At 39.6% G+C, this 144,179-nt stretch overlaps 7 protein-coding genes and 1 long non-coding RNA gene across 12 annotated transcripts; 5 read left to right on the top strand and 3 right to left on the bottom strand.

Moving 5' to 3' along the window:
* Positions 1 to 9,130: 9,130 nt before the first annotated feature.
* On the top strand, positions 9,131 to 16,923 carry LOC147864435 (RPA-interacting protein A). 4 transcript variants are annotated; one of them, XM_087320257.1, is made up of 6 exons: positions 9,131 to 9,273; positions 9,584 to 9,670; positions 13,047 to 13,278; positions 13,644 to 13,732; positions 16,255 to 16,359; positions 16,520 to 16,923. In XM_087320257.1, exons 1-6 carry the CDS (start codon positions 9,208 to 9,210, stop codon positions 16,679 to 16,681), a joined length of 741 nt encoding a protein of 246 aa, XP_087176383.1. In that variant the 5' UTR covers positions 9,131 to 9,207; the 3' UTR covers positions 16,682 to 16,923. The 4 variants fall into 4 exon arrangements, with proteins under 4 accessions (XP_087176383.1, XP_087176384.1, XP_087176386.1 ...); XM_087320258.1 differs by having other exon boundaries at positions 13,050 to 13,278; XM_087320260.1 differs by having other exon boundaries at positions 16,442 to 16,672.
* A 2,116-nt stretch (positions 16,924 to 19,039) lies between these two features.
* On the top strand, positions 19,040 to 22,284 carry LOC147864436 (uncharacterized). Its single transcript, XM_087319942.1, has 6 exons — positions 19,040 to 19,463; positions 20,277 to 20,359; positions 20,965 to 21,115; positions 21,295 to 21,489; positions 21,658 to 21,759; positions 21,847 to 22,284. Exons 1-6 carry the CDS (start codon positions 19,341 to 19,343, stop codon positions 22,108 to 22,110), a joined length of 918 nt encoding a protein of 305 aa, XP_087176068.1. The 5' UTR covers positions 19,040 to 19,340; the 3' UTR covers positions 22,111 to 22,284.
* Positions 22,285 to 27,214: 4,930 nt separating this feature from the next.
* Positions 27,215 to 32,757, bottom strand: LOC147864437 (uncharacterized). The gene is made up of 7 exons (XM_087320261.1): positions 32,675 to 32,757; positions 32,148 to 32,355; positions 29,282 to 29,537; positions 28,371 to 28,594; positions 28,057 to 28,227; positions 27,666 to 27,720; positions 27,215 to 27,567 (listed from the first exon to the last, which is right to left on the bottom strand). The coding sequence occupies exons 2-7, from the start codon at positions 32,346 to 32,348 to the stop codon at positions 27,380 to 27,382; spliced, it is 1,095 nt and encodes a 364-aa protein (XP_087176387.1). The 5' UTR covers positions 32,349 to 32,355; positions 32,675 to 32,757; the 3' UTR covers positions 27,215 to 27,379.
* An 11,599-nt stretch (positions 32,758 to 44,356) lies between these two features.
* Positions 44,357 to 55,247, top strand: LOC147864438 (tRNA wybutosine-synthesizing protein 4-like). Of its 2 annotated transcripts, none has more exons than XR_015529871.1 (6): positions 44,357 to 44,646; positions 52,575 to 52,998; positions 54,004 to 54,111; positions 54,198 to 54,245; positions 54,366 to 54,458; positions 54,645 to 54,691. XR_015529871.1 is itself a non-coding variant. In XM_087320524.1 (6 exons), the coding sequence occupies exons 1-6, from the start codon at positions 44,365 to 44,367 to the stop codon at positions 54,696 to 54,698; spliced, it is 999 nt and encodes a 332-aa protein (XP_087176650.1). In that variant the 5' UTR covers positions 44,357 to 44,364; the 3' UTR covers positions 54,699 to 55,247. The 2 variants fall into 2 exon arrangements, 1 of the variants encoding a protein (XP_087176650.1); XM_087320524.1 differs by having other exon boundaries at positions 54,004 to 54,101; positions 54,645 to 55,247.
* A 10,561-nt stretch (positions 55,248 to 65,808) lies between these two features.
* Positions 65,809 to 68,114, bottom strand: LOC147864439 (uncharacterized). Its single transcript, XM_087320263.1, has 2 exons — positions 66,864 to 68,114; positions 65,809 to 66,603 (listed from the first exon to the last, which is right to left on the bottom strand). Exon 1 carries the CDS (start codon positions 67,868 to 67,870, stop codon positions 66,875 to 66,877), a length of 996 nt encoding a protein of 331 aa, XP_087176389.1. The 5' UTR covers positions 67,871 to 68,114; the 3' UTR covers positions 65,809 to 66,603; positions 66,864 to 66,874.
* A 30,833-nt stretch (positions 68,115 to 98,947) lies between these two features.
* LOC147864440 (uncharacterized) lies at positions 98,948 to 103,484 on the bottom strand. The gene is made up of 7 exons (XM_087320267.1): positions 103,285 to 103,484; positions 102,266 to 102,395; positions 102,055 to 102,200; positions 100,801 to 100,939; positions 100,523 to 100,634; positions 100,272 to 100,434; positions 98,948 to 99,813 (listed from the first exon to the last, which is right to left on the bottom strand). Exons 1-7 carry the CDS (start codon positions 103,438 to 103,440, stop codon positions 99,529 to 99,531), a joined length of 1,131 nt encoding a protein of 376 aa, XP_087176393.1. The 5' UTR covers positions 103,441 to 103,484; the 3' UTR covers positions 98,948 to 99,528.
* Positions 103,485 to 106,980: 3,496 nt separating this feature from the next.
* Positions 106,981 to 108,068, top strand: LOC147864441 (uncharacterized). Its single transcript, XR_015529755.1, has 2 exons — positions 106,981 to 107,397; positions 107,515 to 108,068. It is a non-coding gene; the product is annotated as an uncharacterized LOC147864441 (long non-coding RNA).
* Positions 108,069 to 136,203: 28,135 nt separating this feature from the next.
* On the top strand, positions 136,204 to 138,630 carry KCR1 (beta-ketoacyl reductase 1). Its single transcript, XM_087320269.1, has 3 exons — positions 136,204 to 136,988; positions 137,895 to 137,964; positions 138,082 to 138,630. Exons 1-3 carry the CDS (start codon positions 136,339 to 136,341, stop codon positions 138,337 to 138,339), a joined length of 978 nt encoding a protein of 325 aa, XP_087176395.1. The 5' UTR covers positions 136,204 to 136,338; the 3' UTR covers positions 138,340 to 138,630.
* The last annotated feature ends 5,549 nt before the right edge of the window (positions 138,631 to 144,179 follow it).

The raw sequence follows: 144,179 nt of genomic DNA on the forward strand, positions 1-144,179 counted from the left end.
GTCAAGTATATCAGGCTTCCGATGATTTGTCGAAACCGTTTCTCATCGCAGGTTGGTCCGTAGTTGGGACGAAGCTTCTGGTTCCGATCAAGGGGTGTGGAGACAGGTCGGCATTCCGTCATGCCGAACTTGTACAACATATTCAACACATAATGTCATTGTGAGAGCAATATGCTAGTGGGGGTTCAGATCACCTCGATCCCAAGGAAATAATGAAGGTCCCCCCAGATCCTTCATCTTAAATGCGTTCGACAGTTGGGACTTCACTCAGCCGATTTCATTGAGTCCGGGTCTAGTGATGACTAAATCATCTACATAAAGTAAGATGCAAACCGGATCGTCTGGACCTTGTCGGATGAACAACGATGAGTAGGATTTAGAGGTCACAAACCCCATCTTACGCAACTGGTGCGTGATCTTTGCATTCTAAGCTCGGGGGGCTTGTTTCAGACCGTAAAGCGACTTCTTAAGATGGCACACCGCCGACTTGTTCATCTTTGACTGAAAACTGGGAGGTTGGATCATATAGACCTGTCCTTCAAGGTCACCTTGAAGAAACGCATTCTTCACGTCCATCTAGTGAAGATGCCACCCCCTTGCTGCAACAATCGCCAGTACCACACGAACCATTGTCATCTTCGCTACTGGAGCGAAGGTCTTGTCGTAGTCAATTCTGTGGGTCTGTGCGTATCCCTTCACCACTAACCAGGCCTTGTATCGGTTAACCAAACCGTCGGCATTGTACTTTACCTTGTACACCCATTTTTCAACCGATTGGTTTACAATGTTAGGAAGGGTTGAGGCCCCATGTGTCGTTGGCATCGAATGCCCATATTTCTTCTTCCATAGCGGCACGCCAATTTGCATCTTTTGCCGCTTCTGCGTAGCTCTCCGGTTCATGCACTTCCGCCACTTTGGTCATGTACGCATAATGATGCACCATGTACTCATTGTAACCATACCGCGTAATGGGGTTCTTTTGGTGGGAAGACCGGTTTAACTTGTCATCACTCGGTTTGGGGCCCTTCTTGGCCGGTTCAGACTTTGTTTCCGAAGATTCGCCTTCATTCTTTCCGGAGTCGGGTTCGCTCCGATCCGACTCAAAGTTGCCGGTTTCGTATACCGACATCTTTTGCTTCCCTTTCTCTTTGCGCGTGAACTGTCTCCTCGATTCCTTGTGCGGGGAGAGCACGACAGAGTCTCCACTATTCACTGATTTGTCATCTGATTGGTCACTCTGACCTAGTCGGTCGTTCGGTCCACTCAACCGAAACGATTATGGACTCTCTTCTAGAGTCTCAAGCTCGTCATCTTTTATCTGGATCATTTCAGGCTCACTGGCCTCATCCTCCGAGATTGGGTCGGAGTCGGAAGTTGGAGTCGGTAGAGAGTACAACGAAGCTGTCTCGTCGAACTCAAGATCTCGACTTACTCGGACCTGCTTCGTCCGGGGGTTATAGCACTTATACCCCTTCTGCTCATGCGAGTAACCGACCATGATGCACTTCTCCGACTTCGGATCAAGCTTCCTCCGCCTCTCATCTGGTACATGCACATATGCTATGCTGCCAAATATCCGAAGGTGTCTCAAATTCGGCTTGTGCCCGAAATACAGCTCGTGTGCTGACACCTTGTCACCGATCCGATTTTGGATGTAGACGGCCATCCGAACCGCCTCAACCTAGTAGAAATGGGCATGCTCTTCTCCTCTAGCATTGCCCTTGCCACGTCAACAATCGACCGATTCTTCGTTTCGGCCGCACCGTTTTGCTCCAGTGTGTATCTACAACTGAATTCTCTCTCAATTCCGTTCTGCTGCAGATAACTGTTGAATTGGCCGGAAAAGTATTCTTTTCTGCTATCCGACCGCAAGCACTTGATCTTCCTCTCCGTTTCCCGTTCAACCAAGCTTTGAAGGTTCCGGAAACATTCGAAGAATTCGCTCTTCCTCTATCGATGAGGTAGATCCAAGTGTGCCGGTTGTAGTCGTCGATGAAGGAGATGAAATATCAACTCCCGCCAAGACTTACGTTCTCTGCCAGTCCTCATACATCCGAATGTATTAGATCGAGCTTTTTACGACTCCGGTTTTGTTCGGTGGGGAATGGAAGCTGGTGTTGCTTCCTGAGTTGGCAGGCTTCACAAATTTCAGCCCTCCGACCGCTAAATTTCGGCAAAACTGAAAATGAATTGTTTCGATTGCAGGTCTTGAAGCCTCCGATAATTGACATGGCCGATCCACTTATGCCAGAGATTGATGTCTAATTCAATCTTCTGTCCTTTGGCAAACATGGCGGTGTCGATGTCATTAGTGTTGAGGATGAACATCCTCCCTTCTCTGTGTCCTTGGGCAATAATCTGGCCGTCTTCCTCAATGAAGCACCCGAGGTGCATAAACCGCACCTGCATCCCCTGGTTGACGATTTGTCCGATTGACACCAGGTTCTTTGTGATTGTCGGTACGTGTAATACGTTCGTCAACTTCCCCTTTTGTCCAACATGGCTTAAAGGGACTTCTCCGACATGCACAATCAGGTGAGGGGTGTCGTCTCCGGTTTTGATAATTCTTGGTTGTTCCGACTTCTCAAAAAATGAGAACCATTCTTCATGACTCGTCATGTGGTTCAACGCACCGGAATCAACGTACCATACTTCCTCCGATTTGGAAGTAGTCTTCTTTATCTAGTTAGCCTTGTGTTTCATTACGAAGGCTGGCCCCTTTCCGGTTTTCCTGGTTCCAGATGCTTTCGATCCTTTTGCGTAGTGCGAGCTTTGTCGGTTTTCTCGACCGGCCTTGCCGAATCCGGATTTGGCCGAATTGGCGTGCTTCTTCGAGCACTCGCTTTCGCTGTGGCCCTTTTTGCCACAATACCAGCATTCTGTGTCGGCTTCTCATTGTCGTCTTCTGGCGCCGCTTTGACTCCCCCTGCTTGTGGAGGGTCCGGAACTGCTGTCGACACCATCTCTTTGCCTTCGGTTATGCCATGAGGCCGATTTGTCTCCGTGTACAACATCCGGCCATCCGATTGAGTGGTCCTCGACCCACTCACATGGTTTTCTTCGACAATCAGCATCGATTGCAAGTCGAAGAAAGTCGGTGGCTTCTCCCGAGTGCATATCGCTGTTCGGATTAGTCTGTACCTTTGCGCTAGACCACCGAGGCAGATTTGTACCATCTCGTCTTCATCCACCGTCATGTTGATGGACCCGAGTGCGTCACAAATCTCCTTTATTTTGGTGGTGTAATCCGTAACCGACATGTCTCTTTGTCGGATGTTGTTCAGCTCTTGCCGGAGCTGTAATTTACGGGTTGTGATACTCGCGGCAAAAATCTTCCTTAGATTTCCCCAGGCCTCCTTCGGCCTTTTTGAATCCTTTATGTAGCCGAGCATCTGGTCGTGCACAGAGCATGCGAGGCAGTACAATACCCGACTCGCTCCTTGCTCCCATACCAGGAAGTCATTTTGTGCAGTCTCTAGCGCTACCTCATTCGTTCGTTCCACGAAGCGCCAATATCCATGCCCCAGCAGGTATTGGTGCATTTTATATGACCATGACGCGTAGTCGCTCCGATCGAGCTTCTCTGTGGGAAGTGAACTCGCCATACCTCTGTTCATATCTTTCCTTGTCTGTCCTTACTGGGTTCTAGGGTTCGTCTACGAAAGCAAGTGTCGACCGGTTGTTTCCGGATGCCGATCCGAATCCGGTTGATCTTGCTCGCTCAACAAGACCAAACAAGATCAATGCTATGACTTGGGAAGTATCGCATCTGAAGGTGGCCGCATATATATGGTGTTTTATAGACATGAGTCTATACAACAACTTCAACAAAGAAACAAAAGCAGGTGTCCTATGGAAGAAGATCGACGTCATGTTCAAAAACAAGAACGCCGTGAACCGAGTCTCAGTATTTCGAAAAATCATGAGGCTCCGGTATCAGGATGGTTCCAATATGGCGGAGCACATCAATGCCTTCCAAGGATTGATGAACCAAACCACCTCTCTAGAAGTACCTCTGGCTGATGAGGTATTAGCAGTGTTGTTGTTGGGATCCCTTCCGAACAGTTGGTAAACGCTGGTTGTCACATTGGGCAACACGAGACCGGAAGGGAACACCTATGGTGAAGTCGAGCTTGCTAAACAAAGAAGTTCGTCGGAAGGATCGAGATTCCAACACCGACCAGAAGGCCTTAGTCACGGAAGGTGACACGATTCGCGGAAGAAGCTGAAATTGAAGTCCCTAGAACTGAGATAAGTCGGGGACCAGGTTGAAGTTGAGGGGGAGACCCACATGCTTCTACTGTGGGAAGCCAGGGCAATTCCAGGAAAATTGTCGACACTTTCGAAAGGAGAAAGGGGGAGTTGATGGTGTAGAGCCGAAGAAAATCCCGGACAGGAAGAACACCTCAACAATCGCTGCGAGTGAGGAGGAGTTGTTGCTCATTAGTGAGCAAAACGAAGTGAATCTTGCAGGCGAAGAATCGACATGGGTGGTCGATTTGGGTGCGTGTTTCACCTAACCCCTGATCGAAAGTGCTTCTCCCTACAAAGTCGAAGATCTCGAATATGTAAAGATGGGAAATGAAGGAGCATGCCGAATCGTCGGCATTGGAGATGTGTGTTTGGAAACCTCAACCGGGTGCAGACTTGTGTTGAGAGATGTAGGACACGTTCCGGAGGTTCGATTGAACCTAATATCAGTCGGTCAGCTAGATGATGAAGACTACACGGGTAGCATCCGGAGCGGGGTCATGAAGTTCTGCAAGGCAAGTTTGATTGTGGCTCGAGCCCGGAAAACCAACACAATGTACATAATGAATGCTCGAATATGCAGAGGGGAAGCAAACATGGCAGCCGATGCGGTCGATGAATTGTGGCACAGGAGGTTGTGCCATATGAGCTAGAAGGGGATGTGAAAGCGTGCCGAGGACAACCTCATTCCGGAGGTGAAGAACGTGCAACTTGAGAAGTGCACTGATTGCTTGGCCGGAAGTAGAATCGAAAATCCTTCCAAACGAGGCCCTTGATGAGGAAAAAAATGTCGTTGGAACTCGTGCATACGAACTTATGCTATGTGGATACGAAGTTGCATGGTGGTTCGAAGTATTTCGTGACCTTCATTGATGACTGTAGCCAGAAGTTGTGGGCTTCCGTGCTAAAGACGAAGGATCAAGTGTTATCCGTCTTCAAAGAGGTCCAAGCGAGGGCTGAGAGAGAAACTGGTTGAAAACTGAAGGTAGTATGAGCGGACAATGGCAGAGAGTATCGTGGACCCTTCGAGGAATATTGCCAAAATCAAGGAATCAACCATGAACTCTTCCCCTGGGATTACCAATGTTCACTGCGACCGTGGGTACCTGCATAACTTGCATCTTCCATTCTTTAAACATAACAAACTCAACTCCCAATAGGACTGCTTTTGTATATTGCCTCTGGCCACTGTAATTTCAATACCAATGGAGGATTTTTTTGAGAAAAAAAACAAACTCAACTCCCACAATTGAGGGATTTTCAGCCTCAATTCGTGTGATCATTTTTTGCATTTCACTATTCCCAATGTCCTCTAGACTTTCCATGTCCTTCCCTTTCCTCATCGACGCCTTAACCATATGTGGGTCTCGAGTCTTGGAAGTAAATCGATTGGAGTTGCTATAATTATCTTGCACATTTGGATTTCCTCTTTCATTTGTGACAGGATATCAAATCTATTTGAAATGGAACCGGCACTTGTAGGTGGACCATTAAGACCATGAATGTCAGGCCTGGCCACTTTCCTCGGTGATACCCATCCTTCTTCCCCAACTACTTGCTTCCCATCATGAACCAGGGTCATCTAGCCTCCTATCATTTTCTTTGGGTTATCTGACATCTTGATGCCCTGATTTCCTCTACCTCCTCTTTCCTTCCAATACAAAGGGCTCTATTTGGCCATATGGCCCATCTCCTTACATGCAAAGTACTGACCCGACAAGCCTTCATAACCAACCTTCCCCACCCTCAAGCCAAAATCATCTCTATGTACTCTAATCTCTAAGCATGACCCTTTTTATACAATGAATGGTATATTTGTCCCCTTATGTCATAGTACTTGAACACGTTGTCGTGAAGATTTTCGTCCACGAGCGGAAACCCGAGCAACGAGAGCCAAAGAGCGATGTGCAACGTTGCACACGTACATAATATATTTGTAATAATAATAGGGGAAAAGGGTATGGTGCTAGAAATGCCCCATAAGATCCCTAAGGTATAAAGGTGATGTGGTCTTGTGCGCACATCCACGCGAGAGAGAGAGAGAGAGAGGTACTATGTGGTACATAGGTACCTAGTTGTTTGTGAGGAGGTGGGAGTTAAGGGGCCATCAATCTCACCCTCCCCAAATCAAGGCAAATATCCCCTTTGAATGAAAGGGGATATTTTAGTCTCGTTTTTGTAAACGGTCTTCCCTCCTTGTGCTATAAAAGGAGAGGGAAGGCACCATTGTGAGGGTTGCCTATTTTGAGTGTGCGAGGTATACCACATAGGTCGAGCGTTAGGGTTAGGGTTAGGGTTTCTTTATCGTGATCTTCATCTTCGTCGGTTAGGGTTTCGAGTAGTCGTTTGGTGTGGCCGATGCGGCCACCATTTTGTAATCGTTCATTTCGTTTTAATATATCTTGTTGATAATCTTGTCTCCATCTTCCTCTTGTTTGATCTAATCTCTTGTTCATTCTTCTTCTTCTTGAGCAAAGCTTCCATTCCATGTCCGATTCCTTCTCCTCTACTCCTTAGTCCAAGACCCCCGTGGTCCCGCCCTTCTCCACGCACGCGTGTAGCAACGCGACAACGTGACTTTACGTTAACTATGAAGTGTGAGCCACTACACCCAAGCTACACCGACAAGTTTAATATGCATCGCAATTGTTATTTGAAACATGATTATTGTGGTGAACCCATCACGTTTATAAAATTAATCGCTTAATATTTTAAAGCTTGTGGATGTAGAATAGATGATGTGACATTTTTCACTCGATATGATAGTTGGTCTTTTGAAAACAACTAGGTAGAAAGCCACATTACTTATCACAATTTATCTCATATAATCAACGTTTGATTTCATGTACAATAATGTATATATGCGACATCATTACACAATGTGTGGTGTTATTGAATCCCTTATAAGATATTTTCCATACAATGGAGTGGTAATATGAGCAGGTAATATTACAAACTTACCTTGAAAGATTCCTTAAATTTTGATGAAAATCCATAAATATTCCCTCAAATTTTGAAAAAATGTTTACTTGTCTGGAACGTGTTGTCTTAAAAAATTAATCCAATGTTGAACCTTTTATATACTAGTTTAAATATTGCAAATCCCACAATTTAATTTTTTGTTACAAATATAAGTGTTGTCTATACACACTTGTACATGAAAACAAGTAGTGTAAATCATTCTACACGCATGAGGCTCTACAAAAGGCCAATTGAACTACTAAATACTTCCAGTAAAGCAATTGCAGATGTGAAATAAGTTTTTACTAATTAAATATATTGTAAAAAAATCGTGGATAAGTGAATATCAAAATACCATGTAATCTAGTTGCACAAGAGACAACTGATCATAGTACACATACTAAGAAATGTGAATTCATATGAATAAGAAAAGCAAAACATTGAACGTTAGTACACATAATAAGAAATGTGAATTCATATGAATAGAAAAAGCAAAACATTGAACATTAGTACATGTACTAAGAAATGTGAATTCATATGAATAGATAAAGCAAATCATTGAACATTCAGCCTCTAGGACCATGATTTTAAGGATTAAGCTTAAGTTGATAGGTTCATTCTAGTCACTTTTTGTGGTAAGATGCGAAATTTCTATTTATATAGTTTTAACTTCTCTTCATAAGCCTTGTGGACCTCCAAATTCCAAAACTTTATATAGGGCTAAGTATGCTAAATTTATTGTGGACCTTTCAAATTCCTAAAGTATATTTGTTCATATGCCTATTGTCTTGTTCTCAATGGTGAAAACATTCATTCTAATTTTCATGTTCGTTGTCTAAATGAACTCATTGGTTTGAATGACAACATTGCAATAATCTTTCAAGATCTAGTAATTCACAAGGATTTATCTTGTATGCTTGATTCGCCAATAAAATTCCTGATGCTCAAGCGCAACATTTGAGATATAACCAAATTCAAGAATTCAAAATTAAATGGTAGGATCAAACTCTATGCGTATGCCCCTAGGGTTAGGTTCTGGTTGCAAAAAAGTGTATGAAATAATAGTATTTCAATTTTGCATTTAACACTGTACACACAAAACATAATTTTTGAGCGGATAGAATTAAAAGCTTGTATGTTATAACAACAAAGTGATATTAAACCAACAGGGTAGTTACTTTGTATATGTGAAAATAGTTTTATGCATAGATCTCGATAAATTAATGAGGAATAGGTCATTGCAAGCTAAAGCATCTATGCCAAGTATGTATACTTAATAAGTTATAAGTTATAACTTATACATATGTATAATTGTATTAGAGGATGGTATTTGTGGGTTGAATTTAAAACAAAAAAAGTTTTTCTTTTTAAATTATTATTATTTTGTCATGAATAAAAAGATAAGAATAATGAAGATAATTAAAATAAGAATTAAGAAAAAAGCAAATTAATGAAGAGGAAACTGGAAATGGGTATTATAAATAACTGGATAAAAAAAGAAAACATAAGCCCAAAAAAAGCAAAAAGCAAAACGCAAAAGCAGGAATAGGAGCCCAATTCTTGTCTTTCTTCTTCATTTTTCCCTGAGATTTTCTTTGTCTTTATACATATGTATTAGAGGATGTTATTTGTAGGTTGAATTTAAAACAAAATTGTTTTTAAATTTTTTTTTATATCATGAATAAAAAGATAAGAATAATGAAGAAATGAAGATAATTAAAATAAGAATTAAGAAAAAAGCAAATTAATGAAGAGGAAACTGGAAATGGGTATTATAAATAAATTGGATGAAAAAAGAAAACATAAGGCTAAGAAAAAGCAAAAAGCAAAAAGCAAAAAGCAAAAAGCAAAACGCAAAAACGCAAAACGTAAACGCAGGAATAGCAGCCCAATTCTTGTCTTTCTTCTTCATTTTTCCCTGAGATTTTCTTTTGTGTTTAGAACTGTGTTTTGCTTTGCTGTGTTACTGTCATGAGCGCCTGCATATGAGACAGCATGGACAAGAACCCGAGCAGAAGAAGGTCCCCCTTCAAACCCCGGCATCCCAATTGGAAGCAGAAGGTTCGTCCCTCTCTCTTGAATCTCTTTTCCTAATCCTTTTTCTCTTCTTTTCCTAATGTTTTTGCTGTATTTCTTCCATCATCTTAACTCAGAAAGTCACCATCTCTCTCCTTTCTTACGTTTTTTGATGCTTTCACTATTTCTTTGCGTCTTTCGTTTCTTTCTTTCAAATTTTTAGGTTTATTTTATTATTTCCCTACACTCGTTCTACTTTAGCCTTTGTTTTAATTTTTTGCTAATTTAATCCATTTTTCGTTACAATTTTTTAAATCTGTCTATTTTACCATTTAAGCTTGAGTTTGTTTTTCAGCTCAGAGAGAGTTGTCTTGAAAGGGTGAAAAATGATCGGAATCAGCTGCTGTGGAAAATCAGGTTAACACCACCTGGATCTGATCATGTGAGTTTTCTCTTTACCAGTTTCCTTTTGCATGCACGAATTAATAGGAAATTGTCAACAAATGCCACAAAATATTTTATGTGAATTTAGTAGAATTTCACGGGAACTCTTCTTCTGCATATGTGGTGTTTTATCCATGTTGTAAGATGTCATATATCAGAAATCCATGTATTTCTGCTCGTTTTTTCTCCTTTTAATAGATATTTACCACTTGGAAAGCTAGACCATAGTTTCATGCAAATGCTTTTTCTGCATGTGTGTTTAGTTATCCATGTTGTAATACCATTCATCTCTGATGTGAATGACCATATTTTTTTAAGACAGTATGCATTTTTTGAGCTTTTCTCTTCCCAATATTTTAATGAATTCCCATACTAATTGATATGGATGGGGACCTTCCATGCTAGTAACTTCTGCTAGTCATAATTATCCAAATGTGTTTATGCTATTTATGTTTTAGAATGCGAGCATGGAATTTGTGTAAAAATATATGTTGGTCCACTCTGACAGTGTACATCTGAAGATAGAAACTAAATTTGATTGAATAGATGCTTTTTAGATCAATCATTTTTCTTTGACCTGTATTCTTTCCGTCTTTTAGAACAACTGCTCACCACATAGAAACGTACTAAGGTCATATAGGTAATTTAGGAATTTCTCAATTTCGTTCTTTAAAGAAAGAACTAATATAAAATGCATAATAAATAGCTCACAACATTTAAATATAACATATCATTGGAATGACTTTGATCAATGGCCTCCAATCATACCATCTCAGTCTGCGATTCTATATTTGAGATATGTTAGATGTAATGTCATCAACCCTATTCCCAAACTAGTGAGATCTTTCCAGATAATATAAAAATGTGTTTAATAACATCCCTTGTGGACCTTTCCAAGGGTGCTGCATTTTAATGATGTATCAGTTTCTGTGGACTCAAATAAATTAACTTTGTTTCCATGGACTGGTTGTTTATGGTTATAAGATGTTTAAAGGAAGTTTTCTTGTTTTGAGAGAGAGGGAGAGGGAGAGAGCTTTGTGACTTATATCTAGTATTTGTCCCCCATGGTCTTCCTTCCTTGCGGAGATCCCATTTTATTTTTTTATATGGCTTGTACAACTTTATTGTGGAGTGATTTGGGCTTATGCCATTTTGCTAGTTATCCCATATCTATTTTTTGTTTTCTATGCTGCCACACTTGACAATACCCCATTGGCTAAAGCTAGGTGTGAATCAGCAATAACATTGCCATCCATCTCGTTTCCACTTGTTAATGATCTTTGCAGGCCTTTCTCCAACTGCTGTGAAGTAGTTATTCTCATATTCCACAGTGTGAAATTATTCCTTTTGAAAATCTCGAATTTATATTTTGATGCCACTTTTTAAGAGGCATTACTTTTTTTTTACTAACTGGATCTGACAATAGAACAAAAAACCAGCCAGAAACCCAGAGCTCTGATACTGCTGTCAGGATGTTGTGGTACAGGACAGCCAATTACAACGAAGGATCGAGATGTGGACTAGTAAACCAACTGATTATTATTATTCTTTCTTACACATACTTGGAAGTCCTATATATGCTATGTATAGTGACCAAGAAACATCAAAGTTGGATCCAAACTCCAAAAATGATCATTTTCTCAGCGTATACGGATTGAGTCAAGGGGTATTGCCTGTTAGATCTCACTTCCAACAAGGTAGTGATTAGTAGAGATGTATTTGGGAAAGTCAAGATACAGAAAAATAAATATAATGCCACCTTAAAAGGGAAACCAGAGACTAGTATAATTAAGGTGAAGATAGACTAGAGCAAGAAGTTCCAGATTTTTCTGAAGTAACACTAGAGCACAATGAACAAGAGAAAACTGAGCTTGTAACTCCACAAGTTCAATGATAAACTCGGCAGAGGAGAGCACCGGCCTATCAGTCAAGGGTACATTATGACGGGAAGTGTTGCATACTGTCTATAAGCAGAGGATGGAGAGGTATCAAGTTTCCGTGAGGCTACAAAAAATCAGGAAGCTTATCTGGGGAGGGTAGCAATACAAGACGAAACTGAGGCTCTCCATAAAAAGACATGGGATGTTGCTCCACTAATACAAGGAAGGAAGGCCATTGGGAAGACAAGGAGTTTATAAGATTAAATGACATTGCAATGCCCAGTGGAGCAATATATGCAAGATTGGATGTGAAGGGGCAGTTACATACGAAGGTATAGACATCAACGAAATATTTTCTCCCATTGTTCAACTCAATGTTATTCCAGTAATTATGGTGATTTGTGCTGCATTTGACTTGCACATTAAGCAATTAATGTGTAAATGACTTTTTGTAATGGAGAACTTGAAGAAGAGGTTTACATGCTACAACCAAGAGGTTTAAAAGAAAAAGCAAAAGGGAACTTGGTTTGGAGATCGAACAAATCTCTATATGGTCTCAAATATGTGCTGAGATGTTGGTATAATAAATTTGATTATTTTATCACGAGCCTTGGATATGTGACAGACTCGATTCCAATCCTTGTGATTACGAGAAGAGATTTGATGATGATGATCGCATTGCTCTGCTGTTGTAGGTTGATGACATGTTGGTAGTAGGCTCCAAGAAACATTGTATTAAAGACTTGAAAGCAGACTTGGCTAAGGAGTTTCAAATGAAGGAAACAAGATTCTAGGATTCAAATGTACCAAGATACAAATGATAGGAAGATCTGGCTTTCTTAGACAAACATTTGAAGAAAATCTTGCAACGTTTCAACAAACCATGCATTAATTTGGTTGAACGTTTAAGTCTATAATCCATCAAATTGTAGTTGGAAAAATGCTTTCTGGAAGCTTCTAACATGGCAGTTTGCGTTTGCATTTCTTTATTAATTCTTTGTGACAAATAGCCACATTTATCCCAAGAATTCTGTTTTTTCATACATTTTAAACAAATGAAACACATTCTACGTCCATGCAACTTGTAAATAAATATAACATTTTTTTTAGTTATTTCATCCCCAAAAATATTGCACAGCATTGGCAACCGACTGTAAATGTATTGTACGAGGGGCCACATCCACCAACTTGTTAGTTATTCATGTATGATGTGTATTTTGCTACACATATTTATGCTGCATTAGTGCTTGGTCTTGGAGGCTGAAGCATATTTGTCAAAATGTACATGTATTTTCTAGTTGCTAATAAACTTGGATAATGTATAGATTATTGTACTGTTTCCGATGTGTTTCTGTCATTTTTCTTTACCAGAATAATTTGGGTGAGATTTAGGAGTCATTGTAGAGATGTGAATGATATTGGAATAAGGGTGGATGCACTTTTTATAATAAAATGAATATATATGTTTTGATTGCTTTCTTCTTTTTCTTTTAGCAGACTGGCTATGTGTCAGATTTAGGAGACATTGTAAGAGATGAAATTTATAAATTGAATAAGAAAGGGGATGACAACACATCTGAAGCGAAAATAATTCATGATACAATGCTTTGGGATTATGAACCTTCTGCAGCATTTTCTGAGTTGGATCCAGAAGAGTATGAAAACCTTATGATATCTATGCAAGGTATTCTTTATGAGGAGATGCACATCAACCTCCAAAATAAAGGTAGCATGATCTCCTTAGATAGAGAATGAAAATTTTAATTGTCGAGAAGCTTAAATATGTTCACACCAGTATTATAGTTCTCATTAGTGCCGTGTCATTGTTGAACAATGATTTGAAATGATGATAGCCCTACCTATGATCATCATCTATTTATGATTTAATTAATTATGGTTTAGCTAATTAAAGTTTATTGAACCTTTTCTATCGAAAAAGTGGAATGTTTAGCATAATTGGTGGGCAAATGGGTATTAACTCATTAAGCAAGAACACATAGAGCTACTCTGTATGGCTATTATTGATTGTCACATTATTATGCTTTCCGTAATCTACAAAAATACTCAATAGTGCAAGCTCATCTTGTTCAGAAACGTCTCTCTTAGAGGAGTTTGAAAGGTCATGTGAGGAGGAGGACTATGCGCTCTCAACTGTGCTGGAGCAATTGCAAAGTGGAGAGGTAAACATCCTTTGTGGTTCTGTATATTTCCCGTGTAAATATGCTTGGTCTGACTTGAACTGTCCTTTTTGAAGTCTTGAGAAGTTTTAGTGGAGTGATGAATAATATTTTCAATGAATGTGTTTTTGAGGTCCATGAGTTGAATGAGTATCGTAAATGCTTCTTAATTTAATATTAATGGGAACAGTAAGCTCATGCTTGTTCATGTGTGTAGATCCATTAATGCTGTGCATAAATCATAAAAACTTATGTAATAACTTTTTATATCGTAGATTTTGGATCTAGATTGATTTAAACTGGATCCATATTAATTATTGCTTCCATTATTTACATTTTTCCTAAGATAGATTATTTGTGCATAAAGGCTAAAGCCATGAAATATACTTCAGGCTATCTTGTTCTCTTCAAAACATCATGAATGGGTATTCTCTTCAGATAGGTTGCTAGTACTAAATATTAATTAACTTTAGTTCAACCAAGAATTTGAGTAGATGACGGTTGAATTGTACTATGATGAAGTGTTGGTGTGATCACTTTCATACTTTTTCTGGTTTCCACCATTACTTTCCAATATAGAAAGAACTAAAAGCACCAGGCTCAATTATGTCTTGAAGAAAAGTTTATGCAGGAATGAGAGTGCACACTGCACATGGGTGCACTATGAGTTGGCTTCATGTATAAGGCTTGATGTTTTTTCTAGTCTCAATTGACAAGCCAAACACATGCCTTGAGTTCAGAGTGATATAATGAGATGGAGAAAAATGTAGTCGTCAAACCAAAGATCCACAATAGATTTTGGTAATAAGCTGATACACAATCAAATTTAACCTGTGGGTGATATCTACCTTATAATTTTCAGATGAGGTTTATGGACAGTGAAGAAGAGTGCAGGGTTTAGCAAATGATCTTCAAGCGACATTTCTAATAGGAAAATCTAAATTCAATTCATGGCTATAATTCACCCTTAGATGATACCATACCTTATCATTTTTGGACAAGCCTACAGGATGGGTGTGCACACTGAAGAAGAGTACAATGTGTGAAAAATTATTAATTTGGCCTCGTTAAGTTTATTAAGATTCGTCTTGAATTTCAAAAATCCTATTTGTTTCTTTAAATGTCTGTACAAATTCTCATCTTTCTGAGACCCACACTTTATCATTCCTCACAAGTAGGATTGTAATTCTGGTAATAAATAGAGAAGTCTTTCCATCCCTTGATTTAAAATTTAAAGTTCTATCAGAATTTGGGTCACTGATTCATGAATTTCATCGCGTTCTGCATACATGGCTTCCCTACAAGGCTCATGAGTTAGAGAGCCTCGCCAAATGATGGGTGGCTTAACAATTTAGTTAAATTCAAGAAATGCAAGAAAATTCACAAGCTGCCCTAAGTTGTTCGTGAAGACCTATGCTTTGCAGAAATTGATAAACACTTTGGAGACAACTCACGCCCCTAAACATAGAGAGAGAAAGAAAACGACTCCCTAAAAAAAGAACCAATTCCTTTGTTCTTGGATTCCTTCAAACCTAAGGTTAGAGGCGAATGTTGTGTTTTCATGTAGTTCAGAGTCCAAAGTGTGTAAACCAGGAAAAGATCAGTAATATCAAGTAACAAAAAGATTGAACTCCTCATGTTCTCAACCAAGTCCAATGACCTTATCACTAGTCTAATATCTTGGAAGTGTTACACTTTTTAAAGTGTGTTGTAGATTTCAGGTACTAAAGGTGAAAACTTGACTTCGAATAGCAAAAAATATTGAATTTACAGCCAACCCAAACACAGCCCATATCCAGAACCATAAAACGTTTTTAAGTCTTTGTATTCTAGTTTTTGATCTTCCCTATGCTTTTGGGTAGGGTAGTATTATACATTTTTAACTCGTTGTATTGGCATATTAAATGCCTCTGTATGGATGTCATGTATTGGTCATGCATTTCCAAATTTGAAATAGTGGTATTCGAGGATGAGAACCGGTCAATTTTCCGACGAAAACATGAATAAAGTTTTTGTTTTTTCATCCTCTCTTCCTTTGGATTTTATGGTCTTTTGCACAAGGAACCCACATTCATATCTACACATGTCAAGAATCTTCATGTCAATGGTAGATACGGTAGCTTAATCAGTATCGTCTTGTTAACTTTAGTCCAAGAATGGCCAAATAGCCCCTTAAAAATTGTGTTCAACACGATGTATTCTCACAATCTAGTTTTGCCCTACATCTTTAGTATATATAATACTTGAATCTACGTTATTATATCCAAGTCTAGTGCTTTTGACACCTCAAGGTTGTTGGAGCCTGAAAGGTTTAAAGCTGGAAATGAATAATGAAGAAGAAATCCGGGGAAAAAAAGAAATCAAGGAAGATGAAAAGAAACAGGGGCTGAGGAAAAGGAAATCAATAATACACGAAAATTGATCTAATACATAGTACTACTGAATGGAGTATTGAAAATTATTTTCAAACCATTATGGTGGAGATTTGCTTTATCTTTACTGATGGTAAGTTGAATGTGTCGAAGGATGGAGTTTTTTGTCCGATTTGCAAAACTGGGAAACTTCAACAAGCTCATCATTTAATATACTGTGAATATGGGCATCTTCGACTCAATGTGCAGCATGAGAAGGTGATAATTTTTACCTAAAATATATGTATTATTTAATTCTATTTCATTTTTATTTGTTGATGTGTAGCATATCATTCCGTAGGCTCAGCCTTTGCTTGTGAGTGAGGCCTCTTAGTACATATGGCTGTAGCATCCAAATATAACTTGTCTCTCCAAACAGGTGAATTTAGAGTTTCTCCGGAAAAGACTAGAAGAGTTGTTGCAGCAACACTTCGATTTGGGTTGCAAATGCCAGCCTATATTTTGTACAGATAACAGATTCTCTATTACAGCTTTGTATATGCAATGCAGTTCATGTGAGACCTTTGAATTAGTCATATAATCCCCCGGCTGACATCTAAGTTTTGCGAAACAACCTTGTTTTTGAGGTCCAAAATGAGCGATATTGGAGTTAAATTTTTGCCATATTGTCATTCATACCATTCATAGAGATATTAATCATACACCTATGGCTGGTGAAAGAGCGAGCTTATTCAATAAGATAAATAGTAGAGTTCAATTTTTTGATTCTTTGTAAAGAATGTTCTTTAAGATCACTAATGCAATCAATTTTGTTTTGGAGAATGTCATGGAACAATAAGCTTGGCTTGAATAATGTGTTTTTGAGTTGCAAAAGCAAATATAAAATCTTATGTGAAATGGTTATCATCATCTGATTCCTAGAGTCTTATTGTGTGTGCAGCTAAACCTCTACTTTGTTGAAACATCAATATTTTTACAGGGATGCAATATAAACGTGATTGGTCTTTTGCTTTATCTTAATGAGATATTTTGATTGAATTTGTTTACTTAAATTCATAGGAATCCTACATTTTTTATGCACTCATATTTTGTTCAATAAAGTATCTGCTATTGCTCCAATGATTAATCATTTCATTGATTAGTAATGTGTTGCGTAGCTTTTGGTGACTGGATCTTGATTAGTAAGCAACAAGAAATCAAATTGATTATTGGATGTTGCTTGATTGATGAGCATTACTAATTGCAGTGAACCAATTAGACAATAATGAGGGGAAAATTTTAGTGAAACATTTCAACAAGCTATTTTTATGACCTTTATTAAACATGCATTTTTTTCGATAAATTACATTTTCTAGAAGGATGGAGCCTCAAATCTAGTGTAAATTAGAGGTCCAAAGGGTTATATTGTTTCCAAGTTTGATTCTTGCAATCAAACTCTTGTGCCTAAAACCCATCTCTTGACATAATTTATTATATTGTATACACTTTCAAGTTCCTAGCTCTAGTGATCTTGGATAGTCAACCACCTCCGATTCTCATATCATAGTATTGGCTATGCCATCTATCAATGATAGCAAGGAATTTGTGATTTCAAGTTCCTAGCTTAATTGAATCTTGTATAGTCAACAACCTCCAATTCTCATATCCTAGTATTGGGTACACCATCTAACAATGTCAACGGGGAATTGTGGTTTCTACAACAAGCATATTTTTGTCTCACATCGTTATAACATTATTCGACAAGGATTTAACAAAAATTTGTTGTCTACTTCTAAAGTAATTAGGAAAATCATCATTTTCGATCACTTGAAACAATCTTTCATTCAAATGGTTTGAATGCCTACAACATTCACAATAAATTACTTGAAAAAGCAATGTCACCCTAATGTGATTTGATGGTTTTGACTTCTTTTAATCTTTAATATTGGTAAAACATCAGCATGTATGCACACATACGAGTCCTTGCAATACATTCATCTAAACATACAAAAATGCATAAATGAAAGTGGCCATCTATTTATATATATATAGATATGGGTGTGGGGCCTGGGTTTGAAGATATTGTAATACATATTTCTATTTAAGATGGAGGGCATTTTATAGTTGTATCATAAAGATTATGATCATGGGAAAAAAGTATACCACTAATGTCAATTGCTAGACAATTGGCTTTGCATCACAAAACCTCTTTTTACAACGTATTTTTGTTAATAGCCTAGTTTTGTGCGTGAGAAGGCAAGCATAACACTTTCTCAAATTACATAAGTGCATGTTCTACATCCAAGATCGACCAAATGTGAATGTGCTTCATACATAAGGCGAGGATTGTTGTGGTAAACGATGAAACCAACCCAACATTCAATGTTGTTAAACCCATTAGTGCTCAATGTTTGGGTCTAGAACAAGTGAGAGTGAGCAATCTCATTATTAATGCAAGACGGATGAGCTCTCGGACACCTCGACACCTGCTAGCGAAGCCAACCAACAAGGGCGGATGTTTAAACCCCGGACACGCTGGTGCCCAACCAAGAGCGAGTGAAGAGCGGACATCTGGATCCACGTCCGTGTCCGCCTTCCGGATAATGGTGAATAAGCACAAACGCTCGATGCCTAATGATGCCTCGGCAAATGGCGTCGTAAAGTTGTGCTAGAACCCTAATCTAGCCTACCACCAAAAAACCCTATAGCCTACCACTAAAACCTCCTACTAATGGGGGGCTAGATAAAGAAAAACAATGAACAAAAAATGGGGCCTTTGCAGATTAATTGTTGGTTTGGGTGAAAAGTCACATAACCGCCTCCCCTGTTTTTCTTTTTCTGGTTTTTTTCTCATTGATTTCTCTTTTTCAGCAGAACATTATTTCTTCAGCAAATAGTGTGTCATATGGCAATGAAACGCCACCATTTCATACAACACAATTCATTTTTTACCTCCAATCCAATCCAATTCTTCCTCTCTGTCTCTGTCTCTGCCTCTCTGTGTCTAACCTGCATGGAGTCCCCATCTTGCTTCTTCTTTGCCATGGATCTATCTCTGTGAATCCATCATTCAACCCTATCTTATCTCTGCACACGTACATATAATAATCAATTAGGGAACGAAAAGAAGCACCCAATAGAAACCCTAAGCCTTGTACTTGAATACAAATCATATCATATACATAGATAGGTGTATATATGCATTGATAGATACATAAATAGACAGGTAGAAACACAGACAGACAGACAAACAGACGGAGATGGCAGACATTGCAGGGCAACTTTTTGCTTTTGAGTATTGTAATGCAAAGCTGAAAGGGAGGCCCACCATGAAGAAGACAAAGCAATCCCTCTCCTGCTTTGATCAGACCCTCCCTGTGGCAGTAAGGATTCCTTTCTCTTCCAATCTCTGCCATTATGATTCGAATCAATCTTAAACATGGATTAGGGGTTCCTTAATCATGGATTAGTGGGTTCTTAATCATTGGTTAGTATGGGCCCTTTAGCATTGGTTAGTGGATTCTTAATCATTGGTTAGTGTGGGCCCTTTTAACATTGGTTAGTGGGTTCTTAATTATGGATTAGCGGGTTCTTAATCGTGGATTAGTGGGTTCTTAATCATTGGTTAGTGTGGGCCTTCAGCATTGGTTAGTGGGTTCTTAATCATTGGTTAGTGTGGGCCCTTTAGCATTGGTTAGTGGGTTCTTAATCATGGATTAGCGGGTTCTTAATTGTGGATTAGTGGGTTCTTAATCATTGGTTAGTGTGGGCCTTCAGCATTGGTTAGTGTGTGCTTCATCATGGATTAATGGGTTCTTAATCATTAGTTAATGTGGCCCCTTTAGCATTGATTAATGTCGTAACCATTGATTAGATTATTGAGTTCTTAACGGGTTCCTTCTATCGAGGCTCATAATGTCCCGCTAGCACTCGTCCCACGCACGGGTGTTAATCCATTCGGAATAAAGTGTCCAAATTTGATCTACATGGCAACACATTCGGATAATGTCTCGTAATTTGATCTACATGGATTGTGGTGTCAATGATTAGCGGCTTCATAACGATTGATTAATTGCACATGCATCGTTGTTCTTCATCATTGATTGATCTATTAGTGAGTGAGTGAGCCAGTGAGTGAGTGTACTTTGTTGCTCTAAAGAATTGATTAACAAACTCTTGTTCTTGTTTGATAAAAGTTGTCTCGAAGAGCAGGTCGCCATGAAGTGTGTCGCCTCAAAGACAAGGAGTTGCCATACTACTCGTCCAATGGAGAACTCAGGTGTGAAACCAAAAGATCTTGTGTGTATGTTTGTGTGTGTTTCTTGATTACCAAAACTACCCCCACCCTTCACTTAAAATAATTTTCGTGACACACGTACCCCCTCTACCTTCTGTGCCTTTTGGTGGAACCTTTAGTTAAGGGCACTCGGGCAAAGAGTAATTGTTTTGGTAATTCGTGAAACATTCGGGTGCTAGGTAATTTTAGGAAATTTCGTGAAACTTTTGTTGGTTTTATAGGTGTTAGGGCTATTTCTTTTGGAAAATCTATTGTTTTTTCACTAGTGATCTCTTGATTATGTTGTGTGAACATGTTTGCACTTTTTTAAACAAAATGGTGATCCTAGAGTTGTTTCCAATGCTCCCAACCAATCATTGGGGTGTGGACAACATTGGTGCCTCTCAGAGACCTAAAAATGGTCAAGGATAGTTTTATCAGGATTTTTTGAAACTATGAGGGCAAATTTGAGTAAATTTCCCTTAAATTAAATGGACAAGTCTCTTTTATGATTTAAAAACCTGACATTCTCCAATGGTAAAATATATGGAATATCAACACCCCCACCCCAACATTTGTAACCATGAATGTTGTGTTTTCTTCCAAAGGCATCGCATTCCAAAGAAAATGCCCTCGGATTACACGCGAAAAGGAGATGGTGAGAAGATAAAGAGAGGGGAACTCCATAAAGAAGTCCCCAAGGCTGAACCACCAGTCGCCGGAGCCTTCAAATTGCGTGACAATCCTCCAAATACCTTGGTAATATTCTTAATCTCCTTGCTTAGACCTACACCATTTGAATGATTGGTTTTGTGAATTAAAAACACATTTGTAAAGAACTAATTGTACATTTACATTACCAAGTCAAACTTCTTATTAGCAAATTTAATGAAAGGGTTTTTACTTTTATGATTTGATCTTCATGGTTATGATACCAGTTTCGGAAACTTTATGAAAGAGGGGACTTGCCATTACAAATCCTACATAGTAGCTCAAAGAATTCTCTTCTATGGAAAGTGGACATAAGAAAGCTCGATTATCACCACTATTTGCCCATTTTCTTTGATGGGATAAGAGAGAAGGAAGAACCCTTCCGATTTATCGCTGTGAAAGGTGTCGAGGACCTTCTCAAGGTTGGTACTAATATGTAATCTTAATGTAGAAATCCTTTTTGACTATATAAGGTTCGTGTTGGTGACATGCTTCTAAATATAATGTTAGATTGTCAATTCTTTTCTAGTTATTTGATTGCCAAATTGCAGTAGTAATAACAATACCAAAATATATGTTGTTGCATGTAGGGTGGTCAAGGGAAGATATTGCCCGTCATACCACAATTGATCATACCGATTAAGACCGCACTCAATACAAGAGACCCTGGTGTCATGAACATAGCACTCCAGGTACCAATATCAAGATTATGTTTGGTGTGTATGTGTGTATGCTTGTCTAAAATATTTGATAGTTATGAGTGCTTTATCGTTTTATAGCTCATGTGCAAGTTGGTGGAGTCTGAGGAAATGATCGGTCAATCCTTAGTGCCTTACTATAGGCAATTGCTTCCAATCTTGAACATATTTAAGAATAACATACCCAACATGGGAGACAACATAGATTATGCTCAACAAAAGCATGGGTGCACCGGAGAACTCGTGGACAAGGTTCTCGAGCTTTTTGAATCACATGGAGGTGAAGATGCATTCATAAATATCAAGTATATGGTGCCCACTTATGAATCATGTGTGACACACTAGGCACAAGCTACTTAGTTCGCAGTGACTATTTGTATGAATCATGTTGCATCGTATGTTGAATCAATTCATCAAACCTCCTAGCTCTAATTAATGATTTCTGAGGATATCAAGAATGTAAAAAAAAAACTTTATCTTTTTCTAATGGATCCAACAATCCACATTGCATACAACAAACTTTGAACCACAAGGCAATACGTTTGTGACAAATGTGTGCATTTTCGATTGAAAGTAATAGTTCGCGTCCTCGTTATTTTATTGTTAATATACCATGCGTGAGAGATAAATCAATTTCAATTGAAAGTGTAGTTCACATCCCCATTATGTAATCGCTAATGATCATTAGAAAGCTCCAAAATGAATTATCATGAGTGCGTCTAGTGCCTTTAAACCTCCATCGTTTTGTCTTACTCATAAGTAAAACTTCATGCGATCAAACCATGCTAGGGCTCACAAAAATAATGTGAATTTTAGAAATGATTGGTTTTAGAGGTTGCCTTACTTCATAAAGGAAGGAAATATTTAGGGATATACCTACGGTGGGCATCCTCAGTAAATGATGAGTTGCATTGTGAGGTTTTAGATATTTACAATAGATACTATTGTGTATGTTAGAAATGACCATTACAAACTTTTGTAATGTATTGTTTATACGTCATATTTGTACTCAAGTATAGGATTGAAAAGTTGTGTTCCTAATCCTTAGTAAATGGAACATCATTCTAAATCTAAGATCATTCGAAACCTCCAACTAAATATTGATTGCTTGGTCTAAGATCTAGCAATGAATACATGCTTGGCAATATTCTCTCTTGTTGGAACGGATGTTTTGCACAAACATTGGAGTATGATGCCAATCTTTAAGTTACTATAATGGTAGATCTTTTGAATTCTTTTATAACGTGGATATAATCCAATATATAATTCGAATCAAGATCAACAATATATGTTTAGCTCTTGATTTATATTTTCAATATTGTAAACCTAAACGTAAAATGTTTTTTAATTATTGGGCAAGTTCAGATGTTTCGTTTCATACACATTTGTTGGGTTTCCCATATCATTGTGTCGGATGGATAATCCGAAACCAAGAAATGTAAACCTCAATAGTCCATGACATGTGGATTAGGCTTAACTTCATACACTTGAGGAATGATGTGTAGTGCACATAAGCTAATATGGATAGACACTCAAAGTGTCAATTTATTATTCCATGTTGTTAGTTGTGAATGTACTTGTTGTATAAGTACACCTTCAATGCATAATGAGATCATGTGCACAAATACATCAAAACAATCAAGAAGCAATAAATTAGTCGAATAGTACAATCATGTAGGCAACAAGATTGCTCTATTATAGATTTAAAGTCGAGCAAACAAAGCAAACCTAGTGACATGTATGCAGTTTACATAGCAATGATTGGAATCAAACTCTAGTGTGAAGGTTGTGTATCAAAGGGGGAACTTTTTTATGATCTTCGAGAGGTAAACTTTAGTGAGCATTATTTGTATGTTACTTGTCCCAAGTGTCCAAATTGTAATGGTTCAAACAAGGCCTTACAAAATAATAATATGAGGGCTTTAAAAAAGACCAATTATTAATAAGAGAGTTATATAAAATTATTAAACACCATAACAAAATAAGGAAAATATCACAAATGTAAACCAAGTAGAATGGCATTGCTTATATACCTATACAAGTGCTATACAAGTAAATGGCAACAAGATTATATTGTGAGCAATGAGCTTTGACATCAGACATTACATGTATCATCTTGTACGAGTTGTTTTTACTACAAATCTTATACGTTGCATTCGTCTCGAATAATTTATCTAGTATTGTTGTAGTTTGCCTACACACACCCCTAGTATCTTTACTTGCTCATGCATTCCTCTCCAAACAAAGGGTCTCGATGCATCTCACAAAGTTGGTTGAACATGTGGGCCATACGACAAGCAATCATTGTGGTGACATGCATGCAATGACCATGTGCCTTGCAAACATGAGATCAAGGAAGTAAATATGTGTGTGGTGCATACTATTACGGATATCCCAATTACCAGTTTTAACATTACTCCTTATAGGCACGAATAATGATAGATGGGTCGTTCGTGGTCATGCATGTGTCGTTGAGACATGCGCCTCCATTGTCATGGTCCATGGGATCTTAGATGGGGCCATGAATAACTATAGATGGGTGGTTCGTTGATGGGTCTTAGATGGCCAATAATGGATGGGTGGTACACACGGGGTGTCACTCATATCATATCTATGTTTCTCCGGCCACCCCCAAAACGAGAGAGAACTAAATGGTAAAAGCTCATTGAAGAGTTCGACAAATTGTGCGCAAAGTTGCTCGCTAAATGAACCGACATATGTGCGGGTGGTCACCGAGATGTGTGTGTATGTATATGATATGTATGTGTACAGTGTATGGATGGATGGATGATATGTATGTATGTATGTATGCATGCATGTATGTGTGTGTGTATGTGAGTATGTATGTTGTATGCATATGAATGGATGTATGTAATGTATGTATGTTGTATCAGTATGCATATGAATGGATGTATGATATGTATGTATGTATGTAATGTTTTCTTATATAAAGCTTCAAAGACATGGTACAGAGAGGTCATGATGATTGTGGAGAGTGTGTGTAAGAAGAAGAAGAAGAAGGAGAAGGAGTGGGGGAAATGCAGCATTAATGCTGGAGCTCAGACAAAACAAAACAAAAATAATGCGTTATAATTTAGGGTTTCTCAAAACCCTGCTCTCTGTAAAACCCCTCTTGTATTTATTTATTTACTATGCTCTTCCACCCTTCATCCTCGGACTATAAAACCCATTTTTTTCCTTCTTCTTTTTGTTTTGCTCTTAACCTCTCCATGATCACTAATTACCCACTACCCCAAACAATTAATGGCTCTTAATCTCGATGCGATTCTCTTTATCTGCCCATTAACCCACCCTTAATCTCCTTGTGGTCTTTCTCCTAATCTCCTTATTAAGCCAATTTTTAAGCTTTCACTTAACCGCCATTTGATCTCCTTATTCATCTTCCCTTGAGTTCATTATTGATTTTCTCTTTATTCCTGTATGAAATTCCGCTAATCTCCTTATTAGCTTCCTCATCATTCTCGTGTTAATCTCCATTTAAGCATCTCTCTTAATCTTTATTTACTTCGATCATAATCTCTTTGCTAATCTTCATTTAACTATCTCTTAATCTCCATTTGCTTTTCGTTTAATCTCCTTATTAAGTTCCCCTTAATCTCCTCGTTAATCATCTCTTAGCCTTAACATGAAACCCAGCTTTCTTCTTATATGGTGAATCTCATCATCCATTCGCAAACCCATCTATCTATCACCACTACTATTTTCATCATCATCAAATATGGGCTCATGATGAGCACTGCTGTCCCATCAATAGGAAGAATCATTTAGTTCTTCTCTAAAATTGGAGCTTTAGTACAATGGTGAGGTTCATATTACCAAGGTTAGGCTTCATTTACAGGTCATGGTCCATAGCTAGAGCAACCTTGTGTGTGCTCTGTTTGGTGGCAATGGGCATGGTGATAACCCTAGTGTTGCTAATGGTGTTGAATATGAACAAGACACATGCTAACAAGGAGGCAGGAATCAGTGATGGTGATGTAAGGAAGCCAAATCCCAATGGAAGAGGAAAAGGAAATGGAAGAGGTGAAGGAGAAGGAGGAGGAGGACATATATATTGTAGAAAGATGAAGAGGAGAAGCAGTTATAGAAGTGGACACTTAAACCCTAACCCTAACCCTAGGTCAAGACGAAATGCTAGAAGAAGACATGATTTATGCAGCAAGCATGGGAGTGTTGTCCCATGCAATAATGTCACTAGTAGGGCAGTGCTGGGTCCACACATTCACAATGTTACCACTATAGGCAATGGCCATGGTATTATAGACAAGGAGACCATAGAATATGTCCATGATACTCCTGGCAATGGACATGATGCTAGAGACAATGGGCATGATACTATAGACCATGACATTGATGTGTCAAGTCTAAGTAGTGATTATGATGATGATCCACACAATTGTGGAGGCTGTGGGAATGTGTGCGGACCCCTTTCGCCAACGTGTTGCGGTGGACATTGCACACATCTCTCCAATGACCCACTCAATTGTGGTCTTTGTGGCCATTCTTGTACCTATAATTCTACATGCTTCTATGGAATGTGCAATTACTAAGCCCACATACACAATATACATTACGCATAACACACGATAACAGTAGTATTGTTTTGTTGCCCTTAGATGTTTGCATCTTCTTGATCTTCATGTCTCTACATTTTCCTATCTAAGTTGTTGTCACTCAACCTAGTCCCAAGGGGGATGGATAATTCTATTTACTCTTGGGTCAGCGCTACAAGTACTTGTTATAATATCCTATATATTTATTGTTGCAATGCTCAAAGGTTCAAATGGCATTTTATGTTTTTGTTTGCCGAAAACATTATGGCATCATTAAGAGGCAATTTGAATAGCTTGCCCTTATAAATATGTACATTAGGGGAGTCTAAATTGTTTCTCTGTCAACCAGATGTGTGCCCAAAACATGGTCAATTATACCAAGTTCAGAAGTGCTGGAAATATTGACCATTGGCCCAAACATTGGCCATCAACCTCCGACCAAACCATTTTTATGCATTGCTCAAATTTGAGCAATCATAAAAATTGAACTCCTGCACATATCCACTTGTGGAAGAAAAAATGTTGAAATATTGGCACTATTGGTTTTCACATGCTTCTACCAAATAATTCTGCATCATATCAAAATGTCAAGAGATGCCTCAGTTTCTTTGGCACTAACTTGGTATTATCCTATTTTAGTAACAATATGAAATATTTTTTTGGAATCATAACATGGTACTAAAACTCCATACTACTAAGAGACCTTATATTGTTGTAGATTCATGCACAAGGTGTTATCAACATAGTGCCAATCCTTAACACCTTCCACAAGAAATAAGTCGGAGAGGATGCATTCAATGAGTGTGTGCAAGCACTACAACAAAAACAAGACTTCAATGAGTATGCATCTTATGAAGATAGGCTTCTTATTGAAATAAAATGAACTGAAGGATTTGCATTCAATAAAATCCAGGTTAATATATACACCAGCATTATTGCTCCACATGGACTTGAGCTGGTACATTGTTAAAACAAATATTGTTTTGAGTAGTTACAAACCAAACACGAGAGAGAGAGAGAGAGAGATGCATGATGGCCTCTCATGTTGAGGGAGAATCATGGAACAATTGGTGGGGGGCATCATGTGAAGCCTCAGAAAAATGCTTCTTCAATATGTGGGATCCCTCTTGTCGTCTGACCATAACATCCTCTATCGATTTTGCACATTTTATGACCAGCAGATCTGACTCTACTTCTCCAGCAGCTGTCAGGAGTTTGATCCAATTCTCTGTCAGAGCACCATACACGTATTTTAATATTTTGATGATCCTTACAAATCAATTTTTAAATTCCTCTTAGGAAATAAAAATATAAGTTGCTACAAACCTTGCGTGGGCAGGATTTGTTCTTCACAAAGCTTCGTAAGAGTATCAACTCCATACTGTATTCCATACAATTTGCACAAACAAGTTTAATAATCTATGTTGACGTGTTTTGGACCAGACAATTTTATTTTAAGAAAATTTACCAATATACTGTTATTATTTGTGTCAATTTCCAAAATTCCATACAAGATTCAAAAAATTTCCAACAAAATATAATACTTATGGAGCCAAAGGGAATATGGCTCAGCACCCTCAATCGAGGCTAATCACCCCCAATCGAGATTAATTACATGGCTAAAGTTTTTTAACTGAATGATACTTGAATTAGTTGGCATGATCAGTATATGAAATGTTGATAAAAATATAAGTTATTACTAAGTAAACATCAGAACCTTGTGTGCAGCTTGGAGGAGGTCAATGCCTCTGTGTTCCAAAAACTCCGGAGTCACCGAGCCAGTATAAATAAACTTGATCATTTCTTTTGCAATACTAAAAGATACATCCTTCAGCTCCAAGACATTTGAATTGCGGATAGCCATAACTTCCAAATTCAACTTAAGCTTCTGCACATTTTTAGTCAACAACAGAAACAAGCTCAATGAGCATTGAGAGTAAAAACGTGTTGCACATAAAAGAAGAGATATTTCATAGAACATTACTTCAAATATTTCAATGTGATTCACAAAATACCCCTCATTTTTCTCACCTTTGATGCCCCACAGAGTAACAATTTGAGGGCATTTATTCCCTTACCCTCTGCACAGATTTCGACAATGCTATGATTTCCACTTTCAAAGACACTATTCCAACCTTTCTTCACAAAATCTTGTGTATCAACCAGCTGCTCATTAATTCCCTTATGGGATAGTTTTTTCAATGTAGCTCCAGCGAGAAGCTTCAAAACAGAATCCCAATGCCGGTATTCCCAACCTGCAATACAAAATAATGTAAAATTAATCTCCTTAAAATGTTCAAAAACAAAATTTCAGGATTTAGAAGGCACCATAAAGCCATGCCCTTTGAATCAGCACATGTAACGGCTGGAGATGGGGCTGACTAAGGTCAATTGGGATAATAACAAAAATGTAAGCACCATTTGGCCAGAGTTTTCCAAAAAAAAGAATATAACCCAATAAACAAAAGTGCAAATCTATAGTAATAACTAGTCCATTGCATTAAGCACACATTTTGGCAACCGCTTCACATATTACAGACTATGATATATGGGGCTATATACATGAACCACTAATATTCTATATGGGGCTAAATTTCTAGATACACAATGTATACACAAGTACATATATAAATTGTTTATTCAGATATTCCTCATTACTTATTCACCACACACAGAACATTTGCATGAAGGGTATCAATTATTAAGACCCTTGAAATTTTCTCAGTTGATAAAAGATTGATATTTTCCGAATTCCGAGGCATTTGTTTTCAAATATTTTTATAAAACAAAATGCAATCAGTAAGACTGCTTTACTTTCTCTACCTTCTCTGCCAACACACGTGGTTTCATCAGCAAATTGAGAATCACAATGTGGTGATTCTCTTTATATTGGAACCTCAAGAAAAACAATCCATTTGTACAGTAAGGATCAAGAGAAATACCGCGTAAGTAAAGTACTGACTTTAGCTCCAATGCTAGAAGTAGTGGCGTCTTCTGGTCTAAACTAATCTTCTTTGTTTCAGTTGACCCATCTGAATGACCCTTAGAATCATGTCGGATAATAGATAGCTTGTTTGCTTTCGGAGGTGATGCAGCTTTAAGGCATGGATTCGCCCCATGCTCAAGAAGGGTCTCTAATATATCCAGATTCCGACGAGTTTCAAACTTATAAACAGCTAAATGCACAGCTGTCATACCCTGGAAAATTAGAACTACCAAATTTAAATAAACACAAATACTATGACTAGTCTATTGTAGTTTATATAAAGCATATTTAGAATAGAATAAGATCACAATCCCACCATTTACTATAAGAGCAAAACTATTGTGACTAGTTCTACTAGATCCAATATCTTTTTGTATGATCTCTTGATGCAAAAATACTGTAACTCTTCTCACTTTGATAAACTCAAACAAGAAAAACTCAGATACAATTATTAATGCCTTACAACTTAGAGTTTCCATCCTTGAAGAAGACAACAAACACTTTCAAGCTCGTTAAATAAAAGGGAATATTGCTAAGAATAAGGAGAGCAAATTTAACCCTAAACTCAAGAAAATCAAAGCCAAATTAAAAAAGAGTGGGCAAATTTTATTAAAGATGAGCTAAAGTAGAACTCGCCCAATCCAAAGAAGTGAAATCAACAATCTAAATAACATCAAAACTGATTTATAGCAAGAGAAGTAAAAGTGGAAATCAAAATAAAAGAGTCTAGAAGAGTGGAGGTAGGTACGAAACACATAACAAGGAATCAAACTTGTGTAGATTGCAACTGAAGAAGAGCGAGTAAAACATGTGAATGATTCACTGTGCAAGTCACGGCATCCCCAGGTCACCAGATGTCACCCCCACAAAGAGGGAAGAACACTTTGTACCAAGCTTGAGTATAACAAGGAAGAAGCGACCCCATTGGAGGGCGAGAAAAGATGCCACTAAAGCTTGAGCACTCATATCCTAATTCTGGACCGAACTAAGAAGAATTATCTTCCCCAAAAAGTGAGCCATACCACAGGGGTTGGATAGCACCTGTCTTCCTTGATTATGACCTGACGAATATGCAAATCGACCTTAGAAAAACAAAAATGCAAAGGTTCATATGAGCATGCAAGGAAGGCAAGGAGGTTGCTTATTAGGATGGTGGCATTGTTATCAATGGAAAGGCCATCAAATAGGAATTCAAAATCAATGACACAACAGAATCAGAGCTACACATTGCAGTTTGCAACGGTAATGGAACCTCGTGGACATTGCCAGGAAGCATGGAAGAGGTGATGATGGAACGACATGCTCCTCATCACAAAGACACACCAAAAGCCCAAAGAAAGGTCTACCCCACATGGAGAACTTTCAATGGGAGTGCATGTACAGAGAAATCCCCAGCGGGTTGGATGGGAGCAGGATCGCACATATCTTCCAATGACATTTACATCCACACGTATAGATAGTGGAAAGGGATGCATAGCCTAGATACATGTGGATCTAACTCAATCTCTAAGAGAGACAAGTCTTATTCATTGAATTATGTTACTTCCACAGAAGGGATTAAATATAAAAATTCAAACAACAATCAAGGAACCAAATGAGACAGAAATTGAATCACCCTATCATGTCCCATTTCAGGGCATTGTACGGTACTCAAGTCTAGGCAAAGTATTCCTCATGGGAGACTTCAACGCCAAGATGCAAAATAGACAATGTGATACCTATGACTTGGGAAGAGCCAGAAATGATGCATTCAATATCTTTGGAGAAATTAGGAACATGTAGGAGCTAAGCTGACTGCTGATCAAACAACATAGGATATGGAAAACATCTATTAAAGCTACGGTCTCAACACCACCAAGTTATTTTCAGTGAGATGAACTCATTGCTAGATTCTAGTGGCCTTACATATTTCTCGCTAGGAGGTGGGAGCACAATTCATTATATCCTTGGGACAAGAGAAACTATCAAAATCTTCACTCTCCTATCCCACCCATTCAGCATCAACCACGCTTATTTTTCCATAACCCTTAACAACAAAACACAATCACAATTGCCTTCTATCTCATCATCAACCTCACCCCTATACACAACAAGCTCATACAATTGAAAATAGTCACTGGAGATTAGCAGAATATTGAGTATAAAAAGTGAATGTGTGACCTATGTCACCTCAACAGACCAGAAACAGAAGAATGTGTTGCTTTCCAGAATTCCTCGGATATGAGGACAAGAAACAATTTTCAAGGATCCTAGCTAGGATGGAAACATTGCCAATAACACTAGAAATCCTCTTTGTTCATCTACTTGACCACAAAACCAAACTCATGAAATGCCTAAACAGTGAAATTAGGAAACAAGCTTAGTTTTTCATTCAGCTTTTAGGTTTTCTATATGTTCTAGGTGGAATATCTAAACTTTGAAATTAGTACACATGCTTAGTTTTCCATTCAGATTTTACGTTTTCTATATGTTCTAGGTGAAATACTTAAACTTTGAAATTAGGAAACAAGTTTAGTTTTTCATTCAGCTGTTAGGTTTTCTTTATGTTCTAACATTTTAAAATCCCCCATCTACACAACTGGGAGAGTGCTTTGTAACAATTGTTGGTCCCAAGGATCACGTTGGGCCCCTATGACGTCGATATATCATCCCTCGGGTACATCCTAGTTGGTAAATTTGGTATTTTTATTATTAACCCATAGATCTGAGTTCAAAGCCCCACAGTTCACTCAATGAATGTATTGGTCGAAGTTTGACCGCATGCACTTCAATGATCCACCTTAATATGTAGAAACAGATATAGATATAGCTATGGCCTTTACCTGCTCATTATACGTATTAACATTAATGGTGCCTTTCTTAAGGAGAATATGTAGAAGTTGAAGGTTTCCTTCTTCAACACTGCGGAAGAAGCTGGATAGGCTAATAGAAGCTTTGCTCTCATCATTTTGAGATATAAGAACATTTTCGAGATTGGAAGCTACATGCGACGCATCCACATGAGCAGGATTGTGTCCTTCCATTGTGTTTCTGCAGAAAAAAGATAGAATTTTATTTTTTTTCTAAATAGACATGAACATGAATCTGTCTCCCCTATGACGTGCAAAAGTGGTTACCGACTCCATTCTAATAAACCTACACCAAGAATCGATATCAAGATGTACAGATAATATCATACATTATGATGAAGGATACTGCTGATCTTTTGGGGAACTCGAGGTTTTATGTTCTTTCTAGATATGGTTTGTCTCATATGCAGATTTCACCCTCTACAAGATGCACGCACAACTCTCTATTTCTCTGCTTCTGAACCCTAAACACTCAGCTGAAAGACGTACTGGAGACTTACCAAATGTCTATCTCGACGATGAAGAAGAGCTCCTCCTCAGATCCACCAAAAAGCCACGCTCTGTTCAAGACGATGGGACCTCCACGAAATGTAAAAACGCCCACCAAGCAGACACACATCAGAGCATCAGGATCCTCGATCACTTTTCTTTATTTCCCCAAATGCCCTCCACTTTCCTTCTAGAATCATCATCGATCACTTTTCTTTATTTCCCCAAATGCCCTCCACTTTGCTCTAAGAACCCCCCCCCCCTTTCCTTCTAGAATCATCCTCGATCACTTTTCTTTATTTCCCCAAAATGCCCTCCACTTTGCTCTAAGAACCCCCCCTTCCTTCTAGAAAGAATCATCCTCGAGCACTTTTCTTTATTCCCCCCCAAAATGCCCTCCACTTTGCTCTAAGAACCCCCCCCATCCTTCTCAATCCTCAGCATGTAATGGGGCAGGTTTCATACATCCTATTATGGGCGGAAACAAAGCTCCAAGCAAACCACAAGAGTTTAATGTGGATATGTGTGTGTGTGTGTGTGTGTGTATGTATGTATGTATGTATGTATGTATGTATCAATTAGTCTCGAAGTTGGACAATATTGTAGGCTTCTGATTAGTCTCGTTGTTGTATAGAGTGCATTAGTAGGAGTAGAATATACATAGCATCCTCATGTATCATGTGTTGTTTGGACAAAATGGGATGACGTTGACCGTAATAATTACTATGTAAAGTGGATATAATTGCCCTTTCAAGTGCTCCCGTGAGCATTAGAAAATGTAGGTGGATATGGTGGGGAGATAGCAATAATATGTTCTTTTATTGAATTCCATTGGTCAATCATCGTTAGTGAGAAGCAAATGATATTAGTGACCATGCAATTGTTATGGTGGGGAGATGACAATAACATGTGGAGTGCATGCCCCTCGCACTTGTGTTCTTTCCTTGAATGTCCTTGGTTAGTCGTCATAAGAGAGAAGGAAGTGACACCATTGAGTATGTGATTGCTCAAATAGCGTGTATCATTCAAGAAGAAAAATGAGATGATACTTGACCACACATGTGCTTGATAGCATATACAATTGTTGTTTCAATTATATAATGACCAACAGCCATACAAAAATGTGGATGGCATGTGGGAAAATAACAACTCACTCTAGGGATTTCGGAGTTTTCCCTATATGGGGAATCTACCAAATACATCTATATGTATGTATATCCATGAATTTTTCAATAGACTTGGGTACATTGATTGAATTCCCCAATTTACCATTGTCCCTTTTTTCCTAACTCCTTGCCCTTGTATTTTTCTCATTATTTTGTTTTACTCTCTCTCTCTCTCTCTAGAATTCCATAGTTTTCGTCTCTCATTAATGTGTGGGTGGGTGTGTGTGTGTGTGAGAGAGAGAGAGAGAGAGAGAGAGAATTCTAGGATTTGTAACATTTGTATTCAAGACATGTTGAATAAATCTTTGTTTGTTCATTGCCTTCACACTCCAACTAAGGAAGTGGAGAGAAATGCATCGTTCCAATGAGTTAACAAAGCAAATCTACTTTTGTTTATGTTGTTTTGCCTATCTGGGGGGCTACCTTCAATAGGAAAACCTTTCGAGTGGATGAGGTGTCATTTTGTTCTAATTGATGGTTTATTTAGAGAGATACGTTCTATTATCATTCTTGGATGCAAAATGTGGCCCATTGAACCAAAGAGAAACAGTTTGCATGCAATGTATAGTTATGCGGAGTTGATTAATTATGCTTGATGTTCACTTTTTTTAATAAACATTGTAAATAACAATGCACATTACGATTGGGAGAAATGTGTGTACTCAAATGAGATTGAGAGTGGCAGAATGTGATATACGCAATGCAAATTATACATATTTGACAAGTTTCCTCACATTCTCCAAGTTGAAGGGTGGAGCACTCTATCAACGTGTGATACTTGAACACATGAATATGTTTTGGCAAAATATGGGTTGTCAACGAGTTTCCTTGTTTATGCCTTGATGCCCTAGCTCACATCGAAGCTAGTGCAAGTTAAGCTATATGGAAGCAATGGTACAAAGCAAGGAATAAGGGGATGGACTTATTGTTGGAGTCACTGAGGTAATGATGATTGCGCAATTTCTTATCTGTTGTTATTATGAGGTCAACTTTTCGATGTAGCATGTACTTAATAGATAGAGATCCAAAGGAAGATTCAACTATATATTCCATATTCCCCACACGTACACATGACTGACTTATAACATGTCTTATTTTACTTATTTTATTGCATAAATTTATATAATTGAGTTCTTTACATGATATTAGCATGTAAGATTTATTCATCAACATGGCAACTCCATTTATTGTGTGTTGATCCTTGACGTCGTCATTCAAGGGAAACCAACTCATACGTGTCGTCTTGGTTGACGATTGCTATTGTAGTGCATGGAAGAGCTCCGCCATGTTTTTGGCCTTATAATAATTGAAGGAAAACGAAGAGAAAAATAAATTGTCAACAACAAGATCAATATGCAAATGGGAAGCTTTGTCCCTAGTAACAAGGACAAGGATAAACTAACACGATTCATTTTGGACAAGGATATTATAGGGGCTCAGTAATAACAATTTACAAACATTCCAAATCCAAGAATCATTGGTTACGCTAGCTTACAACAATGGGCTTGCCAAAGTGATGTATTGCCTAGCGTTGTGTGTGTAAGTGAGGGTGTGATCACATGCATGGCTACATATAATATGTGAAAATGCTAATGTGTGTGTGTGTGTTGCCAACGTAATTGCATGCATACTTCAACCATCAAGGTCCACACCCTCGAGATCAAGTCCTTGTGTAATTCTCTTGGCTCCATTGACATGCAAGTTAAAATACTTCCCTCGACAACTTGTTTTAATGACAATACATCTTTTGACTCAACAATTGCATGATACTAACACTACCTCTTTTAATGAAGGTAGCCATTATCTCTTGGCTAGAAAGCCTATAAAAAGTGATTTGATGAATGGAGACCATGGATGACGAAACAAATGCTCCTTACAACAATGGAATGTAGGACCTTGTCTTGACACTACCATATCTAAATCAATCACGAGATGATGGATATCTTGATGTTGATAAGATTGGACAATTCTTGATTAGACATGGCCTATTTCCACCTAATCACGCAACCTCGAGGGGGAGAAATGAAAGCCATGCTTGTCTTCTGCTTATGGTATGACATAATTGAGCTTGAAGGGGCATGTCGAGATAACAAGCTCAACCACTCTCCTTGGGGCACGTGTATGTTAAAACCCACCATGCCCTTGTTCTTACGAATAAGTCATATACAATATTATATGTTTATTTGGTCCCATAAGTAAAAAATGGCCTCCTTTTTAATTTATTCTAATACATAGGTTTGATCCCTACCATGGGCTAGACCTCGTCTCATAAATCACAATCAGTCTCCCTGTGGATATTCAGAAGATATGTACCTTAAAACATGAAATATCTTATTTAATTTATTCCATTACATAAATCTAGATGCGCTAGTTCATTATGCGCACCATATTAGAAACTTCCACGAAGCAACAATATAACCTCTCCTCTTTTAATGAATTTCTTCTATTATGTTATTTACATAGAGTTAGAAAACACAACACACTCGAGATGGTTGCGTCAACCATTTGGAGATAACGTAAGTCATCGTGGCATGCAATTTAGGACAAGTGTTATAGGCATAACCTAACGAACCAATTTTATAGCTAATTTCAATGGGTTAAGGGTAGAATAGTTAGGAAACTGGTTATCCTAGGAATTGCAATGACAAATCTACAAGGACCTAGATGACATATGGTATTATGGGAACCTTAGATGTTGAGCTATGTAAAGAGAAATAACTATCCCTTTCATTAAGGCATCTCAAGGCACAATCAAGACTCTATTAACGAGGTCATCATTTCAACAACCAAGATATACCATAAGGTAATCTTTTGTGGCATGGGACACCGATGACTTTCTATGTTTTGTCTCATGTCCTTTGCTAGGGGGTGGTCGGTGTGGTTAAAGCACACTTAAATCCATTCTTCTCCTTAATTTCTTATTTGTTTGCTTAATTAGTTCGATGTGTAGTACAAGGTGACATACGCAACGAGAGGATAGACAAATGGATTATTAACATTCGTGGATGACGGATTGCGACCTATTAGACAATGCCTTGTTACCGGCCGGCAAGGAGTCCAAAATACGGAGTGAAGGAATTAATTAAATATGGTTGTAATGAGCATAGTGTGGACGGACGGACTGGAAACGGTATGCCGTTCCAGATCCGGACGGATCCCGAATAGGTGCGATAGGCACCGTTTTGTACTACGGGCCGGAAACCTATTTAAAGGCCCGGACCCCATTGTAATCGCAGCGGATAATTAATAGAGCTTATGATGTTTATACTTCTGTCTTGATTTCCGTTCTGTAATTACTGTTATATCTTACGCGTGTAATTAACTAAAGCACTCTAATCGTGTAACCTATGGAAGTCGTTGTAATCGTTGAATCTTAATCCTATGCCGTAATCACCCTTTGGTGAAGTGTCTCCGTGACACCTTGTGTTAGGCCTTGTCCGGTCAGCGAATAACACAGTTTTGGCGACCACGATTCCTGCTTTCTCGCAGCGAACGACGGTAATGGATGACTAGACCAACGCACAACTTGGTTACAGACCGAGCTCGACGCCTCGCCGAACGGCAAAGACGGCGTGAGACTTTCCAGCAAGCAGCGCACGAAATTCGCTCGGATCGTTCGTTCTCCAACGAGATCCGGAGAGTCGCGGAGGAATCTCTTCGGTTACGGCAAACTCGCGACCAGGACGACGGAAGCAGTCTAAGTAGTCTCCGGGAAACCGAACGCCTCCTGGAGGCGCTGGCAAGCGGAGAAAACGAGGCAGCAGCCTTTTCAGCCTACGAATCGGATTCCGAAGGGGGATACAGCGTGCACACGAACTACCGGAGCAACAACGATACCCCCGGCGGCCCGGAGGACGACGGGTCGGATACCGTGCCGACTCCAGAACCGGAACCGCTCAACCAGGGCTATCCGGAACCGCAAACGGAAGCCATCAACCCACCAACACCGGAAGTGGAAGAAGCAAAGCCACCGACACCAACGAAAGAGCCGGCAAAGGTACCGGAAGAAGAGCCGGAAAAGGAACCGGAAAAAGCACCGGCACAAGAACCGGAAGTGGAACCGGAGAAAAAACCGGAAAGATATCAACAAACGCCACTAAACCGCGGCCTAATACTGGACGACGACATGCCGTTCCAATACTCAAAGTATCGCGATGATTCGGACGCGGAAGCGCATGTTCATGACTTCGAGCAGACATGGGAAGCAAATCACACGTCCCAGCGAATGACACCGGAGGAAGAAGAACGCTCGAAGATAGCGGAATTCGGAGTCACGTTGGAGGGACCAGCGACACGATGGCGGCGGACGCAGGACCCGGCGACCATCACAACCTTTGCAGAATTAAAAGCAAAATTCTTGCATTTTTTCCACAAGGAGGTCGACCAGACGACAATGGTGGGCTTGTTTTATACGATCCGACAGGAGGCAGGGGAAAGCATTCCCCAATTCGTCATCCGTTTCCAACGAATGCATAGCTAGCTTGCTCGTGCACCCCCGGAGGAGGAATTACGGACGATATTTTTAAACGCACTCCGGGAACCGTTACGCACGGTGTGTACGGTGATCGACTTTCAAGGATGCACCATCGACCAGGTCATTGACCGGGTCAGAGAAATGGAAAAGTCAAGCTCATGGCTTACGCTGGGAACACTGCAACGGGCGTTACCCACCGAGGAAGATCTCCGGTTCCGGCAGGCAATTCAATGCACAATCTGCTTGAATGCCGGACATTCGGCAGTGGAGTGCACCATGCGAACCCAGTGTGTGATTTGTCAATCCAAGAGTCATACAACGGACCGGTGCGAGTATAACCTGTTAAACCGACAAGCACCACCCGTCCGACGGATCGAGCCAAGAAGCAGCCGAGACGAAGATGACGATCGTTGGCAAAGAATGAACCGGTACCCACCGGCACAGGATGTCCGGTACGGAGACAAGCAAGAGAATGATGGCCGATACGGGAATCGGCGTGATAACTACGACCGGTATGAGCGATCGGACCGTTATCGGGAGCCCAACAGACGACACGAGCAATACGACAGAGACCATTCCCCTGGTTACCGAAGGCACCAGGAGGACTACGGCCGATTTTACGATCCACCACGACCGGACTACCGAAATAAAAATAAGAATAATAAGAAACGTAATTTCAAGAAAGGTGGTCACACTCGGGACCCGGAACAGGGAACCCCAAGGAGCCAACCGGCACAGAACGCACCACTCACTACGGGACCGACTCCGGATACCAGCAAAGCTGAATCCAGCAATACCCATAAAGAGTACTGCTATTACTGCAGGCAGGAAGGCCACTACAGTAACCAGTGCCCGGCAAAGAGCTACGATAAACGACTAGCAGTTAATATGGTGGTTCCGGAAGTGGCGGATTTACAGCAAGTAACCACACGGTCGAAAGGCATGGCCAAAGAGTGGGAAACACAAGAGGCCATACGAAAACAGGCGACGGAATGGGTGAAGGAAGCCAATGAAAGGAACGTCGCGGACGCGGAACGACAAAAGGCGAATACCATAGGGAGTGTCGGCGGTAGCCACCCAGAAAACGAGACATGGCAAGCACTGCAAGAATGTCAGATCACGTTACCATTAGGAAGACTCTTGCAGCTCGTGCCGCGATTTACAGAAGGACTAAAAACGGTCATGACAGACGGTATAGCCCCACCGGCACCAGTCCTCTTCTCGAATCCGGAGGAGGGACCGACGGTGGTGGACACTAGTAGTCCGGTGATCACAGCTATTGTCAAAGGGCACGAACTTCCCGGCACAGTAATCGATGGAGGTTCCGGAGTGAACGTAATAAGCCTCTGCACGTGTGATGCCTTGGGTATACATGAATGGGAGCCATGTCCGTTCTGGCTACGGATGGCGGATACGAGCTCTGTACGGCCGACGGGCTTAATACGGAAATTGGAAGTCACCATAGGAGGTCACACATTTCACATCTCGGCTGTCGTGCTGCAGCTACAGGCGCAAGGCGCGTACCCACTGTTGCTGGGCAGACCATGGTTGAAAACAGCACACATCAAGCAAAATTGGCGGAAAAATATGATTACCTTCCGGCGCGGAAAAGCCAAGGTCCGGGTTTCGACACAACCACGGACGAGCAACGGTAAGGAATGCACACCGCTATATGCGGAATGCGTGAACATGCTTGAAGGGTTGGCAGACGACGAAGAAGCCCAGTACTTGGAGGAACACCCAAAGATCGTACCACTCTTCGAGATTGACGTGGCTGAAGCCGTAGCGCCATACTTGCCGCAGCGGGACGAAACCGAAGGGACCTACGGATGTGTAAGATCACATACCGTCATTTAAAAAAAAAAAGAAAAAAAAAAAGAAAAAAAAAAGAAATCATTAAAAATCGAGGTCTGAACGGACGTGAAAGCAAGGAGCGAAAAGGCTCGAAAAAGGCGCCAAAACGCACAAAGAAGAAGCAGAACGCATGGAGACCTTTTCATTTCGCGAGCCAAGAAGCACAGAAGCACCAAGGCAGTGGAAGCTGAGCAAACGCGAACCTGCACGCAGAGAACCCCCACGTTCGGAACGCTCTCTCTCTCGCTCTCACTCTCATCACCACTCTACCTCGCCATCTTTCCTCGACCTCGAAGCAGACATGGAACCACAAACGCTGTCGGAAGCGGCCAGGAAATGGTTCAGGCAACACGGACTGGAGGGGTTCTTGGCCATCATGGAGGCACCGCCGCACAGAGAAGCCGACCGGGTCATCAAGGAGCTCGCCACAGAGGTCATCACCGAGGAAGCGATCCGTGCGCTAACAGGCCTTCCGGAGGGAGGTATCTTTCAGATAGATAACCCAACCTCGGAGCAACTCATCCGATATTTCGGTGAGTACTCTGTTGCCGGCAAAGGCTATCGGACGTAGGGCGGCGAAGATCCGCTATTCAGGGAGATAGCTCGAGTGCTCCATGAGTACGGCCACGTGTACCCCCGACCCCCTGTCATGCCAAAAAATCGGGCAAGGATGATCATAGCCACCTATGAAGGGATCAAGGGCAATCGACATGGTACGAGGAAAGGACGGCAAGGAGGGCCGGAAGCTGTGGCACGCCGTAGCTCAGTGGATAACATTGCTCGTGCCGCCGGTCGAGACCGTCCAGCCAAAGAAGCGGCCAAGAGTATCGGAAGGAAGCACCTCGAAGCCGGCGTCCAAACCACAGCAGCTGCTGGCGTCGAAGGCGACGAAAGGGAAGAAACGGCTCTCAGAACCGGAGGAGGTGTCACCGGTCCGACCCGTTAAGATAACCATACGGCGACCGGGACAGAAGGAACCGGAACCCTTGACGGCACAGAAACAGGCCGTTACCCAGGAAGAGGAAACGGAGGAGCCAGAAGAGCACCTCCAACGACGGTCAAGAAGTAGGACCGCCGGGACAGCGGGGGAGCGTTCGTACCCGCAAGAGGAAGAAACGCCCCCAACTCAACCTGAGCAAACCACAAGGGAGGAACCGGAACCGGTGCGTATGGAACCGGCCTTGTCGGCTTCTATAGAAGAAGTCATTCCAACGGCTCCGGAGACGGCGAGAACCGGAACTCAACAGCCGGCGAGCCCAGCCAGCACACACAACGGCCAAGGAGTAGGACCAGTACAGCAGCAAGGCACCAATAGTATGTGGCTACGGTGGGTTGGCGAGCAAATCGCCGGAGTGGTCGAGTACATAAAGGCGGAGGAGAGAGCGCACCAGGAACGGTTGCTCGTCACAACCGTAGATCTAGAGACGGCTCGGTCCAGAATCCGGAGCCTTGAACAAGACTTGGACAGGGTCACAAGGGAAATGGCTCAATTGGCTTTGACAACACAAGTCCAAGCACCGGTGACTCCGGGCAATGTACAGAATAAAGCGGCAGATCAACCTGTACATAGCAATCAGACCCCGGCAACGGAAACCGTTCCGGAGAGAAATGTGGCACGAGCCCAAGAGCTTGCGGACTTAAAGGATGAGCTAGCTGCCCAAGAAGCGCTGAGGAGCCGCGAAAGAGAGTTGAAAACGGCAGCGGAGGCAGAACTCAAGAAGACTGCTGAGAAGCTACGCTTGGCCGAGGAGAGCTTACGAAAAGGCCACCAAGCGTACGACCGGCTCAAGGAGGAGAAGGAGAAAATGCTGCAAGAGAAGGAGAGGCTCCGGAGAAACGCCGAAACAGAAGTAGAGCGCCTGAAAGAGGAACTCCGGCAGGTAAAGGACCGGGAGGACCGGAACCATCGCCAGATCAACGGCAAGCTCAAACAAAAAACGGAGGAATTTGAGCAATTGCACCGGGAGTATAAACGGTTGCAAACAGAGCACAAGGAACGGACGGATGAGCTCCGGCAAGCAGTTGATCGGACCGCAACCGCATTCGCCAAGGAACAAGCGGAAACCAGAAGACGGTTGGAAGAGGCGGAGAAGGTTCGGACAGAGCTCCTCAGGCAACAGCAGGCGGAAAAAGAAAGAGCGACGGAGGTACTGCAGAGGCTGCAAACGACATATCAAGGGCAGCTGACGCGCTACAGAGAGCAGGCAGAGGATACGGCTAATCTCATCAAGCAGTTGAAGGAGGAGCAACAAGTTGTGGAAAGCAGAGCACAAATGGGAGCAAGTCGCATCCAGGATATCATGCGGGCCTGGTTGAACCAGACCAAGAGCTTGATTGACAACGGGTCCGTCAAATGGTGGACCAAGTGGGCCACGAACGCGGCGGAACTCCAATTGCTCCGGGCCGACGTAGAGAACCGGCGGAAGGAGGGAGATGATTGCTATATGCTGAATTCCGAAGACTTCACCGGCATAAGAGATGAGCTGGCCGAAGACTTTCAAGCCTTGGCAGAGGACCAACTAGAGCAAGTCCGGCAACTTGTAGCTCAGCTGGACGACGACAGGTTGGAGGCGCAGATCCAGTTTGAAAGCTATGAGAGGTCCCGAATCCGGGAAGAGAAAGCACGAGAACCGGTTACGGTCAACCTCAGTGATGAGGAACCGGTACTGGAAGGAGACCGGACCGGAAGCAGTCAAACGGAGATGCCGGAGTCAGAGAATAGAGAAACAAACGGAGCAGCCGCCGAGCAGCCGCCTATAGAGCAACCGGAGCAGCCTCAGTCCCAACCGTAACCACAGCAGCAACAGCAAGCACAGCCGCAACAACCACAACCGGAAGAATAATTGGAAACTCTGGAACAAGATATTTTGGACAGTTTGGGTGAACAATGAAGGGGCCGAGAAGGGTTCGACGTACAAGGTACTGTCCCATGGGCGTGCCATGTGTTATCGGCCGGCAAGGAGTCCAAAATACGGAGTGAAGGAATTAATTAAATATGGTTGTAAATGAGCATAGTGTGGACGGACGGACTGGAAACGGTATGCCGTTCCAGATCCGGACGGATCCCGAATAGGTGCGATAGGCACCGTTTTGTACTACGGGCTGGAAACCTATTTAAAGGTCCGGACCCCATTGTAATCGCAGCGGATAATTAATAGAGCTTATGATGTTTATACTTCTGTCTTGATTTCCGTTCTGTAATTACTGTTATATCTTACGCGTGTAATTAACTAAAGCACTCTAATCGTGTAACCTATGGAAGTCGTTGTAATCGTTGAATCTTAATCCTATGCCGTAATCACCCTTTGGTGAAGTGTCTCCGTGACACCTTGTGTTAGGCCTTGTCCGGTCAGCGAATAACATGCCTAGCCCATGGCGAGGAGCAAACCACTTTGGTTCTCTTGATTCAATGAATTTTTTGATGCTACAAACGGTGCCAACCACCAAGCCAACGAACCTAAAAGGAACTCAAAAGGTAAGATTCGAGCCCCAACGAATTGATAGGGTTTAGTAGAGATGATTGTCCAGGGTAGCGAGGGTCGGTGTGCACCGTTTGTTGTAGTGAAGGAGGGAGAAGCAGTGTTTCAGGTGAGAAATTATGTGTGAGGGAGGGTATCGAACTTGCGACCTAATTGACCTTCTAAATATGTAATTAGGGCTAACAATTAGGACAATTAGCCCTAATTACATATTTAGAAGTAGGGTTTTTTTTAGAGTGATTTTGAGGGCCATGAAACCCCATGTGATGATATATATATATCATTTGTAGATAACAATCAACAACGGTTTGGTTTGGTTCGAGAGTGTCCAAATTAAACTGTTGATTTTTTTTGAAACCTGAACCGAACCGAACCATGAAATCCTAAAACCGCAGTTTCGTGGTTCGATTTCGGTTTTCAATTTAGGTCAAAATTCAAATTTAAATTTAAAAAATTAATTTTTTTTCATTATTTCAAAATTTAAAGATTTTTCCTAAAATGTGAGAATTAAGCTTAAAAATGATAAGGTTGTCTAAAAAAAAAAAACCATCAAACCATTTAAACCGAACTGAACCGAACGGTCAAAAATAAAATAAAATAGATCCTGAGCCGAGCCGAACAGATTGAACCGTTAAGCCGCGTTTCGTGTCCGGTTCGGTTCAAACCGAACTATTGCCGATTGTTTGTTTGTAGGGTTAACTGGAATTACAAAGAAGAGAAGAGAAAGAATGGAGATGGAGATGGAGATGGAGATGGAGATGATGAATGGGCAGGAGATTCTGGAGCATTTTGGGCAGCGTCTACGTGAGTGTCTGCTGCCCAATTGCGAGGATGTCCTGCGCCTCCCAGCGCCTCCCTCCGACCTCTCCCTCTTCGGCGGTGCCACCACTTATGCAGGCACCCCTGCAGCCTTTCCTCTACCCAATCATCATCACGACATGGCTTCTTCCTCCCCATCCTTCTCTCTTCTCTCTTCGGCTCTCCAAAGCATGCTCAACGGCATCCTTCAGGTTCCTTTCTCCGCCTTTTTCTTTCTATGTATATACTTATGCACGCATGTGTGCAGAGGTGCATATGTTTGTTATTTAGGTGGGTCTCATTATCTATATATGCTATATGGGCATGTATATGTATGTGCCTGTCAATGTATCATGCATATGCATGTTTGTGTCTCTCTGAGCCACGTGCATATGTAGGTGTATGCACACACGCATATAAATAATATGTGCATGTTTGAGTCTCTTGAGTCTCTCCCGTATGTTTGTATGTGTATAAGTATATGATAGGGTTTGTATGGGAGACAATTTAGGTAATTAAAATATATGCCAACATATGCTTACATTATATGCTCACAGAGCTGAGAAGTATGATGGCAAACCTAACACGGGGTATAAATTATGTGGAACGAACTTTTTTGCCAATCATAAACTCTTGGCGATGGAGTGTAAGTTTCAAGAAAGAAAATCAAACGGAGACTTATGTTGCTCTCTTAGATTTATACACACACAAATCCGTACTCTTATAAACTTACAATGCATTGACAAGTCTTAAGAGTTAAGTCACCATAACTCTCAACACGTTTTCCCTATAGATTCCACCATAATTTACCACATGAATTTGCTTTTTCTTGTGTTTGGTGAAATTGTTGAGTAATTTCCTATAGACTTTGCTTGTGTTTTTTATACTCATGCAATTTTTTTTGAGAATTTTCCATATCCTTGACTACATACAAAAAGTATGAGATGCTTTCGAGCTTCATGACATTCTTTATCCAACCATTTTTTCTTTGAATTACATTTTGTGATGTTTTTCCAAGGTGTATGCTTGATCGAAAAGCATTTGTGTGAGAGAATTAAGTGGTCAACGCTTGAAAAAGTGAATAAAAAACACGCTAGAGCTGGAAGAGAGATTTCTTTCTGTGAATGATTCCCTTAAAGCTGTGCATTAATGGAGGAGGATTTGGAAATTCATCGCTATTAAGGTGGGTTGTGAATGTTTGGTTAGTTGTTTCTTTTGCTTATTTTGAGACAAATAGTGTCCTGGATGGGGTGAAGATTTGAAAGTATAAATAGATTCTGTTATATGTTTTTCTTCTCAATATTATATCAAGCCCTTGGTTCTACTTGTGAGCATGGATGATTTTGTGCTTGGAAGGTAATGGCCATCATGGCCGTTGGGACATGGATCCAAATTCTGAAATTCACTTCTGATGCTAGCTTGTATCTTGCCTTGGATTGATAACTTTTTATTATTTTTCTTTCTTTCTTTCTTTTTCTTTTTTTCTATATTGGGACTGTATCTAATGGCAATTCAATTTAGTATCATCATCATTAGAGGTTAAGTGTACAACTTCATACTCTGTAATGCTTATAGAAATTGGAAGAAGATCAGTAGAGCTTTATTCCCTTCACAATTTTTTTATTAATGTAAGGACAATGCCTTACAACTTCCTCCTCGAGACTGCATGGGAAATTTGATGCTTACCACGTAAAGGCGCCTAAATAAAAATTCTTTCATCCAGATTGATCCAAAGACATCTGAAAATTGGTTTCAATAATATCTGGAAGTGCATGTATAGGAAAGGAAATGGATAGGAAAACATGAATCAATGTTTTATGCAGCTATACTAGAATCACTCCATGTGAAATGGAGAACTGGCTAATACAGATCTAAGTTGAGTACTATTGTGGCCACTTCAATATTCAATATTAAGGAAATTTCTGAGCACGACTAGCTGATGCCCAATCACAGATACTCGAGAGAGCAAGATGTTCCATCATACGGATGCGCATTCACACTGTAGAAAATGCAGGGATCTTAGACTAACTCTCACACAATGAGATCACTTAAAAGACTTAAGGAAATATCAGTAGATTAGGAAAAACGAGCATTTATTACAAAGATGTAGAATGGTTTATATAAACAGTATCTACAGGTAGGTGGAAACCCAATGGTCACTTTATTAGGTTCACACTATTATAACTATATTCACACCTAACAGCTACTTAACTAGGTTCATACTATTCTAAGTATGTTTACACCCAACAGTTACTTAACTAGGTTCACACTATTATAACTATGTTCACACCAAAGCTTTAATAGGATACACATTAAATGTAACAAACCCCCCTGAAGTGAATGGTGTGGACTTGAATGTGGTCATTATCCAGGTGTTGGAAGAATGGAACTGCTCCCTCACATAATGCTAATGCACCTCCGTGTGTTTTGTTCGTGCATGGAAGACGGGTTTTCTTGCAATATCCAAAGCACTTTGACTATCTGTAAATATACAAGTAGGAGATGGTTCCTCAAGAGACAAATCGGACAATAATCTCCTGAGCCAAACACACTCTACTGTAGCGCTGAATGCTGCTCTATATTCAGCTTCACAACTTGATGTTGCCACTGTTGGCTGCTTCTTGCTGAGCCAGGAAACATAGGAATTGCCAATCATGAGACAATTACCACTATGTGAGACACGAGTGTTGTAGCAGCCAACCCAATCACTATCAGTGAAGGCTGTTAGTGCCTTTGAGGTAATGGAAAACTCGCTTGGTTGCTTGCCAATGCTTTGTTCGAGGGCTGTGCATAAACTTGCGTAATTGAGAAACAACATATTGAATGACAGGTCGCGTGTTGCACAAAAATATCCAACAACCTACAACTTGCTGGTATAAGAGTACATCAGTTGGTTCTCCTTTGTCTTGGTATGAGAATTTGAAACTTGCTTCTATAGGAGTGGAGATTGGCTTGCAGTCTTCAAATCTGAATCATTGTAGGAGCTTCTCAATGTACTTTCATTGATTGAGAAAAATGTCCCCCCTCAACAGTAATAAATTGAATGCTGAGGTAGTAATGGAGATGACCAAGATCTGTAAGTTCAAATGTCTTACTATGACCAGCTTTGAAATTTGCAATTTCTTGCTCATCAGGTCTTGACAAATCATCAACATAAAGCACGGCGATTAGTAATTTTTCTCCATACTTTCGGACATAGAGTTTGCTTTCAGTTGGGGTGTTCACAAAACTGAGTTGAAGAAGGTAGCATGGATCTTTGCATTCCATAGTCGAGGTGCTTGCTTCAAGCTGTACAAAGCTTTAAGTAACCTGCAAACTTTAGTTTCTGCACTTATAATGACAAAATCTGGAGGTTGAGCTACATAAACCTCTTCTTCTAAATCTCCATTTAAGAAGGTGGTTTTAATGTCTAATTGGTGAACCTTCCATCCCTTAATTGCTGCTGCAACAACTGTAGCTTTGATTGTAGTCATCTTTGAAGTGGGGGCGAAGGTTTCTTCATAGTCTATCCCCTCCTTTTGGGAACAACCTTTTTGCCACAAGTCTTGCTTTAAAATGATCAATGCTTCCATCCAGATTACACTTGACTTTGTAAATCCACTTGGTGGCAATTACTTTTTTACCTTTAGGTAGATCACATAACTCCCAAATGTTGTTCATGTAGATGGACCCAAGTTCTGATTTCATGGCTTCAACCCAATGGTCATGTGCTAATGCATACTTAACTGAGAGTGGTTCCTCATCACAAATTTCAGCGATAAGAGCATGATGCACATAAGGCAGTTCAGCTTGCTGATTAGTTGACCGGGTTTTAGCCTAAAGAGGAAACTTGAGTTTGCAGTCCATAAGGGTGTTAATCAGCCATTTAGGAACTGTTCTTGCTTGCTGAGAAGAGACTTGTTCTTCCTCCAATTCCATGTCAAAATCATGTGGGTTAATGACCTGTAAATTAGCATTATTATTAACAATGTCTGGTTGCTCATTTTCAACCACAAGAGATCAATTTGAGCATTGCTTGGCTGCTCTACATCTCTGTTTGGAGCATGTTCTTGCTGATGCAAAACTTGCACATTACCTCCATGAGGTTGGGTTAGTCGATCACTTTCAAACACAACGTTTTGGAGCAATGGTAACAAAGTATCAAATGCATCTGGTTGATCAAGAACTGGTTCTTTGGAGCAATCCACAAGTGGTTGAGTTGCATTTTCAGCAAATATCACATCCCGGCTGATGATGATCTTACCAGTAGTGGGCTGAAACAACCGATAACCTTTGCTTTCTTTGCTGTAGCCAACAAAGATGCATTTTGTTGCTTTGTCTTGAAGCTTATGGTGCTGTTGTGGTGGCACAAATACATAAGTCGAGCTTCCAAATATTCTCATGTGTCCAACATTTGGCTTGTGACCAGTCCAAACCTCATATGGAGTGATAGTTGTTATTGCTTTTGTGGGGCATCTATTCAAAACATAGTTTGCACACATTACAACTTCCAACCAAAACTTATGAGGTAGCTTCTTATTGTTGAGCATGCATCTTGCCATCTCCATGAGAGATCTATTCTTTCTCTTAACCAAACCATTTTGTTGTGGTGTGTATGGAGTGGTGCATTGATGGATAATACCTCTATCCTTCAAGAAAGTATTGAACTCTTGAGACATGTACTCACCCCCTCTATCGATGGCGAAGAGTTATGAGTTTGTGACCGCTAAGATTTTCAGCAAGGTGTAAGAATTCTTTGAAGCATGAAAAGACATTGGATTTCTCCTTCAAAGGATATACCCAAGTGTGGCGGGTAGCATCATCAATGAATGTAAGAAAATAAAGATAACCTCCAATTGATGGTGTTCTCATTGGGCCATATACATCACTATGTACAAGTTGAAGCTTGTGTGTTGCCAAAACATTTGCATCTTTTGGAAATGAAAACCTATGCATCTTTCCTAGAATATAGCCCTCACAAACATGATTAGATGGTACATGAATGGAAGGAAGATTGCATACCATATATCATGCTTGCTGAGCCTTGCAAGGCTGTTGAAATTTAAATGGCCGAACCGAGCATGCCATAGTTCAAAATTGCTTTGTGTTTGGGCATCCACTGCCAATGCATTTTGCTTATCAAATTTCTGATATATGTCACGTTTGTAAACGCTGTTGAACAAACTACCTGTTATGACAATGATATCGCCCTTTGTATGATCATGTACTACGCATTTGTCATAGAGAAAATGGACAGGGTATCGATGCATAGCAATGGCAAAAACAAAAAGAAGGTTTTTCTTTATGCCAGGGACATAGAGAACATTGTTCAAGGTGACTACATCCCCTTTGATAGTTGTAGTATTAACTTCACCAATGCATTTTATGATGTAAGAAGCATTATTGGCACAAGCAACGGTGCCCGCCTTATGACAAGCATCTTCAAGTGTGACAAAGAGATTTTTGCAAGAAGTTATGTGTTTAGAAGCACCGCTATCAAAATACCATGCATCTGTAGAGTCACTTACTGATAAACATACGTCATCCTTTGAGGGATCATACATTGTATGTATCAAGAATGCCCACTCATGTTGAGCAATACGTGCTTCTACCTTCGTACCAATAGAGGTGGTAGCATTAAGACCAGTCAGTTTTTTCTTCTCTTCACTAGCTTTCCTTTTTCGACATTCACTAATGTCATGGCTTGGTTTACGACAATGATTGCACCTTTTCTTCTTCTTCTCAACATGGAAAGTCAAGGCATCATTGCCTTTAAAAGGAAGGTTATTTTGTTTTCGTTCTTGTTGGCGTTTGAACTTGGAAGAGGTAACAAAAACTTGATCACCACTATTAAGAACATCCCGAGCTTGGGATTGAGATTCCTATAAGAGAAGGGAGATTAGCTCATCAAAGCTGAAGCTCTCTTTACCTCTTTGTAAGACGCCTTATTGTTGTGGCGAAGCTTTGATATGAATTCGGAAGTGTGGCAAGAACTTTAGAAACTAACTCCTTGTCTGAAATCACCTCATCAATGTTGAGTAGTTGTTCCTTGAAGTCCTTGATTTTTGTTAAGAATGCGTCCATGGATTCACCTTCTTGCATCCTTGTTTCTTCAAGTTACCGCTTAAGCATAACAACACTTGCTTCATTCCTTTGAGCATATAGGTTCTTTAACACATCCCAAGCACTTTTTGAGGTCGTGCAAGATCGGATATGTGGAACAATGTGATGTTTAACCGATAATGCGATGAGAGCAGGGGATTGAGCATCCTTACCATCCCGCATAAGTTGTGAAACAATGGATTGTTGAGTGGAGCTTGAAGCATTGTTTGCGTTAGTTGTTCCTTAAGGGGAGGGAGAGTTTGGAGAAGAACTTGAAGTTGGAGGTTCATCTTTGCATCCTTGTTTCTTCAAGTTGCTGCTTAAGCATAGCACACTTGCTTCATTCCTTTGAGCATATAGGTTCTTTAACACATCCCAAGCACTTTTTGAGGTCCTGCAAGATCAGATATGTGGAACAATGTGACGTTTGACTGATAATGCAATGAGAGCATGGGCTTGAGCATCCTTACCATCCCACTTAAGTTGTGAAGCAATGGATTGTTGAGTGGAGCTTAAAGCATTGTTTGTGTTAGTTGTTCCTTAAGGGGAGGGAGAGTTTGGAGAAGAACTTGAAGTTGGATGTTCATCGGATCCGATGACAATGTCCCATAGCAGATTTGCTACCAGTACATGTCTCATCATATATGCCTACATAGGATAGTTAGTACCATCCAACTTGTCTTCAGCATTAAGCATATGAAAAATATTAGTTTGCTCAGCCATTGCAAAAGCAAGAAATATGGATGAGATATTGCAATACTTGGTGGTTATATTCACCAAAATGTACTAAAGCAATATAATATTGAAGAAATACATGAGAGATAAGAGTTACTTTGGTTTGCTGAAAACTTATTTTGTTGTGGTAAAAACTGGTTGCTGCAATTTCTGTGCAATCAGGGTTTGAGATTGCGACAAAACTTGTTTTGACTGTACCTCCAAAACCAAAAATCCGATTTGGGCATGCAAGTAGTCAAAAGAATCGGCTCGTAATCTACGTTTTGAAAATGTGAAAATAGGGAAAGATCGCGTCTGTTGCAGTTTTCTGTTGTTCGAACTTTCGTTGCTGTTGATGGTGAGGTTTGATGTCTTCTTAGATGGGAAGAGATAAACCGAAAGATCTATGTATGCCTATTTGGAAGGATAGGATAGAGAAAGTAACCTAAACCTGCTCTGATACGATTTGTGGAAAATGTAGGGATCCTAGACTAACTCTCACACAATGAGATCACTTAAAAGACTTAAGGAAATATCAGTAGATTAGGAAAAACGAGCATTTATTACAAAGATGTAGAATGGTTTATATAACCAGTATCTACAGGTAGGTGGAAACCCAACGACCACTTTATTAGGTTCACACTATTATAACTATATTCAAACCTAACAACTACTTAACTAGGTTCATACTATTCTAAGTATGTTCACACCCAACAGTTACTTAACTAGGTTCACACTATTATAACTATGTTCACACCAAAGGTTTAGTAGGATACACATTAAGTGTAACACACACATCATGTCTAGGGAAAGTGGTTTGTAATGATGGTTGGCATCTTGTGGACATTAATATATCATCATCTTCTTTTAATGTTAATGTATCTGGTTCACACTATAACCTGGAAATATTCCAGTCCCCGACACATTATCTATGAGATAGACTAATAATAGTCATACTTATATTTATCCTTTTGGCATAAACCACTTGAAAATCTATCATGTCAAAGATAAATTCTAATATTGTTTTAATTTGTTTTAATCTGTATGTTACACTTTTGGGGATTATTGCTCTTCTATAAATATGGAAGATTGTTCATTATAATGACTTTAAAACAAGAAAATATGTTCATTTAGTGAACTATATTGGATTGATTATTCAAATCACAATACTTATCACTTAATGATTTCTATTTGATTATTTTCTTCACTAGATTAATGTAGAATTATAAGGCAAATCACAATAGCTAGCAATTTTCTAAAAATCCTTAAATGTAGTCCAAATATCTTATATCCAGGATGCATAATGAGTTGTCTGCTCATACATTTATGTGTGGATCAATTCCAGGTTGATGTTTTCCGACTTCACTATGAAACTGCAAATGAAAGCTTTCTGTTTCCCATACCAGTAACCACAACAGAACCCATGGACTTTGGAGAATTCATAACAGAATTTTCCTCTCTTCTAAAGGCTAAGAAAAACCAGGTTTTGTATCTTACGCTAAGGTCACTCCCGGAAAGAAGTTGCCCATCTTCAATGCCAGAAGAGTTTTGCCAGTTTATTGATAGGTTTGTAAATCCTATTACAAGATTGAACTTCATTCCCAAAGGCACCATAAAGCAAGTAAATCTTTGGATGGGGGCTATTGTGACAAGCAGATTACACTTTGATGCCTTAGATAACCTTCACGTATGTTTGTCAGGGAAGAAAGTTCTACACTTATATTCGCCATTAGATCTTCCAGATCTCTATCCAGAACCTTGGGATAAAGGTTAGTATCATATATCCTCCCTCAAGCTTTCAATGGATTTCTAGGGAAGTTTCGTATCATATGGTTTCTGATCAGGCTCATATATACATTGCATTATGTATTTGTTAAGTTTGAAAATCCTCAAGAAACTGAACATAAAAATTGGATATTCAAGTGAAATTCTATCTCATAAAGCGTGCTTGGTGGCCTATAGCTGATTTGTGTGAACAGTATACAAATAAATTTCTGCTATTCTCTATATTTTTGCTGCTGTTTGATGTTTGTCACCTTATAGTGATGCATTGTGATTGAATTGTAGAAACTTTTGGTCAAATTTACATGAAACATGACGTTTATTATGCATGAGATGTGGCTCTTACTTCTATGAGCGCTGATAGGTGATGCTGAAACGCATGAGAAAATCTAGCCATGGAAGATTAAGTTTTTGACCATCTTCCTAGCTAGTTCTAGTTTTCCCTTTATATTTTATAGATTCAGCCGATAGGGACATCTTTTGCAGTTTTGGCTACAAGATTGGTTTCACACCGTTGTTAGATGTCCAGAAATTTTACTGATCCAAAAGAAATAATGATGAGATTTTTCTACACATTATATAGTTAAAAGGAAAGTAAGGATACATTTTTTCAATTACTTTTGAGCTTCATTGTCCTACATCTCAGCAAAACAACCCATTGTCATTCTCTTTTATCCGGAATCAGCTGCTTAAAAGGATACTTTCAAGGTCAAAGGAAATAGAAATTTCATCGTCACTAGTGATTACGTTTATCTAGTATAATGGTGCATTGATGCAGAATTAGGAAGCTCAATTTTTTGGACGGTGATCATTCATAGTTTCTTAAGTACATTTTACTATAAAATTGCATCAATGCATGATTATGAAGATCGAATTTGTGAAAAATTATCATGTAGTAAGAAGTTCAGATATTTGTTATTATTATTGCTGTATTAGTAGAGACTACATAAGTGGTAACTGTAAGAGCCCCATGTTGTCAAATTGTCCTGCAGATCAATTGAACAATGTCTCTAGCATTGGATCAGCATTTATTGCAAGTCATGAAAAGCATACTCGCTTTTTCGAGAATGTGAAGTGCTTCAGGACAGAGGTGCCCATAAGTTCTCTCTATTTTGCTTTCTTATCAGTCTTCCATTTCCGAGCATGTTATGCTTTATATTAACACATCATTTGGTTATTGCAATAGCTGAACTCTGGGGAGGCAATTTTCATTCCTGCAGGCTGGTGGCATGAGGTATATATATTCACATATAGTCTTCTATCTTTTAGCCATCCATCTGGTGATTTTGTTTCTAATGATCAAAAAACAAAATTTAATGGCATGCTTTAAGCACAAAATACCGTATTGCTTCAGGTCTTTACCTTGGAACCTAGTGTATCGGTGAATGTATGGTTTGGTTCAAGTTTGAATGCGAGGTTTCGCCCAACACTCCTGCATTTAAAATCTGTAAGCTTCTTGACATCGTCTCTCTGCCTTTAAGTCATTTCTTTGTGTTTGGTGGGAAAAAGATACACAGATATGTTTCAGAAACAAAACATTTATGTCAAAGAAGCATGTGAATGTGTTTTTCGAATGTGTTTTTCGAATACAGAAGTAGTACTAACTTGAAACATTTGTTGACATCAATTGAAGGAGAAATATTTGCAGTTCATGTTGAATTCAACACATGTGAAGGCTAAAGGGTAATTTGTAATTTTCCCAAAACTCAAGTATATGCTTATGAGGAGATAACAATGTGGAAGGGCACATTTAAAGGCTCAGGGATAGTATGGAATGTTCTCGAAACTTAAGGATACGCTTATGAGGTGTCAAGGATGTGGAATGTAAGGTTCCATAAGAGTGCGTAGAGCCAAAGTGAATGCAAATTTGGGGTTTAGATCTTCATACTATGCTTGAAACTGAAGGATAATATACCATATGCACTCACGAAACAAATGGCATATGTTCCATTTTAGATAACCGGAGGTTATATTCTACATAGAGCAATGTGACATTTGCTTCATATTAGATATAATTGGAACGTATATCCTCAACGTGTGACATTTGCGCCATCTTAGATGATTGGCGTATACCCCCGCATAGAACAATGTCGCAAATTCTTAATGTTGATAGATGCCTCTACTGTTTGTATAATGCTTGAAATTGCATGAGCAGCCTACATAGAACAGATTGATGCATATGTAACATATTTTCTTAATCCCGTTACTTTTATAATACATTTTCTTTCTATAGTAATCATTGTTTGTTTGTCTCAAAAAGGATTCATAGACTTTGATATTTATTTCTTGCAATGATTGGTTAAATCATCTTTTGGTTTACTTTACACGCCTCTTACTACACTACATAACACATTTATATTTGGCAAGGAGCACGATGGGAGCGCGCACACCGATTGGGATAGAGAGGAAGATCGTAGACAAGGGACAAAAGGCTCCATGACCTTCACAATCTCTTCGCAACCTGCCCCTTGCTGCTCACCCACCCCCCCACAATTGTTCTTACTTACCTGCTTTGTCTAACGCTCCTTGCCCATCGCTTCATCCGCTACCCTAATCTTTCGACCATCACCCGCGCCCTAGTCTGTCATCCTTCCTTCGATTCCCACACAATCCCCTTCACCTCCCTCTTTACCTTGTCGTGGTACAAGTGCAACACCGGTTTCTCCACTTCAAGACACTCCATACCTTGCACAACCGTCGACCCACGACCCAATAACACCTCTGTCGCCTTAAGGATTAGGGTTTAGGGCTGTCCCTTCCTTGATTTTGCCTTACTTACCGTCGACTTTGCCCTTTCTTCGACTCTGTCCTTTCTTCAACTCTATCTTCTCTTCGACTTTGTCCTTTCTTTGACTCTGCCCTTCTCCTCTACTTTGCCCCTTTGACTCTCTGCCCTCCTTTCTTTGACTTTGTTCTTTCTTCGACTCTTCTGCCTCTTCCCTTTCTTCGAGTCTATTGCTTATTCGATCCTGCCCTTTCTCCGACTCTGTCCTTTCTTCGATGCTATCACTTCTTCGACTTTGCCCTTTCTTCTACTTTGTTCCTTCTTTGACTATGCCTTTTTTGTCCAAATAGGTGGAAAATATCACTCACAAATAGGTGGAATAAGGGAAGTCCAACCACTCGGTAAGGGGCTATATCAAATCGTCTTGGAAAACAAGGACTTTGTAGAGAAACACATCAATGTCTCATGCAATATCCGAAATACACAGATGTTTATGCACAAATGGATACATGGTTTTAATCTAGTAGAGGCCACACAACAGAAGATTTCGATGAAAAAGTTAATGATGTTTTCTCGTTTATCTCTGCAATATAATGTGTTGTTACCAAGTATTGGAAATTCTTTTGGATTGATGTTGAAATAGGAACTAATAGGGTAAATAACTTATGCCCCCCATCTATATGACTTTTGGTGCAGGATATTGACAGATTGCCTTCCAAAATCCTCATTCTTGGTAAAAAGAACATGTGCTTTAAATAACAAATAGAGGTGATTGGTGCACCAGGGCAATGTTTTAGATGCAACAACTTTGGTCACCTTAAAAAGAAGAATAAGGATTTTGGAAGGCAGCCTATCAATATCCTACACCAAAAGTCATATAGATGGGGGGCCTAAGTTATTCTTTAGCTTGTCTAGTAATGTTGGTCTTCCTCCAACCTCTATTCGAAGGAATTTCAAATACCGGAAAGCAACATGTGTTCCAGAGATAAACCATGAAACATCTTTACCTTTTTCTATTGTACCCTCATATATCCATTTAATTTAAAACCATGTATCCATTTGCACATAAAAATCCGTGTGCTTTAGATATGGCAAGGGGACTTTGGTATAAGTTTCTTTACGTAGTCCTGTCCTCTAGGATGACTTGATAAAACCCCTTACCGAGTGGTTGGACTTCCCTTATTCCACCTATTTGTGAACAGTATTTTCCTTGCAACATATCTCAAAGCAACCCTCTTTTCGTGCGTGCTCAATGATATAAATAACATCAAGCTAGGCGAATTACCACGTTTTAATGGCCCTCAATATGTAGGTCACTATCTGTCCGAGTGTGGCAGCATGGGATCCTTTGCCCCAATGAAATAGAATCAATTCGACACGCTCTATGGCACTGCCTAGAGACTCATTGAGTATGGAGGGAGGTTGGTTGAATATTGCAATTATGCAAGGTGCAAGGCACAATCAAGGGGGGAATGTATCTTGGTTATTATGGCATGTCCCAATTGTTAGATATGAACATTAGGAGAGGATGATGTTGGTGATAAAGGCACAAGAGATTTGTTTTCACCACCAACAATGTTCACTAAATCCACATCAATGCCAAATATTAAGTCATGATGGAATTGGCCATCCCAATAACATTATGGACTGCAACAATGTTGTAGGCGAGTTAACACTGTTGCTTGTGGCTCGATTGAGGATTTTTGTTGGACTCATGTTGGTTTTGTTGATAGTGTAATGTTGCTTTGAGGAGTGCAAGATTTTGTTCTTCCCTTGTGTATGCCTCCTTTCTTTCCGACATCCTCGATGTCTTGTGTGAGCGTGTCCTCGATGCCGCCCTTTGTGAGTTGGATCATCCATGGTTCAATATGTCCTATGTTTTGTTGGTCTTTAATTGAACTTCCAAGATGTGAGGGTGTGTTGAGAGGTACGTTGGTGGAGGGGCTAAGGGCGAGATTTATATTTGGTAATACCTTGGGGTTATCCCTCCTCCGTAGTAGCGAGTGGGGTTGGATGTGGTGGCGTTTTGATTTGTTTATGTTTGGACCGACTTGTTTTATAGTGTGGTCTTTGATTTGAAGTAGTCTGTCAAATGTTGGTTCAAGTTTGCCATTTTCTTCATGTTGGTCCTTGTCAAAAGGTCTTTGGTCGAATGTTTGCTTGTCGAAGGCTCTCTAGTCAAAGGATTGCTTGTCGAATGTTCGATTTTCTAATGTTCTCTTGTCGAATGCTCACTTGTTGAGTGTTTGGTTAGTTGAAGGCTTGTTTGTCAAATGTTTGCTTGGGAATGTGCACGTATTGAAAATTTTGGGGCCAAATGCAGGATTTTGTGCTAATGGGTAGATTTGATGGGTCAATTGTCTTGAATGTCATTTAGTGCTAACTACGCTAGTCTTACTTTAATTTGAAAACAATTAATACTTACAAAAAACGTTTAGTAGAAAGAAAACCGGATGATTAGTCTTGGATGTCGTTTAGTGCTAAATATGCCAGTCTTAATCTAAATGAAGACAATGTGCTTCATTCTCTTAATCTCTTTCACACTAAGTAGCTTGCCTCATGAGCTTACACAGCTCGTCAATAGCTTCAAGAGTCAGTCTTATCCCTAATAGTAGTGCCAAATAGTTGTGTTGTTTCTGCATGTTACAAGGAAGCACTACTATAGATCGATGGAATTCTACATCTCGTCGATGTCATTGGCCTAGGATCCAAGCCGGCATTACCCTTTTGGTGGCGAACAAAGCGGGGGTAGTTGTCAAATACCTCAGAGCTAGTAGCTTACATAGTTCTATGCAATTAATATTAATCTCTCTTGCTTTACTTTGTCGTATAGAAGCGTTGCCGCAACTTGCTTGCCATGCGTGTACTAACCATAGAAGCCTAGTGGCAGGATCATACCATCTTCACTCTCCATGATGGCTCAAGTGAACTCACATGCGAGGTGATGTAGTTGTTGGACCATAGTTCCTCAATGACTTGCTTGGTGATGTCATCCGGATAGGCAAAACAAACCAGGTCGGCAATGTTGAGATTGGGCGTGATGGTGGTGTGCAATTGAATGGGAAGGTGTTCGTCAAACAAGTCACTATCACTCAGGCATGGTTTAGACCATGTATTCTGGGTACAAGATGAATAATACCAAGGCACAAGCGTGTGCGTGTGCTAGAGGCTGTTAGCATGCCACTTGGGGGTGAGGCACAAATGGTCGTAGCAATCGAGCCCGGTGTGAGAAGAGTGTGTTCTAGGGCTTTAACTCCTTTCTTCCTGGTCACTAGGTTACCTTGTTGGAGGTCCCCTTTGTTCTCCTCGTAGTACGTAGACTGGGATTTGTTCGCCCTCAAAATCTATCAAGTGAGAGAGGACTTCTTCTCTTGGAAAATCTTGGAATTGGTCTTCGTATCACGAGCCATCTACTTAACAATATTAATAACAAGACATTGTCTTTATTTTTCACTTCTTTGCTCACATGTACGAGAGAGTAATGCGAGAGAGGGTAAGAGAGATTAACATTAATCGTATAAAGCTAAGTAAGCTAGTAGCTCGGAGGTATGTGACAACTACCTCTCCCCAGTTCGCCACATGTTCGCTCGCCACCAAGAGGTTATGCGAGAGAGGGTAGGAGAGAGATTAGCATTAATTGTGTAAAGCTAAGTAAGCTAGTAGGCTAACGACATTGATGGGAGGCAAAACTCCATTGATTCATATAAGTGCTTATGTACAACTCACGGAAACGACACAACTAGGTGACGTTATTGCAGGAGATATGAAGTTGTAGATAGGTTAAACAACCAATATGATGGCATCACAGGTGGATCCGACAGAGCTGAAAGATAGTGATTAGCCTTCGTCCAACAATGGTCATTCTCTCCCTTTCTTGAATCAGTGGGCCTCCGCATAAGATGGAGCTATCGAGAGACCCTTCTATGGTTTGTATATAACATTAACAATTGTAAATTTTTTTAACTAATGCAAGGAGTTTTGTTTTTGGAAAAAAATAAAAAACAACAGAAAGTTTTGAGTGCACAAATGATGAATTGAAATCTTCAACTATGCTCTTTTATGTGAAAAAAGACTAAGCTACAACTCCAAAGGGGTACTCTTTTCTAGTACTTTTTGCTTTTAGCGGCACATTATATTACTAAAGTGAAAACCCCTATGAGAATTTGTATGTCAAATAGGAAAGTATAAACATAGGCCTACGAATTGCCAACAATGTTATTAGAATCAAGGCACACATAATGGAACCGTTTAGGGAAAAGCTAGATAACTTATATGAATTTGGAGTAGAAATACCTAAATTTTTGTTCATTATGAATAGACTAGAGTGATGATAGAGACTTCTATTAGACCCATACAAATGAGATGATAAAAGACTAAGGTCACGGGATAGGGAACCCAACGGTCAAAACTACTTGCACAAACTAATATTTTTATAATGTTTTATAGAGAATTGTTTGGCTAAATATATAGCATTACGAAATGTCACCACCTTGCACAATCTAATACATGATCACCATCAATGGATGAGAGGTGAGGAACATGCTCGATTCCAACCATGCTATATAATTAATTATGGAAGTTCTTGTTCTTGGTTATAACTTTGCCCACTTGAACTAGAATAACCTCTTCATTTTCCAGGAGTTTTTCAACATTTGTCATCACAATGATGCTCATTCACGAAGCAAGATTTTAAATACATGTTCACTTTGAAGTCAATTTCTTATCAACCAAAATTGTGGCATTCGAGCAAGAACTAAGCATGGTAAGAGCATAATAATATGAAGAGATATGAAATTGTGCTCTCCAACATGAAGCAAATCTAGTTTCTTTGTGTCAACAAGACTTGAGTTTCCAAATCTCCCAAAAGGAGCCAAATATCAACCTACCAAGAAAGTTTGATGGTACTTGCTCACAATTTTGAGGATTTATAAACTAGATGCACCTTGTGATGCACATGCCTCCCAAGAGATATCAAGGAACACTAATAACAAGCCCACCATTTTCATGGTTTGCGCCATGATTAGAAAAGAGCTCTCTTGTAAGACAATTTTTGTGGTTTCATGATTCATCAAGGAATTCGAAGCAAGTTTTGGAAATACATATAGTGTTAAAACATCAATCAACAAAATTCGTTGAGACAAGGAGATCGTGTTGCCTCAACTTATGCAATAGATTTTTGTCTCCTTGCATTTGATATTTGTTGGGATGAAGAACCATTAATGCATCAATTCCATCACGAGCTATGCAGTAATGTCAAGGATTTACTACTGACTTTCAATGAAGATCCAAAATCACCCATGGAGGCTATTAGTCGAGTAGTACAATGTCATAATCAATTATTTGAGTGACGTTTTAAACATCAGATACCAAATTGTTATCATGTGGTGTGCTGAAGGGAAGAAAATCATCAACTCTAGTTTTATGAAAGGCTGGAAGGTTAGGATGAATGCATGACTAGAAAGACATGATAGGATGAGTCAAAACAACAAAAAGATATAGCTCAATTGGCCAAACATTACTCTCTGGATAAAAAGGGCAAGTATTTGAAACTTGCAATAGCAAGTGTGAAAGTTAGTGGGTCAAGTGGAAGCAACTTGAATGGATGGACATAATTATTGACATTTTATTTGCAAGAGGAGCTCAAGAAGCCTATAAAAGGGACAAAATAGCTCATTGTTAGGGATCAAAGTATTTTTCACAAGATAGAAGTGTTATCGAAATTTAGATTGAGCTCGGGATTGTGAATCAAGAGAGCAAGCAATACCAAAAATGACTAAAGGTGACATGACCATCATTTGTTTGGATATTGCACCTTCTCTCGAAGCTCTTTTTCGTGATCTAATACTACTCCTATCTTAACTATTTTCTGACCAAGCCACTCCATGTAACAAAGTTAAAATTTCATCTACATTGCAAAAGAACTAGCATTATGAACCATTCGAAGTAATACAATATTTTTTTCTTTATATACCTTCAAAAATATATTTTTGGTGAGCCTTCTGTTACTATGAGTTTAGCAATCATTCAAGGATCGCAATGAGTTTTTCAGCTCAAAATATCCGAGTACGGAGTAGTAAGATATGCAAAATTTGCATGTCAAAACACATGCACTGATACATGGAGTGGATGTCAATATTTTTATAGGAGTGTGTGTTCATATATAAGAGTTTATAATACACTTGAATTTGGGAACACTTAATAAATTTGAGCGCACTAACTTGTAACGCACTTCAATTTCTACAAACTTTCACAACATAATTTACTCCTATGCTTACACTTAGCCTTTTCTACAAAATCTGATGCACTGAAAATATGAGAAATACTTGCTAGTCAATTGGAATGTTTTTTTTGCGAAGCTCTACATTTTATGTTCCTAATGCTCGTCAAGTTATTAATAATATAATCATTCATTGAGTGCATCCTAACCATTAGTCTACCACAAAATGAAAATTTAAGAACATTCGACATACATAACGTTTGTAAATGAAATATGGAAGTTTGAAGCTTTATCGAATGCATGGGAAAGACAAACAAAAAAATGCCCTTGAATAGAAATATAACGAGGCTGGTCAAATTTGGACACTAAAACCGATGGGAGTGACTACAACTTTTATGAGGAATTCGAGAGATGACAGTAATGATGATTGTTATGCTGGAAACTTTATAGATTTATAATTTAGCGGTTGATAGTTCCTCTAGGAACACACTTGAAAAGGAACGGCAAGACTGCAATAATGACATAGTGAACATCATGTTTACGCATTGACCAAAGGATATCCATGGTAGTAGAAGATATGTTAATCAATCGACAAATATGTAAAAGAATGCTTTATGAGGAAAGAAAATGAGGATACTTGTAATGTCTTGTGTATTTACAAAAATAGCCCTAAGTTTTCCGAAATACCAATGAGTTTTGAACTATAGAGGGTTATTTGTGTAAAAACCCAACGATGTAGGGGTATTCTAGTGACGGACTTGGGGGGATCATGAACTAGGGAGCATATTCTTCCATAGGAGATGGCAAAATACTCCCAACATGATTTGGAAACAATTTGTCATGAATCGATTGATGGAGAGTTTGAAAACGAACAAAATCCTAGGTTTAATCAATGCAAACCAAGACACCTCACAATATAGGGACAAGCTAACAAAATTGGGGCCACTCTACTATAGTAAGGGATATAAGCAACTTTGTATTGTTTTTTGGTCCCATTGGTGATATTGGGGAAATACATTTGGTGAGTTTCGTTCAGTGACGTCTTTCGTTTTCGAAAAAAGGCAAATAAAAAATAGGCAGGCCCAAAAAGGCACAAAAAGGTCATTTTATAAAAAGGAAAAACTTATTGTCCCCCAAAGTTCACCATAAAGCTAGGAAAGACAAAAATGCTATCTCGATCATATTCCTTGTCTCTCTCTCTCTCTCTCTCTCTCTCTCGCTCTATTTCTCTCTCATGTTCCGAGCTTGAGATCCTCACAAGAATCGACTTTATTTTCCGAAATTGCAATATCATATCAATGTAACAACCTAACGGATTTATGGACAAAACTCAACTCTTTATCCATCATGGTGTCAAATCATGGTGCATTGATTAAGCATTGTAGTTATCGAGATAGTTCTTACATTTAAATTGACTCTATGGACACATATTTGATCCCTACTCTCTCTCTCTCTCTCTCTCTCTCTCTCTCGTCCACAATAGGCGTCAAACCTTGACATTGACGCAAAACATTTCTTGCCTAATGAAAAGAAAACATGTGATTTTCAACATCTTACTATAGTGTGATTGTTTTAATGAGTGCCCCCAAACGAGAGAACCAGAGTGTAGAGAGCGTTAGCATTAACTCACTTGTCTGCACGGCGTATTGTCTAGTGTGCAACAATCGATTAGGGAGATGGGGGTGGGGGCATTTTGAATATTGTTGAGCCATCATCTAGGTGCATTAAAGAAGCGCATTTGTTGCTCTAATTGATGTGGTTTTCCTTTTCAAAAGAGATGTTAGGGAGTTCGTCGTAGGACTGATTCCTCGTAAGAACTCGATAAAGGAACAAGCACATGGATAGCTTACGTCTTCTCGTCTCTTTGCTCTCGAAAGACCCAAAAAAAACACATGCATATCATCTAAAAACTTTCGGATCTTGTGTGTCTCTTTTGATCTCTTTCTTCTTGTGCTTCTCAATGGATCTCTTTCTAATTAATTAATAAGAGAACGCAAAAAAGCAACGTATAATGAATGTTAAAAGGGCAACACGAAAGCAAATGAAAAATAATGAAGTGAAGGTTGAACGAAAGCGAAGTCTTCTTTTGCAAAAGCAAAAAAGCTTTTTGTGGGGATCGAAGGCATATAGAGATCTGTATCTAAAAATTCAGCGCAAAAAAGCAAGACACGATTCAATAGAGGGTTCTCTCTTCACTCAAAGGCAATATAATATCTTAAGATGTAATCCCTCTCGCTTGGTCGCATTGGCCCTTAGGGCCCTCTTAAAAGATGAGATTATATACCCACCTTCCTTTCTTTTACTCGGAACAATCAAAGAATTATCCGAAAGAAGCATTAAACAAGAAAAAGCAAAAGCAAAAGCAAAAAGCAAACCTCGAAGAGAAAAGAAAACATTCCACGAAACAAAATAAAAAGCATCTTGCTTAGAATCCATGAAAAAATCAAAAGCAAAACCTGAATGCATTTCCCAGGCTTCTGATGTGGTATTATCTCCACTCTTGAGCTGGCAACCACAAGAAAAAAAGCATACTACTTGGTCCCTCTATACAATGCTTTTTTCGGGTACCTTACCTAAAGAGGTACAAATACATGGAAAAACAACAGCTTAATCCTCTCTTTACAAAGTTTTTCTCCCCCAAATGGCCCAATTTTAACATCTAAACCCACATGAGAGAATGATGAAAGAATTGTGCTTCAATGTTTTAAAAAAAAAACACAAACATGGACATGAAAATGCCCAGCCAACGTAAAAAAACAGGGTATTAAAATCGCTGTACTCCAAAATGAAGAAGATATGGAGATTGAGCTATATCTCATCTGAACCCCAAATCCATATTCAATACGATTCAATTGGATTCACTTTATTTCAGTTTCAATCTAATAACAGTCCGCAAATGAAAGAATCTATGAAATGATAAGAGAGCAGAATTTTGAAATGGGCTATTCAATTCAGGTCTCTTCCTTGTAGAATCAAAGTACCTACCCAAAAGAAAAGAGCACTTTCCTAGTATTAAAACCCAAGCAAAAAGCAAGTAAAAGCTGACCAGAAGCATGGTAAGCAAAAGCACTGTGTACAAAGAACGGGATCTTAAGCCTCTTTGCGGAAACGTTTTAAGTCCCCCGATCCTCTGTGCACCAAAAGTGTAATGATTCTGTGAACAATTTAGAAATGAGAAAAGAAGATACACAGATTCGATTCGAGTCTTCTTTTTGTCCAATGATTAAGGATGTACTCGAGAATAGAGAAACCAGGATTCAAACCATACATTATTTCGCATTAAAGATAATGACATTAGGTTATAAAAACTTGCATGATGAGCATGCCACGTTATACCAGTGGAAATAATGAGCAATAATGAGAGTACATGGAAATAGTGAAAAGATTGGATGCTTTTAGAAATTTCATTTTCAGATCTGCATTTCCCCTTGCAATCAGCCTACATATTGTTACACCATAATATCCACTCTTACTCGAGCATTCAATCTTTTCATGATATGCATACTACCACTTAACACTAGAGGAATATATTCTCAATAAAAAAGGTTATTTAATAGGGAAAGCCTGCATGAAACTTCACAGTTATCACATGCATAGTTCAAGCATTAGTACCTCGCCCGACATATTTACTATTCTGTAATTAGAATCATTCACCATTGAGAAATATTTTCAAATCCAATTAAATCTTAACATTACCATACAAATGCTCACAGGCAGAAGCTAATCAATGCACACACAATTTGGAGATGTTCCACACCACCTTTAATATAAGACTCTTTTGCATAGATTCTGATTTAGAGCTAATAAGGTACATAAAACTACTCAAAAGTTTTATACAACATTGAACAAAAACCATGAAATTAATGAGAGTTTTCAATTTAGAGGTTACAAAATGTGGTATTACTTTATTAAAAAGCTCATGTATAATGCAAAGAAGGTTAAAAAAAACTGTATACAAAGGGCAAGAGGCAAATACTTAACAATTTGCCCACAAGGCCATTCTTTGAGTGCTTTCAAAGCACACTCTTTTGGACATAATTTTAAAAGGAAAGGTGACCCATCAATCCATCTTGGAGGAGAACCTTGATCATTATCCTCTTTCTTCTTATGCTTTACAATATCTTTTCTCTCATAAGGATATGAATGATCAACAATCTCCTTCCTTAAGATAGATCTACTCTACTCTACTCTACTCTCATTACATCAAAAACCATTATTTGCTTTATTTTTCTATAGCCAGTTGCTTGAAACAAACAAAATTCCTCGTCTGAATCCGTTATTCTCGCTTCAGATGCATCAACAACGAACTTGAGGAAATTTGCCCAACTATGCTAGGACCTCCAAAATCCTCTTCAGAGGATTAGTATAGATACAACCTCCAGATTGCTCCTCAAAGATTAGTATAAATTGGCATCAAAGAGAAGAATCTAAGATAACTGTGTGTAAGTCAAAGACATTGTCCATCCTCTTTTTGGGTTGGGAAACATAATAATGCATTGTCCCATCACAATCATCCTTTGTATAGGGAACGACAGTTACAGACGAATGGGCATGACTGCTGTCCATGTGCATCCTTTTTGCATAGGGAAAGATGGGCTTTGGAAGGATTAACATGGCTCTGAGTTCATCCTTCATCATCCTTGCATACTCCTGGAAAGGATTAACATGACCAACATCCATTTTTCCATCATGTTTGACGCATGGAACAAGACTACTTTTGTTCTTGTCTTGCTTAACAAGACTCAGTTGACATCATAGTTCCCATCCATGAGTATAAGGGGAGACAAATTAGGGGAAATAAATTGTGTACATGTTTTGTAGATGTTTATAGATAGATAAATAGAAGAGAAATAGACGAGAAATAGAGAGAGAGAGAGAGAGAGAGAGAGTGAGTAAGGCTAAGTACTTACTTCATTATTTCTTACTGGCTTTTCCAAGCATAAAGCAAGAGGGAGAATCCAGAGCTTTCTATGCATTCTTCTTTAATGGAAGAAGAGGAAGAGACATGATTCCATTGAAAGAGAGAGGATGTAGAAGCCAAGCTAGACCAAGACTTGTCTGGAGCCATACTTGTTTGAAACATAAAGACTGCATGCCCATCAGATGGGCTAAACAGCCAGTTATGGACATCCCAAAACAGCTCTACAGGCAGCCCATCCACTAAAATGGTCTGATTTCCTCTAAATTTCCACATTAGCCTCTTCACAATAACCACAATTTGCTTGTCTACCCTCACACACAGCTTCGGTTCTCTCCCTCTCGAACTACATTCGATCAGTATGTCATGTGTTCTTCCATTCTCCACAAACTGAGCTCTGGTAGAGTAAACTTTCTTCCCGAATATGTGCTCTCTTCTAGAAACTATACATGTTTCTGTAGATATGGCCTTGCTCTGAGCTAAGGCCAGAGCTTCTGATACCATATCTCCTAATAACAGCACAACCTCATGCTCAAAAACGATGGCAAAGAAGAATCCTTCTGTGGGTTCAGGCCCAGAAGGCGAATATTTTGCATTGGACAGGTCCCAAATCACATTCAGTGGAGAGCTGAAACCATTTAGCTCTAAGATTTTGTTACCTGTTTTCTTCCGGAGTAGCCATGGCTTCAGAGGAGCAGAAGGGGAAGAAACTGTTGGTGTTGTGGTAGTGGTAGCGGATAAAGAAGAAGGTCTCGATCTGCTTCCATCTTCGTCTTTCTCTTCTCCAAGATTAGCTTCTGTGTGGAGAGAAATTGAGAGACCAATTAAGGTTTTGCACCATGTGACGGTGACCAGGGAAGATGTAGCCATGGCTCCTAATCTGAGGCGATATAGACAAGTGACCACATTCTCTATGGCTCTCGGAGATGATCCACAGGCCAAAGAGTCTGCTACTTGCACTCCATATTCACTGAAACAGACAAATGGAAGGTCCAACATATCTCTCCCTCCACTTCCTTCTTCTCTGTTTCTCTGATTCTCTGATTCTTTGCTTCCTTCTTTCTCCCCCTTATATAGAGAAAAAAAAACGCAATGGAGCACAGAAATGGATCTGCAGACACCCTAAATTTTAGGAAGAAAAAGATATTTGAGTCTCCTTCAGAGCCCTAAATTTTTGCAGCAGGAGAAATCGGTTCACTTCCAGAACCCTAGTTCTTTCGAGAAGATGAATATAGGTTGTATTTGGAAACCCTGGTGTTTTTTGGGGAATCAGAGAAATGGGCGGAATCTAGAAAACCCTAAATGTTGAGACAAGAAATTGTTTTAAGAAGAGAAATGGGTTCAGCTTCCAAAACCCTAACCCTTGCAAAAACCAGAAATTGGGTCCCTTTCAGAAACTCTTAATTTCTAAAACAAAAAAAGAAAAGACATATTGTTTCCTGCAATAAATAAATAAATAAATGAAAACCCTAATCTTTGCCAAAACTGAATTATGCAGAAAGGCTAAAAAGTCTTGTAAAAAAAAAAACAATTAGAAATCAAAGCAACCCTAAATTTATGAAAAAGAGAAGAAAATGGGGGATTCCCATGATAAAAACCCTAAAAAAAAGAGAGAGAGAGGAAGTTTTGGGGAGGTGAGAGAACGCGAGTTTGTGTAATGCAGGGAACTCTAAATCTGGTAGGGGATCAGAACCAAAGGAAGATGGGGAGAAAGAAATAAGGATGGGGGGTATACAAGAGCACACTTCTAAAAGAAGAAACAGAGACAGAATTGGAAGTGTTTTCAAGAGAGATTTGATTGATTTGATAAGATGAGAGATGGGCTAGAAATATTGATGCTATGGTGAGGGATAAGCAGAAACCCTAAATGCAGAGAAGAGAAAGTGAGGAATGGAGGAGGGGGTTTTGAGATATATACATAAATTCATAGAGATTAAGACAATGGTGAGAAGATGAGTGGGAGCAGAATCATAATCTCTGAGAGAGAGAGGCAGAGGCAGAGGCAGAGACAGAGGAAGTGGGGAATGAGCTTTCTGTGAAGAGCCCAAGAAGAAAGCTTTAAAAAAACCAGGAAATTGAGAGAGAGAGAGAGTAGAGGAAGAAAGAAAAGAAAGAAAAGCCTTAAAGAAGGGGGTGGGGAGAGGTCTTTTTTTCTTCTCTTCTCTCTTTTTTGTTTACTAAATTTGGGTGGACTCTCTATGTGTGGGGGAAAACCCTAAAAAAAGAAATGCAGAGATGGCTACTTTATTGACACACAAGGAAGGGGAGATGGACACACAGAGAGAGAGAGAGAGAAGAGAGAGAATGTGTGCTTATCTATGGTGATCTCTGTGAGAGAGAGAGAGAGAGAGTCTATATGTTGGCCATGGCTACCTAAGTGTGGTGATAACCCTAGCTAAGTGTGGTTATAACCCTAGCTAAATGTGGTGATAACCCTAGCTAAGTCTGGTGGTAACCCTAGCAAAGTGTGGTTATAACCCAGGCACCAAAGTTATCTACAATTTGCAAGAGTTATGTGGTGGGTGCTGGCTAGCTAAGCTAAGCTAAGCTAAAGTGTGGTGTGATAGCCCTAAGTTATCTACAAATTGCAAAAGTATGTGTGCTACAAACAAAAAATAGCTAAAGTTGTCTTGCAATCTTGCAGATAGTATGTGTGCTTTGGCTAGCTAAGTGTGGCGATAACCCAAGTTTATCTACAATTTTACAGTGTCTCTATGTGTGTGTGTGTGTGTGTGTGTGTGTGTCGAATTGGGCATTTCTGATGATTTTGGGTTGTGTGCCCGAAAGAGAAGCACAATGACGATACACAGAGTGACTCTCGGGGGTCTTCGGCAACCTACTTGCTTGCTTGCCTACATCTGCGTCTGCGTGCTCTTAATCCTATGCATTCATCATAGATTAAAAGCCATGAACCCGATCCCATTGCAACATGGGCTTCGAAAATGGGTATCATCGACATGGAAAAGCTCCCTCGTGGTCACTCGCTCACGTTTGCGTCTATCTGTTTATCTGCAATTGAATAGTAATAATTGGGGTCACCATACAAGGGTGATCGATTTGTTAAGCTCGTGTCTATATCTTCAATTGAGTAGTAACTAGGAGTATACTAAGGTTATCTATGAAACGGGCGGGTTATATAGTATGCTTCGGAAAATGGATGGTTGTCCACACCTCCGGAAATGACCATTGACACTACAAGGGAATGAGAAAGGAAAATATGAGTAATCAATGAGACATGGAGGATAGTGTCATTAGACTAATACACTAGATAGAATCTTTACGACATGCCTATCCAACAACGCATGTGCAAGCGTGCACACTCACACGCACCGACTACAGATACATATATATACACGTAATCAATATAAATACATAGTCTAAAGTATATACAATATCATAGTTAACAAATTTATATATAATATCTAAAGGCTAGCTAGCCCCTTGGCTCCCCCCCCCCTCCTTTCGAGATTAAACGTAAAGTTTAACGCTTGTGGGTCTTTACAAATCTAAAGAGAGAATTGAATAAGTAAACTTTAAAGGCCACTTATGAAGCGAGAATATAATATGTTTCCTAAAACTAGAAACATGATATGTGACAACCTCTAGTTATGCGCATCGGAAAGAATCGAGAATGAGCTTTAGTATGCGTTCATCCGTTTACTTTATATCACGAATCGAACTCATGATTCAAAGTGCATGGAATCATTATTAAGGATTGCGATGGAGAAACTCTTAATGTTGAGCTAAAGGAGTGAATTTGTGGCCCGAGCATTTTTAGTAGATGTCCAATCAAGTGTACCAATCAATACACAAACATATAATAGGGATGCTTGTTTATAGGAAAATATTTTGCATCTAGCGAATTTTAAACAATTGATAAAAAATTGTGTGCAATGTTAATGGACATGCAAGACAAAATTCTATTGCACCACCAATACAATCGGCAAACTTTAAAATCCCAATGTTGGTGCCAATAGATTTGTAAGGAGTTAGGACCACTTTTAACGCTAACTTCATGCATTACTAGACTTACAATCTTGGTAAAATGGAAATGTTTCAATGGAATTGCCAATTTTTGTGATTCATTTGATCGATGGCACACCATCTCAAGAGAGAAAGAAAAGAAACTCCTTCTTATGACCAAAATAAGGGTACTTAACATAGACTAGGAATGTGTAAAACACACTCAAGTTGCAAGTTCTTGCATGTTATGTGCATTACAAATGGAAGTTACATTCATGGTACATGCAAACATACATTCCGAAATTTCTCAAAACCTTGGTTTCAACTGTGTAGATCGTGATTGTTGGTGAATCAATGTTCAAGGTTTGATTGTTCAACAACACCTTTCTTTTTAGGAACACCATATACATCGACAAACACCCACCCATACATCCTAGCACATGGAAGGGGTCATGGATTGGCAAAAGTTACCAAATCTTGCCTCTTTGGTGCATTATCAAATTGTAACACTCAATATATTCATAAGTTATAACCATATTGCTTTTATTACGGTATGTTTATAAACTTACGTCATTTTGTATTCTAGACACCTTCACTTTTTGTGGTTTTCTAGTCGTCTTGTTTGATTACACAACTTTGTAAAGAGTGAAAGAATTGTGTGGGGTCACCTTCACAGTACAAAGTATTGCCAAAGGAGCATATAATCTAGGGAAGGAGCAATACATACATAGTTATCTTCTATTATCCATGTGGTGCATTGTTGGCCTTCGAGAATGCTTGCAAAAAAGGACTATAATGGAGTTTATGTAAATGCTTGAAACCTCATTTTCATTTGCATGGATTGCCACATGGGGAGGGGAGTGTATTTTGTGGTTTGGCTAGTTGATGGCATTCCCTCTCTAAAGAAAAGCAACCAAAATTGGTGGCCACAAATAAATAGCACACAGACTATGGGAGAAGGTAGGCACACCTAATTGGAAAGCCTTACCCGTTTTCTGTGTTATTAGACTTTACACTTTAATGTACAAGTAGGTTGTCACTCAAGGTTCCTCATTTTTGTGAGTCTAATCAGATATATGCTTACCAAGACAAAAGTGGGCATCCTATCGTATACGCCATATTGACTTGTGACAAGTGTTGTGCTTGCAAAGTGGGGAGAGAGGGGGGGACCTAGTTGTAAACTTTGTCTCCTTGGTGCATTACCAGACATAGAGCACTTACTGAAAATGCTTTTAAAGTGGAGATAGTTTAGATGGAAACCGTTGAAACTTAGATGGGAAATTATATACCCAAGTTCTTTAAATTTTAAAGGGTCTAAAACAAATTATTTATACTAATAGTAATAATAATACAATCGTGCTTTCGACACCTGATTGATATTGTATCAAATTACCTGTTAAAATACAAAACATGCTTTGCTCTTCAATAAAAAAATCGAACAATGAATATTTCGTGTTTGCTCCCTTCGTCGGATATCTTATGTTGGCCCTCTTACTCGAAGGTCAAAGGGAAAATCTACTTGATTATAAAATGTGATGACATCCTTGTGAATAAAAGGCCGAAGGCAATTAGAAATGCTACTTCTACATGTATGCAAATGATTATACTTGAGGATGACAATTATGTTGTTTCAATGGAACTACATGTCATTATCAACAAGAAGAGGTATAACATCCAATACTTTTATCAATGCTAAAATTTTGAATTCGTATGATTTTTGTCAATGCTCAAGGTAGATGTGTAAAAGGGTACAATCCTTGCATTATGATTTATCCATCCAAGGAGATATTCCTTTTTGGATTTGCCCTACCTAAGCTTTACTCATTCATAGCAAAAACTAGGTAATCCAAGACAAGCAATTGAACATGATAGCATTCTATATTTCACATGTGGGCGGTTAAACTAGGCTCATGTGAAGTGAAATAGGACTAGAATCCATTATTATGGCACTGAGATAAGCTAAATTAGCCTTTCAAACTTTATAAAATCTTCTAATTAATGAAGTATCCCAAAGAGCACGATCTTGTCATAAAAATAAACCTAAACAAATCTTAATGAGCACAAAGTTGACTTAATAGCCTTCATTTTGGGCGTAATACAAGAACTATCGTTGAATGTTTTAGAGATATCAAAATATATGACACGGGAGTGTTTAAAACTCCTAGAGAATCATGATACAAAGATACAAATTAACCCTAAAACTTGTATAAATTTAGTTGATTATGCAATTATTGGGAGGACAAGAGGGCACATTGTTTATGAGGAAAGGAGGAAAGAGTTGTGTGAAGAGTTCGAGAAAGTAAAATGAAAAAAAAGCCGTAAAGATGGCATGGATGGTTGGTTTGTCTTCTTTTTCAGTGTAGGAGGAGGAAACATCGGAGAGATAAATATCGAAGAAAACACACACACACACACACACACACAAAAAGTTGCGTTGTTTTTAAGAAAAAAACATAAATGTGAATCATCTCCCCCTTTCTCTCAATATCTTATGTTTGTTTCATTTGTGGAAAGGTAAAAGAGACACTATGTGTTAGCTATATGGAAGAAATCTCTCTGTCTCTTATCTCTCTCTCTAATGTTTTGATGCCTTTTTTTTGCCCCATTTCGGATCTTAGATTGTGCATCCCTCCGTATGTTCAACATGTAACAGACCACATGGCTAGATGAATGACACATGCCAAGTTTTTATAGTATTGAGATAATGTCAAGGCACATGCTCACATAACCAATTTATCTTTATTGTTTCAGACGATTCCAACCGTCTTTCAATGCTTTGTAGGAAAAGCAATAAAACACTTTTTCCCACTGATAATCTATCTCATGACATTTTTCCATGTTCAAATATGAAGTGCCGACACATGTAATATCCACACTTTTATGAGAATAATGCTGCATTATACAATGCTAACGCAACCAACAAAAATACCAGCAATCACGTGACTCTACTTAGTTATCAAAGCTTCATTAAACAAGCAAGAAAGCGTCATACTTGTATTTGGTAAGATGAACCATGAAGTTGCATTCAAACACCTCCTTGGGTGTGTAGTGTCCATAAGGTTACGGACATAAATACCAAATAAGATGTTAGGATGTCCTCGATAGTACCATATCGTGTATTAAAGCTAAACACAACACATGGTTGTCCATTATGCCATGATCATTAATACTTCCATGCATAAACATACATTAAACAAAGATTGGTCATAAGGTCATCAAAGACTTCATCACACTACGGAAACTTTTGTTTGAGAGGAAACCTATTTGGTTTATCATTGGAAGTCAATGGATAGTGGCCATTGTAAGTTGATGGCAAATCCCAAATTCATACTTTGTTGGACACAATTAGTAGTCACATGCCACCAAGACACTAAAGTGGTCATTCTAACAAGGGAAGTTTTTGTCTTCTATAAAACAATTTTCATAAATTTTATTCACCTCATTAGGAAGTTTAGATATGCTTTCAAACAATGAAATCTCCCTCACTCTAGAATCGGATTCTTAGAATCACATGGCAAGCAAGCGAAAAGATTCAAATGACACAAGCAAGTAAAAATTTGTGTTCTAGATCAGTGCCAAGCTATGAAGAAATAGCTTGGAAAATGGGATGAATTATATTTGCTTCATGATACATCAATAAATTCCTTTGTAAACAAGGTTTTTTTGTTATGCCAATGTATCACATTGAGTGAAAGATGTGCAAGCCCACATTTCACACATTATATTACATATGTTACACAAAACTATAAAACCATCTCTGTCTCTAAATAGGAAACCACCTTCACCAATTTACATTAGAGCCCATTGCTTTATCAGCCATTTCCACGCCATTTCTTCCATTTACTTAGTTTATATTCTCTTAAGTGTGAGATCCATTATGGGGAATAATCGAGGAGACTCGTCTACCTTTCATATTTGCCTTGAGCGAGTTCATGAATTTGACTAACGAACTTTAATACAACATTTTGCCTTTGATCATGTTGTCAATGTGGTTGACTCCTTACACACGTTCCTCCCACAATCACAATGTGCATTCTCAATTGCAATGTTTAGTAGTAAAATTCTTGAAAATTGAGACTCACAATTCAGTTCCATGCATATTATGAGAAATTGTTCCCATTTTGGTCTTGTAGATCATCTTTACCTCCAACGACAATAATAAACTCTCTCTCTCTCTCTCTCTCTCTCTCTCTCTCTCTCTCTCTCTCTCTCTCTCTCAAATGCACAATACAAAAAACCCTTATTATCTAAACTCACTTATTGCAAGGTAAACCCTCTACAATTTTGTAATGCCAAATGACATAAAACGAACTCCTACAAAGACAAGGTGCCCATAGAGCATAGCTACGAAATTTGCCAAATCAACTTTCCTTTTAGCTTACATATTTATTATGCGACTCTACAAAGTCCATCAAACAAGAATCTATTTCTCAAGCTCTAAGTATACAATATACCCAATATCTAAAATTGTCAAACACAACCTTATATGATGGGAAGGTAGAGCTATAACACACTCAACGAAACCCACTAAAAACATGACTAAACGATCCTAGTGTGACATAACAACCAACATGGCTTTAGCAATTAGGCATGTAATGAACCTATGTTCGGCTTCTTCATCAACCATTGTATAGAAAATTTATGTACCATCTTAACTTTGTCTTTGTTTTAACGACATAGTCAAAGGCAACCTACACACCATTGCTTACAAAAAGAAACAATTTCACGTGAAATGGAAGATGAGATTATCACCTTGCATATAAAACTCAAAACCACCATATTACAAATTTGGCAATGTGCCACGTATTTGAGGCATTCTTAACTAACCTTGCCTAGTCTTTAACCAACTTATGGTATGCATAAGTAATGTGCACCACAAATATAAAATTTTTACTATCAAATAACAAATCTTTCAATTGTTCCTACATTGCCAACATTGGAATTAGAATTGCTAGTATTGATTGAAAATGCCAATATTTATAGCCAAATATAATCCTATTGCAAAGGCGTATGAAACGTTCTTCACAATGTCTAGAAGGCCGTAATTTTCCATTCACTAAACTATGACTTGAGACATTCTTTAACATCCCAATGTTGTAGAGTTGAGGACACAATTGCCTTTGTTAAAGAAAGATTTACTAACTTTTCGATACATAGGGAGTTACCAATTAAACAATTTCAAACTTTGTTGCCAAGGGAGCACAAAATATTGAATCATAATATATTTTTGAACATTTAAATGAGCAAGCAATATTGCAAACAAGTCATCATGAAGTTGTAATGTTATCCCATGTTTCATACAAACCTTTTTCACAAAATGGCAAAACAATTATGCCCAATGTTGAGTTCTTATACACATACCTTTTAAGAGATTGAATCTTCAAACAACCATATGATCTTCCAAATTTAGTAGAGCTTTGGGTACATATACGACTCCACTAAAACCAACTCATACCACAACTTGATGATTTCTTCGAGAATGTATATTTTAGTGAACGAGTCAAATGATCAAGTGATTTCTTTTTCCATGGCTACGTGGCAAAAAACAACATATCAATGTAATCGTTATTCCTTGTACCTCTTTGAGATAAGTACCAAATGACCAAGCTTTGGACGATATATAAATTTATCCAAGATTGTACCCTATATCCAATTCAAACTTTGAGAAGGGTGAGATATCAACACCAATAAGGTAACTTAGGTAACTTAAGTGGTGGCAAACCTTTCTTTGATTAAATATTTCACCATGCCCTCTAAGATAAACCAAATCTCTTATAGTGCATCAGATATTCGATACTTTTGCAAATAAATATATAATCTTGACACCAAGGCAAATACATTCCACACTTCCATGGATTTAGCTATAGGTAGAGCTTTGAGGAACAATAATGAGTTAGCATCCAATGTATGGACTATCAATTGTTTCTTAAATCGTTGATGCCAACTCATGAATTTAAACAAGAATCGGATGGGGAACAATGGCAAACAATAATGGTCACTCTACACACTTCACTATTTAACATCACAACATACAACCCCAACATAAAAGTGGGATGAGACATCCTTGCACCAAAACCCATATGAGACATAAGTTGGGCAACAAAGGACCAATGTAAATGATCATAAGACTTCTCTACATCTCGTTATATCATTACAATTTCTTTCTTTCTGTTTCTTCCAAAAAAGAATATACTCCATTAGTTAAACATGTCCTTCTGTACACAACTTTAGTCCCCTTATCGGGTAGTCCTTGCCTAAATTATCCTATCATCCTCAGCTACTATATACCCCTATGTTGATTGTACAAAAGCTCGCCACCAGAAGTCTACTTACATTTGGGTGACTTCTCATATTTATCTTACACTTTCACATATGTCTCTAACTTACCTATACTTGGTTATATCTATTTCTGAGTTATCCACCCACTATCCATACACATCATCTACATTCAATAGCCCACATGTAAGTTCTCTATGTATCTCATCTCATTCACGCAATCATTACAATTTCTTGTTTTGATTCCTTTGCATAATACATAGCCATTAGACATTCAAAATATTATGAAGAATGTCCCTTCCTGCAATAAACCCTTATTGCATTGGCTTGATAATAGAAGATAACACCTTTTGAAGTTGATTTGCTACTACTTTTGCAAATATCTTATACAACCCACCCATTAATGATATCGGTCTCCACTTACCAATGGACATGGCAGAGATAACATTTGGTAGAAGCTTATCAGACCAAATTTCCGTAAATCAGACATCTTATTGGAACCCTAAACTTCTTGGAGCAATATTGTAATGGGGCCTTTAAGTTTTTCCATCCTCATTTAGCAAAACAAATAATTATAGCCAAATATGTTAATATCTGAGGTATATTCTATCCTCTTGGTTATTCTCCAGATCTTTGTTGTCAAAGCTACAGAGGTTGATTAGGAATGTTTTATGGGGATCTACTGATTTTAAGAATGTTAGACCAAAGGTAGCTTGGAAAACTATTATAGTGCCGACTTCTCAAGGGGGTTTAGGTTTGATAGATCCTCTGATGCAATGTAAGGCATTATTGGCAAAATTTATAATACGAGGATTACTGCCAGGAAATGAGCCGTGGAAGATGCTTCTTTAGTTGAGAATGAAAGAGGTCTTCTTGAAAACTGGAGTTGAATTGACAAGGTCTCTCTTGAACATCGAGAGTCACTACTCACTTTCACACGTATCACGTGAAATGTAATATTTTTGTCTCATAGGATATATTTGACCTTCGAAGACGATAATATAATCTATCTATCTATCTCTGATGGTAGTTTATTCCTAACTTCCATTCACATAAGATAGTGTTTCAATATGATAGGTTCTCTGTTGCAATAAAGCGAGCCTGGTGGTCCATAAAGGATAATTTGCAACAAGTCCGACCCACTTCAATGGATGAATGGTTACATTAGCCCTTGGTTTGGAATCCTTTATTTCTAGATGTTGAAGGATCTATGTTGGGGAGGAGAGTCAGATTAAATTGGGCTCAAGTGGATTCATCTTTTGTCTCATGGCTTAGTAATTGGCAACAATTTGTTCACAACCCCACTCATATTATTCAACAAGAATATAGAGGAATAAGAGGAGGAAATGTGATACTTGATGAGTTAAGGAAGTTGCAGTTGTCCTTGCAGGATAATATACTTTCTAATTGTCATAAGTGGGTGGGATTATTAAATTTTAATTTTTAGGTTTTACTTGGAGTTCATGGCCTTAGAGATGATGATACTTTCTTAAGTTATGATGTTCTACAAGATGGACGATTAGGGATGATTCTTGAGGAAGATGAATGTTTGGCTGAGGCTATATTAAAACCTATTAAAATTCTAGCTAAGGTAGATAAGGTTTGGGTCCTTGACCCTGATCCTAATGATGTTCATCCATGGTGGGATCTATGGGTGGTGGGGAAAAAACCATTATGTGAATTGGGATAGGACCCAAGGGAATGGAAGTGGCTACCTACACCATATTCTGGGGAGGATGTTTGGCCGATTCCGTTTTTTCAGTATTCCATTCGATTGGGAAGGGAGATGATACGACGTAGGGTACCCCATTGTCCGACAACAGCTACAACATGGTTGACTTATAATGTTGATCCTACTCATGTGACAACATTTTGGAAATGGCTATAGGCTATGCAAATTCCAAAGAAGATGATTCTATTTAGATGGTTGATTGTTCGTTATGTGTTTTCTGTTAGGGTTTGGGTGTATTGTAAAGATGTGGATAAAATGTGAGATTTTTGTGGGTTAGAAGTAGAGTCGTTTCATCACCTATTTTGGTCATGTATGGCTCCCAAATTGGTTTGGAAAAGGTTTTTGCGTCTCTTGCATGAGTTGTATGGCTCTAGATTATATAAATGGGGGGCAATGATGTGGGATGATATCAAGGGTGAGGTACAAGATTATGAAAAATAAAAGGTTAACTTCGCATTGTATACAAGAGGTTGATATGTTGAGGAAGTGTTGCCATGTATGCCTATTAATTCAGCCCAGAATGGAGTGGTTTGGGAGACGATTATTTCAATAACCGTGTAAAGAAGGGGGAGACGTAGGTGATGTTGAGCAACGGAAGTGAACTCTGAGTGTGTGTGTGTGTGTGTGTGTGTGTGTGTACGTAAGATGCAAAGAGAGAGAGAGAGAGAGAGAGAGAGAGAGAGAGCTTAGAACAAGAAGCTATATCGGTAAAAGGGTAAGATACATCCAAGACAAACTAAGTTACAAGGAGTTGGTTTAAATACCAACTAGTCTAGGGCAAGTGCCCTTTCTACTTATTATAAAACTAGCCTAGTATGATATCCACTAGCTAGTGTGAACACTACCTCTATGGGAAGTTGAATTTGACTCTCAACATGCCCCTTCCAACACAACTTCTGGATGCCGAAAGGTTGGTTCGGTTCAATCTTCAAAAAACTTCGATTCGGTTGAATCGGCTTCGGCTTTTGAGTTGTTTCGATTGTTCGGCTCTGTTGCACGAATGGTCAGTCAAAATCGGTTTCGACTGTTCGATTGCTTCGTGCTCCTTGTTCGGCTTGATTGTTGCTATTCAACATTGACGATTACTGTTGCTTTTCGATACTCCCCCTTAAGCGCAGCTGGTCGGTGATTGAGAGACCAAGGTATGTCGAAACCCAGGGCTTTTGTGAAGATGTCGGCCACCTGAAGATTTGTGTTGATGTGTTGTAAATTGACATCTCCAGCCTGAACGCGCTCCCAAATTAAATGGTATTGCACTTCGATATGCTTGGTCTGCGTGTGGAACACGAGATTCCGAGCCAGGTAGATACTGCTCATGTTGTCGTAGTATAGGATAATCGGATCCTTGATGGGAACACCCAGATCCTTCAATATGCGCGTCAACTAGACGGCCTTGCATGCGGTGACTGCCACACCCTTGTATTCGGCTTCTTTGCTCGACAATGCTATTGTCGGCTGCTTTTTGTTGCTCTAGGAAATCGCTTTGATGCCGAGGGGGAAGACGAAACTTGACGTTGATCATTGATCGGCCTTATGCCGGCCAGTCTGCATCCGTGTACACTTCGAGCCAAATGATCGTATCAACTTGAATATGATGCTGAAATCCATCGTCCCACGGACATACTGAAGTACCCTTAGCGCAATCGAGATGAACATTTCGAGGATTTTGCATGAATTGGCTATGTAGGCCGGTCGAATAGCCGAGGTCGGGTCGTGTGATAGTTAGATAGCTTACGTTGCCGATACTGAATCGGCTCACAATCTTTTGTTCCCGAATCGACATAGAGTTTGAGATTTCGATCGTGAGGGGTAGACACAGGTTTGCACTCAGGCATTCCAAACTTGTAGAGTAAGTTGAGAATATAGTGTCGTTGAGAGATTAGTATCCCGATTGGTGTCCGAATTACTTCGATACCGAGGAAGTAATGAAGCTTGTGCATATATTTCATTTCGAATCTGTGAGATATCAGTGAGTTGACCTTAGTAATGTCGGTGAGATCCTTGCCTCCAATGACCAGATCATCCACGTACAGGATGATGACAATCGAGTTGTCCGACCCGTTTCTGATGTACATGGAGTTGTCCGATTTTGACATTCGAAAGCCGATTTTGATGAAGATACTTGGTGATCTTCGAGTGCCAAGCATGCGGTGCTTGCGTGAGGTCGTACAAATGCTTCCTGAGTCGACATACTACTTTCGGGTGTTTGCTTGATTCGAAACCAGGTGGTTGAATCATAAAGACCTCTTCAAATTCGCCTTGTAGGAAGGTGTTCTTCACATCCATTTGGTGGAGGTGCCACCCTTCTGCATCTGCGAGAGTATTAATTGTCCATACAGTCGGCATATTTGCCATTGGGGCAAAGGTCTCCTCTTAATCGACATCGTGAGTTTGAGCATATCCCTTGGCTACGAGGCTTGCTTTGGGGCGATTTACCTAACCATTGACATTGTATTTTACTTTGTATATCCACCAGGAGCCGATTGCTTTCTTGTGTGGCGAATGGGGGACAAGATCCCATGTCTCGTTTTTGCGTAATGCTTGCATCTCCTCGTTCATTGCTTCGATCCATCGTGGATACTTGGCTACCTCGGAAAAGGTTTCCGGTTCTCGAATAATAGCCACCTTCATCATAAAGGCATAATGGTATGTCATATACTCATCATAGCCGAAACAGCTGATTGGGTTTTTCTCCCGGGTGAAGCGACGAAGCTCCATTTTTCTGGATGATTGGAATGTTCAGGCCTTCGAACTCACTATCGAGGGAGTGAGGCGACTCATTGTCGATCAGATCTTCGTATTCTTGCATTTTGGCCTTCATTTTGTCTAGCTTCAGACTTGGCCGAGATGTGCTTTGATCACTCGGGGGCTCTTGTGGTCCACTCAACCTTGTCGTAATCGGATTTTCTTCGAACATGTGCCTCAATCGATCTTCGTCTTCTATCTCTCGTTCGGTCGAATCTGAATTGACTGGGATCGGAATCAAAGTCATCTCTAGTTCGTACCAGGACGCCGACTTGTCGAAAACGACGCCTCGATTCACTTGAACTTTTCAGATGGATGGATTGTAACATTTGTACAACATTTGTTCAAGTAAGTATCCTACGAAGGTACATTTCTCCGACTTCGGGTCGAGCTTTTGTCACTTCTCATGAGGAATATGCACGTAGGCGATCAAGCCGAGTATCCGGATATGTGATAGATCTGGCTTCTTTCTGAAAAACTTCTCCTGAGGGGTTATGTCGTGTACCCTAGAGATTGTACACCTATTCGTGAGGTAGACAATTGTGTTAGCCGCTTGTGTCCAGCACGATTTCGACAGGTTCTTCTCGTTCATCATGGCCCTTGCTACCTCTACTATGTGCCGATTCTTTCGTTTGGCTACTCCGTTTTGCTGAGGTATGTGTTGGAATGAGAATTCTCAATGAATTCCTTCCTTTCGAAGGTAATCCGTAGAATTGTCTGAGAAATACTCATTGCCTCCATCCGATCGAAAACATCAGACATGCTGACTTGTGGCTTTTTTGACTTCATTTTTGAACCTTTGGAAGTGTCTGAACACTTCACTCTTCTACTGCGTAGGCTAGATCCAACATGGCTCGAGAAGTCGTCCATGAACGAGACATAATATCGGCAACCGCCGAATGTTGTCGTCTGGGTTGGTTCCCACACATATGAATGTACTACATCTAGGATCCCTTTGCTCCTCACATTTCTCTCTTTAGGGAATGGTTGTCAGTGTTGTTTGCCTAATTGGCAAGCTTCACATACACCAATTATCTCCTTTTCAGTAAATGTCAGGAGTTTGATTATGACTCCTTTCGATTGCATTCGTTTAAACTTTTGGAGATTGATGTGGCCAATTCGCTTGTGCTACAGTTTCAAGTGAGTTTCGACTTTGAGGCTTTTGGTGAACATAGGTGACTTAACCTCATTCAATTCGAGGATGAACATTCGGCCTTCTCTTTGACCGTGAGCGACTAATCGGCTTTCTTTCTCGGTGAAGTACCCTTCATTATTGAATTGTACTTGCATACATTGTTCGACAATGTGGCTGATCGAGACCAGGTTTTTCGTGATGGTAGGAACATGTAAGACATTCTTTAGGTAGGTTCGTTTGCCATCATTCCCGAATGGGACATTTCCGATATGCCGAATCGAGTGAGTCATGTCATCTCTGGTTTTGACATAGTCGGGTCAATCGGGCTTTCTCAACTCTCAGAACCAATCGTCGTGAGATGTCATGTGATTGGACACTCAAGAGTCTACAAACCATACATCGTCTAGGGAACAAGTGATGGTCGAATCCTATGCCACCATCGAATGTGCTTTATGCCTCATTATGAACATCCCCTGATGATAATCATAATCGGAATTCATGGCATAGTTCGTGTTGTTGCGATGGTTCGACCTGGCAGGATGGCACCCCTTCGATCGAACTCCCTAGAATTGTTCCCATCATCTTGCCATTGGTGGGAGTTGCGTTCTCGGGTTGGCTGACCCTGTCACCCATGGACGATTCGACCTCTATTTCTTTGGTTGAATCCTCTTCTATCGTCTGACTGGGAGCAGAGCATTTGACCATCATGTGCATTGCTCCTTTGTCGGGCATGATTTTCTTCCACCAATAGTATCGACTGAAGGTGGAAAAAGGAAGGTGGATTCTTCCTTGCGAGAATGGCCGATCTAATCATGTTGAATCGTGGTGCTAAGCCGTTGAGGCATATTAGCACCATTTCGTCATCATCGATGATGACATTGAGTGACCCGATGGCATCACACAACTCCTTGATCTTCAAGGGATAGCCGGAGATCGACATATCCCTTTGTTGTATGTTGTTTAACTCATGACGTGGTTGGAGCTTTCGTGCAGGCATGTTGGCCGCAAAAATCTTCTTGAGATTGCCCCAAGCTTCTTTCGGCGTTTTCGACTCTTGAATATAGCCAAGCATGTGATTGTGAACGCATGATGCAAGGTAATACAACACACAGCTTGCGGCATGCTCCTATGTTGGGTAGTCATCATGTGTTGGGTTGGGTTGCGTTGTCGTAGTATACTACGTGAAATATATACGGAGTACCTGATTAACTAAGAATAAAGAAATAGGAGAAAATACTAATAATTATGTTACATGGATAGGGCAAGATTTGAACCTTGTGCCTCCATGTTAACAATTTCAAGCCTTACCATTGTACTAACACATTATGAGTAGTAATGTTATAGATTCTAGTTAGACAAAATTTATATCACGTAAATATTCTAATTTAGCACAATAGAAAGGGTTATTCATGCATACACACTCGAGTAAAGAAAAAGGCATGATAGAGAAAGTTATTCATCTACATCTAATGTGCATGAACACTTGAGTTAAAAGAACAATATGATAATAATAAAAAGCTAATCATGCACATGTAGTGTGCATGACCACTCGAGTTAGAGAAAAAGCATCATGCTTGCATGTAGCAAGATATACTTCATCTCTCCCATCACTATATAAGGATGGGGGGAAGCAAAATGTAAGGATTAATGATTTTTTGGGTTTCTAAATATTTATCTAATACATTACACACGTTTATTTCATGATTTTTCTTCTATCTATTCCATTATACTATTAGGATTCTAAGGATTGATTAATCTAATATAATACACTCGAGGGATTCACGAGGTGTCTATTTCTTTCTCTTCCAATCTTATATTCTTATTTGCCTTTGAATTCTCCTCCTCCTAGTCCAAAACCTCGACGGTTCCCACCCGACTCACGCAACGATCTGACGCCGAAAGGCACGACAATGTTTCGTGAACTCCTTCGATATAGCTTCGGTAACCTTGTCTGACATGGTATCGATGCACCTCGTATTCCCAAGATGCAAAGTTTGTCTTGTTGAGCTTCTCCGTAGGAAGAGCACTTCCCATCTCAGTATTCATGATGTCGATTTCTTCTTTGTTGTTGAACTGGTTTTGTTGATCGTCGGTGTGTAGCACAACATAGTCGATTAAGCTTGATCAGATAACCACACGCTCTGATACCATGTAAAGAAGGAGAGACATAGGTGGTGTTGAGCAACGGAAGCAAGCTTTGAGTGAGTGTGTGTGTGTGTACATAAGATGCAGAGAGAGAGAGAGAGAGAGAGAGAGAGAGAGAGAGAGAGAGAGAGAGAGCTTAGAACAAGAAGCCATATTGGTAAAAGGGTAAGATACATCCAACACAAACTAAGTTACAAGGAGATCGTTTAAATACTAACTAGTCTAGGGCAAGTGCCCTTTCTACTAAATTTAAAACTAGCCTAGTATGATGTCCACTGGCTAGTGTGAACACTATCTCTATGGGAAGTTGAGTTCAACTCTTAACAAACTGTATAGGTTTTGTGGACTAGTAGATGTCGAAGGATATTTCAGCAAATTTAATGGAATGTTGTGGTTGTAGTCAAGGAGATTTGGGTGACCTTGGTGCATACACTAAAAGGAGAATATGACACTATCAAAGGTGATTCAAATGTAGTCTTTTGAAAGCAATAGGTTTTTAAGAAGAAATGGGAAAGGATGAAGGTATTTTGCATGGTTAATAGTGGTATACGTTGGAGGTATCAGCCACCACTCTGGGTATTTCCTCCACCAACATGAGGCATGTGGCCATGTATAACTATTATTACTAATGCTTTGGGACATACGTATGTCTATAACAGTCCAAGAGCAGTTGAAAGGGTAAAAATCTATGTTGAAATTTCAAGTAAATCGCTTTAAACATAATATAAACCATTGTTGGAAAATATATATATTCCGAGGTATACGAAACCCTGTTCACACAAATTTGAAGGGCTAGGAATTAAAATAAAAATCTGCAATGTTACCAATCTAATTTGCTTTATCGAATTATTTGATTTAGGTTCGAAACATTCTTTTCCATCCTAGTACAAGGGTTATGAGACTACAAGTATCACTTGTACGTAAATAATTATTATGTTGTTTGACTGTGCATGTTTTTTGCCGCTTGACCAATGTCAAACTTTCATGCCATGAGACCACGAATTGTTGAACCATAAGGTATTTAGAACATCGAAATTACTGGGTACTATTCACAACATGCAACCATGAGACTTTATTCCTTGTTTTACCATGCACTATGCCAACCTTCTTCCACAAAATAACAAACTATTTTTCCAAAGTATTGACTTCCAACACATATACCTTTATGGGGTGAAGTTTTAAGTGACCACAAGATCTTTTAAATTTATTTACACAATTCCCCTCAATGTTTTGAAAACCGTACATGACACGATGAAAACCAACTCATGCCTATTCTTGACTCTTCCTTCCATAATATATAGTCGTGGACAAGCCAATCATCAAGTGATTTCTTTGTCCATGGTAACGATGGGAAAAGATAAGAAATCATAGGATCATAATTCTTTGATCCACTTTGAGTTGAGTGACAATGCCCAAGTTTGAGACTTCAAATACACAAGTCTATCAAGCTTGTACCCAATGTTAAAGTTAAAGTTTGAGAGCGTGAAACGCCAACACCAATAAGGTAACTTAAATGATGACCAACGTAATATTGTTCCAGCATTTAACCATGGCATCGAAGATCAACCAAATGCTTCTTAGTGCATTGTACAAGCAAAGATTTGTGTATAATAATTTCAAACTCAGATGCCAAGGCAAATGCATTCCACATTTTCGTGGCTTTAATGATTTTATTGATTAGAGAATTCATAAGATTATTTTCTTATTTCAGATAAGGATAAAACAGTGATAAAAGTCAAGCATGCTTCTTTGTAGTGGGTAATCTAAAATGCAAAAGCCTTACGTGTTGTAGGTTTATGATTCTATAGTCGATAAACACATGTTCGAGATAAGGATGGCTATTTATTACAAACCTTATATTACATGCAAGCATAATGATGAAATTTATATCCTCGTTTTCATATAGGGATATATAGCTTTTATGTTTGGGAAAATAGAGGAAATAAACTTACAGCCCATTACAATGAGCAAAAACAGAGTTTGGATATGTCAAAGAAAACATTTCTACTCCAATATGGTTGTCACCCAAGGATTCAATGTGTGAACATTTTCCTATCAATAAAAGCATAGGTAGGTCAAATTGCATCTCGTACATATATTTGAGTGCCATTTCCAATGGAAGTAAAGTGCTATGTAGATAGATATGAACATCATTTGTTGAAATCTGATCATTTGTTTCCTAGGACCTTTGGGTTTTGTGTTGCTCAAATCATTGTCCCAATGATGGAATCTAGTTGTGATATATGTTGATGGTCGCCATCAAACAAAATTTCTTGCTTTTGCTTATCTTTATAGGTGATCAATATTGCATGAGAACCTCACGTCTAAATAGACCTATACAAAGAACTTTCCTTTTCATGGATCATGTACTTCCAATAATTTGATCAAATTTCAAGGGTCACAAACCTACTTAACTCAAGGGTTAGAGCATCACTTGAAGTGACTTGTGGAGCCAACATGCAATTGCTTTTATGATATCACACCTAATGTTTGCTAATTGCCCAGATAGGTGTACCGTGTAATTATGTGACAAAACTAAATAATCCAAAGTATAGATGTCATAATCCATCGACATAAGATAAATAAAACCATTCCTTTCATCAAGCACCAATTCATTCAAGTTCTAGTGTTGTATATTAATCATGTAGTTTGAAGGTATAAAAGAAAGCCTTACGATTAATGGGCTATTTCCATAGAAATTGTTTTACATACAATTATATACAAGGAGTCTATTCATTCTTTTCACATGATGGAAAACATCTACATTACTCATTCTATTGACAAATACTTTGATCATTTTAAGTGTATCTTGATGAGAATCTTTCTAGTTGACGAGGATAACCAAATGTTGAATGTCTAAATATAACCAAACATAAGTAATTGACAAGCATGCACCATCTGAATGTTGCTCAGTATTAAAGTTATAGGTATCTTGACAGTTTCTTTAAGAAATGCATAGAACAATGTTGAATAGTTAGCAACTTAGCCATATATAATAGATTATTACCCCGTCTTTCTTTATGCTAGTTGATATCACCTTATTGTTGTGTAAAGAATGCTTTTGACCACTCTAAATGTTGTAGTTGATCATAGAAAATGCTAGAAAAGGAGGAACTACATATAAATTCTTCTCGAATTTGTTTTGAAACATAATGGGGCCAACATTTGTAACTTATTGCAGTTGTAACTATTTAGTGAAGCCAAGGAGTACTTTGTTTTCCTTCCACTGGATTTATGTTGGTGATGCCAATACTAATATTACCTGAAGGAATTATAAGCTAGATTAACAAATAGGTCACATACTTTAAACTAATATAAATGCGCGCACACACACACACACACACAATAAAGAAGATTGGGCTAAAATATGTTCCCATGAGCTCTTTCTTGCATGCACGACAAATATTGTACAATGAGTTTACAAGGTAAATATGTATATATAATATATGATTTTTGTGTATGTCAACATAATATGCGCTTTATGCTAGTGGCTTTAATGATTGTGGGAAGATTAATGTCAATCAATAATAGTCATGCACATGCCCTAGGTCATGAAAATCACAACACTGTGGTGGGTGCCACTGGGACCAAGATGGGCTTTCACTAAAAATATGATATAAATTATGAAGAAATAAGTTTCATAAAATTACAAATGATGATAATTGTAACATACATCTCCGTGCTATCAATTGTATCTCAAACAAGCTCCAAGCTCTAGTATTTTGCTCTTGGTGCATTTTGTACTTTCGAATATGAGAAATTTTGCCCCTCCCACCCAACTAAAAAGAGTTGTCCCAATTGAATTGTGTCATTCGTCAAACAAGTAAAATAATGCGATGGTGTGATGGTGTCCTATCGATACGTTGTTGTATGCTCTTTTCTTTTTTACCGATGGAAAAATCCCTTCGTTTTAAGTGTAATATTGTGAAAATAAGTGCCCCTGCGGATGGGGTAATTCCCATAAATGTCAAATAATATTGATGGCAAAAAGGTAGGGTTCTAAATTCTAACGTACTTAACCTAGAGTGAAATGCTATATAATTCAATTAGTTCACGTTTCGGTCATCAAGAACATGGTAGCTTAGAATTAGCACAGACTAATAACTCACTAATCAACATCATAAATCTTCAAACAGCCTTGAGTTACATGAACATGCGAATTTTACAAGAAAAAGGAACTATTTATGCAAATGGAAAACTAGACAAGCAATGAAAAAATGTCCAATCTCCTAATTATTAGATCCAAAGAGAATAAACATGATTCCAACATCTAAAGGTTTGACCTAATGAATTCTTATGCGCAAAGCAGAATTTATTGAGGACAATTATTAAAATGTGATTGATTTTTTCAATGCCAATGGCTTTATCCAAACATATTGACGATACATGGATTTAAAATGCAAGGCCTTTGTGAGCTATATTACACATTGTTGGCAAAATACTCTCCATTATAGGTCTTTTGTGAGGACCACTAATCCAACTAGTGGCTTGGGATGTCTGGAAACAATTTGAATTTACCGAAATGGCAATTGGATAAAAACATATGTACATAGACCTACTAAGAGGAAACATTATGACCCTAGAATCCACAAATCGGGGCCGCATTATCCCAATACACGTTATGCTAAATAATCACTCATTAGAGTGAAGTCCATATCATCATACACCAACATTGTTTTCTAATCCTCCTTACAATTCTAGCATTATGGTGGCTTAACTAAATTTAGGAAGCATTTTTAGATAATTGATGAGAATGTTAATAACGTTTTTTATGTGGACCACCAAACAAGACATTTTGTGTCAAAGGGCAATGTGAAAGAGTTACCTTCATTCATCATCATATTCAAATTTCATGCTCCTCCATAAAACGTCTTTTTATTGGATTTTGAGCTTACTCTTATGTAATTCTAAATGTCAAATCTCTAAACGTGATGATTTTGGGCAACTTGTGTTTTTGTAGCTTGAACATTGTGGTTTAGGTATTAAGCCATAAGTTCGATGTTAATTTTGTAAATAGTTTTTTGTTATAAGTTTACATTGAGATCATGTAGATTAATAGTTTCCTCATAAAAGCATGGTTTCACATGGGTTTGGTGGTGCGGTCTAAGTGTTCAACAATGGGTTTGATGTTGCATAAAGAAAGAATTTTTCTTCATAATTTTACATGGAGATCATGAAGTCCATTATAATAACTTTTAATAATTTTAATTTGAGATCATGCACACCAATAGTTTGTTCCAAAAACGTAAATTTTAAAGAATTGACATTAACATTTGTCCATGACCTAACGACTCAAAACCCCATTTTCCTTTAAAGACAATGCAAATAATCTAACGAAAATGTCTATACCACATGTGCTCATGATTTACATGAGTGGTGGCACTATTCTGTAGGCATAGATCTTGTTGAGTATAGTAAGGGACAATATTGATCTATTATGATCATATTGATCTTAAGGCTAGATTTGATAGCTTAAAGGTTAGAGCATAGGAAAATTTCACATTAACATCATTATAGAATACTGCCATATTAATGAATAACCTCGCTATAATCTGAAATCATACCAATGATCCAATACACTTCCTTAGGATAAAAACATTTGGAAACTTTGTGATCATAAATTAGCTAAAAAAGAGATCATGTTGCCTAATTGCCTGAAGGGGAGGAGTCCATACCTTTAATAATGAGTTTGTTTCCTCTGCCTAGTTTGGCCATCCAAACTAAATGCAGTAAACGAGCCCCAACATGACCAAAATGAATCAACCTTACAACTTGACATCATCTTAAGAACTATTAAATTGTTGGGTTTTTTTGTTATTTCTATAAAAGTTAGTGGTAGTTTGGTTTTTATCCCTATTTTGAATCAATTTGGTGCTTATTCCTTTCATTTCAAAACGTAATGCCACCATATTTTTCTTGGTTATTAGAATACCCCTCACGTTCTAGAAATTTACCAACAGACCCCTACTTAATCATCTCATAATTTTACCACTCCAACAAATTTAATAACAATAAAAATAATGTTAACCTTGCTAAGGGTTATGGCTTCTCATAATACCATCTATCATACCATAAAAAAAGTAGTGCTAATATAGCTCCAAGTGTATTTCCAATTAATTATGGACTAGACATATTTAGGCAATTTTTGAATTTTTTTTTTTAGGGGAATTTATTATGGTTATATGCATAAAATGTCTAGAAGTGCTTAAAAGTTTTATTTTGAGTTTTTGCAACAATGTATGCACAAATTATGAATTTATCTTCCTATTTGCATCTATTTTTCACATTCCAGCACGTGTTATTAGAAATATCATAATAGAGGTGAATGCTTCGTGTTGCTAGTTTTGTGTTTATATATAGTTATAATCTCTTTAGAGTGTTAGTTTTTTTAAAAATTGACAAGAACTCATTGAACATGATGATGATGATATTTTAACATCCTTGAGAGTACAAAAACATGGCCAAGGGAACCCCCAAAAAGAGTATTACAAGAGGGTCACCTCTACTCATGACGAGGGTGTATTTTATTAAGGTCACTCTTATGCTTAAGTAGGGAGCATAGATATGTTCCTGGGTCACAAAGATTGGTGTGTACAATTTGGAGAGGTTTTCCAAGGTCAATGCACGATGCAATACACTATGTCGAGGTAGTATCACATGGCCAAAAATGTTTCACATCATAGAGTGAGGGTGATCCTCATCCTCATCGTTGGTCTAATTACATTAGAGTGTTGTTGTAGCTTGCTATAGCTACTCCTTTCAAACCTCCAACCTCAATTTCACTAAGATCGTGACTACGAATGGAGAAGAGGTGTTTGGCATTCTCGTGTTGGATGACATGAGGGTTGAGAAGATGCGCTCCCATGATTTCTTTGTTATAGTTGTCTCAACATGTGGGTCCAGTTTAAGTGAATGTAATAGTATTGCAACTTGGCATGCACACATCCTCATTCAATTTGCTTGCATGTGTGTGTATAAAGCATTGACTCCATGTCCACAATGAGCATATCATCAATAGGCAACTCAATAGAGCAACTTTCTAGTTGTAGATTTATTAAGGCTTTTGATATACACAATTATGTATCTTTGAAATTCTTCAAGTGAACAGAAACAAGAGGTTCTTATATTCCTTCTTAACCTTTTGCATGCAATTAATTTTAGACACACATAAAGAAAACACAACGTATGAAATTAGACTACCGTTAGGTTTTCACATGTCAATCAATCACGACACGCGAATTCCTACAAATAGAAATTCTATCCAGTTAATAGTGTGATTGATGTTTCATTTAATATGTTCTATTCTTATGATGTGAAGCAAGATTCATTTTACTATAGGCATGCTTGTAAATAATATCCCGACGAACAACTTGAATGCTAAAACAAAAATGATAAATTTTACGTCAGCGCTCCGTATGGATTCATTTTCTCTAGTTAAAAGATACATATTGCACAAATTTTCATGCAATTGGTTGTTTAAGACATTCTGCTAATTGTTTAACCATAATAAATGTGTTGGTCTATGCATATGCAATCACAAAATATGATGATGGCATAACAATCCATATTCTTTGCTGATTTAGCATCGAAACAAGTGTGGAACAAGCTATAGTAAGGTGTTTTTTATTCTCACGTTACACGTATGTGTACCTCTCTATACATGACATTTACACACCCAACCAATTCAAATCCCGCAATTTGTGTCTTGATGAATTCAAGTTATGGGTTCAACTCTCAAGCAACGTGCATATTGTTGTGCTCATTCAAGAACATGCGCGCTAACCATTCTCTCCTAGAAAGTGGCTTTAAATGTCCACTTTCCACAACTAGGAGTTAAAAATACAATACAAAGCAAAAGATAATAACAAACAAAAGTTCTAACAAAACATATGATATGCTCTTCTAGCTACAAGACCCTAATGCAGCTCAAACGACAAAATGGGATTGGACCATTGGTGCTCTTCAATTCATTAATATGATAGGGTCATGTCGTTCCATGGCGAACTCAAGTAATAATGTACATATTGTAAATAACGTTTAATTCAAGAAGCAATAATGACACATATTGAAAATAGTTCTGGAGAGTGACTTTGTCTAACGAGGAAATGGAAACCCCATAGTGGGTGCATATTTTATCCATGTGATTGATTATTAAGTATATGAATCTAGCAATGATGTGTGTGTGTGTAAAGTGTAGCTATATATAATAAACTTATAGGGTAATAAACTTAATGGGTTTAATCACATACAAAAACAAGATATTTTAAATCTTTTTCGTTAGGTGTATCTATTGTGATGGAACATGACACCTATGGCTCAGTAAGATGATGACATATATTATTTGTATATGAGAATTGTTGGTCTATCTAACATAGAATGGGTCTCTAGATAGGGAATGCACTTGTTCAAGCAATTATAGTTCATGCATTTAAATACAACTTACAAAGTTGTAAAATAATATCCAAATCTTAACTACATTCTAGAGTTTTATTGATACTTGTTAGAATGTTCAAATATGTTTCCCTAAGGATATTTGTGTATACACACATGAAGGCACCAAAATGATTGTTTTTCTCCCCATTCCATCATTACAAAAAGTCAGATTAACAAGTAAAGGATTGTGTAATGTTGACACATAGATATATGCTTACGTATGCCATATTGTGGGTACCCACACAAGCACATGTATGTGCGCCCACATAAAGAAAAAAAGATTGATGGGCTTTCGCACATGGGAGCCATCACAAGTTGCATATTATTGCTTTAGGACATTTATAATGATTTATTTGTTTAATACGTAGTGATTTATTTACTTCCATCATTATTGTCTTGGTGATCCGTGTCTTTTGTGGGCATGTACGGGAACATAGCAATATGTATGTCCTTCACCTAGCCCCACATGGCCTCCATTGTGCATATGCGACATGAACACCATTATAATCATGGAGATGTGGTCACAGAATCTTTTGTAGGCTATCCAACCCCATCGTTTCGACGAGGACGAGAATATTGTAAATTTCATCAGTTCCAACAAAATCCTATTGTGGCCTTCATAACTTATAAGTGTAGGTGTCAAAATGTGGTAGCTTGCGATAATTTTATGATTTCCAATCTTTTTAATCAATACATGGTTATACACACCCCCTCCAAAACCCTATAAAATATACCTCCACCGTTGTATGACCTCCCATAATCCCCTTTCATATATGTAACCTTTATGGAATAACAGTGTCCTACACCTTTTATATACTCTTATTGTCCACCTCGAAAAAATGACCCTACTTGTATTCCAGGTGATACCAATACATAATTATATAGTGATTCTCTTGTGATAAAAGTGGGATTCTTCACCTCGATGTGTGTATCTAGTTGAGTCAAGAAAGCAAAACTATAGTCTTCTGATTACATTCCCTTATGTAATCCATAGGGTGAATAAATCATGGCAAGTGTTCCAGTAATCAAAACTTGTATGTATGATGGGGATTGAAACCATTACACATGTACTATGAGAAAATTTGCTTTGAAGAACTTTTTTTCAAACATTCAAGTCACTCAAAGGTTAATTGAGTCTAGTGAGATGAATTAATTGAAAGCTCAAGTCCTTTGCCCAATGTCATATAAAGCTAAAGGCAAATATATGATGGTTCCAACTTACAAGCATAGGTTTAACAAATACTAATGTTTCATCTTACCTTAAGAAACATACCTAGATTGTCAAGGAGACCCAAAAACTCAAATTGCACTTCAAAGTTCAAATATAGTGGCCTTTAAGGTATAGTGATACATTCATCCTCATGTTGTTAGCGATTGTACCTCTAGGCAATCTTATTTTGAGTAAGACACATTTCTCAATGAACCATAACAAAAATTGACTCAATTTTGAGCCGTCTAAGAAATGCCGTGCCACATCAACATACTTTTGCATTGGAGGGTGGCTAAAAGTTTACACAAGTCTTACCAAACCCCTATTGTATGATTTGTCATTGGGAAGATTCTGGTGAGATCATTTATAAGCACCAAGGATCTGGTAAATTATGACATTTTCTCTCAAACAAAGTTCCAAAAGTTCCCTAATGGATGAGTTTGTCTTGTTAGTTGAGAAAGAACGAATTTTTGAATATTCCAAATGCTTAAAAGGCACAACATTGAGTCCAAATTTCTCCTAATGATTGTTTTAGTTAGTTGTTAATTCATATCGCATACTTTTGCACATTTTATAGACATATGCATGAAAAGGAAACCAACAAAGTCTTCTTTCTTTAGTATGTGACAAAAGGACAGATCCGGGATGAGAATGTTATAAATTCGGTTGCTCCACTAATTTTTATCAACTTATCATCGTATTAACTAGTCTAGGTTCAAATCTTCACAAACCTTTTTTCTAACACCATGCCACAATGTCATATTCTTACATTGGTGATTCAAACTTACAATCTTAATATTCTTCGTAAGTTTTGACATATGAACTCGGCTATCACCATGGTCTCTCTCTTTTCTAGGCACACATCCCTCTTTAGATACAAAAAAAGCATGCTCCCGAGTCCCTACGCTATTTCAAAGTGTGTTGAAGTCATCTATCTACACTTTTATGGACATACTTCATCCATCCCTTATTGTTCACCTCCATATGGGTCCTCAATTTAATAAGGTTTAATAACATCCTTATGAACTATGAATTTGCCCATACAAAACTCATTTTTTTAACTTCAAGGGTCGTATGAAGGAAACAAAAGAAAGTTACAACAATTGATGATATGGTTTCACATCATTGTTTGATATTTTATTGAAATACATAGTGTCAGCATCTTCGAGTTTTCTTTGTGCTTTGATTTGAATGATCCAATCACAACAATACAATAAACCGTACATAAGCAACTAGAAAATTGTTTTTCGATGTTTTTACTTTTTTTGTGCATATATCATGTACATAACATGCATGAGCCTCATTCCAAGACTAAATATGTGTATAAAATGGGGTATGATTGGTGCATGCATTAGATATTAAATGATGAAATATATCTAATCCAAAAAGAGTATTGAATTGAGTTAACACACTCTAGAGACTTTATTATCAAAAAGATATTTAATCGTGAAATACCCAATAAGATTTCGGAACTCGTTCAAGAATTCAAACATAAAATCTACCAATGTAAACAAGCTAACAATGAGCTATAAACTATTATGATTTTGTTGAACAATGACATCGATCGTCTCTTGTAATCTCATCTTTAAACTTTATCAAAAGGAGTCGAGAAGGACATCATTGTTGAAATAGGTGGTTTTATAACATCTATCGTCAACATATTATTTGCCATTAGTGTTGGATTCATGCCATATCATTATCATATGCATAGCCTATGTTTAAGTTACATAACAAAAGAGTTCTTGATACATAAAATGAGCATAAGTTTGATCATTGATTGAGCATAAGTTGTATAACATAAAACAAGATAGATTTTATAGTGGGAATTTCTTTATTGATGAAAGAATGATGAGAATTTGAGGTTGTTACCTGGGAAATGACTATTTGTCAGGAATGTGAACTATTTTATTATCTAGACTTTTAGACACTACGGATTTTGTGGTTATTTCTTGTTTTATATACTTCGACACAATCTCACATGAGTCGATAGGACAAACAAACAATTCATGACATGACATCCACATTTCATCCAGTTTAAATTGTCAAAGGAATATGTTCCCATGGATGTGATCTTCCCACCAACAAAAAATCCCCAACCTCTCTATTTCTCTTCCCATCATGTTCCCCCAACATTGATGGTGAGGATATTGTGAGAACTTCAATCAAGGAGTGAGACAAATCACCAATTTGTTTTCTTTCTCAAAACTTACACTCAATTTACCCGAGCTCTCAAGGTGTGACAGTTACCAAAAATGGTGTATGTAATTAACCTCCATGTCATGTTTGCTAGCATACTTTTCCAACTCATATGAATATACCAACCAAGCATATCTTGAAACGTACACTCGGATACCCAAATTGTCCCTCCATGTGAATATTTTCAGAACTTACAAAAGAACAAGCCAAATGCATGCCCCAAAATACTGTAAACCTAACAAATGTTCTAGCAAAATGCATCGATGAACATTAAAACATTGTGAAAACTAAATGTACAATTGAATATCGATACCTTATCCATTATATGCTCTATAGAATATTCATTGGCATGTGTTTCTTCTTAATCCGATATTGATTTTGGAAATAGTTTCATTGTCGACTTACAATAACAAAGTTTAGATCTTATGAGCTCATGATTGTACGTTTTACATTATTGTTAGAGAGATGAATCCAAGTTTAGAATATTTTTCTCTTTAAGTTTAAGTGCATGTATATATATATATATATATATATATATATACACACACACACACACACACACACTTATACAATAGTCTTAGGTGTATATATATACATATATATCTATAATGTATATATGTTGTAAATGTACCTTGTTACTACCATGCAAATCATAGTTTTTGAGGTGAGAGCCAACAATTTTTCTTATTTTAAGCACATGTTCAATTCTCACTTATGTCAACCTTTTCTCTCATGTTAGCCATATTGTTAATGGCAAGCCTGTGTTGGGTTGTTTTGATTTACGCATTAAAAGCTTTTCTTTTCTTATTTATCCCTCTTCTTCAACAATGTGAAAAATCCTTTTGCAACCTCAAATGTATTGCTTGCAGTCTCAATTTCCCAAATGTATATATTGTTTGAATACATGTGTTAAGGTCCTAGATGACATGCAATATGGATTTGCCACCAAAGAAAGCCACCATGCAAACGGTACTTGAGGAAAAGTGCTAACCAATAGTGCAACAAAACCTAAAAATTCATTCTCAACCCCTAGATTAATAATGGGCCCCAAAAATAAAAACACTAAAACTCATGCTATATAAGAAGCACAAGAAATCAAAACTAGTGCTATCAAGTAGTCTCAAAAACACAAAAAGGCTTGTGTATTTTGCTAGTCCTTGTCTCAACCCTATATTTGACTGTGGGCTCCAAATGTTTCATACCACTCCCCAACACAAATTTCATATGAGCTGCACATGTACACCACAACAACCCTAGTTTGGGAATGGGTACATTTTGTAAAACATCATACCGTTATATTGTGGTAGTTCATGCTCAAACCCAAACATATAATTCTATTTACTTTTAAGTAATTAATCCAAATACCTAAAAACGCATTGCGACTCTTTTGATCATGTGCCTCACTACAATCATGTGTGCTTATTTACTGTAGAATTAAAATTTGATGTTTGTTTACTTGAGGAGTAGAACCTAGGCCCAATGTCTACATCCGCCTTCAACTTGTGCGAACATCCAAAAATATAGACATTTTAGCATAATATTATGATGTACTTTTGACTGTCGGATAAGAGCGTCTAATGCCACAAAGCCACCTAAAGAGTGGGTAGCATCCACCTCAATGTCACCTACCTACATAAGCATACAAGGATCTGATTTGGAAGTTTCATGCACAAAACCGCTTGTTCCAAAATTAATTGCAAGCCTTTGCCTGCCAGGCATCTAGATAAATGTGTCCATTATACACTTTTAATTTCCATGTTTGTTCTCTATCAATGTGGGATCAAGTGATGTGCTCAAGGCTTATGTGAATCCACAAGTTCGATGTATAGGTTCCTATGTTTCTTGTTACATGCAATTTGTTACCCAATTTACACTACGTTTTTAAATGTTTGTTTCCTAATTTTCCCATTTCAATTTCCTTTGAGACTCAAACGGCTCTTAATAATCCCTCACACACTTTAGTCATGTGCAAATCATGGTATGTAGTGCAGTGAATAAATCTTCTGCATCACATGATCCTTTCATATGTCCGCCACTTCTTGAGAATGGTACCCTGTAGTATTGGGCATTCTATTAGAAACTTCACCGGAAAAGGAAAGCAATAATAACACCAAACTTGACGAACTACCAAAGAAAACTCAAGTAAAATTACTAAAGAACAACTCTTAAGTAGAATTCCTACATAAGCAAGCAAGCAATTTGTGGTAGAACAAATAGGGGGCATTTCATTCAAGAAAACACCAAATAAAGAACTTTAACAGTATCAATTTGAAACTTGTGTAATGTAATTGGGAAACAAATGTCTGCAGTCAATTTGTCAATTTTTAAATTAGTCCACACTACCATTATAATGATTGCAATAGAGTGGACTACATACATTCTACATCCCATTCAAACTAGCACAAAATTAAATCATCCAGACTTAATATAACCCAAAGCATCTTCATCAACCATAACATCACAAAGGAAGGGTATGAATCCAACACTCCCTTAGGGTCAAACGTCTCGAAGTATTAACAAGTTATTTTGAACAGATTTTCCACAGATGTATATCTTTCCTGCTACAGATTTGATCCCTTCTATCCTTTTTTGGCTATGTATTAAAAGAATTCTGACAATAGAGTAAGAATACCAAGTACCCATCTCCATAACAAAAACATGTTTATCGCAAGTGCATCCTAGCAGCTGCAAACATTCTTTTTGCATGAAGTGTTAGTTCCTAAAAGCCACCAGTTCATAGATAAAATTGTTTTTGAAACAGGCACTCCATCTATTCACATAATACAATGTTTGTTTACTCTAAGAAACATTAAGTTATTACTTTACTTCTTTTTCTTTGGTCGACGCTTGCGGGGCTTCTTCTGCTGCGTATCAGAAGTAGAACTACCAAGGGTCGATATTGCTGATCTATTGACACCAGAACTGTTGCTAGAAGAAGGATGACTAGGTGTCACCGTTCTTCTATCAATCCCACCTCGGTTACTTGATGTAGGCCCTTGTAGAATTCTTGAGTTGTTACTGGATGACCTTTCTTTGAATCTACCATTTTTGCTTGATGATGGATGGCCATGGGTGGACCTTAAATCCTTTGATGAAATTTTCTGCTTCTGCAAAGAAACAATCACATAACTCTTGTTTTAACTAGCACTTCTGTGCATGTTCACAAAAACTCTCGTCTTAAACAACACCCTTTATGCATGGTTACAAAACCCTTTGATTGGCATTTTTCCTCCCATCAGGCACATAGCAGAACTTATGGCCAACATGCAAGCATGTATTTTAATTGATTGTCAATTCATGAAAGGCCTCTCTTGAAAGGGATTGTTTTAGTTACCAAAAGTGAAAACAAAACACTGGCTTGATATGATGTGGGAAAGTAGGAAATCCATTTTTATATAAACAACCAAAACTGAAGTTTGTGCAAATGTAACACAAACAACGAGGCACAGAAATCATCAATGTCTTTTAGTAACAACTAATAAGGCAAAGCACATCAACCACACCTATGAAAGTGTCCATAAAATAGCTGTGACCATAAGAACACCTTATTTAAAGAAGTTTGTACCTTAAATCTGTCATTATTGAAAATGTGTTGTTGAGGCTTATGACGATGGTTATGTGAGGGAAAACCCAAATTTGATGGCTTCCGTATTTGTCGTGTATCCTTTTGGTATCCGGAAGTTGATGGAACCAATGTTTTGGATGTATCAACTCTATCCACCCGTGGCCTACACAATGAACTCACATGTTATATCAAAATTTTAAAGCCGTGATCCTCATAGTGAACCTTTGAGTTAGAATTTAGTAAAAACGTGCCTTGATGTCTTATCTGTCCATTCGTCATCTGCATCAGCATTATCCTCACTACCAGCCAGAAAAAAGTCATCTTCACTCATTTCTGTGGCTCCATCATCCTCACTGCCTGTCTCTGTAATACGCAAGAAAGCCTTCATAAGGCTGAATATATAAAATTGGGCATAACATGGCAATGGTCAAGGAGGCCTCTGTAAAGCTGAATCAATAATTTGGCCCATAAAATAGTAATAATTGAGAAAGTCTTCTCTGTGAGAAAAGTCTTGAAAACATTTCCTTACCCTCTAACTCTATCCCTGCTGCAGCAGCTGCCACAAGGTTGGCTTTTATTTGCTCTCGCAATTTTTTCCTTTTTGCTACTACGTCCTCATCATCATCACCCATAAATAGGGACACGTACTTTTCAGTTTTTGGAAAGAACTGTAGAGCATATTAAAGTTTAGATATTGTATCCACAATATAGAAAAGTCCATAAAAAATTCAGATAAACTGATGGCCATTGGAGGCCATCCATAGAACATATACATTTGAAGATCAAGAGCTTGAAAACAAAATTAGAAAGATGACATCTTGAAGTATCACAACCACAAATATGCTGGATTTTCACCAATTCATGATTAAATCCCTTAATTGTCAGTTCATAATGACCATTGATAGTATAACTCAAAGACAGCATGGAGGAGTGACAAATTAAACAAATAACATTTCCAATACAAGTGCACAAAAGTGATTAAATGAGAATAAACATAGAAAAAGAGAGCATTGGCTTCCAACTTAGGGTCACATGTGTGAATCAATGAGCTACAATGCGAAAGAGCTAAGAAGCATACTAAAACTTAATTAAACAAATAACATTTCCAATACAAGTGCACAAAAGTGATTAAATGAGAATAAACATAGAAAAAGAGAGCATTGGCTTCCAACTTAGGGTCACATGTGTGAATCAATGAGCTACAATGCGAAAGAGCTAAGAAGCATACTAAAACTTAATTAATTAAAGAAAGAAATATGAAATTATAAAATTAGAACATACAGAAGTGCAAATCTGCATTACACAAGAAGCCCTCTCAATACGTACATCCACAGGCATATAAGCAGCACCAAGTAAATGAATTGCTGCACCTAAAACTTAATTAATTAAAGAAATAATTATGAAAATTTTAAAATTAGAACATACAGAAGTGCAAATCTGCATTACACAATAATCCTTCTCAATACGTATATCCACCGGCATATAAGCAGCACCAAGTAAATGAATTGCTGCACTGAAAGAAGTTTACCATTAAATGAGAAGAAACCTCTCAAAAACATCAATATACAAAATACACAAGCATACAGTGTCAATATCATAGAAAGCTCAAACTGATACACAATAAAGTACAAGGTTTAGTTAATTGAAGGGTTATTTCAAACTAACCTGATGAATCAAAATAGACTTAAAAGCTACATACATAGTCTTATGGATCATGTTCATTTCAACACATAATGACATCTTAGGACGGTGAATAAAAACAAAGGGTGAGCAACCTACTTACTCTCACATACTCTAGATCTTCTTTAAGGTCAGCAAGTTGTTCTGCTATGTCTGCGATCTGTCTTGCTGAATGTTCGTCTGAGGAATCCGCAGCTACCCTTTGCATTTTCTCCAATCGTCGAATGGAGCGCTCAATCTTCCTCCTCTCTGTAAAATTCTACACTTCAATTGGGTAACATTCTATATAAAAAATCCGAAGATGAGAGACTCACCGAAAAACTTCACTCTCCGATATCTCAAAGCCATTTTCTTTTCTAATTCTGAACGCTGGTGCAACTCCAGCTGCTTTCTAAGCTCTTCCAGACGCTGCTGTTGAGCTTCCTTTACCTCCACAGGAAGAGGCTGTAGTTTTGCAATAACAAAAGGCATCAGAGGAACAGATATGAGAAAGATGAACAATTAAAGAAAAAGCAGCCATACAGCAAATGTACACCCATGCAAAAGAACGGTTAGGTTTGGACACTCTCGAACCGTTGCCAATTGTTAAGTGAAATCCTTTAAAATCCCACTTTAAGAAAAGTCTTTGTGAATCGTGATGGCAATTCAAACTTGCTGTTTTTGTTTTATCTTCAACTCAAATTTTGAAGCTTTGAGCTTCAACACAAATTGGAGTTTGAGATGAGGCATTGCCATTTGAAAACAACCAGAGCTAAAGGTAATAAAGAATAAAACAAGACATGTGTTTGAGAAAACTCAGAGCTTATGAGTGAAAAAGATAGGCAAAAGAACAGAAGAAAAAACATATCATAAATGAAAGAGACAGAGAGAAAGAGAGAGAAAGATGACGATGTTAGAGATTAGAAGGACGCTGCTTAAAAGACCAGAAAGCCAAAACAGACAAAACCACGTCCTTGAAAGAAATTTTATCCTCCTAAAAAGGAATCAAAACGAAGAACAAAACTCAATCAGAGCCTATGGCTAGGGAACTACTGAAAAACCTCAAATCTTATGGTAATGTTACGTTAGGTATCGGGAAAAGCATAAAATCCACAAATCGTATGGTTAGGGCTAGGACTAGGTCTAGGTCTAGGGGAACAGAATCGAATGCCTACCATAAAAAACTAAGGAAAAAAACTCAAACAATGATTATGGATTATGATTAGGGTTAGGAAAACAGGAGTAAGTCCTACCGTCAAAACAGAGAACAAATCTCAACCAAAGGTTCGGATTAGGGTAGAGTTTACACTTATGCATTAGAGAGAGAGAGAGAGAGAGAGAGAGAGAGACTTACCTTCCTGAGCAATCGCTGGATGGATCGAATCTGGTTCTTGGTGGATGCCTTCTTCTCGCCGTTGTTCTTCCGCACAGAGAGGCATGCTTTGTCAGGAGCAGCAGAGGAGGAGGAGGAAGAGTGCCTGGCTCGCTTGCCATAGCCTCCATGGGCCATCTCTCAACACACAGGATTCACAGATAGCGAGCGAGAGACAGACAGACAGACAGACGCAGACACAGACACAGACACAGAGAGCTACTATGGGGAGGGGAGGGAAGAAGGGGTCCTCCGAGGTTTTCCATATTTCCACCAAATGCCCCTCTCTGCGTCTCTTTCTCTGTTTTTACGTGTATTTTCCTTATTTCCACAAAATGCCCCTCACTGTTTCTGCCCTCTACTACTAGTCTTACTACATACACCGTTGGAGCCTCTACTACGGCTACTCAGCCTACGGAATCGGCAACGGTTCGGTTTCGGCTTAACCGGTTTGTCCTTGTCCGAACCAAACCGGTTAAGCCTTAACTAGTTTGGGAGTTTCCAAACTTGAATCGAAACGGTTCCTGAACTCGTTATGGCTAACCGATCTAGCCAAACCAGTTAAACCTAAACTTGTTTAGGAACCGGTTAAACCAAGTCGATCAAGCCTTACTGGTTTGGAAACCAGTTAAGGTCCAAATCGGTTCAGTTCAGCTTGAGCCATCCCAAACCAAGCTCAAACCGGTTAAGGAAGCTCATGCCTAAACAAAACCCCCAAACCATTTAGATACAAATTAACAGTTTGGTTCAACCTTGAGTCGAGCAATTGTCAATTCCTAGCTACTACTGCAAGAATTGGAGAGGAGTCTCTACTACTACTACTACTACTACTACTACTACTACTACTACATTGCCGGAGGATTCAATTGGTCCGTGTTTAAGCTCCACTCTTGCCTTCGAACATAACCTGAACCCAACCTTATGGGGCATAGGCTCCGATGTTGCCCCCTGCATAGGGGCCTCCTACAATTGAATAGACTGTTCAAACTCCCTACATGCAAGGTTTTTTGCTATCTTTTTCTATTTCTACCAGGTTTTGCTCCACTATTGTATGCTTCTCGTCAATTTAATGCTATAACAGTTGTAAAACACAAGAAGTTGTTTTTAAGAGGGGAATAACATTTTCATTATGATTAGCCATAGTAGACATGGAGATAGGATCAAAGCTTTGATATATAATAATGGTCTTCGCATATATATATATATATATATATATATATGTTCATGACAAAACCTCATTTGTGTGATCATGTGCTTATCTTTCTCTAGCACCCCTTCACGGGATTTGCATGTTTGTCACTTCTCAACCTTAGTTAATGTAAACACCATATGGCTCGCTAGACATGGCTTGTAGCTTCTTCTCGGGAATTCCGAATGACAACTTGGATTTTTTGTTGTCATTCTCATGAAACCTTATAGATGCTCACACAATGAACACTTAAACATGCAAAATGGGACATCATCTCCTATTAATTTACACCAATTCATGTGTTGATCGATGATTTGTGCTTCACTTTTCAATCTAGAAGATTTGTTGTCACGAAATTACACGCTTGTGTGTCAAACTTGAGCAATACCACCAGAGATTTGAGCCAAAGTGGATGGGTTGCAAACTCGAATAGTTGTGTTGGAGACTTACGGCTACATGATATTTCATTTAGTTCATAGAGGGTTTGTTTTAGTGCTTTTTGAGTATGAGCCATATATAATATTTATCTATTAAAAATTTAATATCAAATAATAGTTACTCCATTGGTAAATATAATCATTCTAATTCTATAGGTGTAAGGTTCAAATAATACCTTATGTGATTACATTTAGGTGGCATATTAGGCCTATATGCCCATGTTATTATTTGTATTCCCTATCCAAAGGTTGGAGGAGGAGAAGGCTCGAGAAGGAGAATGTTGGACGTGGAATGTTTCAATCCTCTTCTCTGTCACACACAATGTCTCACTTGGTAGTCGAAATCACGATTTTGAAAAAATCTAACACGAAGCTATTCTACATATATTTGAAGACTTGTCTTTTCGTGAATGTTGCTCCAAATCTGTGTAAGTTTGCACTTTGAACTCAGAATCACAAATTGAAAATTACAACACAATCCCTAATGGGTCAAGAATAACATTATATATTAGATTTCTAAAATTAATCTTATATGGATTGAATACCAAAAAGTTGATTACATTAAAGATTAAAAGATCAGTCTAAATACAAACGAGATCATTCTCGACTCCGTTACATGGAATGGATTGAAAGGTAAGAAGATAAGAAGGTAAAGTTCTATCGGTTAGAGCTTTGAAGGGATATCCTTGAGTTCTTGTTTAAGTTAACTAGCGAGATGATGTCATGATGTGGAAAAAACATAGGGGAAATTAAGTTAAACTAGGAATATTAAAAAGGTTGAATGATAGATCGAGGGTGTGTTAAGAAAGGCATATTATGAGATGGAGTTGAATACAAGAGAAATGTTTAATTCAATTGGTAAAAGCATGTGCTATGGGTGGGATGTCAACTATTAAACTCCTACTTGGACTATAGGAGATTAAGTTGATGAATGAATGTAATGGTGGGCATTATGATTACCCTTTTGCTAGCATCAGGCACCCAAAGGAAAGGTAGAGCATGCAAGTAAAACAAAGGTGTGGTGCATGCAAAAATAAAAACACCCACTTTTTTTTATCTAGGAGAGAGCCTCTCGAATCCTATAAAAAGGGGGAGAAGGCTCATTATTAGGGGCGAAAACGTTATAGACATGGAAGTGTTGCAGAATGCTAGAGAGAGAGTTAGGGTTGTGAATTACGAGGCGTGCGAAATCAACAACGACAAGGTGACATGGTCGTCATCCGTTGAGACATTGTACCGAAACTTGAGGATATCCCCTTGAAGCTCTAATTGTGATCTTATCAACTTCATTTACTCATATCTTATTCCTATCCTTCTTTTGTCACTTGTTCACTACATGTAACAGAGTCGAGAATTTTCCCATTGTAATTTCACACTCTTAAACTTATTGTTGCCTAAACAAAATTAATATAATATTTATTTTGCTATTTTGTGCAACCCCTTGTTTAAGTATCTGACATGAAGACTTCACTACAAGGATCATGTTGAAATTTTCGGCTTGGAAGTCTGAGCTTGGGACACAAAGTTACACGAAATTTTGCAAAATCCACATAAACAAGTCAATGAATCGTCTTGTCGAGAAACTCTTAATGTCGATACAAATCCTTCATCATGAGGATGGTGGTGGATTTTTCTGATTTTAATTCCGACCTTTGAATGTGTAATAGCAACCTTCCGTAAATTTTTCAGGCGAAGAGACTCAAATGCATCACGCCAGTCAAAAAAGACATCGTCCACCAGATGGCACCCGAGGGCAAGGGGCAAGATGCTTGAAGAGGTTTAAAAATAGTAAATAAATAAATAATAATAAATAAACCAACCTTCGACTTGACTTGAAGGCTCATCCTCCGACTCTAGCGGCTTGTCGCAACCGTCGATGTTTGTTGCCGTCGAGCCACTTTCCCTCCGCCAACGTCTCTTGTCGATCGTTGTCGTCTTCCTCCAACAACCTTGCCATTGTATACCGTTGCATTTTGTTGGTCCTCACTAGTCATCTCAATCATCGTTGTTATCAATCGTGCGGGTGATGAGAATATGCATAAGACTGTATCGACATGCATACATTTGAGCCATTCATATTTGCAATTTTTGTACCAAATATGCTTATCTATCACAAGTGTGAATCATGTAATGAAAATATGTACAAGAATGTATCAACATGCATGAATCTATAATTCTATATGTGTGTGTATGCATCAGCATATGTACATGCATTTGGACCAAATACATACATGCATTATATATATGTGTATATATACATATATATAAATATACTCAATGCTTCTTTGAACCAAATACGTTCTAGCTTAAGTCTATTTGTGACAACATTGATATGCATAAGAATGTGAAGGGCTTATGTGTTGATTCATTATAATGACTTGTATTTTTGTTTTCGAAAGGTTTGTCGAGAAATTCTCAAGGAACTTATTTGTGGAATACAAAAACAAAGGAATTGATGTGCAGTGCCAGGTACTTATGTTCAACAGAAATCTTTTAAGATAGTTAATCGGAATGGGTTTTGCAACAAGTCCCAATTTTTATTAATTTGGAAAACACTTTCGTTTGCTATGTTATACACTTGATCAGGCACCATTGTATGTGGCGACTAAACTAGCATCCATAAGAAAATCATCATTCTTTTGTCCTTCGCCGGGAGGGTATGCCCGTAGTGGGATAAGATGGATCGGTTACGAGCCAGTTTGCACACCTTATTGGCCACATTCAGTTATATGGAAGGTGATTAGTGAACTTCCAACATCTGTCTTTGATTCGGTTCGTATGAAGTTATGTCTCACAATTCGCGCAAAGGGTAAAGCGAAGGATGCGAGAAAAAAGGAACAGTGAAAGTAGGAATATATAACTTCTCTCGTATGATGTGGTCATTTGTTTGTTCGTTGATCTTTATGAGCATAGGGTATTTTAGTTGGTTTGAACTCCAATAGGTAATAATAATTACATAAGAGCAAGGCTAAGATGAGGGTTTGGGAAGTTTTTAACTGTGATGGAGGAGTCTACTGGTAAACAGGTGAGATGTGATGATTGGTTTAGCTGTTGAGTGCACATTTCACAATGTTTGAAATGCTCCTTGGACATTGTGACCTTTTCTCTTGAATTGGAGTTTTGGATATGTTTTTCATGTTTCCAGACTGTCAAATTCCTTCCAGCATGTTCTTCTTGGGTGTGTGGTACATAATCAGTTTGAATCGAAATGTCTAAACTGTGTAACATTGCTAATTTGGTAGTATCAAATGGAATATGTTTTTTGTTTTTGAAAATATTTAGTACAAAAGCAACAAAATGTAAAATTGACGGTTCTCTTTTATGATGTATGTGATTTATGATCTGTTTTTTTCTATTATCTCTGAGGGGATGAACTTGTGCTGGAAGTAGTCTTGTTTTAAGTTTAGGGAATCTAATCACAACCTCAGTTGAGCAAAGTTGACATGTGTCCAAGGTCCCATCCACATGCAGTCAATTAGTGTGAAATTGAGAAGAATAGTTGCGTGCTTTTGTTATTATGGATCCATATATATGCAGTCAATCAATGTGAAACTGAGAAGAATAGCTATGTGCTTTTGTTACATGATGATCATTGATATATCAAGGGTATGTAGAGGTGATCAAATTGAGCTCTTTGTTTGCTTAGCATGATTTCTAATTGTTGACCGAAATTTAACCATCGACCACGAAGTCTTGACAAATGCATTTAGATCTTTTCGGTAGCTATTCTCCATGCAATAGTGACCTTGTTGAGTTCTTGGATCCTCCTAGATGTCTGATCCTTTTACTTTGTTGTGTATTTTTGTATATTGTTGTGGATTTTTCTGATTTTAATTCCGACCTTTGAATGTGTAATAGCGACCTTCCGTAAATTTTTCAGGTGAAGAGACTCAAACACATCACGCCAGTCAAAAAAGACATCGTCCACCAAATGGCACCGAGGGCAAGTGGCAAGATGCTTGAAGAGGTTTAAAAATAGTAAATAAATAAATAATAATAAATAAACCAACCTTCGACTTGACTTGAAGGCTCATCCTCCGACTCTAGCAGCTTGTCGCAATCGTCGATGTTTGTTGCCGTCGAGCCACTTTCCCTCCGCCATCGTTTGTTGTCGATTGTTGTCGTCTTCCTCCAACAACCTTGCCATTATATACCGTTGCATTTTGTTGGTCCTCACTAGCCATCCCAATCGTGCGGGTGATGTCAGCCCCCAAAATATATAAATAATAATAAATAAATAAATAAATAATATACATATATGAATGTAAATAATTAAAATTGAATAATAGGATAGCATTTAGAATAATAATTGAATTAATAATAGTAGTAGTAAAATAGTTAAGCAATAGAAAGATAAAATTAAATAACAATGATAATACATTATTATTATTAAATAAAATAGTAAATAGATAATTACATAATTAAATTAATAGCAATTTCATTAATAAATTAAATATAGAAATAATATAATAATAATTGAAAACCATCCTCCATCGTCGACAAATACCCACACGCAATTGACCTACAATTCAATACACTCACTAATTTGGACATCGACATCCTTGACCATCACATTTGGAAAACTTAAATCAACCCATCCTATATGATCGTCCCGCTCACATTTCACATGCAAGCGCATAACTTCGCAATATTGGCTTCATTACCTCTCGTTGATGTTGTTGCCCTAGGATCCGAACTGATGTATACCCTTTTGGTGGCGAACTTGATGGAGATAGTTTTCAAATACCTCTGAGCTATTAGCTTACATAACTTTACATGATTAATGTTAATCTCTCTCTCGTACACGTGATCAAAGAATTTAAAGCAAATACAATGTATTATTATTACCACTCCTTAATACATAGCGATTGAGCATATACAAGAGAGAGAGAGAGAGAGAGAGAGAGAGAGAGAGAGAGAGAGAGAGAGAGAGAGAGAGAGAGAATGTGAAAGTGGTAACATGGAATGTGAGAGGGGCATGTTCTCCTCATAAGAAGTATATATTATGGCAAACTTTATTAAGTAAAGAATGGGATATATTATGTGTAGTTGAGCATAAGTGTCACGAGTTAGCAGGATCCACAGTTAATTTGCGTGGATATTCATCATTCTATGCAGGACATCTTAATAATCGTTAATCAGGTGTGGTATTAATCGTGCGGGATAAGTATTTTCCTCAAGTGGTGCATAATGATCCTTATGGTTGGTTTTTGGTTCTAGAAATCACTTTTTTAGGCGAGGTTGTGTGGGTGGTTGGGATTTATGCCCCTAACCAAGCCACTCACCGTATTGCATTATGGGGCTCACTCCGTCAAACCCTATGTGTGGGTCGTCTAGGATTATTTATGGGTGTTTTTAACCTGTGTGTTGATGCATCTCAATCTACGTATGAACATTCAATCATGGATGATCCTGAGCAACTTGCTTGGGATTCATTGGCTATGGAAGTTTTGAAGTTGGATGTTTGGACATGGTTGCATGGGAATGATCCAGGTTTTACTTTCCAATCCGCTCAACATAGACAAACATGGAGTCGGTTAGATAGAATGTATGTGATGCACATTGATTCTTTTTTACCGACATCACTTCGTATGGCAATTTTACAAGATGTAGGAACTTCAGATCACTTTCCTATTTGTTTGGAGATTTGTGGTCATGCAATTGACATGTATAAATCCTTACTTGGAAAGCCTCCATTACGCTTTAACTCTTCTCTTTTGCTTCAACCTCACTTTGATTCTCTCATGGAGCAAATTTTGGTAAATTTTCCACAAGAAGTGAATCTTAAAGGAGTTAAAGCATGGGATATCACATTACGAAATATTAAGATCGTTCATCGTATGTATGGAGTAACTAATGCTCAACGAAGAAGAGGTCTTCTTCTAAAATTCTCACTAGTTCTCTCTAGGTGTAATGCATTATTGATACATGCACCTTTAGATGAGGAGCTTTTGGATATCCAAAGTCAATTGCATGTTATTATTTCTCAGTTGCAATGCCAAAGTTATTGTTATGCAAAGATGCGACAATTGAGGGATGGGCTCATAGATAATCAATGTCAATCCCATTTGTTTTTCCAAGCGTTACATTCTACTTATACTCGATCTAATGTGGTACATGTGAAGCAAGCTGATGAATGGATAGTGGATCCTATTAAAATAATTGACATATGTGTTCATTACTTTAAGGAGTTGATTGGCCCACAATTGTTAATGACAAATGAGGTGAGTAGAGCACATCATGAGTTTTATGATGTGGTTGGATGTATTGTGCATGAACTCATTAGTCATGAATTGGATGCGGATTTCATTGAGGATGAGGTGGACACAGTTTTAAGGCATCTTCCTAGTGGTAAGAGCCTTGGTTGGGATGGCTTGACAAATGAAGTTTTTAAGCGATATTCACACATTTTAAAGGGGTCCTTAACTTTGATGTTTCAACATTCTTGGGATTCTGGTCGTATGCCTCAAGCTTGGAAGGTTGGTCTAATTAATTAGTTCCAAAGGTGGCATCTCCAGAGTCATTTCATCAATGGAGATGTATTTCTTTGATGCGGGGGTTGTATAAGATATTTACAAAGGTCTTGGCAAATAGATTACAAAAGTATTTGCCAAAGTTGATACATCCCGCCCAATATGGTTTTATTGCAGGTAGGAATATATTGCATAATGTGTTGAATGTTCAAATGGCCATGGATTATGCTCGAAACACTCATCAAGAATTGATTATGGTGCAATTAGATTCGGAGAAAACTTATGATCGTGTTAATTGGTCCTTTGTTTTTGGGTTAATGCATACAATGGACTTTGGACCTTGTATGTCTCGCCGCATATTTTTATTAGGACAAGATGCGGTGTCTCAAGTCATGCTTAATGGATGAGTTACATCAAATATTGCCCTTACAAGATCCGTTTGTCAAGGATGCCCTATTAGCCCGTTGTTGTTTGCTATTGTTACTCATCCCTTGTTAGTGATGTTATCAAGGCTTGCAACAAATGGTGATATTGTGGGTCTACACCTTCCGTCTAGAGGGCAACTAGTTGCACAAGCTTTGGCTGATGATTCTTTCATGTTTCTACAAGCCTCATGAGAGAATCTTGAGAAGGGGATGCTTGTATGGAACCAATTTGCATTGGCTTCTGGATTACATATTAATTGGAGGAAGTCTAGTCTCATATCATGTACTGAAAGGGATTTGGAATGTTTAGGATGGCAAGGATCTGTGGTGAAGAAAGGCTCTATTTTTCGACACTTGGGCTATCCACTAGGAATGAATGTTACAAATGGTCAATTGAGTGAATGTATGTCTAGTAAGTTGAGGGATAAGTTCATGTATTGGAAATCACAATCTTGGCCATTTCATGTACATTTGAAGGTTGTACAATATATTATGGAACCTATGATATTATATTACTTGTCATTGCTGTCATGGACAAAGAAGGCCTTGCATTCTATTTTGCAACCTCTTTGATATTTGTTGTGGAAGAAAAGGGATAAGATGGGAATCACTTGGGTTGCATGGAATCATCTAGCAACTGTTAAGCGCTTGGGGGGAGCTGGAGTATTGAACTTATCTAAGCATATGATGGCTCGTAGATTTTCATTATTACAAGACATGTGTTCAAACTCACAACCATGGATATCTATTGTTCAATATTTCATTGAGAACAAGGGTTTAACACATGGGAGGACAACAATCAAGGCTTCATGGTGGCAATTACTACATGGATGTATTTCACTTAGGATTCCGGGCTCTACATTTGTTCAGCACTTGATTACCTCATGGCAAGAAGCACTCTTGTTAATTGTATGGAAACCATCATCTAGTAGAGAGCATTGTAATTCTTTGCAAAAAAAGTTACTTTTGTCTTCTCGGTTATTATGTTGGCCAAGAAAGGAGAGATTACGCTCTCAATTTAATCATTTGTTTCGTTTGGGGGTCAAAGAGGTGGGAGATATAGTTGAGGATCCATCTCAAAGAATTTTGGAGTTTGTTGAAGCACGGGAGTTATTACACATTCCGCCTAATTATGGGTTTATTTGGCAACAACTCCATTGATGCAAGGTCCCTTGCCTCTACAAACATGAGAACAACCGTGGATTGATTGGTGTTTAAAGGGCCAAACATCGTTGTTACAAGTGACTACTAATCTTTTGTATCATTGCTCTGTTGAGTCTCTTGGATGGTTATCATCTAAGGCTGAAGAAGAATGGAGATTGCACAAATGTGATCATGGGTGGTGACAAATCTTACAACGTAGTTGGCATTCTAAATTGCCACTTGTAGCAAAGGTCTTCATTTGGAGAGTTTTGATTGGAGGATTGCCTTTGGGATTAGTTCTAAAGCGTCATGGACTAGCAACGGGTAATTGCTTTTTTTGCACTGTTCAAATGGAAGATAGTACTCATCGATTTATACAATGCCCGATCGCTTCTCAGATTTGGAGTTACATTTCTCAAATTTGGCAAGTTTTATCACGGTGTTATTTGACACCTAGACAATGGGTGTTTGCACAATTTACACAGGTGGAGCTAAAGTCAGAGATGGAGATTGTTTTTCTATTTTTGAGATATTGGGGATTGCATCATAATTGGAATATGCGCAACACTTTTGTATTCGATGGTAGACATGGAGTGAAAGCATATCTACGAAAGTTGAAGGGAGTATTAATGTGACAATTTTCTTTGTTGGAGCAAGTGGAAATCCTTTCCTCGGTGGAATGTTCGTCTTGCCTATTGGCAATTCAACATGTTCCATTACCCATGTAGTGTAGTGTTGTTAGTGGGTGATCATACTTCATGGTCACACCCATTGTAAGTAGTGTTTTTTACACACATTTATTAATATAATTGTGTGTTTTCACCAGAGAGAGAGAGAGAGAGAGAGAGAGATGAAGTATATAATAAAGAGGTGAGAAAATTGGGCTTCAAACCCAAGACACAATGCTTGTAATGCTATCAACTTACCACTAGGGTAAGATAATTACTATAAAAAAGAGAGAGAGAGATATGAAGTATTTAATAGAGAGGTGAGGAAATTGGGTTTCGAACCCAAGACACAATGCTTATAGTGTTATCAACTTACCACTAGGGTAAGCTAATTACGAAAAGAGAGAGAGAGAGAGAGATTAGAGTTTGGTTTACTAACCTCTATTACTAATCTCTCTTAGAAGTTAGCTCTTAATTACAATTAGGGAGATAGCAAAGGAGGCTTAGCACATTAATCATTAGGAGAAACTCTTAAGATTTCAAAAGAACTATAAAAGACATTGCAAAGTGGCTTTTATAGTTTTTATAAAGGAAGTATGTTTATTTCACACTAGCTTGCCCATTGGCTTACATTTCATTCTACTCAGTTCATTCTATCCCCCCTTTATTAGATTGGTTGCTTGGTGTTCCTTGTTGGTGCCCATATTTGTTCTATCTCTAATGCCCTCAATTCGGTAATCCAAGCTTGTTCAAGATTTTGACATGCTTCCACCTCGATCCAAAATTCCCTCTACAATGAGCTTGGTTTTAAGAGGGGCCTTACCAAAATGCTAAGTTTCTTTTTTGTTGCACTCGACATCGAGACTCGACTAATTCAAAAAATAATTACGTCCCTTTTGCACTCTTACCATACGCCCTAGCTACATGCCTTGCAAGATTCATACCTCTAACATTCCACTCCTAATGTAAGCTCTTGACAATTGAGTTGTTCATGTTTGTTGTCTTTGACCTTCTTTTTGTACTTCCTCTCTACCCTTCAATCCTTCATATAAATTTAGTTTAAATTTATATAAAATTAGTTTCCTAACGTGTGCTTTCGACATCATGATACCATGCATGTGATCCTCAATTGACGCAAATTATAAAAGATATAACCAAAATCCTTTCCATAAACTTATATAAGAAATTTACAACCATAGATTGACATATTCGCATTCGTGGGGGACTCCCAAACGAATGCATATGAATATGAATACGAGTGCATGAAAAAAGTATTCCTAAAAAAAAAGGAAAAAGTTCATAAACTTCCTCTTTTTAGTTTTCTAGATATAAAAAAGGGAAAAGTACCAGGATACCCTTGGAAGTTCGTCTACTTACTAGAATCCCCTTGGAAGTTCTAAATTTACCAAACTACCCCTATGTCCAAAAAATTACACTTTATAAAGTAATTATACACTCAAATTTACAAGCCCTATTTACCAAAGATAGAAGAAATGGACCCGAACTAGCCCTATTTACCAAAGATTTGAGTGTATAAATACTTTATAAAGTGTAATTTTTTGGACATAGGGGTAGTTTAGTAAATTTGGAACTTCTAGGGGCATTCTGGTAAATAGACGAACTTACAGGGGTATCCTGGTACTTTTCCCTATAAAAAATGGAACTTGACAATAAGAAAAGGAAGTATTCGTTTTATTTTAATAAATAAATAATTCACACTAATCATAATTCTATAATAAATATAAAAATATTCGTTTTTTAAAATAATAAATAAATTAGTTAAATAAATAAAATAAAGGTTCATAAACTCCCCCCTTTTTGGGGGAGTTTATGGAAAAAAAAACTCCCCACTTTTTTATTTCACTCTATAAAGGAGACTTAATAATAATCATATTTTTATAATCTATAAATGAATTATTGTTCTTTTTTTAGTTTTTTATTTTTTATTTTTTTCCAAAAAATGAATTAATTAATTTTTATAATATTATTGGGGCCATTTCATATGCTCAAGTATTGCAAATATAACACATGGAGAATATCACACATGTGTCACACTGTCAATCTATGATTACAAGAATCTGCGCTAATCCTCAAAAGCTTGTAACAAAATAAAATTAAGGCTAAAATCCCCAACCCTATTTATTACGTAGGTAGCGAAATTTAAGATTTAGGAAAGAAGAGGAAATCGAGAGTATATGGAGGAAATTCTGAAGAGTAAGCAGGAAGAGTTCCAATCAATGGCACATCACCTAATTAGTCATCACAAATCTCACCCCCTCCTTTCATATGTGGATCGATTGTCACTAATAAAGCCTAGGCCTTCCATACCAAATTGACCCTCCTTGGCTATGAGTTTTCTTCCTCCTTTCATAGGTTTCAAGATTTCATTAATCAAAATAGAAACTTCTTTTTCATCAATTGCCCCGATACATGACTTTTTAACCGCTTTTTATGACATGTCGTTGTTGTGAAATAGTGTGCGTGTGTGTAAAACATAAGTGGAACCCCTGGAAACTTAATCCGGAGAGGGTGGAACACTAAGGCTTTGAGGAGGACAAAGATGTCTAATTTTCACACTTGGTCTTCTTTGAGAAATGAGGACAACAGTACTCTCACGAGTACTCTCGTTTGAGTGGGTTATTCTATTCTTATATGTACTTGTATAAACGTGTATGGTTTGTTTTTGTGTGTTCGTGAGAGTGAAAGAAGTTAGGTTTGAGTTTAAATATTTATTAATTTGCTGTCATTGGGGAATGTCTCTCCAATACGATGTGTCTTATTGAGTTGATGCTACAATTGATAATGTGAGCGATGTTAATGTGGATGAAAGTAAGAGTCATGCTATGACATATCCTGCAAATTAGCTAAAATCCTAGGAATTTGAAGACTGACTTGAGTTGATATCACTACCAAAAATAATGAGATAGCCTCCCAAGTGCATAATGTTGATGTCAAATATAACAACATTTATGACTAATTGATACAATACTTTTTTGAGTTCTTAGAGCTTGTGAAAAATCCACTTGCCTTTGAAATCAATCCTCTACAACAACATCCTCCTCTGCTCGAGCAATTGGCAAAGGAAGCTACTCTAGGCCTCTTGGAGGAGACGATTAATATGTTGTTAGAGGAAGCAACCTTTGCTCAATGGGTCAAGGAGGTTAGGGAAAATGGCAATTGCTAAGAAATGATAGAAGGGGGCAAATGTACCAAGTAAAAGATTACTTGGTCAAGAACCGAGAATTTAGTGCAAGAACTTCATTATAAGATTTTCATCATGTTTATTGCAAATTGAATTGAACCTCTATGGTTAATACTTTATCTAAGCATAGTAAGACTTAATATATGGAGGAATTGAAAGAATTGACCATGTTTTGAAAGACTTTTGTTGTTTTGTTAGTACAATTGCATTTTTTCCCCTTAATGCTACAAATCCCAAGGGGCATGAATCAATTACAACAAAAAATGATGATTTGGATCACAAACTTTAGGCTGGAACATGCTTTGATAGGGGAAGCACAAATAGCATTGCAACAACAATCGAGGATCTCACTTGGAGATTTGATGTTGCAACAAACATTGAGGGTCTCATATTGAGAGTAGATGTGATAACAAACATAGTCGCATTTCAAGAGTTTGTATTGATCAATAGCCTTACCAACTTGTATCAATGGAAATATGAGAAAGAACAAGCATCGTGAGCTCATGTAGAGTTTAGCATAGCCCCAGTGAAAATGGCATTAAGGAGTCCCAAAATGTCAGGTGCCTTCACCTGGAAGAAATTTGGTGGTTTCACAGGATCAACTCCATAATAACACTCTTGAATTCAATCAACCTCACATAGAAATTGCGGCCCACTAACGAGACAATTTTTCCTCATGCAAGCCCGAGGAAAAAGCAACTTCAATGAGTACCTTCATGTGTAGCCACCACAAAGAGAATTTAACAAATCCCATTGTGGCCAAGCTAGAACCCTAAGGGGTTTATTTATGGGTAGCCCCACAATAGACCTCATTGAGGGCATGACGAGTCGTGTCGCTATTTGTCATGTTGACCTTGCTCCATGCGTCGTCATCTACTGTAGACAACGAATCCAACATTTGACTTCCTCATCACCAATTTACTACCCAATCATAGTTACAACGTTGACTCTAGGTTTCACACCCCTTGACTCCATTTGGGTTCACGCATACGCAACCCCTTCCCCTATAAAAAATTATATTATTGAGTTGCCCCTCCCTCTCCTCTTTACTTTATTTTAATTTCTAATTGCCATTCCCCTCACCTTTTCTTTTCCTTAAAGTCCCTTCCACCCAAATATCCAAAACAAAATCTACACGCACCCATGCATATACACATGGATATAAATATAAGCAAAACGCATATGTATGCATGTGAAACTGTGCACGTGAGGATACTTATCTACATACATGTACCCACATTAACCCTCTACGGAGACAACCAATTTGTGTAACACATATATGTGTGTGTACGTTCATCGGTAAAGTTACACCTCAAGTCCTACCTACAAATTTACAATAGCATATTCTCAAATACACATTCACACATCCACCCACATATAGATAGAGATTCACAAGCATGCTTCACATGCTTGCACACAAATCGTGATCGATACAAGGTATACCATGAACACATTTGTAGATAAGGCACATGCACATAAAGTTATGTGAAATAACACACATGTTCATGGATTTGACACTAAGTGCACACTTAAAGACACAAATGCGACCATTGTTCACAAACACACAAATGAACATCTTAGTGGGCGTGTACACACGCGCTTGTGTCCACAACTTTCAACATTTGCAACAATAAAATAAATTTAAAAAGAGTTTGTCCTTAATTGAACATAATTGATGTCTTATATCATTAAGTATACCATAAACACATACATGCATATAATGTATCATTATTATATTACATTGTTAATTGATCTTTAAAAGAAAAAGACACTTGTCATCCATGCACTCACCCAACAATATATAAAGTTATCACTCACTTCACATTTAGTGGGATATAGCAAGATACAAATTCATGCTTCTCAATGTATATATTTTTATCTACTACTATGGAAATGTAACCAACAAACGTTTCTTCAAAATCTACCATATGCGTGTGCTTTCACTTTTTGTCAACTACCTACCCATTTTCTCATTTTTTCTAATAAGACCTCCATTTTAATGGTTTTCCTTGTCTTTAGTTACTTCTAATCTTATCAAGTAAATTGGGCCTTCTTGGCATTATTCACCTTTACAAAAAAACATTGCATCCATTAGTGCCTTTGTTATTAATTGAAAGCTTGTCACGTGAATTGTTGCACCATTCTAGAGCTTTGTCTCCCCAACCATCTTACTAACTCTATATATAAATATGGTTGAACTTTACATGCTCGAGTCCTATAGTGCATTTAAGTTCAATACCCAAAGTTTTATGGTCTGATTCTTGAGTCTAATAACCAAGTGAAAGATTGTCCATTTGATCAAATATACCTTTCCATTGTGTTTTATACGCATGAAACAATTTATAGCCATCCCATAAAGAAGTAGGAATGTCATTACTTTCAACAATATTCAGCATTTATGCCCGTTGCCTTTGACAATAGACTATAATAATGATTTGATTGACATAAAATAAAAAATGCCACCTATCCTTGTCCTCTCTGTTGAGTGAAGCTTTTGTCTATATCAAAGAATGTGCATTGTAAATATTTTAAACTCAAATTCTTCGAACATCTTTCTTCCAAATTTCCACAAGGAGGATCATGTTTGGCTAGTTGGCTAATTCATGTATGTAAATTCTCACATTCCATGGGTATCCACTACAATTCCAATAGCATATTTGTAGACGTCATGATTGGTTCTAAGCATTCTCATACAAAGCCTATTATGATAAGGAATGATTGACAAATCCTAACAAATAATAATAGAAGTTTGTATCTACGAAATTCCTCTCAAAGATTGTATTCCTATTTATCTAAGGATATTTGTGCCCGGTTGTGCATCATCAACTTTGCATTTTCCTCCTTGTATAATAAGTTGTGAGAATTTTCTTGCATGAGGATTGTGATCTTCACAATAAAATAAACAATGTGACTATTGGAGGCATATCCATCTATGGTCATGAATATCCTTCATTGAGGCAAGGGTGTTACCATAATTTTTTGTAATTTCATCATTGGTGGGGAAAAATCGGATTACCCTTGCCATGGTTTTAATTTTATTGATGCATCATTACAATACGATTATTAATATATGTGCAATTCCCTCGTATTAGCTATTTTAAATAACTAAATTGGGGGAGTAATCTAAAGGTCATCCTATTGGTTACATTTGATGAGAATCAAACTCAACTTCTCGTGTGTGGGAACACACTCTAGGATACTCAAGTGTGTGAACACCCCACCTCCTTGTATGTAACTAGTGTGTCATAGACATTAATATTTGTCCTCTTATTCACATAAGAAGCGTATAATGAACTGTTGTAGGTCCAATACATGGACATACACCTTTCACTCTCAGATTGATAACTCCAATAATATGACGAATCTAATATTTTATACACAGAAACTACACAGAAAGAGCTTTCCAACAAGTATTTAACCATAATAAATGGCTATATATTCATTAAGATACAAAATAGCTTATACAAAAGAAACGCGAGAGAGAGACTAACAATGTATATCAAAGACAATCTATAGAACTTCTCACTTAGATATGACACTCAAGGTATTCCTCTTGCTCTCCTCTTTTCTGCGTGTATGGAACATGTTTTATACCTATTTTTATACCTTATGTTTTATGCTAGCTACTTACAACTTGACTCACCTATTAGATTTCACTTTTGTAGCCACTGATTTTGTGTCTAATTCTCACCTACCACATATACTTACCCATTATATGCTATTCACTAGTGTCTTAGATAAATGTTCACCATACATCTTTATAAACATAAACAACCATAACTCATGTCAATTTGAGCTTGTACATTTATCTTCAACAACATATTCTTTAAGTAGTTAAGGCTTGACCCCTTTCTCAAGGGGTCGTTTCAGTGATAGAACTTAGAGAGAAGTTGACTACATAAGCTCCTTCTCCTTCTCTTTGTAATTGTTGGCTCATCCTTGCTAGTGTTAATACAACTTTTTGTTTTTTTTGTATTTTTTTTTGTATTTTTTGTGTGTTGTCTCTCTCTCTCTAACACACACATATCTCTTTCGTTGCATAGATCATACCGATTCTTTACATGGTACCAGAGCTATTGGTAGCTTGATCCAAGCCCATCGCCTTCGCGTGTGTTGTGTCTAATCCCGTGTTCACAGAGAACCGACTGATCGTTGTAGCAACGACTTGCACATTTCGAATAAAGAGAAGAAGAAGTTAGACATGAACACTCAAATGGGAAATGCTCTTCCTACCAAGAAACTCGACAGAAACAATTTCGCATAGTGGGAGTACAACATGCACCAATACCTTGTCGGCCAAGGCTATTGGAGTTATGTCGAAGGAGCAAATGAAAATCAATCCAACACAACACATGCCGACCATCCAGCTTGGGAGCAAGCAGCGAGTCGTGTTGTACTGCCTTGCATCATGCGTCCATGATCACATGCTCGGCTACATTTGAGAGGTCAAAATGCCAAAAGAGGTGACAGTGGGGGAACCTCAAGAAGATATTCGTGGCAAACACAACCACACGAAAGCTTCAACTCTGCCAAGATTTGAACAATATTCAACAGAGGGATATGGTCATCCGCAACTACACCTTGAAGATCAAGGAGTTGTGTGACTCCTTCGGGTCGATCAATGTCAACATTGACGACAACGAAATGGTGCACATATGCCTTGGTGCCTTAGCACCACGTTTCAGCACCATTCGGTCGGCCGTCCTTGCAAGGGAGAAGTTTTCCTCCTTCGATCTCCAGTCGATGTTACTAGGGGAAGAAAACCATGTCCGAATGAGAGGCAACACATCAAATGGACAAATGCTTTGCACAAACTTGGACACAGGAAGAGGACAAGGCCATGAAAGAAGGGGCCAACCAAGCCTAGGTCGGTACAACCAAAGGTGTTGAGCGGCAAGCTCAACTGGAGCCGGATCGGCTGAATAAGCCTGAGCCGGTAAGTGAGATGAATCGGTATCCGAGCCGGTAAGCAGTAAGGACCGGTGAGCTGGGTAGCCAGTATGCCGGATCCAATCCGTAACCGGAAACCTAGTATAGGTTAGACTACTAGGCAGTTATAGTCTCGTAGTTAGTGTCAGATGCTCGTGTGAGCATTGAAGTACACCGTACTTCTAACAGTCCCGTGTGGACTTGTATAAATAGCGCCGATGAGTGCGTTGTAGATACAGAGCATAGAGTATTCATATAATTTTGAAAAACAAGTTGTCTTGCTCTCTCTCTGTCTCTCCCGCGTACTCTTTGTGTGTGTGTGTATTGTTCTTTCTAATGCTTCCGCAAGCAATCTTTCACATGGTATCAGAGCGAGTGGGTTGAGAACCTCTATTGCAGACATCTACGCTTGTGAAGGAAACCCTAAAAGATCGGAAAACAGACACAAAAGGAGAAATGGATAGAGGTATGGCTACGTCGCTCCCGGTGGAGAAGCTCGACAGAACCAACTACGCATCCTGGTCATACAAGATGCACCAGTACCTGCTTGGGCATGGCTACTGGAGTTATGTCGACGGAGTGAACGACTCAGCACCGGAGACGACACACAAGGACTTCCCAGTGTGGGAACAGGCGGTGTCGGGGTAGTTGTGGTTCGTGCGGCGAAGTCGTAGGGACGAAGGTTAAGGGGAGTTGAAGGAACTTAAATTTTAATAAGGCTTGTATGGTGATGTTAGAAAGGTTAAGAGTAGCAAGAAGAAGAGTTACGAGTAATGTGTGTGAGAGAGAGAGATGAGAATAGATAGAAGATAGAGACAATATATGATTCAAGAAGCAAGATAGAGACAAAATATGATTTAATAAGGAAGATTGAGACAAAGTATGAATCAAGAAGCAATAGTATTTGATATAAACATGATGTATATTAAAAAGACAATATTTTACCAACTTTACAATCCTTGATCGCAAACTGAACACATTCTCTACCGACCCTTGATTTGAACCCACGACTTCCACTTTGAAACGCGAGGCTCTTCACCGAATAAGATATCTTTAACACTTACTTAGATTCCTTTTTCTTCCACTTTCTCTTGATTCATTGATTCCCTTTTGTTTTCCTTTCCCCTCTTTTTATAAGTATTTCCATGCATATGGTAATGTCATGCATGTAATGCATGAGTTACATCTGATGCATGATCGCCATTTGGCGCACATGCATTGCATGTGATGCATGATAGCCATCATGCTCATTTGAGCTCCCATGTATTGGGATAAGTATAATGATGGATATAACCCTAAAACAAATAACCTAGCTTAGTGGTGTATGGTTTGTGCTTGATATACAAGGTTGAGGGTTGAAGTCCCTCAATTGTACTTAATACAATATTTAAGTTTATTCTTATATAGTGAAGCACATTCTTGACAACATTTCCAAAAACAAATAGCCTACCCTAGTGGTATATACATTGTGCTTGGTTTATAAGGTTGTGGGTTCAAGTGTTTGAAATATTATTGAATTCAATATTTAAATTTATTTTTATATCGTGAAGCAAATCCTTCACGACAGCGGCAAGCAGGGTGATGTACTGCTTCGCGTCCAGTGTCGGTGACTAGCTGCTCAGCCATATCCGTGACGCCAAGACACCGAAGGATGCTTTGGGAAACATGAAAAAGGTTTTCGCCGCAAGCACCATTGCCCGGAAGCTGCAACTCAGACAGGAGTTGAGCAATGTTCGACAGAAGAACATGTCGGTGGCAGATTACACAGACCGGATCAAAGGGATTTGTGACTCGCTTGTCTCTATTAACGTCACCGTAGAGGAAGACGAGATGGTGCAGGTCTGTCTTGGAGGCCTGGCGTCCAAGTTCGGAGCTTTCCAGACTGCGGTTTGTACAAGGGAGAATACGCCCTCATTTTTCGACTTACAGTCGATGCTCCTTGTAGAGGAGAACCACGTCGGTGCATCTACCAGTGCATCCCCAGACAGCCGAATGCTGTACACGGGAGCGGATCGGTCCCGCGGGCGTGGTGGACGAGGCAGGTCAGCACGCAATGGAGGCGGCCGGCAAGAGCAGGAGCGAAGGCACAGTGAGCGTGCCGACAACAGTTCCGGGACTTCCACAAGTAGGGGGAGTCAAGGTGGTGTCGGAGGCCGGCAAGACAAATCCGCTACGGAATGTTGGTACTATGGCAAAAAGGGCCATAGGGAAAGCGAGTGCTGGAGAAACCGTGCCGATTCGGACAAATCCGGATCCGGCAAGACCGGTAAGGAAGGCTGGCAAAGCTCGCACTACGCAAACAGATCGAGAGGATCCAAGAACGGTAAGGGGCCAGCCTTGGTGATGAAACACAAGGCAAACTCAATGAAGACCACTTCCAAATCGGAGGAAGTGTGGTACGTTGACTCCGGCGCATCAAACCACATGACGAGCCACGGGGAGTGGTTCTCCTTTTTGGAGAAGCCGGATCAACCGGGAGTTGTCGAAACCGGAGACGACACTCCCCACCCGATCGTGCACGTCGGAGAAGTCCCTTTGAGCCACGTCGGACAGAGGGGGAAGTTGATGAATGTATTACATGTTCCGACGATCACGAAGAACCTGGTGTTGGTTGGACAGATCGTCGACCAGGGTATGCATGTGCGGTTTACGCACCTCGGGTGCTTCATTGAGGATGAGGGCGAAGTTATTGCGCAAGGGCGCAAAGATGGGAGGATGTTTATCCTCAACACCAATGACGTCGGCACCGCACTGTTCGCCAAAGGACAGAAGGTCGAGTCGGATATCGACCTGTGGCATAAGCGGATCAGCCACGTCAACTGCCGGAGGCTTCAAGACCTGCAAACAGAACAAGTCATTTTCGGTTTGCCGAAGTTTAGCGGCTAGAGAGCCCAGATTTGTGAAGCCTGCCAACTCGGGAAGCAATACCGGCTTCCATTCCCCACCGAAAGAAATCGAAGTCGTAACAAGCTCGATCTTATCCATTCGGATGTGTGGGGACCGACACAAAATGTTAGCATTGGCAGGAGTCGATATTTCGTCTCCTTCATCGACGACTACACGCAGCATACGTGGATCTACCTCATTGAGCGGAAGAGCGAAGTCTTCGAGTATTTCCGGAGCCTCCAGAAGATGGTGGAACGGGAATCAGAGAAGAAGATCAAATGCCTACGGTCGGATGGCGGAAAAGAGTACTTTTCCAGCCAATTCAACAACTATCTGCAACAAAAAGGAATTCGGCGAGAATTCAGCTGTAGATACACACCGCAACAGAACGGTGTGGCCGAAAGGAAGAATCGGTCGCTAATTGACGCGGCTAGGGCAATGCTGGAGGAAAAGAGCATGCCCAAGTTCTACTGGGCGGAGGCGGTCCAAACGGCCGTTTACATCCAGAACCGGATCGGGGACAAGGTGTCAGCTCACGAGCTGTATTTCGGGCGCAAGCCAAATTTGAGACACCTCCGGATATTCGGCAGCATAGCCTATGTACATGTGCCGGATGAGAAGCAGAGAAAGCTGGATGCAAAATCGGAAAAATGCATCCTAGTCGGCTATGCTCAAGAGCAAAAGGGGTATAAGTGTTATAACCCCCGGACCAAGCAGGTCCGAGTCAGCCGAGATGTCGAGTTTGATGAATCGGCATCGTGGTATTCCTTATCGACTCCGACTTCCGATTCCGACTCGATGTCGGAGGATGGGGCTAGTGAGCCTGAACCGGCCCAGGTAGAGTCTGGAATCGTTCCGGTTAAGCGGACCGAATGAGAGACTAGATCAGTCCAACCGGTCGGATGATGAGACGACGAGTAGTGGAGACTCTGTCGTGCTCTCCCCGTGCAAGGAACCGAGGAGACGGTTCACACGCAAAGAGAAAGGGAAGCAGAAGATGCTGGAATTCGAGACCGGTAATGAGGAGTCGGATCGATGCGTATCTGACTTCGGCAAGGACATAGGCAGATCTTCGGGAACGAAGACCGAACCGGCCAAGAAGGGTCTCATACCGGGTAACGGTGAGTTACGCTGGTCCACCCGCCAGAAGGATCCCGTTAAACGGTACGGGTATAACGAGTACATGGCGCATCATTATGCGTACATGACCAAGGTGGCGGAAGTGCGTGAGCCGGAGAGCTACGCAGAAGCGGCAAAGGACGCAAATTGGCGCGCCGCTATGGAGGAAGAAATGCGGGCGTTGGATGCCAACAGAACTTGGGACCTGGTTGACCCTCCCCGTCACTGTAAACCGATCGGATGCAAGTGGGTGTACAAGATAAAGTACAATGCCGACGGTACAGTTAACTGGTACAAGGCCCGGTTAGTGGCGAAGGGATATGCGCAGACCCACGGAATCGACTACGACGAGACCTTCGCTCCTGTAGTGAAGATGACGATGGTTCATGTGGTACTGGCGGTTGCTGCGGCAAGGGGGTGGCACCTTCATCAGATGGATGTGAAGAATGCCTTCCTTCAAGGAGATCTTGAAGAAGAAGTCGGAGGTGAACAAGTCGGCGGTATGCCGACTGAGGAAGTCGTTGTACGGCTTGAAGCAAGCCCCCCGTGCTTGGAATGCTAAGATCACACACCGGTTGCGAAAGATGGGGTTTGTTGCCTCTAAGTCAAACTCTTCCCTGTTCATCCGTCAAGACTCAAATGGTCCGGTATGTATCTTACTCTATGTTGATGATTTAGTCATCACCGGCCCAGGTCTTCCGGAAATCAACCGCGTCAAGTCCTAGTTGTCGGACGCATTCGATATGAAGGACTTGGGGGACCTTCATTATTTTTTGGGGATCGAGGTGATCTGCACCCCCGACGGTATATTGCTTTCTCAACGCCATTATGTGTTGAATATACTGTACAAGTTCGGCATGACGGAATGTCGACCTGTCTCCACACCCCTGGACCGGAATCAGAAGATCCGTCCCAACTCCAAACCAGCCTGCGATGAGAAACGGTTCCGACAAATAGTTGGAAGCTTGATCTACTTGACCATCACCCGACCCGACATTAGCTATCCGGTCGGAGTGGTAAGCCAATTCATGCAGAAGCCGACCGTGGAGCATCTTCAATGCGCACAACGAATACTGAGGTATGTAAGCGGCACTAAGGACCGGGGGCTCTTATACCGGCAAGGTATAACTGAAGAGCTTGTCAGCTACACGGATGCCGACTGGGCTGGCGACGCAACGGATCTTCGCTCAACTTCTGGCTTTATGTTTTCTCTTGGGAGCGCGGCTGTTGCGTGGAGCAGCAAAAAGCAGGCAACAATGGCTCTATCCAGCACTGAGGCTGAATACCGGGGCGCGACCATTGCCACCTGCGAAGCCATTTGGCTTCGGCGACTACTGCAAGACCTGCGGATCGAGGTACCAACCCCGATCCTGATCTACTGCGATAACCTCAGCAGCATGCAATTGGCCAAGAACCCTGTGTTCCATGCTCGCACAAAGCACATAGAAGTGCATTATTACTTCGTGTGTGAGCGGGTCCTGAGCAGTGAAGTTGAACTACGGTATGTTCACACGGATCGACAAGTTGCCGACATCTTCACCAAGCTGCTTAGGTCGGACAAGTTGCAACACTTTACCGAAATGCTTGGTGTTCAGCATCTCGACGTGCCGCACTTGAGGGGGAGACGCAAAGGCAAAGACACTACCGAAACGGGCAAAGGCAAAAAAACTGTTGAACCCGTAGGTAGGAGAAGATCCGGTAGAGGTGGAGACAAGAAGAAAAATGAAGCCGAGTCGACGAAGGAAGTCGGCACATCCGAACAAGTCGGTGAACTGGCTGAAGAAGCCAAGGGAAGCACGGAGAAGGCCAAGACCCGGACGTGGTCCGATGTGGTGAGAGGCCTGAAGCCGAAAATCGAATCGGAGGATACCGATTCGGACAAGAGCTGGAATGAGTCGAAGACAGCCGATTCGGATCAACAGATGGATCCGGATGAGTTGGATCAACGAGAGGCCAAGGAGACACAGACGCAGCGGAAGTCGATGCCATCGCGGTGGAACGGACGGATCAGCAAGCACCGAAGTCATAGCAGCGAAGGAGCTGAGATGGGCCTATTGAGCAGACATGCCGAAGGTCGAGGCGTGCAGAACCAAAGGGGTTGCGGCAAACGGGACTGGACCGGACAAGGAGCGCGAGCAAGGCGAAGCAACGCCAGGAGAAGTCGGTTGGAAGAACCGGCTGCACAGAGGTTGACACTACGACCCTACCTCAGGTTGAGCTTGAGGGGGGGTGTTGAGCAGCAAGCTCAATCGGAGCCGGATCGGCTGAATAAGCCTGAGCCGGTAAGTGAGATGAATCAGTATGCCGGTGAGCAACCGAGCCGGTAAGCAGTAAGGACCGGTGAGCTGGGTAGTCGGTATGCCGGATCCAATCCGTAACCGGAAGCCTAGTATAGGTTAGACTACTAGGCAGTTATAGTCTCGTAGTTAGTGTCAGATGCTTGTGTGAGCATTGAAGTACACCGTACTTGTAACAGTCCCGTATGGACTTGTATAAATAGTGCTGATGAGCGCGTTGTAGATACAGAGCACAGAGTATTCATATAATTTTGAAAAACAGGTTGTCTTGCTCTCTCTCTGTCTCTCCCGCGTACTCTCTCTCTCTCTCTCTCTCTCTCTCTGTATTGTTCTTTCTAACGCTTCTGCAAGCAATCTTTCACAAAAGGCAACTCCGATCGACAAGACGCTACGAACGTTGTCGCATTATTACGCATGTGCGTGTGAAAGGGGCGGGACCACGGGGGTCTCGGACGAGGGAGAAAAGGGATGCCAATAAAACTGACACCGGACACGACCCGGATGCAACTGAACACGGGTCGTCTCATGGTCTCTTCGTCGACCTTCTCACGGGCCACTTCCATCCATCTTCATTGGCAGCATGCCATGACTCCTTGATACAGTCATCCATCTCCTCGGTCTCACATGGGCGCAAGGGCCCGAATGTTGAGTTCTCCGGAATCGGTCCCAAGGGCTCTTGTTCGTTCCTTCCCCGTATTGTCTCGCCAGTGATTCTCGGTCTCACGCCACCGCCTTCCTCCCCTTGGGACTCACGTGGGCACTCGGGCTCGAATGCCATTGTCTCGGGAGCAAGTGTGGGAAGACGCGAAGAATCGCCCGTCCGTTTTTCGCCCTTGTCCATAGGCACCAGCTCCTCGTGGTCGGTGGTTGTCCCCTTACGGATCGCGCAAGCCCCGCCTGGGCTTGCTTCTCCAATGTCCGGAGTTTCGGGTTGACGTGCCTGAAACCGCCGGTCCCAACGTTCCGATTCTGTGATCGGTATCCCGGCCTTGTCCTCGACCGCTCTATCTCCGCAATCCGAGAGGGCGTTTTGTTCCGCACCCTCTCCCGTGGCACTGTCGTACCGATCTTCTGCCATCTCGTGGGGCAAGTTTGTCTCCTCGGCGTTGGCTCGTAGCCTCGATCTTTCCTCTTCCTCGAGCATTGCCTCGAGAGCTGCGTACGCCTCCGCAATCTTGGCCCCGAAGCCGAGCCTTGCCGACTCTCTTTGCCGTTCGACCTCTTCCCGCTGTGATGGCGCGCAGTCGCGCGCCTTCCTCCTCGCCTTCTCGGCCCGCTCGTCATCTTGCCGTTGGCATACCCTTCCGACCTTCGACCAATCCTCCGTAAGGCCATTCGCTCCGTCCTCGTCTTCGAGCTCAATCCCGATGGCCTCCCGTTCTACCCGACTTAACGAACAACAGGACTTTGTCCGCCCCCACCAAACCTTGTTCCCGCTCCGGGAGCCGAGCAAGCCTTCGTTGCGCCCCGGTGGGTCTTCGCCGATGCCACCCACTGGTCGAAGTCGTGTCGTCCCCGGCTCTTCCGCCGTCCTCCATATGCCTGCAGGAGCGCCTCTTCGAAGGCCTCCCACGAACTATGAGCTTCTCGGACCTCCTTCACTTCCACGTGCATGCGGACGACGACGACCCGACAGAAGAACCCTAGCCTCAACACCTCTTCTACGCCTCGCTCCTCCATTTCCGCGTTGTAGGCTTCCAAGTAGAATGGGACTTTGTCCTTGTTGAAACGACCGACTCTTTCGACCACTCGCTCAACAGCTTGTTGCGTCGTTTCCCTTCTTGTTGTTGCTCGTCCAAACTCCCTCACTGCTTCGACAAAAAGTTGTTTGAAGTCGTCTTCTTCCAACTCCATTCTCCCTTGCTGCCTTTCACGTCGGGTTCACCAAATATGTCGCGTTATTACGCGCGTGCATGTGAAAGGGGCGAGACCACGGGGGTCTCGGACGAGGGAGAAAAGGGATGCCAAGAAAACTGACACCGGACATGACCCAGATGCAACTGAACACGACAGTGAGAGAGAGAGAGAAGAGGGAGAGCATGCGCGTGACACCGACTCTTATGCTCAGGGAGGAATGGGTTGTGCTCCCGACACCACCAAATACACCAACATGCACAACAGATATGAGGATGTATATTACAAGTGAAACAATACAACCCCAGCTTCGAGTCAGACCAAGGTAGGTTACAACCATAGTCAGCTGCTAAGCCGCCGGTCGAGGAGCTCACGGCTCGTCGCGCCGAGCGAGGTCTTGCACAGGAGACCGAGCAGAAGCAAACCCTAAACAAAACACGAACTCTCAACCCTCACGACGAGGAAGAAGGAGAAGAAAAAAAAAAGAAACTACCAAGTTAAAACCGCCTAACCCTAATCTAACGGTATACCCCCTAACACAAAATGGGCAACCCCATACAAGAGACCCCTCCCTTCCTTTTATAGCCCAAGGAGGGAGAAATGTTACAATGTGGGATAAATCTCATATTACATGGGATCCTCTGTCCCAACTTTATTGCCTATTCGGCGCCACAAAGGCAACCCCTAGCCCCTATGCTAATTTTGTACAAGGGTGGGTGCACATGGTGCACCTTGCCGATCCTTCCAACATTCTCCGATTTCTCACTGTGGCCCAAAATCTTCACGACAACGCGCGAGGCAGAGCATTAGGCAGAAGAGGGAGCTATCATGCCGGACTGGGCCGACATACTAACTCCGCCCAATGTAGATAATGTGGCAAGCGTGGCCACTATGAGGCAGAGTGTCACAAAAAGAAGAGTGAATCGGCCTCCACAAGTCGACAACTCACCAACCATGCCTCAAACTCTAACTACGATGATTGTGGCAGAATGTTTGTGATGAGGCACAGAGTGAACTCTATGATAGCCTCCAACCCGACCAACACCTCCAACTCAAAAGATGTATGGTTTGTCAACTCGGGCGCATCCAACCACATGACATCTCATGAGGATGGTTCTAAGATCTACGAAAGCCCGAACGACTCAGTTATGTGAAAACAGGGGATGACACAATTCACCCTATTCAACATGTCAGCAATGTCTCATTCGGGGAAGAAGGCAACCAAACCTACATCAAGAACGTCTTGCATGTTCCAACAATAACAAAGAACTTGGACTTGGTTGGCCAAATTGTGGAACAAGGCATGCAAGTTCGCTTCAACTGCAGAGGGTGCTTTATTGAAAAAGAAGGTCAACTCATTGCCTATGGTCAAAGGGAAGGCCGAATGTTCATTCTCAATTTGCACGAGATGAAATCGACATGTTTGCAAAAGGTACCAAAGCCAACACCAACATAGAGTAGTGGCACAAAAGGATTGGCCACATCAATCTCCAAAAGCTCAAAGGAATGCAATTGAAAGGAGTCGTCACCGAACTCCCGACCTTCACCGAAAAGGAGATTGCGGGCATGTGCAAAGGTTGCCAATTCGACAAATAACACCGACAACCATTCCCAAAGGAAAGGAACATAAGCAAAGGGATCTTGGATATAATACATTCAGATGTATGGGGACCAACCTAGACTTTCGGTGGTTGCAGGTACTATGTAACATTCATCGACGACTTCTCCAAACATACCTGAATTTATCCCATGTGCCAAAAGAGTGAATTGTTCTCGCATTTCCAGAAATTCAAGAAAGAAGTCAAATAGGTAATCAATCTTCATGTACGATGCCTTCGATCGGACGGCGGCAAAGAGTACTTCTCCAACGTGTTTACAACATACCTTCGACAAGAAAGAATTCGACGAGAGTTTACTTGCCAACACACACCTAAGCAGAATGGAGTAGCCAAACGCAATAACCAACACATACTCAAGGTGGCAAGGGCAATGATGAACGAGAAACATCTGTCAAAGTCATATTGGGTTGGAGTGATGAATACAAACATATATCTGATGAATCACTGCACAACATCAGGAGAGCACAATGTTACCCCTCATGAGAGGTTCTATGGGAAGAAACCAGATCTATCCCACATCAAGATCTTTGGTTCAATAGCATATGTACATATTCCTGATGAGAAGCGGTAGAAGCTCGATCCTAAGTCAGAAAAATGTATCCTTGTAGGGTACTTCAACCCCTCTACCAAGAAGGCAAGAGTGAGTAGGGATGTTGTCTTCGATGAGTTGGCATCTTGGTACACAGTCGACTCAACTCCATCCAACCCAGTTGAAACCGAGTTCAACACATATGCGGAGGAGGATGATCGACTGAGGCTCACATCAGAGGTAAGTTCAATCTCAACCAAGTTGAGTGAACCACAAGAGCCTCCAAGCGACCAAAGCACGTTGCGGCCAAGTCCCAAGACGGACACCAAATGTAAGGCCATAATGCCTGAGTACGAAGACTCAGATGGAAATGAATTGACTCACTCACTTGACATTGAGTATGGTGGACTGGATGTGCCCATCATGAGGACACCCGAAGTATCATGTCGCTCCACCTAAGAGAATAATGTACTCAGCCGATTCTGCTACCATGACTACATAGCATATCATTATGCATTCATGATGAAGGTGGCGACAATCCAAGAGCCAAAACCTTTTCCGAAGCCGCTAAAGACCCACGATGGGTTGAAGCGATGAATGAGGAGATGCAAGTACTCTCAAAGAACGAGGCATGGGATCTTGTTCCTTCTTCACACCACAAAAAGGCAATTGAATGCCGATGGATCTTCAAAGTGAAGCACAACGCCAATGTCACTGTTAATCGGTACAAGGGCCAGCTTGTGGTGAAGGGCTACGCGTAGACGCACAATGTCGATTATGAAGAGACCTTTGCCCCCGTGGCAAAGATGAGTACCATTCGAACCGTGATCGCACTACAACAACCAAGGGGTGGTACTTCCACCAAATGGACGTCAAAAACGCCTTTCTCCAAGGCGAATTAGATGAGGAGGTGTACATGGTACAACCATTAGGCTTCAAGTCAAGCACACACCCGCAAGCGGTATGTCAACTGAAAAAACCTCTCTACGGCCTTAAGCATGCACTGAGAGCATGGATTCGAAGATAAGTCAGTATCTTCATCAAATCGGCTTCAACATGTCCAAGTCCAATAACTCTCTGTTCATCCAAAGCAACTCCAGGGGACGGACATTTATCATCATTTATGTGGATGACTTGGTCATACGAGGAGAGCACTCAACAAACATTGAGCAGATCAAGAAGCTCCGCTCCAACCGATTCGAAATGAAAGACATGAAGGAAATCCATTACTTTCTAGAAATAGAAGTAATTCAGACTCCTGATGGCATCATGCTTTCTCAATGGCACTATATCCTCAATATTCTCTACAAGTTTGGGATGACACAATGTAAGCCCATCACTACCCCTCTCGATTGCAACCTAAAGCTAGATGTTGACTCAGGCACAAGAGAGTGTGAGTCGACGCTCTATCATCAGCTAGGCGGAAGCCTCATCTACCTCACAATTACCCAACCCGACCTGAGTTACCTAGTCGGCCTCCTAAGCCACTTCGTGCAAACTCTGTGAGACATCCATCTCGATTATGTTAAGCGAGTGCTAAGGTATGTGAGTGGAACCATGGATTTCAGCATCTTCTACAAATCAGTCACACCGATATGACTCGAAGGGTACACATATGCCGATTAGGCCTGCTACAAAGTCGACAGACAATCAACCTTAGGGTTCATCTTCTCCCTCGGTAGTGGAGCCATATCCTGGAGCAACAAAAAGCAATCGACAGTCGCATTGTCGAGCACGGGCACGACAATTGTCGTATGTGAAGCCGTTTGGCTGAAACGGATATTGAAGGATTTGGGCATTTCCATATAAGATCCGATTCTCCTCTACTGCAATAATATGAGTAGTATTCACCTAGCTCGGAACCCAGTTTTTTATGCTCGGACCAAGCACATCGAAGTGCACTATCACTTCATTCGAGAGCGTGTTCTGGCCGGGGAGGTTGACTTGCAATACATCAACACGAACGTGCAAACGACCGACATCTTCACCAAGGCCATGGGGATTGACAAGCTACGACAATTCACGACGAGCCTAGGTCTTTCAACCGTTGACCAACCGAGCTCGAGGGGGAGTAAGGAGCAACAGGAATGAACCGGCCATCCAACGCCGAAGTTGGTCAACTCAAAGCTGACCCGAAGACCTTTTCCGAACCAACGATTTGGCAACCAGAAGTTGTGTTTGAAGGGGTGTGTTGAGAATCAAACTCAACTTCCTGTGTGTGGGAATACACTCTAGGACACTCAAGTGTGTGAACACCCCACCTCATTGTATAGTAACTAGTGTGTCATAGACGTTAATATCCTATGACACATATTCTTTAAGTAGTTAAGGCTCGACCCCTTTCTCAAGGGCCCGTTTCAGTGAGAGAACTTAGAGAGAAGGTGACTACATAAGTACCTTCTCCTTCTCTTTGTAACCGTTGGCTCATTCTTGCTAGTGTTAATACAATTTTCTATTTTTCTTTATTTTTTCTTGTGTTGTCTCTCTCTCTCTCTCTCTCTCTCTCTCTCTCTCTCTCACACACACACACACACACACACACACACCCATATCTCTTATGTTGCATAAAATTATCACCTATTCTTTGCAACATTCAAACATTAAACATGTTCAATATATGCACATCCATTTTGCGAAAAAAGAATTATTTTTTATGAGCCCAGTAGGCAATGCATTGCTTTGTGATGGATTTTAATTCATCGAGTCCAATTTATAGCATTTGGAGCCAAGTATATTACATTACAATATTTAGAAAGTTGGTTGGTTGGTTGGCATGAAAACATATCGATTAGCTACTTGGCATGAATTTGGATATGTCGTGCATGTAAAAACAAAATCATCGAACATGTCACACTCGATATTATAGCTTTCATATCATATATCTATGTAGTGCTTATGAAGCCAAGGTAATTTACTCTTATTGAGTTTGAGCTATGTGAGACCCACCGCTTCCCAATGTTGACCTACTCTACCTCCATGCTCCCCATAACATAGATGCAATGAATATGTGATACAAAATCGAAGCAATAAATCACAAATATATTCATTCGACAAATGATTTGTCACGGATAAGTTGGATGAGTGAGAGGTCGAAAATAGCATGCAAAGACGCATTCATCCTTCGGCACATTCAACCTTTGGGATAAATTCAATATTCAGGTGTTGCACAACGTGCGACAAAACTTTTGATTTTATGAGCATGAAACTCGAGTTCCCAATACTTATGCCACTCTATAGTTGGCCTATATGCTTGCCATGACTTTCTCAACCACACATACAATCAACATGAACAATATTACAATGACAACATCATACACAACCCATTGTCCTTAATCTCATGTGGTTCTGCTTAGCATATTAACTTGCGTATGCAGAATCTTCTCGTTGCAAGCCGTCGTCGTCTATAAGCCAATTCAACTCTTGCGAGGCCATAAAATCGCCTCGCATCGACAGATCAAAGCGAGAGGACATGTGAACTCTACAACACGATATCCAAGTGTTTGGGACAGTGCTTGCGAGGCCATAAAAGCGTGAACCAGAGTGTCAACGCACTTTCGAATATATGGGGGGTGGGGGGGGGGGGGGGGGGCAACGCTTGGCGTAGGAAAAGTTGTCGCCTCGCATTAGGTAGGGGGTCGAGAGCGAGAGGATGGCATGTGAGCTCTCTACGACAATATATTTGACAGGATCGGAGCAAAGCCTGCTGCAAGTATGGAAACATGCAAAAGGTCGTACCATGGGCATCTCTTTTGGTCTGGCCGCCCATCCACTTGTTTGTCTATCGGTCCGCCCATCCATCAGTGAGTTTGGCTGGCTATCCACCCGTCCATCTATCTGCTCATCCACTCGTCCGTCTAGCTGTCTGCCCATCGGCCCATCGGCCGGTCCGACTGGCCATTCACTCGCCGGGCCCATGTCCATTGGGTGGGTGGGTGGTATGAAGCCCCACCTCAGCCAACGCAGATCTAGGTCATAAATATGTACTATTACTATTACCATCTCTTACCTACTCCTATTCTGCTGAGTTATTGCTCATAAAAAGTATTCAGTAGATCAGAGACTTGAATTCCTCTTTTCTGGAGCTGGTACATTCAATTCCCAACTGCAGGGTTTGGATTGGAGCTTCTGGGCTATGGCGGTGGTGGTGATGGTGGCTCAGAGACAGTGTGGAAAAGAATAGACAGGCCGCTGCGATAACTGGATCTTAATTCTACTGCCAAAGGAGAAGGTAAGCAAGAAAGCTCTCGAAGAGGCGACTGAAAAGCCATGGCTTTGGGCTTATCTTTAGGTCTCCAGGAAGGATCTCCACAATACTACGTCTTTGTTTCTTTGTCTGTGGTAGGAGCCATCTCCATTCTTGGGTCTTTTGCCCGCCTCCTCGGCTGGCTATGGCGCCACTTCCTCCGTCCTGCGAAAAGCTTATCTCGCTATGGCTCATGGGCCCTCGTCACGGGATGCACTGATGGTATCGGGAAAGCTTATGCACTCCTCCTAGCGAAGCGCCGCATTAACCTTATTCTTGTCGGTCGATCCAAAGAGAAGCTGGAAACCCTAGTCTCTGAGATCAAAGATAGGTCCGGCGATGTCAAAGTGAAGACAGTTGTGTTGGATTTTACCAATCCAGACCTCGAGACAGGGCTCTTGACCATCAAACAATTGGCATCAGAGCTTGATGTGGGTATACTTATCAATAGTGCGGGTCTTTCGTACCCTTATGCGCGTTTCTTCCACGAGGTGGACGAGGAGCTTACCAAGAACCTTTTGAGGATGAATGTAGAGGCTATAATTCGTATGGTTCAGATTGTGTTGCCTGGTATGATCGAGCGGAAACGTGGAGCCATTATCAATATCGGGTCCGGTGCTTCTTCCATCCTACCTTCAGAACCACTCTATGCCCTCTATGCTGCTACCAAAGGGTATGTATTTCCACCCACATCCTTTTAATTTGGGTTATATGCATGTCCATTTTGCATCCTTTTTATCCATCTTTTCTTTGTTATGAATGTCCATTTGCATCCTTTTTATTTATTTATGTATGTCCATTTAGATCCTTAATTGATAATTGTGGTATTATTTATGTTGATACCCATCTCTGTTTTTGTTATATATGACCATTACAATTATTCTTTTGTTATGTATCCATCCTTATATTTTTGGCATGTGTGTCAATATCTATCCTCATTTCATCTTGTTGTGCGTGTCCAAATGGTACATCTCTTTTTGTCATGCATGTGTGTATGTCTATATGTATCTATTTCTCTTTAATGCATGTTGATGCCCATCCTTCATTTATTTAGTCATTAACGTATTTGATGTCAAATTAGTGACTCATTAATGTTTTCTATGGTGGTTTGACCTAACTATAATGTTTTATGATTCAATTTCTGTATATCGCATGATTGGTATCCATAGTTCTTGTATCAAATACATGATAGCCTAGAACTACTTGTCACACCCTGGAATACTGTGATGAGAATATGCATAAGACTGTATCGACATGCATACATTTGAGCCATTCATATTCACAATTTTTGTACCAAATATGCTTATCTATCACAAGTGTGAATCATGTAATGAAAATATGTACAAGAATGTATCAACATGCATGAATCTATAATTCTATATGTGTGTGTATGCATCAGCATATGTACATGCATTTGGACCAAATACATACATGCATTATATATATAAATATACTCAATGCTTCTTTGAACCAAATACGTTCTAGCTTAAGTCTATTTGTGACAACATTGATATGCATAAGAATGTGAAGGGCTTATGTGTTGAATCATTATAATGACTTGTATTTTTGTTTTCGAAAGGTTTGTCGAGAAATTCTCAAGGAACTTATATGTGGAATACAAAAACAAAGGAATTGATGTGCAGTGCCAGGTACTTATGTTCAACAGAAATCTTTTAAGATAGTTAATTGGAATGGGTTTTGCAACAAGTCCCAATTTTTATTAATTTGGAAAACACTTTCTTTTGCTATGTTATACACTTGATCAGGCACCATTGTATGTGGCAACTAAACTAGCATCCATAAGAAAATCATCATTCTTTTGTCCTTCGCCGGGAGGGTATGCCCGTAGTGGGATAAGATGGATCGGTTACGAGCCAGTTTGCACACCTTATTGGCCACATTCAGTTATATGGAAGGTGATTAGTGAACTTCCAACATCTGTCTTTGATTCGGTTCGTATGAAGTTATGTCTCGCAATTCGCGCAAAGGGTAAAGCGAAGGATGCAAGAAAAAAGGATCAGTGAAAGTAGGACGATTTAACTTCTCTCGTATGATGTGGTCATTTGTTTGTTCGTTGATCTTTATGAGCATAGGGTATTTTAGTTGAACTCCAATAGGTAATAATAATTGCATAAGAGTGAGGCTAAGATGAGGGTTTGGGAAGTTTTTAACTGTGATGGAGGAGCCTAATGGTAAACAGGCGAGATGTGATGATTGGTTAAGCTGTTGATTACGCATTTCACAATGTTTGGTATGCTCCTTGGACATTGTGACCTTTTCTCTTGAATTGGAGTTTTGGATATGTTTTTCATGTTTCCAGACTGTCAAATTCCTTCCAGCATGTTCTTCTTGGGTGTGGTACATAATCAGTTTGAATCGAAATGTCTAAACTGTGTAACATTGCTAATTGGGTAGTATCAAATGCAATATGTCTTTTGTTTTGAAAATATTTAGTATAAAGTGGGAATGTGTACTGACAAAAGCAACAAAATGTAAAATTGAAGGTTCTCTATTATGATGTATTTTCTATTATCTCTGAGGGAATGAACTTGTGCTGGAAGTAGTCTTGTTTTAAGGTTAGGGAATCTAATCACAACCTCAGTTGAGCAAAGTTGACATGTGTCCAAGGTCCCATCCACATGCAGTCAATTAGTGTGAAACTGAGAAGAATAGCTGTGTGCTTTTGTTACATTATGATCATTGATATATCAAGGGTTTGTTTGCTTAGCATGATTTCTGATTGTTGACGGAAATTCGACCATCGGTTAGGAAGTCTCGACAAATGCATTTAGATATTTTTGGTAGCTATTCTCCATGCAATAGTGACCTTGTTCAGCTCTTGGTTCTTCCTAGATGTCCAATCCTTTTACTTTGTTGGGTATTTCTTAGGGATCGGCAACGGCTCGGCTCAAGCCTAAACCGTTTGGCTTAGCCGGCTTGAAAACGGCTTAGCGGCTCGGCTCGGCTCGGTTTATGCTTGAACTTGCCTTAACGGTTTGAGCTCGACTCGGCTTGGCTTGAGCCTTGCCAAACCGGCTCAAGCCGGATAAACCGTTTAAGCCGTTTATAAACTTTAGAGAGGGGGAGAGAGACAATAGACAAGGGGAAAGAGAGAGAGAGAGAGAGTGAGGGAGGGAGAACTACATAGATGAGGAGAGAGAGACAGAGGGAGGGAGACAACATATAAGGAGAGAGAGAGAGAGAGAGAGAGAGAGAGAGAGAGAGAGACTACACAGAGAGGAGAGAGAGAAAGAAAGAAAGAAAGAAAGAAAGATGTATTAACGTCTTCTAAGGCCAAATTTGGCCCATGAGACAATTGGTTTACAACAATAGAGTATTTATCCAGTCATCATAACTAAAAATAAAATTAAGTAAAAAAAATAGAACTTAAACTAAAAGAGTTCTAGTAGTGTACAATATGTAGTATACTCGAAAGTGACTATACACTAAGCCTAATTTTATTTCCACCCAAGCCTCTCGAAAAGAAGTGGGGGGTCAAAGGGTCTTGATGTGGGTTCCAATGTAGAGAGTGCCCTAGCCATGGCTTCTAGGCGGTGTAGCTCATGTTCCCTTATTTTCAATATTGCTTCCACATCACGTTGAGTTGTTTTGAAACTCGGCACCCGAGGACGTCTGGTTCTTCTCTGGTTTTCTGCCTCATCAATGGAAAGGTCGAGTGGTGCAAGTGTGTCGGCATTCGTTGTCTCCTCAGGTTCCTGAAAAACTGCATTTGTTACATGTTCGTGATCATTAGCAACATTATTGTCAACATTTTGTAATTTATTCTCTCTGTGTTGTTTTAGCTCTAGAATGTATTTGCCTAATTTCTTTATATCTAGAGTATCTAATAGTTTGGGGAGGGTGGGAAACGGACCAAGTATGTCTTGGTATTTTGCCCTTATCTCAGCATAGGTTGGACACTTGCATGTAAAGTGGTACTCATCCTCTATCTCTATGTGACATAACCTACATATCCTTTCCTCCCTAGGGACTCCACTAGTACGACCATTTTCAATCTCAAGTTGGTGAGACGATATTCTAAGTTGTCCGATGGCAACCCTTAGTGCATGTGGTAAGAATACATCTAGATATTTTGGCCGTGTGATAAAACCTAACTCAGAGAAGTGCATGAAGTGTTTCTTATAGTACGACATTTTAGATGGGAGTGGCTCTAGTGGGGTGATCCATTTACACCGAGTGTAAATTTGCCATATTTCTTGGCGTATTACTTTATTGCGGTTCTCATGAGAGATTAAGGTGTTATCACTCGTGTGGTTGTACCTAAGGGGAGGTAGGTTATTAATGTCTAGACCATTCGCAAGAAGCCAAGTCACCATCATGCCATACCATGAGCTAGTATAGCCGGACTCATACAATGATCGAGAGGCCTTAAAGGCTTGATGAGATATTCTATCATGTGGTTGGCTATGTATCCTATCAATAAAGACTACAAGTTGAAAAAGTGCCTCTACTAGAATTGGGGGTAACGTGAACTCGGCCCTAATAATGTCATGTGGTACAGTCGATTTGCTTCGGAGTTGGCGTGATAGCATCATCACCAATGGTCTCTCTAATTGCGTCCACATGAAGGATGGTAATCCTGGAGCCCAAACCGCTGATGCATACATGAGGGAGGGGGTCACTAATGAGTCAAAGAGCCACCCTTTAGTCCGTGGCTCTTGAAAGTGTGCTTGGTGGCATTGTCTCTCTAGGAGTGAGAGGGATGCATGTCCTCTCGTGAGTCTATCCTTCGCTGCTTGTGTCATCGAAAATTTACCTGAGCGGGCACTAAAAGTGACTCCGAGATATACGTACGATCCAACCACCTCGATTGGGCTATGGGAGATAGTTAGGTGACACTTAGCTCTAACTTGGGCCGATGTGTGGAAGATAAGGACTTTCGTTTTCCCTAGATTCACTACCAATCCTCGTTGTACACAAAAGTCATCTAAGGCATTGAGGTGCCTCTGTAGGTCGTGTTCGGATTCAGAGAGCAAAACTATGTCATCCGCATAGAGCAAGATACGAACCTGCGTATCCCCAAGGACCACTCCGGTGCCTCCCTCACGAGCAATAAAATCTGTGATCTCATCAATGTAGATCCCAAAAAGCGCCGGTGATAGGGGGCAACCTTGTTTTACACCAATAGTGCTAGTGACACGATTGGATAGGCCACCTGGGCATCGGACACACCCGGACACTTGTTCATATAGTGCGTAGATGGCCCATACTATATCATCTGGTATTCTCAAGCTTTTAAGTCTATCAGACAACCGATCTCTAGGGACTGTGTCAAAGGCTTTGCGGAAGTCCACAAAACAACAATATAATCTCTTCTTGCGAGCCCTAGTTTGGTCAATTAGGCATCTAAGTGTGAAGATGTGATCAATAGTGGAGAAGGCTCGTCTAAAGCCAGCTTGTTCAGGTGCACGAAGGTTTAGGGTCTCCATGTAGTCGCTAAGCTCTGCTTCCATTACTGCACCATATAACTTAGCAAGGGTATGGCCTATCATAATGGTCCTATATGTATTTGGGTCCATGGGGTCCCCCCCTTTATGTATGGGGGTCACTGTATTCATAGTCCACTGTGGTGGAAAACCCTCCGCAAGGGCACGATTGAAGATTAGAGTTAGCAAGGGAGCTAGGCACTCTCTCGCATATATAATGTGTTCTGCTCGCAATCCTGTGTGGTCCATGGACTTCCTACGTTGTAATTTCTTTATGACCTTCATGACCCTAGAGGTCGTGAAAAGTGTCCCCGTGGTAGGCCGGGGTGTGGAAGGCATTGGAAAAGGTGGTTGGTTTGGGATTTGGTAAAGCCTCTCTGTATATGTGTGCCAAGTTTCGGGATCTTCGATGGGTGTTTGTGGTCTTGGCTCCCGTAGTCTCTTCCATGCCGTGGCGCAATCGCTACTCATGAGCATATGGTAGAGTTCCCAGTATTGGGATGCCTCCCACGCTCGTCTCTTACGACGTGTCATCTTACGCATTTCTTTGCGAGCTTGTGTGGAGGTAATACTACCATTGAGTTGCGATACTGTAAGTTGTCTATGTAGGTCCCTACAATCCTCGTCATACCATTTATTTTGTGGCATTGATCCTGATCTACCTTGATTTGAGTGTTTTGTATATGGGAAACTGCTAGCTGCTGCGGAGTGAAGGATGTGTGTGAGTCTTGTACTAAGGCTTTCTAACGGTAGAGAGGGATCAATGGAGGGGAGATGGGCCTGAACATGTTGAGAGTATATGTCAGAGAGCTCATGTGTGAAATGTATTGTGGTGTGATGGCATGGTTGACTAGACTTGGTGACCTTAGAGATATCACATTTTAGCTCGAAGTATAAGAAGCTATGGTCTGCGCCAATAGGGCATGGGGCCACTCGGAAGGAGTTAATCAAGTGGGTAGCTGCCAGGCGCCCTATTAGATAGTCAACTGTGCTTTCCCCTCCTCCATGTGGGAAACATGTGAGCTCTTCCGAGCCCGGCCACTTAGCTAAACCATTATATATGACCATCTGGTGCCGACTGCCAAGTTCGAGCAGATGATGGCCAAAGCTCGTGGCGTCCGCACCTTGATCCTTTGATCTACGTGTGGTGCCTATGTCTAAAGGATCAACATTTACCATTTCTAGGTTTCTATTCATCTGAAATACGGTGCATTGTCGGGATTGGGTTCTCGCATTGAAGTCTCCTACAAGAAATACTTCTCCTTGGGAAGAATATCGGATTATGTCATCCGATAGGGGTTCGTATGGAGAAGGCCCATGTGGCATTCCTTCATCGACTAATCTCGTCAAGCCACTAATATTATAACGGGATCCTTTTGGGGGAAAGTAACAAATGGCGAAAAATACTGCATGGTCTTTGCTTGTGGAGACTTTCACCCACATAAAACGAGCTTCTGGGTCTATCTTCATTATTTCTATCCTATTATGTAGCTCTCTACAAAATAGTATCGCGACACCTCCAGATCCCCTAGTAGTGTGTCGACGTGAGGTTTGTCTAAAAGCGGACTCCCAACGGAATCCTTCGACCCGTGGGAGTCCTCTATTTGGGCTCTGATGTGTTTCTACCAAGAAAAGTATATCAGATACCTTTAGTATCTCCTCTAGGCGGCCGGGGTGTGCTCAGAGTGCGCCATTACAATTCCGTAGGGTCATCCTAAGTGCATTTTCTGTCACATGGGCCACACGCCGTCAGTTAGTAGTGCGATCATTTATGATCACTCGCCCGTCTCGGTAAAAGGCGTGATGGCCTTCTTTACGAGCTTGCATAACTCGTGGCATACAACTCTTGCGATGCTCAATTTGCATCTTAGTGAGGTCTTCATCGAGATAGATGGGGTCCCCATCCATTCCTCGAAGGATTGGTCTCTTCTTAAAGAAAGTGATTCTAGAGTCTAAGTCTTTAAATTGAAGGACTAAGGCTCTCTTCCTAGTTGTGTCACGCCCGGCCCTCCATGCTTTGGTGATAGGTAGGGCCTCTGTGTACCCTAACATTTTCCCAAGTGTTTGTGCGTCCTCATTTGGGGATGCACCTTCCTTGAGCCCAATGACACGTACATTTAAGCGTCGGGCCTGACGCATTTTCTCTTCTTCAAGGGTGGTGTTAACAATATTTTCATCTTTTATTTCTTTTTTAATGTTTCTTTTAACCACATCTACCCAACCCGTTTTAGCTAACTCTATGTTATTATTAACTTCCTCTTTAACTTTTTTATTTTCGTCCTTTATATCCTCTATAGAGGATATTTCACCGTCTTCTCGAGATACCTCGATGTCCTTAAGTTGTTTTTTAAGGTCGATGTTTTCTACTTTAAGTTGTTCTATTTCGGCCTTGAGGGCGTCTTTTTCCTCTCTATCTT

The sequence above is a fragment of the Azolla caroliniana genome, unplaced genomic scaffold (genome assembly GCF_043228905.1).
Source record: "Azolla caroliniana isolate FFs.n. ecotype wild unplaced genomic scaffold, voAzoCaro1.0.p SCAF_5, whole genome shotgun sequence".
NCBI lineage: Eukaryota > Viridiplantae > Streptophyta > Polypodiopsida > Salviniales > Salviniaceae > Azolla > Azolla caroliniana.

What these genes read in the sequence shown, in the direction of transcription:
- LOC147864435 (XM_087320257.1), top strand. Translation starts at nt 9,208, where the DNA reads ATGGACAAGAACCCGAGCAGAAGAAGGTCCCCCTTCAAACCCCGGCAT. An exon ending in CACCACCTGGATCTGATCAT is followed by an intron (nt 9,671 to 13,046) that starts GTGAGTTTTCTC and finishes TTTTTCTTTTAG; the next exon opens with CAGACTGGCTATGTGTCAGA. An exon ending in TCAATGTGCAGCATGAGAAG is followed by an intron (nt 16,360 to 16,519) that starts GTGATAATTTTT and finishes CTCTCCAAACAG; the next exon opens with GTGAATTTAGAGTTTCTCCG.
- LOC147864436 (XM_087319942.1), top strand. Translation starts at nt 19,341, where the DNA reads ATGGCAGACATTGCAGGGCAACTTTTTGCTTTTGAGTATTGTAATGCA. An exon ending in TCGTCCAATGGAGAACTCAG is followed by an intron (nt 20,360 to 20,964) that starts GTGTGAAACCAA and finishes TTTCTTCCAAAG; the next exon opens with GCATCGCATTCCAAAGAAAA. An exon ending in GTGTCGAGGACCTTCTCAAG is followed by an intron (nt 21,490 to 21,657) that starts GTTGGTACTAAT and finishes TGTTGCATGTAG; the next exon opens with GGTGGTCAAGGGAAGATATT.
- LOC147864437 (XM_087320261.1), bottom strand. Translation starts at nt 32,348, where the DNA reads ATGGAAGGACACAATCCTGCTCATGTGGATGCGTCGCATGTAGCTTCC. An exon ending in TACTCTGTGGGGCATCAAAG is followed by an intron (nt 28,228 to 28,370) that starts GTGAGAAAAATG and finishes AAAAATGTGCAG; the next exon opens with AAGCTTAAGTTGAATTTGGA. An exon ending in ACAAATCCTGCCCACGCAAG is followed by an intron (nt 27,568 to 27,665) that starts GTTTGTAGCAAC and finishes GTGCTCTGACAG; the next exon opens with AGAATTGGATCAAACTCCTG.
- LOC147864438 (XM_087320524.1), top strand. Translation starts at nt 44,365, where the DNA reads ATGGAGATGGAGATGGAGATGGAGATGGAGATGATGAATGGGCAGGAG. An exon ending in TCCAGAACCTTGGGATAAAG is followed by an intron (nt 52,999 to 54,003) that starts GTTAGTATCATA and finishes ATTGTCCTGCAG; the next exon opens with ATCAATTGAACAATGTCTCT. An exon ending in CTGCAGGCTGGTGGCATGAG is followed by an intron (nt 54,246 to 54,365) that starts GTATATATATTC and finishes GTATTGCTTCAG; the next exon opens with GTCTTTACCTTGGAACCTAG.
- LOC147864439 (XM_087320263.1), bottom strand. Translation starts at nt 67,870, where the DNA reads ATGTTGGACCTTCCATTTGTCTGTTTCAGTGAATATGGAGTGCAAGTA.
- LOC147864440 (XM_087320267.1), bottom strand. Translation starts at nt 103,440, where the DNA reads ATGGCCCATGGAGGCTATGGCAAGCGAGCCAGGCACTCTTCCTCCTCC. An exon ending in AAGATCTAGAGTATGTGAGA is followed by an intron (nt 100,940 to 102,054) that starts GTAAGTAGGTTG and finishes TATGCTCTACAG; the next exon opens with TTCTTTCCAAAAACTGAAAA. An exon ending in TGGACAGATAAGACATCAAG is followed by an intron (nt 100,435 to 100,522) that starts GCACGTTTTTAC and finishes TTCATTGTGTAG; the next exon opens with GCCACGGGTGGATAGAGTTG.
- KCR1 (XM_087320269.1), top strand. Translation starts at nt 136,339, where the DNA reads ATGGCTTTGGGCTTATCTTTAGGTCTCCAGGAAGGATCTCCACAATAC. An exon ending in CTCTATGCTGCTACCAAAGG is followed by an intron (nt 136,989 to 137,894) that starts GTATGTATTTCC and finishes TGTTTTCGAAAG; the next exon opens with GTTTGTCGAGAAATTCTCAA. An exon ending in GAATTGATGTGCAGTGCCAG is followed by an intron (nt 137,965 to 138,081) that starts GTACTTATGTTC and finishes ACACTTGATCAG; the next exon opens with GCACCATTGTATGTGGCAAC.